The following is a 136,452-nucleotide window of genomic DNA, read 5'->3' as shown; positions in this document are numbered from 1 at the left end:
GCTATACTTCAAACATATATATCATCTCTGCGCAGTCAGCTTGAAGTTCAGCTATTTCAGAACTGTAGATATTCGAGTGAGCTTAAATTACCTCTATATTTCTTTCAGGACTTTGCAAGGTACAATTTCTCATTAAACAGAGTCCGACAACGCACCTCTACTACCTGTAGCGAGTTCGATAGAATGTCCAGCCTCCAGCAGCATGCTAAGTTGCACATAGAACTTTTTGATGCATACCATACGTTGTTATTTCCTTTGTCCCTTAATAAATAAGAGGCATGGAGGATAGATCCTGCTTCATAGATTGCAGTGAGTAGTGCCTTTTGTTTTGTAGGTACATAACCGTCAGATTGTTTTTATCAAGAAATGATTTTTCCTCCCTGTACAAGCTCTGGAGATCTCTGCTGATGCCTAGAGGAAGGTCATTCTTTTCCATAATATGGAATCACAGCAACTGTACAAAGAGCACGTGATTACATAACCGTCAGATTGTTTTTATCAAGAAATGATTTTTCCTCCCTGTACAAGCTCTGGAGATCTCTGCCGATGCCTAGAGGAAGGTCATTCTTTTCCATAATATGGAATCACAGCAACTGTACAAAGAGCACGTGATTACGGAGACACAACAGCTGTCCTTTTCCAAGAACCTGATGTGGTCGATCCAAACAAAGAGAATAGTCTATTTTGTTGTGCTATTCTAAAGCTTCTTTCATGTAATTTCGATTCTCCAGATCCAACATTTGATTGCGACATGAACTGAAACTCTGAGCTTTTGTTCCTCAAAATTCATTATGCCATGATCTGAAATACTGAACTTCAGTTTATGCAATTGAGCAATTCTATGCAATGAAAAGTTTCAACTCATCAACTATTTTGCTCCATATTTTTAACTAGGCGCGGCGTAGCGCGCGGTTTACCTAGTATGCAATATATACGTGTTAGTGTGTTCAGCCTCCTCCAACAAGACCACCTCAGTTACCTCATAGAAGTCCAACTCATCATTCTGCTTACGTGGAAGAAAGAGAATGTGAGAAGACGGCTTTACTACTAGAAACCTGGCCATTCTAAGTTGAATATTTGGTTGCTACCATAAAACTTCATTTTTTTTCTAGCAAGAAAACATTGTTTTTAGTCCAAATACAAAGGTCGATAGGTCAGATGCTACTATAGTGGCAAACTCATACTAACCGTTCAAAATCGATAGGAACTGAGCCAAACCAAACTGGTTGGACCCAACCCCAAATTTCAAGTTTCGTGATTCTTTACGGTTCAAACCGGTACTTGTCTCACCCGTTTGCCGACCTAAATCTTAGCCGCGACAATCATTCCATACCAAAAAATTAAAAAGGGAGAACAAAAAGTTTACCACTACTCAAACCTTTCTTTACTGCAGAAGGGGCCGGGCAGGGTTATGCTATGCCCACCACTAAAAAGAATCCTTGGGGACGCAAAGCGGTCAAGCAGACAACCTGCATCCGAACGTTGAAACTTCTCAGGCGGCGGCAATTGCCGGTTTTGCCCCCGCCCGTCGCCACCACCATCTCGATGCGAATGCGAGCCAAAAGCCAGCCAGGCCCCCAGAACACAGGGCCGCATCGGCTCCCATGCCATGCCATGCCAAAGCAGGACAGCGCAGGCCCGGCCGCCGCTCGGCGTGCACGCACCCCCTCTCTCTCTGGCCTTTGGCTGACACACGCACAGCGAAAGAGAACAGACGATGATGAGTCACCACCAGGGTTAACAATTTCGGCGAAATTTCGGAAATTTTTTCGTTTCCGCTAGTTACCGGGATTCGAAATTTCGATATTTTTCGGTATATTTCGTTTTCAAATTCAAAATTCAACAAATTTCGATCGAAATTCACCGAAATTTCGGAACGGAATTCCGTTTCCGCTAAACACCGGGATTTGACCGGAAAACGAAATGGTTAACCCTGGTCACCACTGCCCTGGCTGTGTGGCTTTTGCTCGCGGGCGAAATCGAGCCGTTGGCGTCCGGACACGGCCGGGCTCCCCGCCCAAAGGGGCACGGCCCGGCACGGGCACCCACTCCGTCAGTCACCCTGCACGGCCACGCGCACGGTGGCGTCGCAGGGGGAAACGGGAAAAAAAAATTGGGGCGCCGCTTCGGTGTGTGGTCGGTGCTCCGTCGATAAAAAGGGGGTGACGCGCTCACAGAGCTTGACGACGCTGCCCACCACTCCCCACCCCGAGCTGTCCCCCATTGCTTGCTTCCGCAGTAGCTGCTCGCTCGCTCTAGAGTGTTCACCCGCGGTCTGGTCGAGAGAGCTCGAGCTCTTGCAGCCATGGCGGTTCCCCTGCTTCTCCTGCTGCTGCTGGCCATGTTCGCAGGCTCAGGTGAGTGAGCTCCGGATCTGTGCAGCTTAGCTAGCTCTCTGCTCGAAGCGCCGGGTGTCTAAGAGTTTTCTGCCCCCTTCCTTCAATGTTTGCCCCCGGTCTGTAGTAGCATCCTGAAATCTTTTGCCCTTGAGCTCCGACCAGCGTGCTTCTTGAAGCGGTAGTTATTCGGCTCAGCTGCTATCTGGTTCTCCAGGCATTTGTTGGATCCTGGGATGGGATTCTTAGGGACAAAGAAATCCGTTTATTTTTCCTTTCTAGTCATTTAGTACTTTCCTAGTAACACTTGTTCTTGGGCAAGTTGGATGCGCATAGAAATGGACGGAATCCATGCATGTCTACGGAGCTCTGATGCCCAACTGCAACCAGTTGTATAGAGATCTTTTGCCCCCATAGCTAGTGTCAGATTTGAAGTAAGCTGTTCCTCTGTCTGCGCGCAGATGCGGCGTTCTGCGTGTGCAAGCCGGGCACCCCGGACGCGATGATGCAGAAGGCGATCGACTACGCCTGCAGCAAGGGCGCCGACTGCGCCCAGACCGCGCAGGGCGGGCCGTGCTACGGCAACGGCAACAAGGTGGCCGTCTGCTCCTACATCTGCAACAGCTACTTCCAGAGCAGGAGCTCCATGGGCGCCACCTGCGACTTCGGCGGCGTCGCCACCCTCACCACCACCGACCCCAGCTCCGGCACCTGCAAGTTCGCCTCTGGACCCAGGTAAAACCAGAGCCTTCTCGCATCCATCTCCGCCATTTGATGCACATAGCATAACTGTCCAAGTGTAGAACTAGGAACATGGTAGTGTCTTGTTTACTGCTTGCTGAATACTCCTAAGTAATAGTGTAGTTGGAATCTGGGAAGTCGAGTATCCTAAGCGGACGCAGTATATTTGGCATACTTGCGCTTCAAAGTTCAGGTTCTGTACATGGGGAACTTACGGCCGTGCACAGTCAAGTCACACAGATGACATTAATTTAACTCACTGAGGCCTTGAATAATGTTACACTCCAGTAACCAGTACACGAGCTCGAATATTATGCAGCAAGTTGCAAGCTTGCAATGCCAAATCCGAACAAAAGAATTCTAAAGTGTCCATCTTTAGCAGCAGCTGCAGTGTATTGTTCCCGGCATCGAGTTCTTTGCCCATGTGAAAAATAAAGGGCATCTGAAACGGATCCTCCGGTCCGAGCTTAAAGCAGTGTCTTTAACGAGCGAAAGCCCGCTGGCCGGCCCGCCGCTTTAGCCAAAGTACACTGAACCTGCTGGACCCCAAGTGCGCCGGTGTCGATGCATCCGCGGTTCCATCCGCTCACCCAAAGCTCTCTTTTGCCAAGCAAAGCATGCGGATATCCCCAGATTTTTCGGTGCACGATACAGCTAAAGCGTGGCTCTTTCATGCGACTAACGTTTCCTGCTATTGATTCGTTTTGCAGCAGCGTTGGCACCGGCGGCGGCGGCATGGGCACCGGCGGGACAGGCGCCGGCGGCGGCGGCATGGGCACCGGCGGGACAGGTGCCGGCGCCGGCACCGGCGGCATGGGCACCGGCGCGGGCACAGGAGCAGGCACCGGCGCTGGCACTGGAGCGGGCACTGGTGGCATGGGAGCGGGCACCGGCGCGGGCGCGGGTGTCACGACCCCCGGGAGCGGGAGCACCCTGAGCCCACCGTTCGGCGGCACGGGCGCGTACGGCCCGACAGGCCCCGACTACAACGGCGCCGCCGCCCCGGTCGTGGCCGGGCGCCACGTCGCCGCCGCCTTTCTCCTGGCCGCCGCGGCGCCCCTCCTCCGCCGCTGAGCGCCGGCGCGCGCTGCCAGCTCTTGAAGGAGGGGGTGCAGTAGCGGGTTCCGCGGGCACGCCTGCCGGCGCCCGCTTTGGCCGCCGCCGCGCGCGCCTTTCCGAGCCTGCTGGGTTTTTGATCGATCACAAGCCATCGCGGTGTAGCGGCTGGTAGCGGTGGTAGCCACTGGCACGGGCTACTACTACCATCCCAACGGACCTCGTGCTGGTGGCCGCCATGTGGTGCTCTGTACTGGTAGAGATCTAGGGGATTCTTTTGTAGTTCCGGACATACGTGTCGCCGTGTTCACCCGTCCTTTTTTTTTTTCTTTTTCGGCTTTTGTTGCTATGCTCTGTTATGTTATGCTAGGCTGTGTTACTGTACTATGCTAGTTGTTCGTGGCGGCGGCCACTTTCCGTGCCCTGGGGTCTGCTTCACTGGAGCTCTGCAAAGCAAGTGCGTCTCGTGTTGGCACACTGCACGTTTGGGTACAGCCTGATCAGATTCAGCTCACATGTTTGGTGTTCAGCTCACATTATTCATTGCCTAGCACGTTGCGAAATCTGGGCTGGGGTGAGCGTGGGTTGCGGTAGAACCGTTGCCGATCTACTGGAGGCACCATGATGTTCCAGGTTTTTCCCGGTGGGACGCTGGGGTCCTCTAGGGCGAGGAGCCGGCGAGGGTTCTGGGCTTCTGGCCTTTCTGGCTTGTCCCATCGCCCCATGGGGGATCGGGCGACGTGTCCGGCGAGACATGCCGACACCGACACATGAGGCTCACGAGGTGATCTCTTCGGAATCCGCGACGCGGGACCAGCGGCGGCGACCACAGATGCCCCCTCGCGATTGGATCCGCAGAGGCGGTGCCGGTGACCGTTGTCGCGGCCCAGGCCGGCGGGCGGGCGCGGTACGGAGGCATGGAGCGGTGGCGCGAAGTCGCGAACCGACCCGAGGCCGCGCCGGCGCAGCCGCCGCGCCGCGGTTAACGGCCGCTGGCTCTGGCCGTTGCGTGCGCGGTTGGTAGGTGGCGTGGCGCCGGGTGTCCCCGCTGTGCCGCCGGGCGGTGCTGTGCTTTGCTTTGTTTCGTATTCTGGGTGGCGCCTCCCAGTAATTTTTCCTCACCAAGGGTGGTGGTGGCACACCGTCCCGACCTGCTCGAGCGTTCAACCACGGCGGTGGATGAGCCGGCCGGACAAGCAGCAGCCTTGCGGTGTTGGGCCTATGCTAGCCGGCTACTGGTCGAGTATCTTCCGAGTCCGAGAGATACACTCACTCTCTGATCGTGTGGGCGGCCCACAAATACAAGATGGGCTACATGCCTACATAAAAACCTGGCCCTGGACGCACAAAGCCCGTATATATGAACAGCATAGAAGTGCCCTGTTTGCGGCCCACCAAGTACTTTTTTCGCGGGCCGACCGGCCGGAAAGGTTTGTACAATTGCGGCATGGCGGCATCTGTAGCAGTTTCTTTTTTTTTCGAAATGAAGATCTATACTCCTTAGGCACCCATAATGTAGCAGTTTTCTACATTATGCTCCTTATGCACCTGTTTAGTATGCGAGCATTTTATTTCATGAAAAGCTAGGGGGCGGTCGAGTTTTTGGGCCTCTTGAGCACTGATTTCTCAATTGTAGGACGTGTCACTTGATTTCTGCTTTGTTCAACTTTTTTTTTAGAGAAAAGGGATACACCCTCCATTTATCTTCTCAGAAAAAGAAGAAAATGGCACAGTCTTAAAGGTTTTACGCATATTCTAAGCACGTCCGCTCAACACGCACAACGAGAGGTTCAGGAAAACACCAACTAGATGCTAAGATCGCCAGAAACTGATGAATCTGCCGCTCCCCTTCCCTCCAAGTTTCTTGTCTCCCGAGCAGGCGAGCAGGCGAAGAAGCCCGTTGGTTCCAGCAGATGCACAGCGGCAGTCTGCTTTGTTCAACTTCAAATTGGGTGACGGCTCTGACAAGTTTTCAACATCAATTGCCTCATGGATTGGGACTTTTCCCGAAAGAGTGTATGCAGGGAGGAAGTCTTGGCTCGCATAGTTTATGTCGATGGGCTTAGAGCAAGTATAATAATGAGAAGATAACGATTTAGGCCCTCCGCAGTGTTGGCTTTAAATGAAGCTCTAAATGGAGAGAGTATCCGGGCTTCACTTCCCACACTGCAACTAGTGGTGCTAGAGTGATGCCACAGGTAAGAAAAATATAAGCGATGCATATACAGGCATCGATGCCCAATGGTTAAACAAAGGAAAAAAAAGATTCCCCATCCTCTACTCTCCATGAGGGCTCATTGCTTCATTGTTTATTTGCTTTTACTTGTACCATGGGACCAAGAAGTGATGCCTCCCACTGCAACAGAACAAGAGCAATACTCATTTCGTACAATAAAGCTCTTTTCAGTTTAGGCATCACTGCTACATTGTGGAGAGCCTTAGGTAGGCAATATGGAGTGACATGTGTGATTTATATTGAACCGGAGCGAGAGATATGAGAAGCGGTTCACAAGTCTACAGGTCCACAACAAGCTTTGTCGGAGAACGAGAGAGGGAGATAGGTCAGTGTTGTGGTGTGGAAACCCACAGCCGGGTGGCGTAATGCACCCGTCTAAGGCCAAAGGGTGAGTACTCGGGGGTTAGGTAGGACTAGTTCGATCTCGCTGGAAGAACACGATGAACACCGCAGGTTTAGAGTGGTTCGGGCCGCCGGAGCGTAATACCCTATGTCCACTGTGTGTTGTATTGCTTGTGTTGTGAAGCTGAGTCTGAAGAGTAGGCGAGAGCCCCGTGTGTGCAGCGAGTGCCTCCCTTTTATATCTCAAGGGAGGCGCGTACATGGCCGTTGGGTTCCCGACAGGTGGGCCCAATCGATGTAGTATAAAATAACGTATTGTTCATACATTATAGCGTTGCAGGCGAATGAGATCTCATTCCTGGATTTCCTTGCTCTGCCCCACGGGAATCCTCCATCCAGCATACCCAGGCCCTGTCTTGTCGAAACGGCGCTAGGGTGTAGCTTGCGGCGTTGCCTGCAGCGTAACTGAACGGGCCGCGTAGCTTGCGGCGTAGGCGGTATGATGGAAAAGTGTCGTGCCGTCGTATCCATTTAATGCGGCAGACGGGCTCTGCGCGGATGCGACACATGCGGTTGCACTGTGTACCTTGGTAATATGCGGTCTACAGTGAGGCCTGACAAAGGCTGCTCCGCGTGCCGCGGCTGCAGAGCACGCCTCAACCATCCGCATTGAATGCGGTGGGTGGGCGAGTCTTCCAGCGGAAGACTCGCGCCCGCGCCTGCGGGACACGGGGCGTCCCCGTATCCCGCCCCGGCGGTATGCTGGCTCTACGCGCGTGGGAGGTTCGGACGGACTTGTGGAGGTCCCGGACCCCTATGGGGGGTCCGCGCCCTCGGCTGTTGGCTCGGAGTTTCCCATCCTCAGGGACACGTGGCGTCACCGGACCCTTTCCAGAGCGGGGAGCGGGTCTGGGGCCGTTGGCCCGGTGAGGAAAGAGCCTGACCCGTGGGGCCCGGCTGCTCCGCCTCTTATGGTGTAGTTACGGATGACTACGCGAGTCCTGCCTTGCTGCAGTAGGAGTGCCTTACTGCAGTAGGAGTGGGTATCCCTACTATAGGGTACCGACAATCAGGTATTAATATTTAGCCTACATCTATAAGCAACTATATTAAGACGATACATTGATAAGATACAACCAACAACTGCTTAAATTATTAGCTATACTCTTAGTCTTAAGAAGAGGACGTGGGACTTCCTAGCCATATAGCCCGGGTGCGATGAAAGCAATTAATGGTTTTATAAGTGTGGGCATCGTATCTTCTTTGTAATTCAAAACAAATAAGAAACATTCTGGTTTTGGAAATGCCTTTTTTCATAAAAAAAGCAAGTGATACATTTCGTTCATAATTCATACCGTTGGCACTAAAAGCTCGTATGTTCAGAGTTTTATCAGCGCTCGTGTTCCATGAGCAGCAGTGTAGCGCATACTCACATATCGTATAGTGCTGGAATATAATCTCAGGTCTCAGGGACTAAAATCCAAACCTAGTGCGAGTGAGGTGAATCGATTTCTGATCTCAAAAATTGTTCTAGCTCCGGTTCTTCTTTTTTTTTGGGGGGGGGGGGGGGGGGGTGAAACAACCCCGTTGCACACTTGGGCTGAAATCGCGAAATATGAAAATAGTTCACGCGGTAACCCAACCCAACGGTGGCAATCGCAGCGAAGCAATCTATCCATGCAGCCATAACCTCAACCGTCGATCCCCTATCTTATTCGCCCCATACTGTTTACTTTTTCCGTCCCTAAAGAATGTATCTATCGCTTCTTGAGAAGTTAAATAATTTTAAATTTAATTAAATTTGTATAAAATAGTACTCATCCTACCGTGTCTTGTCCCTTGACCTCTCCCGATGTGACCGCTCGTCGAAAGGTGTCGGGTCGCTTTGCCACAGCGGACTCGCGCCTTCACTTCCTCGTCCCATGCCGCCATGCGCGATCGGCGCAGGCCCGTAGGTTGGTGCGTACTACGAGGGACGCACGGGCTGCTCCCCTCGCCCGGCAGGGCCGTATCTAGGCCCGTGCGGGCCGTGCGACCGCACAGGGCCCCCAAATTTTAGGGGCCCCAAAATATAATGAGTATACTAGGTATAGTTATATAGTAGATTTTGTTTTAGTTATATTTTGATCTAATACGAAGCAAACTGTAGCCCAAATATGTCATAGAAGAGGAAATATGCCGCTTGACCATTGTCTTTCAATCAAATCTGCAGATCGCAGTGCAATCTTTTTCGCTTCCACTATAACCGCTCGCCAGGCACGACACACGTCACGTCTGCACTTCCACCTTCCGGATTTCACTGGGCACTCGCATGCGCAACGATGGTACTAGAGTCCAGTTCATAGTTTCGCACAGGGCCTTCGAATTTGCCGGTACGGCCCTGCGCCCGGCCGGCGGCAGGTACGGCATGGCTCCGCCGCTCTATGGTCTTGTCACTGGTGCTCGGCATGTGAAGGGGGCCGCCGGGGCGCGGGGGCGCCTTTGCCGCCGTCGCCCTCCGCGGCCTCGTCTCGACGCCCTTGTCCCGTGTCCTTTTCTACGGCGGGCGCGCGCGGCGGGATCGAGTGGCCGTCCCTGTCGCGCCCCCCCGGCTGCCGGCGGCGTACGCGCGCAGGCGCAGCCACCAGATGGTCGCCGATGATGCCGCGACGGCCGCTGCCGCGGGCGGTGGGCCAAGATCGATATCCCGGTGCGGCTGTCCTACACGACGGCGTCGACGCACTGCATGCTGCGGCAATTTGTGGCTGGGTAGCTAGGAAGGTTGGAGAGGAATCTTACGCGTAAGATCTTTGGCACCTCCTGTTGGAGTAATGGGCTTGGCCCATTTATTCTAAAGCATTAAAAGAATTTAAAGCCCACTATTAATGCTAGGGAATCAATGTTTAATTCCGTACCGGGAATTGAGGAGGATCTCAACCGACTTAAAAGGTGGACTTCTTGTACACCACTTGTGAAGCCGGTAAGAGGAGGACGGTGAACCACACGCGCGCGCGCGCTCGCTCGCCTCGCCGGGCCGGGCCGGGCCGGGCCGGGCCGAGGCCGCGGCGCGGCGCGATGGCTATTTTGCCGTTGACAGCAATTAATCGTGCGATTAAATGTGCAATTAAATCTGTAATTAATGGCCATAACCGCATCACCTAAATGACTCTGATGGTGTCCAGGTTCAACGAACCTGAGCACCTGAGTCACTATATAAGGAGTGCCATGCCCCTCATCCATCCTACACCAGAGCACTGAGGCAACTCGGCTCCTCTCTTCTCCCTCTCCAGTTGCAACAACTGAGTTCCCCAACGCTAATCTCTGCGCGCACAGAATTAGCGTGAGCAGGCCTCCGAAACCTTGCTCGCCTTGAGATCCTGCACGGGATAGGCGGGCAATCAGGTTTTTGGGTAACGCTTTAGCGTGACTGCTCAAAAATACTAAGGCTTTGCCCGATTGTACGACTACTTTCTGGTGGACGAGCCGAACGACTACGTCGACTACATTCTGGTGGCCGAACGACTACGTCGACTACATCTTGGTGACCGTTCGTGGGACTGCACTGCGAACTTCTTCCTGCACCGATTTAGTTCGACTACTTCGACTGAGGCCAACCGAGTAGATGTCTACTCCAGTTGATAACAGCGCAGCCAATGCCTCCGGCAACGGCCCCGCTTTAGGGTACTCCCTGAAACTTTGGTTATTTATATTGTTTATGCTTATATGTGTGATAAGTATAAACATGTACACATGTTTTATTTTACTCCTTAAAGTCATAGAAATATTGCTAGTTTATACATCTAATTTTGGAATTAAAATATACCGAAAATTGCCTAGATTTCTAACACCTCCGATATCTCTTATCGCGGATCGGGGATGGGCTCCATTCATGGTGCACGCGACCGATTTCTCACCCGTCGATCTTGCGCCGCGTTCGGTCGCTTCCAACGCGCGCGCGGCGGCAAAGCTGCGGCCGATGCGATCCGATCCGATCCGGCCGCCGCGCACGCGACGGGTCATGGCGCGCTAGCTTTTGGAATAGCGTAGCCGTGCAAAAGGGCGGCGTCGCGACAAGCGGGACGGAACAAGGCGGCGTGGGCGCTGGCGCCTGGCCTTTTGCTGCTGTGCGTGCCAATGCGGAAGGGCACCAGGAGGCAGCGGCCGACTCGTCGGCTCGGGTGCCGTTCCGGCTGTCACCGTCGTCCACGCGCGCGGACGTGCATGTCGTCGACCGGCTGGCCGATCTCGCGGGGGGACATCGACAACGGTACACGAGGGAAGGGCTGCGCACAGGCATTTTGCGCTTTTACTCGGCCTGTTTCTCATGCATCCACAGCACTCGGCACTTCGTCATGCTGTTTCCCCTTCAGCTTGCCCCGCCGCCATGCAAACTTGTCGAGCTAAGGTGTCCTATGGCATCATCGTTGCACCACTGCAGTAGCATCTCCCTCAAATTTTACGGCTGTGTTCGAGACCAAACTCAACCGGCTGCCCCTCTCGTGGAGAAAGCAAGAGAAGGTTAACCTTGTTTCTGGCAACATGACGAAATCATTAAAGCCGACCGCACCGTGCCGCTACGCTGGAAACATCTGATCGGAGTGAACGGCATGCCGGCATTTTTCCAAAAAGAAGGGACGTGGGGAGACGCAGCGTCGTTGGACAGGTGATGGATGGGCAAGTGTGGCTAGTACTGGGCACCAGACGCGCTCACGCCTACGCCTCGGATTCACTCCGGGAAAGGGAAAAGCCTGTCCGAGAGCAGCGACCAAAGAAAGGCTGCTGGAGCTGGACGCCACGCCAGTCACCGACTGCTGCTGCTCAGACAAATCAGCGGTGCGAGAGAAAAAACTGAAAACAAAATGGCAGTTGGAATCAACTGCATGCGTGGTAAAGTAAATTCTGACGGAGCCCGCAGCCTGTGGCGAAGTTATCCGGACCCCCCCGGCGGTGAAGTCCTGGTGCTGCGCGGCGCAGCCCGGTGCCTCCCGGCGTGGGCGCGTGGCCGTAGACGCCGCAGCGGCGTACGCGTACGTTCCCGGCGACCGGCGTACCACCACCGTTCACCCTCACCACGGCAGCGGGCAGCGGCAGTACGTTCTGCCGCCGCGAGGAGAGACGAATCCCGGCGGCCGTTTTACTGTGCAGCCCCAGTAACTCGATCGGGTTCGCGTACGTACTGCCCGGCGAGAAGATACGTTGCCGCCGCTTCGAGTGGCATTCTCACTGGACCTGCCGCAACCCTCGCTGCCGCCGCAGATGGTGGCCGCGCCAGACCGGATTAATTCGCGGCAGTGCTGGGGCGCGCGGCCGCGCCCGCGCAGGGAGGAATTCAGGACGTACGCGCGCCGGAGCGGTGAGGACCGGCCGTGAGAACCGGGGAGCGAGAGGAGAACTCGCGGGGAGGAGGAACGGAGCACGGAGTACCATTGGGTTTTGGAGTCATTAACCTGTATACCCCTGTGGAAATTCCTCTTGACTTTCATACCCCTAAAAAATTCAGTTGCACCCGTATATCCTCGCGCCAATTTTTTTTACCTCCATACCCTTCCATCCATGTACCGTTAGAAGAGGCCTGACATGTGGGACAGAGCAACGAAAATGACCATATTGCCCCTTGAATATTATGCCTCTTTACTCTCCCAGCCGAAGAGTCACGAGCGCGATGCGCCAAACTCACGAGCACTAGCCTGCCCGTCCCCCACATCCCCGAGGCTTCATCCCCGAAACACTAGGCCGCCGCCGCCGGCCGCCGCCGCCGCCTGGATCTGCGGGCCGCCCCCCAGATTCGTTCCGGCCCGCGCGCGTAGGAGGCGCCACTGCCGTGCAGGGCGGGCACCGCCGTGCTGGGCCGGATCCCTGCGCGGGGCGATGCCTTGCTGGGCGGGAGGAGGCCGGGTGCAGGGGCCGCTGCGTGCAGAGCAGAGCGCGCAGGGGCCTGCGGCAGCGGCGGGGAGCGCCCTTGCACGGGCCGGCTGGAGGCTGCTTCAAGTTTGTTGTGGTTTGTGGAGACCCACAACCGAGTGGCGTAGTGCACCCGCCTAATCCCAGAGGGTGAGTACTCGGGGAAGCGCTAAGCGATTCGGCAGGTCTACCTAGCGAGCAAGAACACAAGAACACTCGAGGATTTAGAGTGGTTCGGGCCGCCGGAGCGTAACACCCTACGTCCACTATATGTTGTATTGCTTGTGCTCCCAAGAGGTTGAGAGCCGGGTTGTTCGGTGTGAAACCGAGCGTGTGTTGTGAGAGTCTTGGCGTGTCTCCAGCTGAGTCTAGAGAGAGTCTTTTTTGAGAGTCTGATGTGTGCAGCGAGCGCCTCCTTTTTATATCTCAAGGGATGCGCGTACATGGCCGTTAAGTCCCCGACAGGTGGGACCAATGATATAGTATAAAATAACATACTGTCCAGACATTATGGCGCCGCAGGCGACGAAGATCTCATTCATGGATTTCTTTGCTCTGCCCGTGGAAATCTTCCGTCCGGCATAGCCATGCCCTGTCTTGTCGAAACGGCGCCAGGGGGTAGCTTGTGGTGTTGCTTGCCGCGTAGCTGAACGGGCCGTGTAGCTTGCGGCGTAGGCGGTATGATGAAAAGGTGTCGTGCCGCCGTATCCATTTAATGCGGCAGACGGGCTCTGCGCGGATGCGGCGCATGCGGCTGCACTGTGTACCTCGGTAATATGCGGTCTACAGTGAGGTCTGACAAAAGCTGCCCCGCGTGCCACGGTGACAGAGCACGTCTCAACCACCCGTATTGAATGCACTGGGTGGGCGAGTCTTCCAGCGGAAGACTCGCGCCCGCGCCTGCGCCTGCGGGACACGTGGCGCCCCCGGACCCCACCCCGGCGGTATGTTGGTTCTACGCGCGTGGGAGGTCCGGACGGACGCGGGGAGGTCCTGGACCCCTATGGGGGGTCCGAGCCCTTGGCTTGTTGGCTCGGAGCTTCCCCTCCTCAGGGACACGTGGCGTCACCGGACCCGTCCCAGAGCGGGGAGCGGGTCCGGGGCCGTTGGCCTGGTGAGGTAAGAGCCTGACCCATGGGGCCCGGCTGCTCCGCCCCTTATGGCGTAGTTACGGATGACTACGCGAGTCCTGCCTTGCTGCAGTAGGAGTGGGTACCCCTGCTTCAGGGTACCGACAAAGGTTCGCGTACATCATAATTTTTTCTATATGCATTGGATACAATTTGTGATGCGGGAGTAGTACTTTGTGGTGATAGAACAAGGATCTGTTAGAAATGAACATAGAAACAAAAAGTTTAGATGGCATGCTAGATTGTTCGTGCTCTTAATATGAACTGCAGCATTGTAATGTCGGGCTCTTTTGGTATGTGATGAAGCATCAGTTTCTTTTGGCATGCCCAGTACTTGTGGTCTAGACGAACTACTTTTGTTGTGATGTTTCATGCCATGGTCATGTAATTTAAGGCACTTGTGATTTTCATATCTAGTACTTATGTAGCTGAAATGAACAAGTACTTGTTGTTATTTGTTGCTCCAATTGCTCAATGAAAAATGCTGTCACTCTAAATGCCATGGTCACGTAATTTATTTTCATTGTTTTCGTTCATGCTGTTACATCCGAAATTTTAAAAAAAAATGGCGCAACATGAGGTGCTCTCCCTCCTCACGGGCTCCCACGCGTGGGCTTTTTTTATTTGTTTTATTTGTTTTTCTTAATTTCATTTGATTTGAAATTAAAAATAAAATATTCGAGTTACATGTAGGGACGTGCGTCCTGCGCCTCCTCAAGGTCCTTCTCTCCCTCCTCTCTAAGTCTGTCCACCAACTGAGTTCCCACCAACTCCTTCACCTAAGGGCAAAATTGTTTTTTACAACTCTATTACTCACTGTTAGAGTGCATTCCGTTCAAAAGGGTACGGGGGTAAAAAAAAATTGGCACAAGGGCATATAGGTGCAACTGAATTTCTTAGGGGTATAGAGGTTAAGAAAAATTTCTACAAGGGTATACAGGTTAAAGACTCTGGGTTTTGCTTGTGTTGCTTCTGCAGACTGCAGGGGTTTGGGTCGAGGGGGGACGGAACGGATCTGCCGGCCGGCCGGCGGCATGGCGGCGACGGCCATCTCCGGCGAATCGCTAGCTACGGCCTCCACGGCGCTGCGGGCGCGTATTGAAGAGGCCGGCCGGGGGCACCTTGTCGTTGGTTCACAGTTCACTGGCGCAGCTACAAGCTACTGCCGCGCGCCCCAGGCAGGGATCCGAGTGAGTCTCGGCGCGGCACGGCTTGCTTGGGTTCAAGGCTTCAGCTCCATCCGCTGCTCCCGCCTCCCCAGTAGGCCATTACAGCGCGCAGGACACACAGGACCACCGCCTCCTTTCGCAGCTACGCCGGGCTACGGCTGCCTGCCTGCCAGCCTCCCCCACCCGCTTCAGTCTCTGTCCGGCTGTCCCTGAGTGAAGGGGAGGGCCGGGACAGGGACAGCCAGCCTGCCTCGCATGTCTTTTAGCGCAGTCGCTGCCCATGATGCAGCCCTGTCAGTGCAGGTGCCCCCCCCAGCAAGGGTCCTGTCCTACACGATACGTGTATGCTGTCATGCTGAGGTGAGATCTGAGCTCGCCCCCTACGAGCTCACCCCCTCCCTCGCTCTCCCTCTCGCTCATCAGTATTTGCTCCATATGGGGATTGGTCCAGGAATGCTTCAATTCACATCGATCGACCGCTCGCCAACCAGGAGGGGATCGATCGGCAGGAAGCAAAGCATAGACAGGCAGGGCACACGACCGATCAGCTCGCAGCTACCACACTCCTACTGTTCCATCCATGGTCCGGCCGCGTTCGTTCATTCATGCGTCGTCGGCGTCGGGGGGGCTACCGTCTACAGGAGTTGATGCCGGCCACCGCATGCTGACATGACACTTGACACGCGACCGTGGAGGCCGCCGCGCCGCCAGCGGGGGCTCGGATCCGAATTAATGATCGAGCGCAGGGCTGGGCTGGCCTACGCGCAGCAGGCAGCCGGGTAAATTCAGATGGATCGATCGACGAGAGTAGAGGTGAATCCGTGCGGTAGAGTTCGATCGTCAGCCCTCAAAGAGCAAGACCGGTTTTTTACCTTGGATTTTTTTTACAGCCCGGGTCCGCGGCCGTGGATTGTAACGCGATGGTACTGTGATGGTGAAACTGATGCGAGGATCTCGCGAGCACCGCGGGATCGTATCCGGCCGGATTGAACTGTCGCTTGTCCTGATGAGATGGATCGAGAAGAAACCGGATGGATGTGTGCCGCCGTGGCGTGTCTGCCTGTGGAGTAGGAGTACTACTAGCTAGTGTAGCCGCAAGGTTTTCGAGGCTTAACCACCGAAAACGATGATTCGGTCGGTCGGTCGATGCGCCGGGCCAATGGGTAAAAAGGGAACGTTTCAAACATGCATGGAGGTGGATGATGGGATGGATACCGAGGTAGGCGTGGCGATGGATGGATGGATATGTATTGCGTGCGGGATCGGAGCGAGCGAGATACGGCGAGGATCGATATCCATATACATCCGGCCCGGTGGTGCCCGCCGGCCGGCCGGCCGGCCTAGAGTAGTGGACTAGTGGGAGATGGGCGGGCTTTTGTCGCCACGCTGTCAGCAGTCAGCTAGCCGATCAGAGAGGGATTCAGAGAGGGGTGCCGGCCGGATGGCGGTGACAGGGGGTAGCTTTTGCTAGCGTATGGCCGGCCGGGTCGATCTGTGGGTGTTATGTTCCAGTGAACCAGTGAACGATGTGCTGCGTGCAGCGCAGTGCAGCCGTCCCAACTCCCAACGGAGGAGCATGGAGCCATGGCCTGGATGATGGGCGCCAAGAATATTCCTGCTCGACTTTTCTCCGTGGATAACAGCCTGCTAAACGGGGGGAATGATTGAGCCAGGAAATTCGCGCACGAGAAGCACGAATGCATGATACTGTATTGTATTGCTGAATTTTGTCTCCATGACCGGCCGTTCTCCATCCAGTAATTCAGCCTTTTGATGCCCCGTTCGGGGGGGGGGGGGGGGGATCAGCTTTCATGTGTATACAGTTCACCTCACAGATGGTGATCTGATTAAGCTGTTCTTGACGTCTGCTCAGCACGGCCAGCGCTTCTACCTGGGGCTTGCATACAGCATACTTCAGGTGCTGTCAAGACATTTCCAGAGTGAAGACGATGTATGTAAGTGCAGGATGGGAAAATATATCTTTTGACCGAGGATTTGACGGGGAGATCTGGGGCTTGGGATTATGGTCATGATGGTGGTGCGGTCTCTCTCTTTTGGTTCACCCGGATTATGTGTAATCTTTTTTTTTTGAAAGGATGATTATGTGTAATCTTACAAAAGGATAAAAAGTCATGCAGGGGTGGTCCTCCCGGGCTGGTTATTGGATGCCCAAAAGAAAGCGCGCATGCATGGTCCCCTGCCCTATATGGAGTAGCCTCCTAGGTTCTGGTGCGGGACATGCAAAGCTTGGTCGTATATATGCTGCCATGCTGGTACAGAAAACATTGGGAAAGACATTGTATGCGCCTGTAATAAATCTCGAGCTGGTGATGATACTATCATGAGGTAGTACCAATATGAAGTAGTATCCTCTAATCTGAGATTATCGTTTTCCCTTGTTCACTTTGGGCTAATAGCTAGGGGACTCGAAACTATTTCCTATGAAATTCATGCATGCATTCAATTCATCGAGCACATTATTCTTCATTCTTTACTCAACTTACAGGTATAGATAGAAAATCAAAGTCACGATGCTGGTACTGGAATGTTTATAATTATAAAACTAATTAATCGACCTGGGTAAGAGCTCTTGTTTGCTGCAAAATAAGTAACCGCTCAGAGACTGGTGCCTTTCAGACGACCAGTACGCATGAAGGTAGGCGACCAGGCCACTACTCGCCGAGAGTCACTGCGGTCGCCGTCATCCGCGGTCGACGGTAACACGCTCATCAGTCATCACACACGAGGAGCACGATTGGGGGTGAAAGGACAGGGACCCGAAAGCGATGCCAGCTGATCATTTAGTTGGTGCAAAACAAGCACCATAAGTTGAATTCATCCACTAGTGCTTGCTCCCATCAGTACACACACACACCGGCCGGCCAGGCAGCCAACACACAGCCCTCCGAGATCCCTTTCCTTTCCTTTCCTCCCTGCCTTCCTTCTCCAGCAAGAGCTTTCTAGCTACACCGTCAAAAAAAAAAGGCTTTCTAGCTAGCTAGGGTTTACACTACAGTACTTGTACCGAGCCACCGATCGATCACCGCTCCCTGCTCTAGAGAGAGGTCCTTCCTTCGCAACGCCGCCGCCAGAATTCCGGCGTTCGGCGTTAGGCGCGCTCGCTCGCTCAGCTAGCTCATGGGCGGCCGGCCATCCCGTCAGATTCAGCCAAAGGGGCCATGGTGCAAGCTAGTTGAGCTGATCTGAGAGGGAGGAAGTGTGGACTCTTTGTCATGCTTGTAAGTGGTTCTTGTTGGATCTGCCTCTGAATCCTGATTTGTTCTTCCATCTTCTTCCCGCTTCTGAGTTTTACAGTTTATTTACACTTTGTCCTAAAAGTAAAGGTTTTACAGTTTACACACTACTACGCTCCCCACTCCATTATTTGTATAATATATGGAGTATCTTCTGTTCTTTGGGGGGACACAGAATTTTTTCTTGGTTGGATATATGTTAAGCCTGCTTGACATGAAAAAGGCACTCGGCCCAAAGATATGAGTCTCCAGAGGTATAGTCAAGCTGATTTTCATGCACTTTGTATTCGTTATCCCCACTGGTTGGTAATTTTCTTGGGCACTTCCTGTGAATCTTGGACAGGATTATTGTAACATATGATGATTTGATAATACAGATACACTTAAGTTTGTACCAAAGTAGACCACAATTTAACTGAGTTCTTTTATCAGAGCAGTTTTTGAAATAAAACTCCTAAAGCTTTGTTTTAATTCATATCCTTTTACAAATATACTCCTAAGATTTTTTATGAATGAATTTGCCATTTTTTGTTTGGGGTTGGGGGGTACAAATTAACTATTGGACTAATGCGCAGGTAGAGTAAGCAAAAGCATATAAAGAGAGCTACAAGCTCGCTATCCACAAGTTCATGCTTCAGTGTCATATATCTTTCTGTGCTGTTGTCATGTGTACCGAATAAGGCTGCTGGTTTACCAGTGGAGAACAGTGGCCAGATCGATCGATCCACATGCTGCACGCCAGCGCGCACTGAGATCGATCTCATTTCATGCACGCCCAATTAATTGCACTGCACAGCCTGCTCGATCCTTGATTCTGACGATCGGTTGTTAGGTGTGATCATGATCGCGCGCGGTGGCTAGCTCAAGATGATAAGCGGCAACCTCACAAATGAAGAGCTGGCGGCCAGGTGCACCAAGGCCGAGGCCCCGGCCGCGGGCGCCGGCGCCGTCGTCGCCAAGAGTCCCGCCGTGCCGAGCTCGCGGCACTGGCCGCCGTCCACGGAATCGCGGATCGTGCGCGTGTCGCGGGTGTTCGGCGGCAAGGACCGGCACAGCAAGGTGAGGACCGTCAAGGGGCTGCGCGACCGGCGCGTGCGCCTGTCCGTGCCGACGGCGATCCAGCTCTACGACCTCCAGGACCGGCTGGGCCTCAGCCAGCCGAGCAAGGTGGTCGACTGGCTGCTTGACGCCGCGCAGCACGAGATCGACAAGCTGCCGCCGCTCCAGTTCCCGCCACAAGCGCAGGGCCTCGTCGCACACCTGCCCCCCTCCATGGTGGCGCCGTTCGCGAACGGCGCAGCCGACCGCGCCGCCGCCGCCGCGAACGCGGCGACGGGCGCGTCCGCGGCGATGGCCGACGGCGACAAGCGCCACTGCCACGGCGGCATTAAAGGACTCATGGGCTTCAACAATTCAGTCGGCCTCGTCAATGGCGCGATGCCGCTGGCTCACGGATTGTACTACACGCCCGGCGGTGAACCTTGGGCAAATGGCAATGCCGTCCACGACCAGGTGAGCCATGGCACTTCGCCTCAAACGGTGGCTCACCACTCGCCGTTCTCATCGCTGCTGTCTCTGGCTCCGGGGCCTCAGCTCGTCTTCTACTCGCCGGAAGGTGGTGGCTTCGCCATGAAAGAAGCCGCCGATCATCAGTTCCTAGGTAACCTCGACCATTCGGAAGGGCAGCTCTCACTGAGCTCAGCAAGAAGCTTCCTTCACCCCGGCAGCCAGGGATGATTAGGTCACTGATCTCTACTGCTCCAAGAAGGTACGTAGAACAATAATGCTTGGTGTAGTAGTAGTCAGGTACGGTACATGGCTGAAGCAGGTTCGTTAAGCTTATGATTGCAGTTTTGAGATGGTATTCGAATAGGGGGCTCCAGAACTACGTAGAGCTGCTAGCATGCATAGTAATTAAGCCTTTTTTCAGGGCATGCAATGCAATTCGTTGCTTCTTTTTTACGCAAGGAAGTAACTGGTATGGTGTGTGTGTGTTGGTTTTTGTAATAACAGTTTGGTAATTTTTGAATTTATTCGTACCTAGTTTTGTGTTCCGGTTAGGACTTTTGCTTCTTATTGAGCAAATATGCTTGTTCCATATCGATATGCTGAAGTTCGTTGTATTATCCTTTTCCCACATTCCTTATCTTTGGGGAAAGTGTTTCTTCTCTTCCTATTTCCCTTTTATTGGGACTATCTGTTCTTCAGAAAGTTATTGGGATTATTTATAGATTATTTAATTGCCAACAATATAGCAAATGTTGTTATCTTTATATGCACATAGAATTAATCATCATAACCATGGGGATTCATAATTTCCTAAGTGGTGATGTTATAGTATGATAGACAAGATTTTTTTAAAACTTTCCATTTATAATTCGCTTGATGAATTTCTTAAATCCAACTCATCTTTTATTTTGACATAATAGCTATTTAATTCTATTTTCCTGCACAAAAAGCACTGATAAGGACCACTTGTTTGACCAAGGGAGTATATATTATTAGAAACGGTCTCTATTTTTTTTTGCAGTACTACTAGCTAGTCAATTTATCAAACACGTCAATGATCACAGACTTTGGCTGGAGTGTACTCCCTCCGTTCTGAAATGTAAGGCATCCTGTGAGTGTTTTACTGTGTCCAAATTCATAGAATGTTTAATGAATCTAGTAAAAAGTTAGGATGCCCTACATTTCAGGACAGAGGGAGTATTAGAGATATGTCATCATCCCATATATATTACGTTTGGGCTCTTCCCAAAATTGTCATTTAGGTTCTTTTAATGTAGAGAAGCAGTCCCACTATTTTAGTTACCTTGTGACACATCTTCAATGTTGGATGCTTTAATATATAGGTTAAAGATGCAACCACTAAACTCACCAAATCACAGCTAATAACATTACAGTGCTTCTCCTTTTTTTTAATAGCGCAAAAGGCGCTGTTCCTCTTTCTGTACTAATTAAAATCCTAACTCGACGTGAATATGCTGGATATGTCTCAAGTTTTGCCAGACGACTCGTAGATGTTGCGATCTAAAATAATTTTCTTGCGTACATACGTTCTTGATTGTGCACAATTTTATGTGAAATTCATGTATATGGCAACACAGGCCGTCAGTATAAGGATCAAGCAGCTTGTACACATAGGCACTTCATCCCCGCACATAAGCTGCTACCTTTTTAACAAGGCACGTGTGTAATGCACTTCATTTTGGACATTCGACTAGCCGCAGGCTGGGCCACAACTATGTTTCCCCTGTTAGAAGCTAGAGAGCCTCTTGTTGAGTTCAATAGCAAGAGATTGTAATATAAGCTCTGTTTCGATAGGCTAAAGTTAAACGCTAATAAACTTTAGCACCTTTTAGCACTGGTATAAATCTTTGCTAAATTTTTTAGTTTTGGTTAATTTTTTGGCCAATTCATGAGCAACTGCATTTTGGCATGTCTTCATCCTTGCAATACATTCACAGCTGACCAATTAACAACGAACTAGAGATGAAGATATACATGCAGGATCTCGATGCCTTTTGATGTACGGCCAGAACTGTCCGTGCTCAGGGCAAACCACTCCCTCACTGTCTGTGCACTGCATATGCGTCATCCACGCGCCAATCGTAGCAGCAGTCGAGCTGCAGAGACGTGGCACGATCAGGAACGCATTTCTGTGCCTGTGGGTCCGATGTGCAGCTAGCCAGTAGTAGTGTTGGTAACACACACACACACGCAGCTTTTTGCAGTTCAGAGATTCATATCATGGATTCATGGCCATGGATGCTAACTGCTAAGGCACGCCGCATGCGTCGCGCGGACATGCTAGCTAGATCAGCAGCATGCATGAGCTAAACTGCTAAAGGTCGATGACACATCTGAATTCCGAAGTGGGCAGCTGCTTTGCATGTAGGAGCGTAGACTGTAGACGCTACAGGTCGCCGATAGCAAAAAGACTGTAAAAACTCGAACGCAAAGTATGATATGGCCAGCAGCAGCTAAGGGACCTTTCTCTTTCACCCAATCACATGATGGCCAGCAGCAGCGCCAAGGGACCTTTCTCATTCACCCAATCACCCCTAACCTATCACTGTTCTATCATTACCATTCCTCCTGCGGTCAGTCTTGCTAGTATTCCCTCCTTCCATAGAAGAATTACAATTATCACTTTTCGATAAGGCAAACAGTTTGAACTTTAACTAAAGTTATATAAAAAAGTAATAACATTCACAATACAAAATAAGTATCATATATTAGTTATAGAATATATTTTCATAATAAATTTTAGAGACATAAGCGTTAATGCTATTTACTATAAATTTGGTTAAACTTGAACTAATTTGACTAGCATGAATCCCATAATTTGTTTCTGCAGGCTGCGGTAATGCGGCTTACGCAGCTGAGAGAGAGAGAGAGAATAGACCTGATCATGAGCTGTCCGATCTGACGAATATATGGGCTGGGCTTGGGCTGAAATTTTTTACCTGATATCGAAAAGAAACCCAACCCAATCTTATCCGAAAATTATAACTAAAAATTCGAATTTTACCTAACCCAATCCGATCATGTGGTAGGTCGGGCTCGGACTGTAAAACCCGATCCGATAATTTTTTTTGACCCGACCCGATCTGAAGGATGATCAGGTCTAGACAGAAGATCGCGCCGCGCACAACAGACAGCACCGAGGCAGGACAAAACTAACCTTCCGATGGAACGGTTAGTCTGTCTGCTGCTGTGTCCATGCATGTCGAGCAGCGGGAAGGCAGGCGTGTGTCGTCGCCTGCTGGTGTCTCGTCCCGCGCAGGAACAGAAGGACCTGATGATGCATCAGCGTGACCCCGCTGCCCCCGATTGATTGATGATTGATCGATGCCTCAGCTGATCGACCGGCCCGGCCACGCCCGGCTGGCAAAGGGTGATGCGATCCACCAAGGAGGGAGAGGGAGCCCCGAGGTAAAGTAAAACCAAAGCGGCCGATCGATCGAGCACGGCTGACAAAGCCACACGACCTGCTTGGGCTTGGGCAGGGGTCCGGGGCGAGGCGAGATCGGCGGCCTGCCTTGGGATGGGATGCGCCACCGGCTTGCAAAGCCGCACTGGCAGCTGGCGCGCGCGGAGGCGCCCCCATATGCGTGTACGGTGGGGGCCTAAAGCTAAGCTGCGCGCTGCAATGTAAGTATAGCCCTGTAGCAGCTCGGGTTTGGCATGCATGCTGTTGCGCAGCGCAGCAGATCTCATGCGGCAGGTCGGTCGATGCAGGAGGAGCAGTGCAGGTGCAGTGCAGCGCTGTGGCGCGTCGACTTTTGCCCTTGGCATGGACCAATGCGCGCACAGTCACATGAATGTGCATGTGCTGGGCCCTAGCACCAGCAGTGTGATGACCAGCAGTGTAGTTTGCTTGGAGCCGCCATGGCCATGCCGAATGTTATGCTAGCTCGGGGAGGTACCTATTAGCTAGGTAGTATAGCCCGATTAGTTATGGAGCACGGGCGATGTGGGCAGATCACAGATGGGGCTTCGCTGTCGCTCATCCGTGGCAAATGATTCATGAGAGCAAGTATTATGGCAGATTAGAAACTGGTTAAATCTTACGTGGGGGAGTGAGAAGAGAGGAGATAAGAAAAAAGTGGGTGTTTCCCATATCGCCGGCTCACTCGGGCGCATGCGCCTCTGCCAGTGCCCTGCATGCACCTCGCCGCCCACTCGCAGCCTGCAGCAGATGCACTAGTGGGCGAAAGCCCATGTATGCCGCCGGCTGGCCCACTGGGTTACTAATCTTGCTCTGAACCAGCGTTTTTTTTCAAAAAAAATATTCATGAACCAGAGCAGCCCAGATCCCAGTGGCTGATCAAGTGATCATTGATCTCTCAGTCTTACGACGGGGTCGTACTCCCACTGCTACCGCCGTACCGGTCTTCACTTGACTTTGCTCCACCGAATCGGATGCCGCATGCGTTGAACGCTTTTTCAGATCGAGCACACGTCCCGTCATTCCACATGATTGCGATGCAAGCTGCTGGGGCAGCAACCACATCTGGAGCGCGCGGCTTTGCGGGCGCCCGCGTGTCAGCTCGATCTGGTCGTCGTCAGTTCCGCCGGCCGCCGGGAAGAATGAAAGATCCTGCCGGCGGGCCGTCTCAAGAAGCTCGCATTCTACCAACGTCCATAGCCGATTGATCGCTCACATACAGGGATCATCTGCCGTCGAACTGGGAAATGATAACGCGCGCATCATTTTCGTCACGAGAATAAGGAAGCCCATGTCTTAGATCTCGGAAAACATGCATCATGCACAAAGCTTGGTTTAGTGCTGTTGTATACTGCAAACATCTTTAGAAGTGAGGGAAGTCTGAACTAGCTAGGTTGCAGGCACAAGCACAACTGCAGAAAGGGATATTTCCTTCTATGAACTTCAGTTTGACCTATGGCAGCAGGGGCACTAGATCCACCTAGCTAATTGGAACTTGGTTAACATGCAGGGGCGGGCCCTGGATTTGGAATTTGGGTATTCAACATTTTCAAAGGTTGAGAAAATTTTGGCCATCGCTATGAGATGTAGGGCTGCTCGTGTCTCTTCGCCAGCAAACGTTGCCCGCCACGCCGCTAGGGTTTGCTGCCGCCGGCTGGAAGCAGAAAAAAAACGGCCACACGCCGGGAGGGGGGGGAGTGGAATCGGGATGGTTGGGATTGGGGACTGGGGTCGATGCTGGTTGGAGTCGTGACTGGGCCGTCGCGACTGTGCCTAGAGGAGGGAAAGTAGACTATTTGAGCACAAGAGATAATATTAGATTGTGAAGCCTGTTTTGTGTAGATCATCTCCAAGAGACACCCTAAAGGCTATTACATCTGATGCCAAATACTTGACATTTTAGAACCGGATCTTAGACCTTTATCCTTCAAATTTGTAGATCATGTTTCATAATATGTCAAGGTTCGAACAATAGAATATCTAAAATAAGGGGACTGTAGTGGGGACATGAAAATACAAGGAGAAATAATATTTAGGATGACCCTCTACACAAGGATATAGAGAGTTAGAGACTACTCCCTCTGTCCAAAAAAATAAGTCATCATAGGAATTATAGGACAAATTAACAAGAAGGTAAAATGATTATATTTACCCCTTTATTACTCATATTTGACACTAGCTGATTCTTTCATGCATGCACATGCTTTTATTTTCTATTTATGATACATATACATATTATACACTGTGTATATAATTTTTTTGCCAAAATTTTTGGGTATTCAGTTGAATACCCATGCATACATGGTAGGCCCGCCCCTGTTAACATGTAGAAAAAACATGGGTGGCTGGGTGTACCTCACATGAGAGATCTTAACATGACCCTCTTGGGTTCATGGGTTAAAAGATTATTGAAGGATGAGGAGAAGCTGTGGAGGAACATTATTTCCCAGAAATATGTAAGAAATGTCACTAACATTTTTAGCTTACCCCCATTCACAACCTTCTGTTTTCTGGAGAGATGTCTTGTGGGCAGCTCAAGCGCTGAAGTTTGGTTATAGGTGGGTAGTTGGTGATGGGACAAAAATAAGATTTTGGAAAGATACTTGGTTTGGGACTGCCCCTCTGGCAACACAGTTTTGGGATTTTTTTGCATATGTAACCAAACTGGTGTCCCTCTTGCCAGTGTGTGGAATGGTGTAGAGGTGAAACTTACTTTTAGAAGGAATTTCAGTGAGGAAATGATGGAGAGATGGTATGAGCTAACTGAGATTATTTCTTCTGTGGTCTATAACAATGATGGAGATGCTTTGGTTTGGCAATATGAAAGTAATGAGGAGTACTCCACCCAATCCCTTTATGTTTTTTTTTTTGACTGTCCAATCCCTTTATGTTATAATTAATTTCTGAGGGGTTATCCCTGTCTTTACCCCCTCGGTGTGGAAGATCAACACAACACCCCCCCCCCCCCCCAAAGTTCAGGTTTTCTTATGGCTCTTGTCCAACAATAAGTTGATGACTATAGACAACCTTTGCCGCAGAGGTGCGCTTAAGCCTCTAGAATGTCAGTTCTGCCTAGATTGTGAATCTATCAATCATCTGTTATTTGATTGTGTGGTAGCTAGGTATGTTTGGAACATCTTTCATAGTTTTTCTGCCATTGCATTGAAAACTTTGCTGACTTGGCTGAAAAATGGCCTTGCGGAAAGAAATGGAACTTGACCAACAGCTAGAATACTGTGGGGGAATCTGGCTAACAAGAAATGACTTGGTCTTTAATCACCAGGTTTGGCGAGATGTGAAAACAGTTCTGTGGAAAATCTGGCTCTGTATGGTGGACTGGAAGCCGATGTTCCAGGAGGATCTGGCGCTAGGTATGGAGCAGTGGTGCACCTTCTTGGAGGCGGCCCTCGAGACGTCACTGGCACTCACCATCTCGTGAAGAAGCTGAAGAAGGGGGACTGGAAGCATGAAGGTTTCTAGTTGAGCCAACCACTGCACTTCGGTTCTTTTTTTTTTTTGGTCCTGTCTGGCCTGTAGGTGCTTTGAGAGCCTTGCCTAGACTCTGATAGTGTTGCGTTTAGTTAAAAAGCTTTATGTTCTCTTGGATTGAATGCTGTATGACTTTTGCTTCGTCTTAGTAAAGATGGGGCAGGGCATGATTGCCTGTTCCTCTAAAAAAATGACAGCAGGGGCACTTTCTGAATCTAGAATGTGCTTGTGTATACAACGTCAGAGAGGATGCACAGCATCATTTTCTCCACGCCGCTGCTGTTAGTAATCGACGGTCACACTAACTGATGGAACCCATCATAGCCTGCTCATGGAGTGGTACCGTTCAGAAGCGTACTTGCAGTCTGATGGTTCAACTGAAATTTCGGTCCCGCGTCCCTGTATTTCTTCGGTCCCTTCATGAACAATGCATTCGTGATAATCAGATATACTTGGAATGGACCAAATCAGCATCCCCAAACAAAGAGCTGATCTCCTCCAATTTAACCCTCCCGATGAGCATCAGTGGGCCGGTCTTGTCTTCTGCAATTCCCGAATGAATTATTCAGACTTCCAGCACATGAGGCTGGATCTTTTGTTCTGTCGGCAACTTGATGGGAAGCAGAAAGCAATGAGCCGACCATGGCAACCCGCCGTAACCCCAATCCTTGCATCTGATGGCCGCCGGCGAGCTCCTCCGGCGGGAAGGTCATCAGTCATCACCGACATGTCGTACCCTGTCCCGATACTTTTTACCTTCGAACGCGCCGGTTTCGTAATAACCAGTAACCAAGGCGACGACAAGAAGGGACGCACGAGGCGGTGGTCGGCGGCCGGAGGGAGCTCCGTCTCGGTGTCAGTTACTTTTGCTGACTTAAACTTGAAACAGGGGATGCAGAAGGAAGACAATAAGAGGAAGCAGCAGAAACACCATGAGCAGGAGAGAAGCTAAGCTTTTTCTATCTGGTGACCAGCTAATCCACTTGAACGCGTCGGTGTATTCAGGATCATCCCTGCCATGCGGGTACCAATTCCTGAGCGTTCACCAATTCACCAATTCCTGAGCGTTCATCTGTCCTGGTAGATCGATCTCTGCACGCATGGACCGTCTCTGCATTTCCTGGAGGTTCATTCAGACTTCAAGCCTGTGCCGTCGAACTAGCAATTCCAAAATCTGTGTGGATCTGCTGCTACTAGTGCTTGCTCGTGCACACTTGCACACAAGTACACAACCTTTGCTCCTCGCATACCATGAAATATGGTGACTGAAACTGCGGTTGCTGTTGGATTGCTGCCTATTTGCAGTTTGTGGATCTTGCGATTACATCGCACAGAAGTGATCATATACGCTGGTAATTCATCTGTGTATAGGATGTCAGTAAGCTGTCTATTTGCTTCATTTCTTTTTGAGAATACTGAAAAAACCAATAAACCATTACACCTGCCGAAGTCAACTAAAATCGAAGGACTGTCTGTCTTCTCCATTTCCCAGAGAAACCAAACATTCAGACTTCACCAGTTCACCATGGTGTCGTCAGACTGGGGAACGCAGTGCTGTGCGTGTAAAATATGCATTTGGGTCTTGAAGACAAGCACCCTGTTCTGCTGTGCTGCTCTAGCACCAGCCAACAGTATTTTCCTCTCACACAACTCCAGCAGCAGTCTCCAGCCAGCCAGCAGTGTTTTTCTCTCACACCACTCCAGCAGCAACCTCCAGCACCAGCACAGCGAACATGGTCGCATCAGTCTGGAGGCCCGAGCTTCCTTTGATGGCGGTGGTGGCCGGTAGCAGGTTCAGAATTTAAAGTTTTTTTTTAAAAAAGCACAGAATTTAAAGTATATTCAGAGTTCTTGCGCATTGAGCCTTGTTTTTGGGTGTTAAACACCACGAAACCTGTGCTACTGTGTAACTATGGATGAAGGTGTTGCTACTGTGGTTGGCTGCTGCCCTGATCATCATCGTCATGACGCGGGTGTCAAACCTGTGTGGTAGTGTGATTCACGCAAATTCAAGGAAGCAAAGCGAAGTATATAAAAAAAGAAGAAGAAGCAAAGCGATCGCCGTCTCCCTTCTGCTTGACCTACCGGAGTGATATTTTTTCATTTTTATATTTTTTAAACATTAAAATTTCAAAAATATATGTCTGTTTTGAAATATTTCAAAAATACCCCCGGTCGCCCCTCCATAGGGCGACAGGCCTTAAGCGAATTTTTTTTTCAAATTCGCAATAAGGTCCCTGGAAATAAAAAAAAATATGTCGCCCGTTTGGGGGGCGACAGGGGCCTGTCGCCCAGCCCACGGGCGACCGCCGCTGGGCCCAGCCCACGGGCGCGGCAGGGGGCCTGTCGCCCCCCCCCCCCCCCGCGGGCGACCGGGGGTACCCCCTATATAAGCTCAAGCCCTCCCCTTCCTTCTCATTTGAGCCCGAAAATTCCACCAAAAATCCAGAAAAAAAGAGAGGAGTGAGGAGAAGGAAAGCGGCGAAGCCCTGCCGGATTCAGCACTTGTGATCTGCAGGTTAGTACATTTAGTTTAAATATTGTTATATTTAAGTACTATGTATTTTAATATGAGTAATTTGATTTAATTAGTGCTATAATAGAACCATTTAAGTAGGAGTTCAATGATACTTTAGTTTGTAGTTACGTAGTAGTAAATTAGTTTGGAAAATTAGTAGAACCATTTATGCAGTATAGAATTTGAGTGTCATCACGTAGTTATGAATACTTATACGTTGTAATTGAATTTCATACTTAGTTTTTACGGATTATTGAATAAGGTAGTGAAGTAAAGAGTATAACTCGATAAGTATTATGTGATATACAGATATGTCGAGCAAGATGTAGTTTCAAGTATTTTATGGTGAATACAATGTTATGTATGGGCCAAATGGAGTAGATCTTTCTGCCTTTAAGCGCACATCTAGCGGCATAGATAAACCTCTGGAAAGGAGTTTTGGTTCCATATGTAAGTGGCTGCAGCGTGGGTTCCATGTTGATCCGTTGACACATGTGATCACTGTCCAGTCTCTTGTTAATTGGGAGGTAGAAAGTGAATTATGGGAATTAATGATGATACACAGCACTGATGACTGACAGAAGTACATGCAAGCAGCTCTAGAGCGTGGGTGGCCTCTGGCCATTCTTGTTCAAATCCGGGAGAAGACACAAAATGAAATCCAACATTGTGCAGATCAAGGAACTCCGAGTATTCGAAGAGAGACCAATTATGTTGAGCAAGATGAGTCAGAAGAGACAGAGAACCAAAACATGGGACCACAGGGCCTTGCTGATGAGGGAGAGATGATACATAGCATTCTGGACGAGATGGAGGCAGAAGACCAAACCGCAATAGAGATGGAAGAATATGAGGACTCATCTGATGACGAGCAGTACTCATTGCCAAAAGAGTGGAAAGAGCATGGTTTTGGCAGTCATGTCGCAGAAGATGTACGAAATCAGGAGTGGGAGTACAGAGGGAATGAGGTAGTGCAAGGTGCAACATATCCAAACATTGAAGCCGTAAAAGATGCTGTGAGACTATGTGCAATCTCATTGAAACGAGAATTCAGAGTCGTAAAGTCTGGCAGTAAAGAATATGAGGTGAAGTGTGTGAATGCTGGATGTCCATGGCGAGTACATGCATTCAAGGGAAAATGGAAGTCAAACTGGAAATGTTCCATTGTCACAGAGCACACTTGTTTGCTGTCAGAAGTTCTTCCCTCGCATCGCAATATATCATGCGACTTTGTTGCAAAGCAAATGTATGGGTTTATTATGGACAACCTAAATTATGAGCCAAAAATGATTGTTCGACACATTGAGCAGACTTACCAGTACACCATCAGTTATTTGAAGGCATAGCGGGCTAAACAAAGGGTGTTCGAGATGCGGTACGGCACATACGAGGCATCATATGATAACCTACCTCGTATGTTATCCCAGGTTGCTGCTAGAAATTCTGGAAACTTTTATGACACATACCTTTTACCAGCCGTGACTAGGGGACAAAGAATTATGCAACGAGCCTTCTTTTGCATAGGTGCTTCTGTTAGAGCATTTTAGTTTTGTCTTCCGATGATCTGCATTGATGGCACATTTTTGACTGGAAGGTATAAAGGTCAGATACTCACCGCAATCGGTGTAGATTGCAACAACCAAATTGTTCCGCTCGCATTTGCATTTGTTGAGAATGAGAACATAGACAGTTGGTATTGGTTCCTTGAACGAGTGAAGAATCATGTTATTGCTGCATGTCCAGATGTGTGCCTTATTAGTGATAGGCATGCAGGTATCCTGCAATCAATACTGAAATTGCAACGTGGAACTGCGACAACGCCTCCATTATGGCCTGATGTCCAAAACAGGTGGTGCATTAGGCATATGGGTGCAAATTTCTATGAACACTTCAAGAACAAGGATCTTAAGAACCTGTTTAAGAGATTGTGCAACCAAAATCAACAGAGAAAATTCAATGCATTGTGGCAGATGGTTGATCAGTTGACTGCAGAGCTAGTGAAGGTAAGGGCATCAAGAGCAGGCACGAGTCAGGCTGCAGAGGCTAGGGATTCAATTGAGAAGCCATTTTCACACTGGATTCGAGGTGCACCTAAGGAGAAATGGTCATTCCTTTATGATACCAACGGAATACGGTATTGTATTCAGACAACGAACCATGCAGAGTGTTTCAATATGGTTATGCGTTCTTGTCGTGCCTTTCCACTTGTGGGAATTGTTGAGTTCATCATGTATGGGTGCATGAAGTATTTCAGAGAGCGTTACACGGCTGCACGCATAAACATCAGCAACCCCCAAATTCAGTTTTGCAAAAGAGTGACACAATATATGCAAGGGAAGATTGAAAAGGCCAAACTGCACCGCATCATATCCACAGGTACAATGGAGCATAGATTTGAGGTTCTATGTAAGGATAGAAGTGGTCGTGGTATCCGTAGAGATAGAGTGGTACAGGAGAGTTTGATTACAGTTGATGGCAAAGCATTCTGCTCCTGCATGAAGCCTAAGTTATTGCATATGCCATGCTCCCATCTCATTGCGGCATGTGCAGAGTCTGCGTTACAGCCAGGACTATTTGTTTCACCGTACTTCAGCCGGGGACATGAGGTATACGGGATTGGAATTGTGGGGCCTTTCACTCAGGATAATGAGAATAAGATGTTTATTCCTGATCCAGCCACTAAAAAGGCAAAGGCCGCCGTCAGACACGTCGTATTCGGAATGGTATGGACGAGTCGGAAGCAAGCAAGGCACAAAAGCGTTGCAGCCAATGTGGATCATTGAGTCACAACTACAAGAAGTGTCCTCAGAATGCACTTCACGATGCTGCTGACGTCGGTCCTTCCGGAAATCCCAGAGATGGAGCACCTCCTACGTTCAGACGAGTATCGGCGAGAATTGCTCGTGGAAGGCATTCGGTGTCATGATCCACAATTGTATTTCATTATTTGTAATATGTAGTAATGAAATATGGCAGGTATATAATGAAGTATTATTGTATTTATGTGTCCAGTTTGTATGAAATATATATTTACCTATGTGTTCTCATATATTTTTGAATGCAGCTATGGAGATGGACTCCTTGCTAGACCCAGTGATCGACTCGAGCCACAGGTCTTACTTTGCAGCTGTTGAGCACCGAGCCCTAGAGGTGCTACGTCCTCGTCCACCCGGCGAGGCGATCTCTATACACCATGATTGGTGTGACCGGTATGTAATGAAATATTATTGTTTATCACTTTTGTATTCGTCGGTATTCCTTTATTTCGATATTTTTTGTTTTTTTGCAGGTTACGTGAGGCCGGCCTACTGACTCTGAGCCGTCTTGTCGAGGTTGGGCCTATTCAGCTCGACCGATCCCTCCTGACGGCGCTCGTTGACAGATGGAGGCCGGAGACACACACGTTCCACCTCCCGTGTGGGGAGATGACTCCTACGCTGCAGGACGTGGCCTACCTCCTCGGCCTCCCTATCGTCGGGGAGGCTGTAGGTCCGCGTGTGGTGGCGGCCTCGTGGAAGGATGAGCTGGAGGCCCGTTTTGCCCTGGTTGACCGCGTGGACGAAGCAGGTCCGATCAACCCGCACCCGCGAGCAGCAGGTCCTTCGAAGACCTGGTTCCTACAGTTTACAGTACGTATTCATTGCATATATAAATTTAATTGTTACAATTCACATGTTCCATTGCCAGTTGAAACCATTAATCTTAATTGTTTATGCAGCCTGCCTTGTTGGCTGCAGATGCCGACGAGTACAGTGTGACCAGATCGCTGGAGGCGTACCTACTTTGGTTGTTTGGTTACATCATGTTCAACAACACTCATGACAACTCGGTCGATAGGATTCTCCTTCCGTATGCACGGGAGATTGCAGATGGGGACGAGGACGTACCGCCCTACAGCTGGGGTGAGGCGGTACTTGCAGCCACTTACCGTGGACTCTGCGATGGGTGCATGAAGACACATGAGAACGCTATCCTGTTTATGATTGTGGACCGCTTATTTGTATCCGATGTTTATGATTGTGGTAGGTTACTTGTCATTTGTTTCTATAGATATTATTGATGTGAACTTATTATGTTTGTGGGTTCCATAATGCTCGTGAAATAAGGGAAGTTCTTGCGATTTTTTCCCGTGATTTAATGAAGGACAAGTTACGTGCGGTAGGAGTTAGCGGCCGAGATCTTGCCGACGATGATGACGAATACACGCTCGAATAGCTCAAAATAGGTCCCTGAAAAAATAAAAGTCCCTGGAAAAAAAGAGGGGGCCTGTCGCCCCCCCAACGGGCGACAGGGGCCTGTCGCCCGAGGGGTGGGCGACAGGCCCCTGTCGCCCGTTGGGGGGGCGACAGGTCTCCCCCTTTTTTTTTCTCCAGTGACTTCGTTGCAAATTGGAAGAAAAAAAAATTACACTTTGGGCCTGTCGCCCTATGGGAGGGCGACCGGGGTATATTTTTGAAATATTTCAAAACGGACATATATTTTTGAAATTTTAATTTTTAAAAAATATAAAAATGAAAAAATGTCTACCGGAGTTGGGCTGGTAAATCAATGGATTGACACACCAAACCCCTGCAGGCCGGCGCTCCTGCACGAAACAGGCCCACTCCGTCTCGTCCCGCGGCCCAGAAATCACGGCAAGGAACCGACGCGCCGCGCAACGCAGATCTCCGGACTAGTCTCCGCCGCCTCTCCGGCGGTCCACGGTGCAGCCAGCTTTTCGGCCGAATCACTCCACCACCACCCCCCTCCTCCCCCCTGGCTCTGGGGCTCTCTCGCGATCGCCGTCTTCTCCGCGTCCTCGCCTAAACCCTGCGCTAGAAACCAAAACCTAAACTAAACCCCCCGCACCTGTTTTTTTCGTCTTCTTCCCCCGCAAGCCACGGGCCTCGCGGCCGCGCCGATCGCCATGTCGCGCGCCCTCCTCCGCCGCCACCGCCGCCTCCTCTTCCCGGGGGCGCAGAGCGGCGCCGCCCACCCCTTCGCCGCCGCCGTCTCCGCCTCCCGGGCCGCCTCCTCTACCTCCGCCACCCCCGCGGCGGCCGCGGGCACCCAAGCGGACCCCGCGGCGGCCGCGTCCTCCGCCGGAGCGGGCGAGCAGCCCGCGCAGCCGCCTCCCCCCGCGGCGCGCGGGCGGTGGGGCCTGCTCAAGTTCGGCGCCCTCGCGGCGGTCGCCGGAGCCATCGGCGGCGTCGGATACACCACCTACGGTGCGACCCCCCGTCCCTCGTCGCGATCTCGCATCCTGTGGCGGTTTTATTATTGTGCAGATTCGGTTTGGGGTTTGGCCTGGCCTGGCCTTTTGCGCGTCTGACTTGTGCTGTTTGTTCCTGTTTGCTTGCGTGTAGCGTATTCGCTGCCGGAGGTCGAGGAGAAGACGCGGGAGTTCAGGAGGAAGAACAGCCCGGCGCCGCCCGTCCCTGAGGATGCTTCCGCGTTCGAGGTATTTGTGGAACCCTTTGTTACTTACTGTTGCTTGTTAGTATCTGTGTGAATTGCGAAGTCTACTAGCCACTAACATGCTTTTAGTGAGCTCCAGTGGTCTTTCACTAGATTTCTTTTAGAGATTGGTGTTCGCTCAAATTTCAGCCCACACAATTGTTACTTGCTGTGGAGTACCATTCCCCATTCTGTTGGTTAGGTTTGGGGGTGGATTTGTGACTTCCAGTGATTGTTAATTTCTTTTTGATGCCACCATTCGAGCATGTCATGAATGAATGTCACAAGGAATTTGTGCTGATATAGAAGCATGGGATTAACTTATATGCCCCCTGATTATTTTCCAAAAAATGGGGGGGGGATTGTGTGGATCGAAATAAAGAGTGAATATTTCTCCTGTTGAGTGTGAAATTATGTTTTGTATTTAAATTATTGCCTTTTCTCTCAAGCAGAAGTACAAGGCTCTGGCATACTCAACAGCTATGAAAGGTACAAACTACAGTATGCTCAATTTTTTTTTGATGTTCTTCTCTTTGTTTTCTTGGAATTTAAGAGTTATTGCTGCAAACATGTTTCTTCTATGTAGATCAAATATTATGCACTCTCTGAACACATGTCTGAAAGGCAATGTGGTAATGTATGATGAAGTCATAGGCTCATAGCAGTAATTATTGTATCTCGACATTTGAAAAATCTTACCTTTGGTTGCTATTAAATACTTCAATCTGCATACTCAAGAATTCAAGCAACCGTGCAAATGAATTTAGGAATGATTGAAGAAATCTCTGAGTGGTTCAGTGGAAGCACATAATTTTGATGTTATCAAATTATCCAATAGTTAAATGCACATATAGTGGAAACTAATATACATGAACCCTTGTAAAGTAATCATGAATTCAACATTGGTCAACGTAATTGCATATGCTGATTAATTTCTCTAAATTCTAACATCTTTTCTTGCTAAATTGCTAGTTGTTTCGAGCTTAGCTATTTTGGTTATGTTGTTGTCATTTTTTGTGCCTTCTTATTCTTACTTAGCTTTGTACGTTCTCGTGCTGCAGTTCCCGTTGCAGCAATAGAGCTGTACTTGGATGTTAGGGGCACAATTGAAGACCATGTCAGGGTTGGTAACAAACTATGACCCCTTCTGTACATGCTTAATCTAGCAAGTGTTTGTAATTCCTCTTATTATTTTCTTCTCCAGGGCTTTACTGAACCCACATCAGACAAACTGCTGCCAGATCTACTTCCTCAAGAGCAGCATGTCTTCACATTAGTTCTTGATCTGAATGAAACTCTTGTCTACTCTGATTGGCAGGTATATTATGGTTTCATACCCTCTTCTGCTATTTATTTCATTGTATGTACCACCTTGGAATCCAATAGCATGCACTAATAATGTATGAAAGACAAAACATGCAGTACTGAATTTACAGACATTTGTTTTTGGTGGAAATAGCTTAGTCTTGGGAATGGGTAATGACTGATGGCAGTTTGAACGGGACAGTGCAGTTTATTTTTCTTGTTACATATGTACTAATAGGCTATATTAGATGATTATAATATGAAAAAGTAGCATTGCCTGTCTATTTTAACATAACCTAATAAGGTATCAGACTATCAGGTACCTTGTGCTCCATGCGACAGTTTTCACCCAGCGCATTCTTTACAAATAACATAATTTATGGTGTTTCAGTGTGAAACTTAAGGTGCATAAATATAGTATTTAACTGTTTATACATCAGCAAAAGATGTAAAACTTATGAGCCATGCGGACTAGGGCTTTTGCAAGCAAACAATATGCTTCTGAGATTTTTGACGCCTTGTGATAACATAGTGAGATGACTACTAAACTTGATTATATCCTGCTTATTTCCTTGCGCTAACCCTTTCCATACCTTATTCACATTTCTCTTCCTTGCTGTCTTACTTTGTGTATACAAGAATGTGCTAATAATGTTCTTTACTCTCTTTTTTCTGTAAAGCGTGAGAGAGGATGGAGAACTTTTAAGAGGCCAGGAGTTGATGCATTTTTGGAACATATGGCAAAATTCTATGAAATTGTTGTGTATTCTGATCAGCAACCTATGGTTAGTTGATCTTAACTTCCTTTGCATTTGGACCGCTATGTAATGCCCTAACCTCTGGATATTTTATTGATGTGCAGTATGTTGAACCTGTGTTTGAGAGGCTGAACTCAAGGGGTACCATTTCACACAGGTTATCAAGACCTGCAACTAAGTACCTGGATGGAAAACATTATCGGGTATGCAGATTGTAGGGATTTACCTAATTTCTCAGCATTGGGAATTAGGACACATTCATTAACACGTTAGTTGATACACTTGCTCCTGAATGATACATCCATGTGTTCCTTTATTATTTTTTGAAGGACCAATGTGTTCCTTTATTATTAGCCCATGTTCATTCTATTATATTTTTTTATATGATAAGGTATCAGGAGCACACTTGAGGAAGCATCTAAGTAAACTCAAGAGTTTATATTGCTTTCTACTGTAGCTATACCACCACGCCTTTGTGACTAATAAACTTGCTATTGTTATGTTAGTGAGGGTATGAAATGGTCTTTAGAAGGCTGGTCAAGTATCTAATCTGCCCGCATGATGATGAGCTGTGACTGTCCATTTCCACTGTTTTTTATGTCTCTTACTGTTTTTTCATGTTTTTTCCAGGATTTGTCAAAGTTGAACAGAAACCCTAAACAAGTTATTTATCTCAGCGCCCATGCTCTCGAGACTTGCTTGCAACCTGAAAATTGTGTTGAAATCAAACCTTTTAAACTTGAAAATAACAATGACACCCAACTGCTGGATCTCATTCCATTTCTTGAGTGTAAGTGTTCTAATCTACCTTGTATTTTCTGATACCAAGTTATCAACATGATTAAATGTTAACCAAGCGAACACAATTTACAGATGTTGCTATGGCTAGACCTTCTGACATTAGGACAGTGCTTGCATCCTATCAAGGACATGATGTTGCTGCTGAGTTTATCGAGCGTTCAAAGGAACACCAGAGGTAAACAAACATGGCTGTCCTATTCTAGTTCTCATAGCCAGACATTGCGTGAATGTTCAAGCTATTGAATCCATTCAATTTGCTATGAAGTTAATGCATGCAAGATATCAATGAATCACTTATATGTACCAGAAACTGACAGTTAATATGTTGCTTATTTTGCATTAACGCTTAAATAAAGTCTCTCTAATATTGACCTGATGTTGTAATTCTTTTACTCAATTCACACAGCACCAGCTTCTTAAACAGACTTGTTTCTTATTTATTAAAGTGGCGCTGTAAGTCCCTAATCATCACCCAACAGATTCCTCGTCTGTATAGGCTTGACATTAAAATTTGAGCTGAATTTTGGACCATGCATTAAGGGATTATTCTTGATGGTATGCTGGACTGTTTAAAGTGATATGTGGCACCCTCTTTCACAATGCCTGGCTTCACAAATACCTGTCAATACAATCTCTACAAGTCTGGCCTAATAGTATATCTTGACCATCAGTGCCATATTCAGGTTCAAAAATCTGAGCCAGACCATGTGACAGATGAAGAGGTCTGGACCTTTTTAGTTGAACAAGGATAGTTTGGATGTGGAAAACACCATATGATTTCCTATTTACAGAAAAGCTGTAGTATTCTTTGGGAACAAAGCCAATCACTCTAATGCCATAAGTAGAACCTTTGTGCTCTTTGCTATTAATATAGATTTGAAATACAAAAATGCTTTCCTGGAATTTACTTGTGTGTGCATTTAAGACATACAAATGACCAGCACCATTAATTTGATGACATTGCTCCTCATCTCACAGGCGAAAGCACGAGCTGAACAAACATGGACGCTTATGGACACGGTGAAGGATCCTGGAGATAATGAACTGATTGATTTGTGAATCCCTAGTGGTGGTGGTGTTTCTGAAAGAAAAGCATACCGAACCTTTTGTCCTCGTCCATAGTCAAATGTTGGCTGCTCTGTAGGGATGTCTTGTAGTTTTGGCAGTTTAGGTTTGTGCCCTTTTGGCCGATTGAGTCATTCTAGTATCATGGTTGAATGATCAATGTTGAGACCATGTGATTCAAGTGTTGCTTCGATGGAGTTGTCAGCACGTACTTTCATATATGCTGAAAACTGAAATGGGGATGTTTTTCCGGGGGTCATAGCATCACCCGTCAACCTTTTTTTGGGTTATCTGCTTGATCTGCAGGTGTTCTCACTTCTCAGATCTGTAGAATTGAAGGGATTTACCTTTCTGTCGACATGTAACGGTGGATCTTTATGTGGGAAACCTTGATACCGTAAAAGTTGTTTACACATTCATTCAGTCAACCGAGTTGATATTTTTATTAGTTACTCCTATAAATTGTTGGAGCAGCAGAGTACCTATTAACATTGCTTAATCTTCTTGCGCTTCGGAATTTCAGTTGATAAACAGACTACGATTTGCAACTCTTAGTCCAGTCTCAGTGGGAGGGTCATAAGAGTGTCATGAATATTAAATTTGATAACATGTATCAGTAGTATGGGGAGAGAGAAGAAAGAAGTGTCATGAAATGTGAGAGGAGTGTCATCATCATGACCCTCCACTGGCATAATTTTTAAAATTCCAGTCTATGTAACTATGTTGATGACACTCTCACTGAGACTGGCCTTAAGTGCCATGTGGATCCTTTATACTGTCACCATGTCGGTGCCAAATACATTTTTGAAATAATTTCTCCGTTGCTTTTTGTATGAGGCTTAGTTGGATTTGGAAAGCCTTCAGAAGTATGGTTTGGACTATCAATTACCCGAACAATACATCATCAATTGCTACAAAATCATTTTGTATTAAAAACATGTGTAACGTGAATCAATTATACAACTTTTTTCTACTAAGCATGCATATAATAAAAATCTATTGTTAAATTTTATGGAGTTTTGACCTTTTTCAAATACTAATACGTTATATATATTTCGAGATGGAGGGAGCAGAAGGTAAGCAATGAACGGTTGAGCTCTGCAACGAATATGATTTTAAGTAAATAAAATTCTTGATTCCTTAAAAAAAAACTCTAGATGCATCGTGAAAGAATTTGAAAGTTCCTGATGACCACTATTTTTAAAGCCTGATATGATTTTAACGGAAGCATCAAAATATTTAAGACTAGTGATATTATAAAGCCGATGTAGACTATTGTGTCTACTCGTACCGCTCTGTTGGGCCGGATGTGGCTGGTGCTGATTTACTGCGAGAAAAAAGTACTGGTGGCTGGTGTTGATTTGGTGAGAGAGAAAATACAGCTGCTGATTGCCAGCAGAACAAAGTTAGTAGACGATGACAGAAAATAAGAGCTACATGAGCATATAGCTTCACTTAGATTAACTGTGGAGCTCACATATAACTTATTGGAGCTCGTTGAAATGTAAACTACAATGCTATAAAACATGGTTCAAAAATATCAAATTAACTGTGGTTTAAGGATTTCTCATTGTTCACTATACATTTTGACTGAAGTGTAAATAATCTTGCAATGCAATAGTTTAGATTAAATTCGAGCTTGACACCTATATCTCTCAATTCTGGTTTGCACCGTAACTACTTTTGAAGTTTTGTCAGATAAGATTTTGAAAAATCTAAGTCAAAATCAATTAATTTGAAGGAAAAAGTCCACATTACACCCCTAAACTCTACCCAAAGTCTAAAACTCAACCCTAACGTCTAAAACCGGCTATTTAACAACCCCGATCTTTCAAAACCAGACATCGAACGCCCCCAGCCCAAACTAGCCCGGTTTTTAGACTTGTTGGCGTCCACACCAGCCGGCGGCGTCCTCTATGCCGGCGTCGGCCCCACCCAGCCTCCGCTCGCGCCGCACCCAACCGCTCCGCCCTGCCATGGCCGCCGCAGACCGGCCTCCGCCGCCGGCGCGCACGCCAGCGGGAGCTCGAGCCTGGTCACGCGCCGCGCGTCCCGTGGCCTCCGCCCGCCGCAGCTGCCCCACCGCCAGCAGCCGAGCTCGCGCAGGCCCGCCCGGCCGCTGTGGCCGGTGCGCGTGTTTGCTGGAGCTCCGCCGCCGCGGCCGGCGCAAGTGGAGGGGGGAGCACCAGACGGGCAGAGGAGGGGGCGGCGAGGGCCGAGCTCGAGGCCGCCGGAGAGAGGGGAAAATCGAGGCCGCCGTAGATCCGCCGCCGACGTTGCTCGAGAACCGGGATCTGGCCGGCGAGCAGAGCAGCCGGCGGGGTGACGCCGCGCCATGGCCTCGGCCCCGGCCGCCGCCGCCAGGCCCCTGCCTCGCCGTGGCCGCATCTGCCTCACCGCGGCCGGCGCGCTCGAGCAGGGGCCCTGGCGCGGAGAGGGAGGGAGGGGCGGCGCGCTCGAGCAGGGGCCATGGCCCCGCGCGGAGATCGACCTCGGCGGAGCTCGAGGGAGGCCCGGCAGCCTGCCCGCCGCCGTCGTCCTGCCCGCCCTCGCGGCGTCGTGACCCTGTTCGCTGCGTGCACCTGCGGCCCCTCCGTCCGCGCGGCTCTGCTCCTCCCCGCCGGCTCCGCGCCCTGCTCCTCCTCCTCCCTTCCGCGCGCGTCGCCGCTGCTCTGCCATGGACGCCGCCGGCCAGAGCAGGGGGGTAGCAGGGCCCCGGTGCCTGGCGTGAGAGTGCGGGGAGGCGGAGCCGTGCCGTCAGAGCGAGCGGAGGGAGGCAGAGCTATGGCTGCCGACGCGGGTGCGGGGAGGCAGGGCTCCGATGCCCAGCGCGGGCGCAGTGAGGAGGAGCCGCGGCAGCCGACGCGGGCGCGGGGAGGCAGGGCCTCAGCGCCTGGCGTGAGCGCGAGGAGGCGGGGTTGCGATGCCCAGCGCCTGCGCAGTGAGGCGGAGCTGCTGCAGCCGGCGCGGGCGTGGGGAGGTGAGGCCGCGGCGCCTGGCGCCAGCGCGGGGAGGTAGGGCCACGTCCGCCTAGCGCGGGGGCGGGGAGGCGGAGCCACGGCCGCCGACGTGGGCGCGGCGAGGCGGGGCCGCGACCGTGTTCGCGAGCGTGCGGAGGCGAGGAGGCAGCGCGCGTGCGGACACGGACGAAGTGGAGAAGAGAGATCTTACAGGTGGGCCCAGGGCGAAAACCACCCAAATCATGGGTGAGGGGTGTTCTTTGTCCGGTTTCGGAAGTTTGAGGGCCTCAGTTAATCGGTTTTATACTTTAGGGTTGAAACTTAAACTCTGGGAAGAGTTGAGGGGGTAACGTGGACTTCTTCCTAATTTGAACAATGTCAGTTCTCTAATAAACGTCAAAGGGTTCGACCGCGGCTTGCAGGTTGCAGCTCGACAGCGGCCTCCCTCGCCGCCTCCCCTACCGTTCCCGTTCGCGGTCCGCCCAATCTCCGGCGCCGTCGCGTTATCTCAGGCCGCTGCCCCGCTCCCACTACCCATGGCGGCGAAGCAGGCGGCACCGGGCGAAGCCCTTGCGGCTCAAATCAACGCCATGCCCCGCTCCGAGATGTACGACATGATGTCCAAGATGAAGGTGCGCCCGTACCCCCAATCCCCAAACCCTACCAGTCCAATTCCTCTCTCTCCTCCCTCCTCTCTTCTGTGCCTCTCTCCACCCGCCGGTTTGTTCACCGATTTGCTCTCCTTTTTTTACTGTTTTTTAATGCTACGGCACTTGCTCGCGCAGACCATGATCGACCACGACCAGGAGACGGTGCGCCGCATGCTCGTTGACAACCCGGACGTCACCCGCGCGCTCTTTCGGGTGAGATTTCTCGCTGCGCATGCTCTCGCTTCATCCAAACATTTGGTGCCTCGGCTGAACCCGTTTCGGAGTTCAGATGTTTGTTGGGCTTTAGGGTTTTGCGGGTTGTTGAATTCGTATTTGGTTAATCCGGAAATGATTTGTTCAAATTGCTTCGAGGCATGTGGCTACTAGTTGCCAGATGGATTAGGGAGGACAGAGGCTCTCTGTCCTTACAATTGCGCCTGCGCCTGTCCATTCATGAACACTAGTGTATACAAAAACAACGTTTTTTTTTGAAGGATATACAAAAACAATGTTGGTTGCTATTTTTACCACTCAGAAGGGAATTTAGTCGTGAAGGTCAGCTTAATATTTGTCTTTTGAATGTATGCTATGAACCTCTTGCTAGTGTCAACACAATGCATTCATTTATATTTGTTTGTTTCTGAACATGGTTGTGTAGAGTTGCAGAGGCTGGAACATTTACTTTTTCTATTTTTTGCTTGTTTGCTTCTACATGAGAAAGCTTTGGATATGTTTTATGTACTTTTATTAGTCGGCAAACTCTCAGGTTATTAAAGTCACTACTTGTTGTACATTAAGATTGTTCTCCAACTATTTGTTGTGGCAAATCTGTATTGATGTCTCCATCACATCATGTAACAGCATATCTCATTACTAATTCAAAGTGATTTTGTCATGCATTTGAACAAAATACCATCTCACATCCTTTCTTCTTGCAGGCACAAGTAGTACTTGGAATGGTGAAAACGCCTAAAACTGTATGTAAACTAACTTCTCCTGAACTTTAGTCTTTGTTTCACTAATAAGCATATTGAATTTCATTGTCACATTCCCTGTTCTACAGGCACAATCTTCAGACATGGTCCAACCTGCAGCAGCGTCGACGGCACCATCATCAGTCAAAGTTACTGTGCCAGATCATGTCAGCTTGCCCCCACCGCCATTACCTGCTAACCAGCAGAGTGTTGCTCAACATTCTACCCCATTCCCATCTGGTCCATCTAATGTTGGATCTACCATGGACCTCCCTACTATGTCAGCAAATGCACAATCGGTACAAACAAAAGGTTACCCTATTCATCAGATGCCTTCATCAGCTCCTCAGTCATCTCAGCATCCAAATATGAGCCTACCTCATGCACCTCCGCAGTATGCCAATCTTCAATCACATGTTCCTATAGTTCATAGCCAGCCACAGCAGCCTTTGCAAACTCCTGGAATATTTAATCAACAGTTGCAACCACCTTTGCCCCCAATGCCTAGGCCACAGTCCATGCAATCCTTTGCACATCAGATGCATCAGCAAGTACCAAATTCTTTTGGTTTGACTCATGGAAATGCTCCGCAGCACATTTTGCAACAGCCAATGTTTCATGTAAGATTCTATGCTAAACCTGTATGATGCTGATAACTAGGTTCCATGCTCTGCATACTGATCATCATGTTTGTAACTTGCAGCCAGGTGGGAACCCTCAAACTTCTTTCCTTGCTGGCCAACCACCATTGCCTAGCCAGCCACCACCACCACAGCTATACCAGGTACAGTTTCTTCTGTTATGAAAGATATGGTTATGTTGCATTGAAGTTTATGTATCTGCCTTTCTGAAGAAGCTAATGTGACTATCTTTCTAGTTCTATCTGTGCTTGATGAAAGATTGTTAGGAAAGAGTTAGATGTAGGAGGGGTAATGAGGAATCACATTCTTTATTGCTGTCATCACAAGAGTTCTAGTTGTGGAAGAAGCATTCACAAATTACATACTGGGTCCAATATTGACTTAACATATTGGTCTATTACGTGCTGATGACTGCTGAATAATGTTGAATTTCAATATCTAATGACATATGATCAGAATGTTCTTCGCATATTTTTTAAATCAACTCTGGCACTTCTATGGATCTGTAGAACAATTCTGAATATAAGCTATGTATATTGCTTATCTAGGTTCTACTGATGTTTTCCATTTTATAATTATCGTCTGCGTTTTTCCTCTGATTATTAGTACATGTGAAGGTCAATTTTTGGCCTTTTGCTATTGTTCTTAGGCCTGAAGCAATAATTTATTCCTAAGTCTCGAATGTTATATTGTACTCCCTCCGGCCATAAATACTTGAAGCCATTTTTTTAACGTCATTGAGTTTGAACTTTGATGACTAGTTTTTCTTATTAGAATATAGTTATAATGCCTAATAAGTATGAGATTAGTGAAAGTACTTTTCAAGACAAATTGGCATATATGGTTTTTGTGTTTCCAAAAATATTTTGAAAACTATTAAAAGTTGAAATTTTAAAAGTTTGACAGGTCAAAGTGCCAAGTATTTGTGACTAGAGGGAGCAATTCCTTTTCATATTTGACAGTTACTGCTCATGATTTAGTAACACGCCATAGTAGTCCTGCCTTAAGAATACCCAAGGTAGATGAAAAACAAATGAACTTCATAGAACCCTAGGTATTTGTGTTCCTGTAACACAACAGAGGTTTTTTTTTTCTCGGAACCACAAGTCCTTAGATCCATATAGCACAAAAGCCACAACTTTGCTTCTCTTCCAAGTCTAGATGCGAAAATAAAAAAAGAAAGCTGTCCTGGGTCTTGGCCTCTTCTCATTAACAAAGAATGAACTGTGAACATGTGCTGCGTCGACATTGGTGGTAGACCTTTTTATTCCAAAAAAGATGGTCAGGGATGTCCTCTGCCATTTAAATTGTCTGACCTGATTGGCTCTCTTGGGTGTACATGTTCGAATGTAGCACAAGAAGAAAGATGGCTGGGGTTGGACAGTATAGTGTTGATAGAAAGTTATGAGCATGTTACCGGAATGCTGAGGTAATATGTTGTTGAAGAATGGGGGTGAAAGCACCAACGTTGTATCCCCTTGGAATGTCAATGACAAAATATTAATGACCTTAATGATGTGCGTGATACTTAGCTATTTGTAGGAAAAATATGTCTTAGTAAGGCTCAAGCTGGATGTGATGGGTCAATTAACATAGAAGTGGAGTTTTTTTTCTCCATCCAGATGAGGAAAAGAAGCAATAGCTTTGGTTTTGTGTTATAGGCTAAGTACCTATGGTTCTGTGAAATAAATTTTAAACTGGTATCGTGTTATACACACAACTACCTGAGGTTATGTGGAAACTGTTCAAATTTCAAAATAATATCTACTAGTCCCCTTTCTTATGTTTCTAAAGGATGTATAGACATATTTAAACTTGTTAAATGCTTGAGAAATAAAAGTTCAACTAGCTCCTTTTCATGTATACTAGACATTTATATGTTTTGCCATTGTCTGCTCTAGAAGTAGTGCGAGACTGCTAGATGGTTGTTTACTTTCTGTTGATTGTTTAATCGACACTAGGATCAGCTAAGTGTTCTTGTTTAGAATTAAAAAGTTTATGGCTGGTGTATAGAGCAGAGTTAACAGTTCTTGGGATATTTCAACCTTTTGTCCACATATATCTCTACTAATTCATGGTTTCGTTCAAGGATGGGAAAAGGAGAAAAGTTTGACAAGGTTCAGTTACATATGGTCCAAATTGCAAAGATAGTTTTACCTATGTAGTACTTTATTAGTTCCATCTTCAATGTGATATGGCATCCATGGTTCCCTACATCCGTTCTCATAATCTATCTGTTCAGCAGGCTAGTTCACACTACAATACTCAAAGTACAGCACCCATGCAAGGTGACAGGTCAGGTCCGTGGGGGCGGGGCCCAGAAGTGCCTGCTGCAGGCTCTCATTTCCCTGGACAATTACCAGGGTTGCCCGGGCAAATGGCCCAAGGAATTGGTGGTATCCAGGCAGGACAAGCGCCTGTAAGTATCTTCTCTTAGCATCTGGGAGCGACAGTTGGGTATTACCGTTACCTTCCTATGTTTTCTCCCAGAATTAACTATTAATTCGGCCATTGTTTAAGCAGCTGACTCCTGAGATGGAGAAGATGCTCGTCCAGCAAGTCATGGGCATGTCTGCTGAGCAGATCAACATGCTGCCTCCAGAGCAACGGCAACAGGTGCTTCAACTACGGGACATGCTGCGGCAATGATATATCGGCAGCTGACTGGGTAGAAGAGTTTCAGTTCCTTGCCACAGAGAGGCCCTTGCTCAGCTTACGCTGCAGGCGCCTGACTGGAGATGTGATTGTAGAATGCTAGTCCTTGTCGCTATTTATAGAATGCTTGGACATTTTGTTTTATGCTTTGACTGGCAAATGGACGGCATGTTTTGATCCAGTTTCCTCGGAGCTGGATGTTTTGTTTTGCGGCTTCAGTTTCAAGCTGCGTGCTCTTTAGATGATAAAGTATTAACTCCTGGCGTCAGCATCAGCTAGGAACCTTTTTAAATTGATGGTTGAGTCATAGGTAAACTTTTTGGACCTTGATTCTTGTTTGGCGATGTCTTTGTGAAAAATTCGGAGATTACTTCATTGCACTATGGTTGTTCATAGCACATCATGGGTAATTTGGGCAGTGTTAAAATTGCACGACAACCACAACACTTCCTTTTAATGTCGCGAACAAACATGCTAAAACTACGATACGCGTAGAAAATTCGATTGGATAATGATTCATAGCCCAGCAGATTTTTTTTTAAGAATAGGCTAATAGCCCAGCCGAATTTCTCATCCGACGAGGAGGGGGGATATCCGGCTTGACCGGAATCATCATGTGGTTCGGCTGACCACATAAATAGTATATGACTGGTAGAATAAATAATATTTTGTGAAAAAAATAAGTCGAAACAAATTAAAACAAGCCGAAGAGCCTCTCGACTGCAGCAACCAGCTGTGACAGCTGCCAAGTGGCCCGCGGGGCCCCACGCCTCAGTCCCCGCCAATCGCCCATCAGCCAGCTACGCAGGCACACGCCTCCTCTTTCTCTCTCTCAAGAAAATTCTGTAGAGCGAGAAAATGACGCCTAATCAGCGTGCTTTGCTTTGTTTTTGGGCCTGTTTGGGGACGCTTATCTCAGACTCGCTTATAAGCTGAGCAGGATTTTTTCATACGCCTCGATCTCAAGAATCCGCTATCCAAATAAGCGAGACGTTTGGCTTGCCTGATTATTTCTAGTAGATTTTCCTTGGCATGGACCACGGCAGAGGGTGGTGATGCCGGCGATGGTCTCGAAGGGCAGGTGCGGCGGCGGCGGCTGCAGTATCGCCGCGGCACCAGATTCGAAGGAAAGTGCTGCACTTTTCTGGAGGGAGGAGGCGCGGCCTGCTCCTGGCTCCTAGCTCTATTGACGAGGAGGGAGGAGCTTGAGGCGCTGCCTGCTCGTGGCTCGCGGGCTGCGGGCACCTGCTCCTGTTGAGGGCAGCGTGTACCGCCGGCTCCCAAACGCGGCCTGCAGGTGCACTGGGAACGCTGCGCGGCGCTTGCTCTGCAGCCCGCGGAATGCACAGCAGGAGGAGGAAAACGGCGGCCGCAGCAGCAAGGAGAGGGCGGCCGCGACAGGGAGGAAGGAGAGGGAGTTGGCCGGAGCGCAGCAGGGAGGAGGAGAGGGCCGGCGGCCGGCGCTAGGGAGGAGGAGGAGGCCAGGTGCAGATCTGATCGGGGGTGGGGGAGGAATGAAGGAGATGGGCTCACAGGAAAAGCGAGAGAAAAGCGAGGAGACAGTCGCGTTTCGAAACGCAGTGTTGAGGGGGATTATTTCGCGGTGGCGTTCCAAATAAGCAAGTTGAGAAGCAACCCGTTTGGCGGGATTATTTGGCTTATTCTGCTTATAATCCAATCATAAGCGTTCCCAAACAGGGCCTTTGTTCCATCTCGTTTTCGTCTCGTCGACTCGTCCGCAGGGATCAATTTTCCGTCGGAAAACCATTTTTCGGACTGCTCCGGAAACGGAAAATTTCCGGTTTTTCGTTTTTTTCGGATTTTCCGATCGGAAAATGATTTGAAATTCAAATTTCGGTTTTCGACATTTCCCGACCGGATTTCGGTGTTTTCCGACCGGAAAATGTTGTTGGTGATCGGAAGTTTAAAATCAGTGAGGAAAAATTAAAAATTTTACAGCACTTCGTCTAATTTTACATATATAACAGTTCACAAAGCATAATAGATATTTCACACACCAAATATTAATAGGATTCACCTAAAATATGTATATCCAATTGTCCATACAAGACACACAATCTAAATCCAATATAATACAATACCAAGTACATTGTCCTAGTCATACAAGCATACAAGCCATAGGTTCATTGCAATAATACAATACCAAGTCCATTGTCCAAGTTATACAAACTGATCATATATAGGACATGTTTTGCTAAATAAACCCAATATGTGTAATAGTCATGTGAGGGATATATTATTTTTACGGAATCTATGTGTGTTTAGTCATGTGAGGGATACTTATTAAGAGTTTACATTTCTATTTCATATACGGATCTATATGTGTTTAGTCATGTGAGGGATATATTGTTTTTACGGAATTTGAATGGATATTTCATGTTTAAATTATATATACATGTGTAATAGTTCTTTTGCAATACCATATATACCAAAATATTTTTTACATTGCTAAAACAATCTTTTCCGCCCGAAAATCACCGAAATCCGGTCGGAAAAATCCGGTTTTCGTTTTTATGAATTTTGAAACCGAAAAATTCGAAATTGGGCCGAGAAATACTTTCCGGGTAGCACCGGAAACGGAAATTTTTCCGAAAAATCGGATTTTCCGTCCGGAAAAATTTTCCCTGCTCGTCCGTCATCGTTCGCGGGCGCCTCGCCCCTCTCGCGCGCGGCTCCTCCTCTGCCCAATCAGCTGCTCGTCCTCTCCCTCCCGAGAACCACCAAAATCCCCCGCCAAGCATTCCTACAGCCACATTCCCGTCGGGTTAGGTGGTAGAGAGGCCGAAAACCGGAGTCAGAGGCACCAATCAGGCGCCGCGTTGGTCCACCCGTCCCAATCCCTGCCGGAATCCGGAATCCGGCCGCCCGGTTCGCAATTTCGGCGTCTGGAGGAGCGGCCGGCAGCGAAGAGGGATGGGGGGAGAGGAGGAGGAGGAGGGGAAGGGGCCTCCGGGCCGGAGCTGTCGACGGACAACGTCAAGGGGATAGTCCTGGCGCTGCTCTCCAGCGGCTTCATCGGCGCCAGCTTTATCATCAAGAAGAAGGGCCTCCGCCGGGCCGCCGTCTCCTCCGGTGTCCGCGCAGGTCCTCCCCGCTCCCGTCCTCTCGCACTATCCTTGTGGCCTTTGGTAGCTGGAGCAGTCCGGTTTCTGGTCAAAAGAGATGTGTGTTTCGCTTGGTTTGGTTTCTCTGATGATATGATGATGATGGCATGTGCAGGTGTAGGCGGGTCCTCGTACCTCATGGAGCCCCTGTGGTGGGTTGGCATGATCACTAGTAAGGTTTCCTCGTGCGATTTCAGTAGAGAACTGGGCGTGATACTTAGATAGTAACGGGCAATTCTGAGCGAGGTTTTTCCTCTTTTTCAGTGATTGTGGGAGAGGTTGCCAATTTCGTGGCATATGCCTTCGCCCCTGCTGTGTTGGTTACTCCACTTGGAGCACTCAGAATAATTGTTAGGTCAGCAAGCTCAACTTTCTTCTTGCAATTCAGCGGTTAGCAGTTCATTTTTTTTGTCAAACTTGAACATACATTGAGGGTGTCTTCGCCATTCAGTGCAGTGCTGGCTCATTTCATCCTTAATGAGAGGTTGCATGCCCTCGGGGTGCTCGGCTGCGTGATGTGCATAGCAGGGTCTGTGGTCATTGTTATCCATGCTCCGCAGGAGCAGGAGATTACATCTGTTAGGGAAATATGGAACATGGCAACACAACCTGGTAAGGACTACTATGGGCGTGATTTACCCATACAATTGTTGGCTCTTGATTCGTAGGAACTGAAAACTATGACTGACATATCTTGGTACTTTCCTTTGCAGCTTTCTTGTTATATGTTGCTTCAGTTATTGTGATTGTTTTTGTCCTGGTGTTCTATTTCTCCCCTCTATATGGGCAGTCCAATGTGTTGATCTACACCGCCATTTGCTCTTTGATGGGTTCTCTTTCGGTAATGGCACTTCTGCCAGCAGTTCATATGTTTTCTATTGTTTTACTTGGTTATATTCTAATTTATTCTGGCTAGGGAATGTGAACTTTTCTCATTATTCAGGTCATGAGTGTTAAAGCTCTTGGTACATCATTAAAGCTGACTTTCGAGGGGACCAACCAATTAATATATCCTGAGACTTGGTTCTTTATGCTTGTTGTGGCTACTTGTGTGCTGACACAGATGAATTATTTGAATAAGGTTTGTAAAAGTTGTTGCAAATTGCTTTCGTTCAGTAATTGCAGTTGTATGACTATGAGTACAACCATTTACATACTAGCTGCATAAATGGTACATGATAGGGAAGAACTATCTGGATGCGATTTGGGAGCTGAACATTTGCAAATAGCAAAAGAAGGCATAATGTTTCTGAGACGTGTAACCTTTAAAGATTCAAAAGAGAAGTCAATAATAATGTTGTTAGTTGAAAATAGTATAAAACCAAATGGATTAACTTCAGTTTCGATGGGTTTGGATTTTTCAAATGATTGAGATTAAATTATGGTTAGGTTTGTATTGTTTGTTACACTGAAAGGTGCCATGTCCCATTCTCATCAAATCATTGTTATGCATATAATAATCTGCTTGTTATCACTCTTCTCAACAACCAAATATGTTGGAAAAAAGGAGAAAGTAATATTATAATAAGTTGGTGGTCATATGCTAGCTTGACATACTGTGGACCCATTTAAATAGATTTGGATTCAAAATCACATTTGCTGCCTTGTTGTTTAGTCCCTAGTTCTTTTCCTACCCTCTGACTAATGCCTACATTTTACATCCAATTTGGGCAACCTTCTCTTACCCCTGACACCAGAATATTATCTAGTTGCATGTAATTTTGTAGAGTGCTATGGTAGACAATGCACTGAAATACATTAGTTTACACAGTTACCATAAAATATTATGTTATTTGTTCAACGGCGGAGCCAAGGGGGGGCTAGTAGGGGCCACGGCCCGCCCCCCCTAACGGTGGAAAAAATGTTAATATCCCTTCTTCTTTGCTGCAAATAATTAGATAAGTAGATCTACAATAAATCTAATATTTAGTAGCTCACGTGGCACTTTCAATTAAAATTCAGCAGATAGCTCAAGAGACAACTACAAGCAAGCAAAAAGTAACTTTCTGAGAGCCTGTTTGGCATAGCTTCCTCACCTGCTTCACCACTGTCAAAGTGTTATTTTCAAAATAGTTTTATTATGGGAGCCATGAATAAGTCGTAAAATAGCTTTGCCTACGCAACTCAAGCAAAAAATTGTAGCTTCTGCGGCTACCGTGATCCTAAACATTGAAAGCATTTTTACCAAATATTTTTTTTAAATACCTTCAGCTTCAACTTCATTAAAAAAATTGTAGCCAGAGCTTTGTCAATGGGAGCTGCAGATTGAAGAAGACCTGGGGACGGGAAGCTGGAGGGTCACGGAGGGTGATTCCAGGCGTGCCGCGTGCGGAGGCAGGGACGTTACCGCGTGCCAGTGTCGTCGCCGTCGCCATCGCGGCCATGACTATCGCTCGCCTTCCCTTGATCTTTCGGCCCCTCCTTGAAATTTTTGCTGGCTCCGCCACTGTATTTGTTCCCCTTCACTTTACTGTACTTTTTTTCTCGAACACGCAGGAGAACTGCGTATCATTGTATTTATAGGAGAAGAAAAAGTCTAATATAGACTTATACAAAGAGAAAACACACTCACACAAAACTCACACCAACACTCCCAGGCCACTATGCCCAGACACACACCTACCCAAACCACACACCTTACTCCAGCTGGACAGAAATGTCCCACGGAGCCAGGACCTGACCACCAATTCCTCAGCTCATAACAAGCCTACAAGCAAGAGGACCTGACCACACAGCCCCCCTGGTGTTCATCCCACGCCCCTGATAGTGAGCAAGGAGAGGCCTTTTGCACCAGCAGAGCACCACATCTGGACTTCTTCCTTTGCTAGGGTTAGCGCCGTAGCTACCTTCTCCCACCACTCAGCAAAGGAGAAGTCCGTAGGCTGAGGCGAGAGTGCCGCAAGACCGACGAAATGCAGAAGCTGAAACAAAAAATCTCGTGCAAAGACACAGCCGACCAACAGATGTTGGATATTTTCCTCATCTTGATCACATAAGGGGCAGCGGTTTGGGTGAGGTAACCCATGCTTAGCCAGCCGATCCGCCGTCCAGCATCTCTGATGTGCCACTAACCACATGAAAAACCGACACTTTGATGGTGCCCAAGACTTCCAAATACGCTCAAACGGCTCAAATAGAACTGCTCCTTGGAACAAGGCATCAGATCTTGCTGTATACACACCAGTTGGAGAAATTCTCCAAATGTGCCTGTCATGAGTTTCAGGTTGCAGCTCCACTTCTTGTACTAAATCCCACACATATAGATACTCCATCAAGGCTTCCACCGAAATATCTCCATGTAAATCCTCTATCCATTTGTTGTGGACACATTCTTTGGGAAGAAATGTCAACGCAAGAAGAAGCAAGCGGCATCCACAACGGATTAGCAAGAGTTTATTTTCCTTCTTATTAGTTTGGCTGTTTTGTCAAGGGTGTTTTAGTTAATTGTCATAGACTCTATAAATGTAAGAGCCGGCGGCTCATTAGGGTTTTAGGCAGTAGATAGTTCCCGCAAGCTCAGAGCCTCCCAGGAGGGCGAGTTGGGTGATTATCGATCTGTTCTTGTGTTCAGGTTTAGACTCAATCCATAACATCTTGGTATCAGTCTAGGGATCTTCCTTGGCCTGGTTTCCATCGCACCTCCGCGACGCCCCGCCTTCCTTGCGCGCCGCCAAACCCTACCGCCATGGTCGACGGCGCCGATGCCGACGTTCCGGTCACGAAAGCGATCCTGGACGAAGTGGTCGATCGAATCGTCAAGATGATCGGCGACAACGGCAAGATGGACGACGACGTGATGTCGCTCCGCCAGGAAGTCGGGCTTCTGTCGACTTCCATCAAGAACGTCCAGACGCAAGTCCTGACCAGCAAGGGCCGATTCGATGCCGATAGATCGTCGTCATCCGGCGAAACCCCGACCGCGCCGTCGCACAAGCTCGGATTTCCGAAGTTCGACGGCTCCGACGATCCCATCACATGGTTACACAAGGCCGAGCAGTTCTTCCGCGCCTACGGCACGCCGGACCACCTCAAGGTGCCAACGGCATCGTTCTATCTGGAGGCCGCCGCCAGCCAATGGTATTACAGACTCGAGAAGAACCAAGGCGCTCCAACATGGCCGCAGTTCGTCGACGCCATCAACAGGCGTTTCGGGCCGCCGCTTCGCAGTAATCCATTGGGCGAACTAACACATCTGCGCCGCACCTCCACCGTCGATGAATACCAGGAGAAATTCCTTCTCATCCTGGCACGCCATTTGTCATCAGTGAGAGCTTCTAAAACCGTACGCCTGTTGCTTTTTCGTTTAGGGACCAATGCAAACAAACCAGGAGCCAAATCCTTGATGCTTCTGCCATCCAGCCACTTGTCCCGCCAGAACAAGGTGTTCGCACCATTGCCTACTTCAGAGCAGATAGCCATTGCTAAAAGATCTTCAACTTCCTTACTGACTTGCAAGGACAAACTTGCCCAAGGCTTATTGGGCTCTGTTTTCATCAGCCACGGCCATCGAACCCGCAGCGAACAGCTCAGCGATTTTAAATCAGAGATTCCAAGTCCTCCCAGCTCTTTAGCACGGCACACCTTAGGCCAAGCTATAAGACAGTGACCCCCTTTAGCTTCCTTGCGCCCTCGCCAGACAAACCCTCTTCTGATTTTGTCAATAGCTTTGAAAGCCCAGGCCGGAAGATCCGTTGCCATAAGAAGATAAATGAGCATTGCAGTGAGGACAAATTGAACTTGGACAACTCTACCTGCTTTCGTCATCAGATCAGCTTTCCAGGCCGGCAGCTGATCAGCAATTCTATCTATAATGGGCTGAACTTGATCTTTTGTAAGCTTCCTTAAAGACAGAGGCAGCCCAAGATACTTGCAGGGAAAACTGAGAACCTCACAAGGCAGCAAGCTGGTTATGATTTCCAGATCCTCATCTGAGCACTGAATAGGTAACACATTACTCTTTTGAACATTAGTCTTGAGCCCGGAAGCCTCTCCAAAAAGGCTTAGAATGTCCAAAGTCAGATTGATGTCCTCAGCAGCAGGTTGGAGAAAAAGGGCCACATCGTCCGCATATAAAGAAATTCTATGCTGAATCGGTCTGCGAGATAGTGGCTGCAGGAGACCCTCCGTCACAGCTCTAGAGACCATACTATTAAGCACATCCATGACCAAAATAAACAGCATTGGAGAGAGGGGGTCTCCCTGTCGAAGTCCTCGACGATACTGTATTCTCTCCCCGGGTGTTCCATTTAGAAGGACTTGGGTGGAAGAGGTCACAAGCAGGCCACATAAGAGATCCCGCCACCGGGGGCCAAATCCCAATTTGTGCAGCGCCTCCAACAAAAAAGGCCAAGACACGGAGTCGAAGGCTTTTGTTATATCCAACTTGAGGAGGATTCTGGGCTGTTTTTGAGAATGAAGGAAGCGCACAGTTTGCTGGACCATCATGAAATTATCTTGGATAAAGCGCCCTTTTATAAAGTCTTCCTGCCAATCTATTGGTTAAGATTTTAGTGATCAACTTAGCAAAACTATGCACAAGGCTGATGGGCCTATAATCTTTTACATGTTCTGCATCTGGCCTTTTTGGAAGAAGTGTGACGTAGGCTGAATTCAACATCCATAAGTTCCTGAAATTTTTCCCCACACACTGTGAATGGCTGCCATTAAATCTCCCTTGATGATTGGCCAACAAACTTTGTAGAATCGACCCGTAAAGCCATCCGGTCCAGGGGCCTTATCAGAAGGGAGGCTTTTGATAGTGTTCCAGACCTCCTCTTCCAGAATAGGATTATCCAAGGCCTCCAGATCAAAACTTGGCATGTCCAGAGCATCCAAATCCACTATTCTTTCCCGCATATCATCAGTACCAATAAGGTTTGTATAGAATTCCAGAATTTCAGCAGCCTTTTCCTCATGTCCAGTAAGCATCCGCTCATCAGACTGGAGCATAGCAATGACATTTTTCCTCTTCCTATGACGTGCATGCATATGGAACAGTCTAGTATTTGCATCTCCCTCCTGTAGCCAGCCAATCCGAGATCGAAGCCTTGCCACAGTTCTCAACGTTGATGACAGTGCCTGGCTTAGCTTCTTAATGTTATTGCGCAACCAGATTTCACTGTCAAGGAGAGGCCTACTGTCCTGTACAATATCCAACTGATGGAACACCTCTTTAGCCATCAAAAGTTGAGACTTGATATGACCAACATTCTTTTGGCTCCAACTTTGTAAACTCCTAGCGGCAGCTTTTAGCTTCAGAGAAAGGGTTTCCAGAGGACAATGTCGGGCCGGAATAGAAGTCCAAGCACTCTCGACCGTCTCCATGAACCCATCCATCTTTGGCCAGAATGCTTCAAAATGGAACCGCGGCTTGCCAGGCAAATTATCTCTGAGACCAAGAATAAGGGGACAGTGGTCCGAGTCATCTGAAGCGCTGCTCTGTAAGAGACAATTAGGAAACCTGTCCTCCCAGTCACCTGAGCAAAAGACGCGATCAAGCCTGACCAGAGTGGGTGTGCCACTGGTGGAAGAACTGGACCAAGTGTACTTGCGACCATGAAGCGGAATTTTAGTGACTGCCATATCATTAATCCACCTTCTAAACCTCCCCATCATTGCCCTATTGAGATTGCTGTTATTTTTATCTTCATCTTTGTAAATGAGATTGAAATCCCCTGCCACCATCCAGGGGCCAGTACAATGAACTCTAACATCTCTGAGCTCTTGCAAAAATTGGATCTTCTCCTGGTTATCCTGAGGCCCATAGACACAAGTAAGCCACCAAGCAGTGCCAATCCCAGAGTTGAACCGAACTGAAACACAGTGATTGTCAATTCGGCTTGAATCCACCACTCCAAGACGACTCCTCCAGGCTATAAGAATGCCACCACTAGCCCCGGAAGAAGATAGGAAGAAGAAATTATTATCAAAATCATTCCCCAACATTGACAAAACATCCTGTCTAGTAATAACTGACATTTTTGTTTCTTGCAGACATACTACATCAATTTTGGAGGAATCCACGATGCATCGCACCGCATCTCTACGCACGGGTGAATTGAGGCCCCGCACGTTCCAAATAAGAATATGTGATGGATCCATAGAGCTTACTGCAAAGAACTACCACCAGAGAGTTCAGGCCAATAATCCAGGCGACTCGACTCCAGAATCCTCTTCCGGAGGAGTCAGCCCAAACAAGGCAGCCAAGGCTTTAACATGAGATCCACTTGATTGTGAGAACCGCTTAGCATACTCATCAAGAACATCCTGAGATAGTTGCTCCTTGTCCTGTGTAGTATCCCCCAACATTTAAATCCAGAGCACACATGACTCTTTTCTTGAGGTGAATGGGACAGATTTCTGGGGCTTGAGGAGCCAGCCCAGCCACACGTCGGCTGTGCCGCGGTGCCTCGCTCGGAGGCGGTCTGAGATTCTTCCTCTTGTTAATGTGAGGGATCGGCAGCAGCCCCCCTGGAGTCTTGGAAAGCTTTGAAATAAAAGCAGCGGCTGGAGAAAGAGGCATTGGACTAGGAGGTTGCGGGGATTGAGGGTCCGCTGGTGCATCAGCCAATATCAAATTTCTCTTGAACCGGCGCCGGAAATATACCCGAGTTGAGAGAGGAGACCTGATTGCCGAGCGAGGTTCCTCCTACGGACTAGGGACCGGCATAGCTGTCACGGGTGCTGCCACCGGCGCAGATGGAACTGGTGAGGAGGGGGGAACAGAGTCGGCTTGGGTAAGAACTCCAGTGCCCTCAACAGTAGGAACAGGCGGAGGGGATCCCGCCGGCGAGCCAGACCGAATCGGCGAGAGGGACGGCGATGACGCCTCGACGGGATCTATCTGCACTGGGGACACAATCTCTGGACCAGGTGTAATGGGCCTCATGGCCTCCACCCCATCCTCAAATGAAACTCGGAAGGCCTCCGGGCTGTTAGCAAGCACATCATCAGGGCCCAATACAGACCGGCCCAAAACAAGCTGCTGGGCCCCTGAAGCCAGAGGATCACCACAACCCAATGACAAGTTTGCCAAACATGCAGCAACCTTCGTCTCGGGCTCCTCCGGCGCAGCAATCACCCGTAGCGATGCATCTTGAGAACAGGGGAAAACCGAGGCATTTAGATCAGCCGCCTGGACCTCCGGAATTTCTGGGTGCGCTCCCCCCCTCGTCCCCGCACGGGCGGAACTCAGCGGCCGCCAAAACCTCAGAGATCCCCGCGAAAGATAAATGCCCGCCTGGGGAAGGGGCAGCCGTGGCCGAGGGTGTGCCTGGGGAAGGAGCCGGTTTGGTCGCCGCCATTATTGGCGAGGCGCCCGGAGCGACAGCATCCATGCCACGCCCATCGTGTCCTGAGGAGTCCGCAAGCTCCAGGGAACGAGGTGCCGCGCCTCGAGAAGGGGAATCTTTCGCCGGACTTCGCCGGGAGGAACTTGAGGACGATGAATCACGCCGGCGGCGGCGACGTCCAACCCCCCCCCCCCCCCCCGCAGGCCGGAGGCGGAGCGGGACGAGCCTCCTCAGGCAACCGCCCATCTCCAGGCACCACCGTGACGCTGACCGCATAAGAAAGAGCCCGCTTCACGGGAGGAACTTCAACGACAGGAGCCGGAGGTTCCACCACGACGAGATCCATGGCTGCCGAAATCCTTTCCGGGCTCGAACACCAGGCAGACAGCCGAAACGAAGAATAGTCCCGGCGTTGCACAGTATCGGGATGCAACGCATGAACCCAGCACCATTCATCCAAAATATGTTCAGCTGTTTCCAGTTCCCAGACATGTGCCGGAACGCCCCTGACCTCAACGTGGACCATCTGAGGCAAGGTCACCCCTGCAGCATTCTTGAAACGGGACCAACGTCGACAATGTAGAGATAGTTGATCAAGCAGAATTGGTCGCCCATCATTGTAGATGCGAACTGCCTCCCTCTTCCGACGGCAGCAGCAGCAGGAGATCATTAGGCCCCAGGCGATGAAACTCCAAAGAACTGATCGGGAGATCGTAGCGCCGAGCAAACTCAGCAGCCAGACCATCAACCGATACAGCAGTGGGATCACCGACAACCAAGACAGAGAGGGCGCAGCGGAGTTCATCCTCGGCACGAGCAATCATCTCCGACCGGTCAATAATTCTCCGAGGCCGAACAGTCGGGGCGGTGTCGACCGTCTCCGCCGCATTGTCCACCGGAGGCATCACCGGAGGAGGATCAGCTGCCGCTGGGAGGGGCACCTCGCCACCGTTGCGACGTCGCCTGGTTCGCCGCCTCTTTCTACGACGACCCCCGCCCTCTCCAGCATTGTGCACCACGTCCGACGGAGGTCCGCCGGCATCCGCATCACCGGCAGAAGGAGGAATCAAGGCAGCAGTGCCGCCAATCCCATCACTCCCACCGGCGGCGGAAGAGCCGGCATCCTTGCGACGCCAGACCACAGCACCCAGCCAGTCCTGAAGACGGGAATCCGCCATACGTCGAGCAGCCGTCTCCGAGCTACGGCACCAGACAGCTCGGTGGCCCAGTTGGCGGCACCGGAAGCAGTGCGGCTGGAGATTGCAGGTTGCAGCGCGATGCTCCGGTGAGAAGCAATTGAAGCACAGCCCGCGCAGGTCCACGGGCACCCGACGACGAAACGGACGCCGCTCCTCACGCAGGCGATTCTTACGAGAGCGGCAGCTCTCCACCTCCTGCCAGCCCTCGGAATCGGGGCCACGTCGTGGTGACGGCGGATGGGAGTCCTCCAGGCGGAGCAGGATCTTGGTGGCGGCCGGAGACACCACCGGCCTCGCCGGAGCAGCCGGAAAAGCCTTCAGAAGCGCCTCCTTGAAGGTGAAGTCCGGCAGGCCGCCGCCTGACTTACCAGATGGTGGTGTGTCCTGGCTCCAGCGCTGGGCCTTGCCGCGCCCAGCCGCCGACTCAGGGAGGGACCTCGACGCCGGTTGAGAAGAGGGAGAGGTGGCCGCCGGGCTCGGGGTGAGGGCCGGCGTGGGGCTGGTGGAGGTAGGCGAGGCGTCGAGGTGAGGGAGAGGGGGGGAGGGGAGACGAGGGGGTCGCCATCTCGTGAGACACCCTATTATAGCTGATGAGACCCCTCACTTTACTGTACTAAATTATGCCTTTTCACTTTAGGCATTTGACACATTCAACACAGCAATTGTATCTCCAATATATTACGTGATGTTCACAACTCTTACAATACTTGCAAGCATCATAATGTTCAAGGTAAATTTCGTTTTGCACTCAGCTTATATATTCGTTCTTATTTTCATTCTGCCATTTACCCTCAAACGTATAGTCCCCTTTCAAAGAATTTCACATTGTTGCATTTGTTTCTTATGCATGCCTGTCTTGTAGTGTATATATAAACTAATGGGACTGCAGATAATAAGTGAGCTGCAATAAATTGATCTCTTTGATGGATGGAGAAAAATAGTAATGATTTATTGTATTAGTAACTGTAGTAAAATTTCGCTCAGCTAGGACTGCTTACTGAAATAAGACAAACAGTAATATCAGGTTTGTTGAATTTTTATTGATTTAAACTTTAAGAGTTTGAAATACGTGCTAGCCCTAATTGTCATGTGGTTTATTTGTGCAGGATTGGTCTGGTCAAAGCCCTGGAAGCATCATTTCTGAAATTTGTGGTCTGATTGTGGTGTTATCCGGTACCATTTTGTTGCATGTGACGAAGGATTATGAAAGGATCCGACAATCAAGAAGTGTGTAGCCTTTACTACTCTCTGACTGAAATCATCATATAATTCTTGTTCGAATATCCTTAATATCGTCTCTTTTGCTACTATGTAGGTGTTTATGCACCATTATCTCCCTCCTTGACAACTAGATTAAATGGAGAACTGTTGAAGCACGTCGACGATGAGAGCAATTCCGATGAAGAAAAGGCCTTGAGAAGACAAGAGATGTACTAGCATCAGAATCTGAAAGGACGGACAAGTAATTCCTATGGATGCTCCAGCATGGGGCAGCTTTGTATATGGCGCAATAGCGATATCCTTCCAATAGTGATTGTTGATTCCTCCGTTACGGTGTGTTGGTTTGTGTATATAATCGGATACCTTCAGCAATTTGTGAAAATCTAGAGAGGTATTAGGCTGCATAGTTCTTGCAAATTAGAATTACATCGGGCGCATAGATTCCTATCAACTTTCCTTCTCCCCATTTGTAACTTCCACAGTTTTGTCCACGGCATTTGTTCCGTGTGTAGAGTTAAAGCGACCAGGTGAGCCACGGAGGTTGTATCAACTGCGAGTGCTTTTGTCTTAGTGAAGTTCTTGATATCTGTGAACACTGTACATTATTATTGGTATTGGACTAGTGATGCTTTTGCAAAAATCTGATATCGTGTCATCTTTGTCCTCGATCGAGTATGGCCGAAATACTAGTCTTAAGTTTCTTTTTTTTAAAAAAAACGGAATAATCAACTCCACCAAGCACGCTACAGACTCCGTAGGAAATTTTTTATTTGCCACAATACCGCACTCATAGTTTAATATCACTTTAAATACCCATCCGAAACCATGGTCCACTTAATCAAACGTGTATTTTTCACTCGACAAATCAAAGAAGAATGAGAGGTCGGATGGGTCGGGCCACCTCTAGAAAGCCCGAAAGCCCAAAAATCATTCACCGCACTAACAACCCTAGCGGCTCGAGCTGCCGCGGAAAGAATCATGGGCCGTGGGCTTATTGGATGGGCTGCTACTGGATTACAGGTGTAGAATCTAATTATCTACCCCTTAGCTTAGGGAGCTCCCACGGAAGTCCCCCTCTCTCCTCTCTCTCTCTCGGCCGCCTTCTTTCTTCTCCTTTCCAAGCGGCGACGACAGGGGAGTGGCGCCGCCCTTGCCAGTTTCGTCGGGCGCTTCGCCGGCCAAGGTATGTTCGCCCTTTCCCTTCCCTTCCTTTCCTGCTTTGCGAAATCGAACACCCAAACCCCCTAACGAGTGCTATTTGTATTCGGATCTGACCATGGATTTTACCAACTAACTTCGATTTTGTTTTTGCAAAAATTATTGGGTGTAATCTGGGTCCACCCCTGCTAGTGCAGTTTATTTTCCAGAATTTTGTTTTTCGGGATGGGGGCGTGGGGCACCTCGCGCTTGTCCGTGATTGGTTGCAGCAAGACCTGAAACGTGAAGGAAATGTTGAGTGGGGACAAGAACGTGTGAGGGATAGTTGCCTGTTGAGCCAGCGATTTGCTATCGCTACGTTTCATTTCCAAACTCTGACCGTGGTCCTGTTTGCACTAAGGCCTTGTCTTACATGTATGCCTTGTGCCATAGGGATATGGCTGTTGACAACATAGAGGACTGCAGTTATGATGTGGCTATTGAGTTTATCCTGCTTGAAAAGTGCAGGAATTGTTTTGGTTCACTGACTTCCTTTTTTAAAGCTGTCTTCATTTCCTGAATGTAATATATCTTTTGTTTCGTTTGGTCAATATGACAATATTGGGTTGAGATTGTTCTTAAGGTAGCTTCGTTGTTCTCTACAGAGGGTATTCATTCGGAGTTAGGAATTGTAGCGGTTCTCCAAGTTACCTGTTTGCTTGTCTTTTAGAAGGATTCTTTCCATTTGCTCAGCTAAGCTGCAATTTGCATCGGGGCTTGCAGATAGAATATAACATACACAATATACGTGTTTATTAATCTGCATCAGGAAGGGGAGTCTTTTACGTATATACCATTACAAAAGTTGGCCCCGACGTTCATACCACTAAAAAGTTCGGAGACACCTCTATACCATCGCGTTTTTTTTGTTTTGACCTCCATACCATTTTGGACGGAAAGGGTGCTAACAGTGGATAACGGAGCTGCAAAAAGACCTTTATACGCTTGAGTGCCAAAAAATTGCTTAACTCTCTCCTCTCAATGACGAGCGGGCCCCACTTGTCATATTCTTCTTCTTCCTTCCACACCGTCGCGAGTTCCCTGACAGCGCCCTCGCCACGCGGCTGCTCCGCCCCGGCCGTCCTCGCCGTGCGGTGGCCTCCCCCGGCTGTCCTCCGCGCGCCTCGTCGCGGCCGCCTGGGCCCTGCTCCGGCCGCCCGGGCCGCGCGGCCGTCCCGCCACGCCGCCGTCACCGAGGACGTCCTCGCCCCGGCGGAGCCCACGCGGCGACCCTAGAAGGCCGGCGCGGCGCCCCCCGGTGGCTGGCACGGCGCACCCCCGGTGCGGCGTCCGCCCACGTGGCGGCACCAGGTAGCCGGCGCGGACTAAAAAGAAAATGACTCCTCTCTATGTATCTATAAAAAATGTAAAGATTGTTTTCCTTTGTGACGGATCGACGGACTACCATTTTCAGGCAGCAAAGTTTTGATCGATCAACCAACAAAATCAATGAATATCACCTACAAGCTAGTTACAACTACCAGTAATCAACATGTTTGTTAATGCTCTGCAACTGCAAGAATTGCAGTGCTTGGCTGCAGATACTTGCTGTCCTGTATACCCGCACCATGGTCGCAGCCATTCACTCTATTCGCTGCAACTAGCCAATAATATTTTTCTCATACCAAACCAGCACCAGCCAGCAGCCACCAGTACTTTTCTCTCACAACAAATCAGCACCAGCCACCAGCGACAGCACAGCGAACATAGCGATTAATGGCGACGATTAGAGGTATCTAGAGAGCAGGTAGGCGTTGACGCAGGGCTACCCGCTCCAGACGCCGGAGTGCAGCCTCAGCACGGCGCTGGCCGCCTCCTTAACGCCTGCATCGCAGTCCGCCTGCACGCTGCAGAGCTCCCCACGGCGCCGACGCGCGCCATCTCCCGCAAGACCTCCGGGGGCGCCGCCCGGCCGGCCACGGCCGCCAGCACGCGCACCGCGCAGGTGTCGGCGGACACGCACAGGAGCCGCCGCGCCACCACCACGGCGACGCCCGCTGGGTGCGCTGCCACCGCCGCACGCCCGTCCGCGCACGCGCACAGCTTCGCCAGCAGCGCCATGGCCAGCTCCGCCGCCCTCTTGCCACCCGCCGCGGACAGCTCTTGATCTTGGCTCGCGACACGGCCAGGCGCTGCGCCCGCACTGGGGGAGGTGGCGCCGGAGCTGTCGAGTGTGGGAGGGAGAGATTGGGAGGTCAAAACGGTCAATTTACTAGGTTAGGCCCACATGTCAGAACTCTAAATCTGTTAATTACTAACGGATGGTGGATGGAATGGTACAGAGGTCAAAACGAAAAAACGCGATGGTATAAAGGTGTCTTCGAACTTTTTAGTAGTATGGACGTGAGCTCTAAAACACGGATACATGGGTCAGCAGCTGTATCGTGTATCCTAGACGTATCCGCGAGCTGGGCCGTATTGGGCCGGAAAACCTCAGATTGGATACGTATTTGATAGGATACGGCCCAGTTACGGCCCACCTAAAGGAGCATACAGCCCCTGTTGCCCTAACCCAACTCCCCCACGCACGACTCCCCCACGCGCAGCCGCTCCGCTCGTCCCGCTCCCCCACACGCGACTCGCGCCTCCACTCGTGGCCGGCCCCCGCCGGAGCAGCCTCCGCCCTCGCCGGCGACGACGAGCCACGGCCGCAGCCCGCAGGGACCCAGGACCAGGAGCTCCCCGCGCGGCGACGACGAGCCGGAACCGCGGTTGCACCGCTACAGGGACCAGAGAACCTCCGCCCGCCTGGCTGCTGCATAGGACCTCCGCCCGCCTGGCTGCTGCATAGGACCTCCGCCCGTCTCAAGGTGCAAAGGAGCTCCTCCTCTGTTCTTGTTCTCTCCCTTCCCCTGTTCTTGTTCCCTACCAATCTTCCTGATTAGAGCTTTCAATTTCAGCAGTATGGCATCTCCAAATCTGAGTGCTGCTAGTGCTAGTGCTAGTGCTAGTGCTAGTGCTGCTGCTAGTTCTAGTGTTAGATCTGGGCCAGACAAATAACTGATATCAGGGCTCCATTGTGGGATCATGTCACCATTCTAGAGAAGCCTAAACCTGGTGGAGGAAATATATTATGGAGATGCAACTATTGTCCATTTTCAAAAAGCACTAGCTACACAAGCGTTGAAGCTCATTTGCTGCAGAAATTAAGACAGGGGATTAAGACATCTCTATTTTGTAATTTATTATGCACTATTATTATTTATTAAAAAATAGTTAAAACGTATCCGCGTATCGAGTTGTTTGGGAAATTGCCGTATCCGCGTATCCATATCCTTCCGATACCGATACACGTATCCGTATCCGTGCTGCTTAGGACGTGAGGACCAACTTTTGTAATGGTATACATGTAAAAGACTCCAGGAAGGGTGGCAAGCTGCTTGCAGATATTATAGGACAGTTCAATCTGTGGAGTGAGCTTTCTCATGATGATTTTTCTTGTGTATGTTTTGAATTTTCTGCTTAAGTTTTTCAGATGCGTTACTAACACATGTTCAAATTTTTGTTTGCTCAGTTATTTGCTTTATGCATTCTATTGTCTGTAATATGGTGTGAGCTTGAATTTACCTCTCTGAATTCTCCTCATGCGCTTTTGTGTGTCCTCCGTCCAGTCTCCTTTTCTAAACTCGTAGTCGCTGATGGGGAAAGCAAAGCGTGCCTCAATCTTCATCAGGCTGGTTTCTGCAGCCGGTACTGGGTTCTTCTATGTGAAGCGCAAGAATCCTCGGCGGATCACTGAGAAGCTTGAATTTAGGAAGTATGATCCCCGTGTGAACAAGCATGTTCTGTTCACAGAAGCAAAGATGAAGTGAGATCTTCTACCTTCACACAATGCAGAACAGGAATAGGTTGTCAGCATTTTGCAATCAGAAATCTCTAGTACCATTAAGGATGTCATGTTCTGGTTTCCAGTGTTCCATTTGGATAACTGTAATGGGCATATGATTAAGGATTTGATGTGCTCTTCCAGTCGATTTTTTGCAACAATAAACATTTTGTTGCTCGAGTGAGCTGCAGACCTGCAAACGACTAGTTTTTTTTAAAATAATTTTCTTTTGAGGTATGAGCTATAATCAGCTCCTGATGAAGGAAATCTGGACCTCCCAAGTTCTATTTACACCTTTCAATCCCACCATGTTTGTGAACCAATATAGTTCTCGCTGAACATGTGAACTGCCACGATGCTCCGCTAAACATGAAGTGAAGCTGTTGTTTCTGTACTTAGTGTTGATTTACTGGTCTGTGTTTCCGTAGATCACAGAGAATTTGATTTTGTTGTAGTTGCGGAAGACTCACTAAAAATGCAATGCCCAACTAGTATTGTTTCAAGTTAATCACATACTGAAAGCATCATATACTGGGATCTTGGATCAATCCATCGCTGGAAGAAACAAGAAGCAAATTTAATAGAGGATGAAGGTTAGTAGGTTGACCAGGCTACTACGTACTGCAATTTGTGTTCTGCGTATATTCATATTGGTGGATGTATTCATGACCAGAGTTCATTCCTTTTCTAGTACAGAAATATCATATACCTAACCCGGGGGGGGGGGACAATATACAGATATAATAGAATTCAAGTTTGCGTGAATACTATATGCAGTTTTCTGCATTATTGCCATAAAGATTTAGCAGACAATTTTATAAAAAGAGATTTGGCAAAAATCATGGGTACATGGTTGTTGTCATTTTCTGTCAGTGTCCTCAAACAGATTAATTTGGCTCATCCGTCTAAAGCTACCCCTATCACTCCAATCCTGCAAGCACAGCCTAGAGGTAGGATCATAGTCCCACAGCCCGGTGGACATCTGCCGCTGGAGCTTCTTCTTCCTCCCATTTATCCAGTTATTGTGCATGATGAAACAACCGAGCTCCTTGCAAGCTGATAGTACATCATGCTTCTCCCATAGACCTTTGTAAGCTCCATTGGGGAACAAGTCCCGGTTCAAGAAAACAACAGTCAAGTTTGTGTAGGGCTCCAGGCATTTGTCGTCACTGATGCGGTTTGTTCCGTTTTTACCGCACATGACATCGTAGAAACTCGGTTGCTCAGATAAACCAGAATCAGCTGCATGTTTTACTATCATCTGCATCACTGTGATGGTGGAATTGTCTGAGCGAGCAAAGTAGAATCCTGAATTCAATCTCCGTGGCAAATTTATTGGTCCTATAACCAAAAGCAGTGAGAATACACAACAAAAATTAGCAGGGGGCTTGCATCCAGAGAATCAACATAACTGAACTACCATATTTGCTTTATGTATTCAATAAGCCATATTCATATTTCTAGGTCAATTTTTGTGCCATTTACTTTCTTTTAAGAACTTTGTGCCACCTACAACTAACTCTTGTTACAGCTGAATTTGACACGATGATAAATGCAAGTGTGCATTGTCAAGAGAACCAAAACAGAAAGAGAAACATCAGAAAATTGTAGTCATCACCTGTCTCATTATATTCATCAGACTGTGCTCCAAATGTAGCAGGCCCAAGCGAGTACAGGAATGGCATTGGATTGTCAAACCAATAAACATCAACATCACTCAGCAGCACATTGTATCCCAGTTTTAATATCTCCAGAACAATCCGTGACTTTACTTTTGTCACTTGCTGAAAACACTTCGTTCCAAAGTGGCAGTCATCAAAGCTGACGTTCTTTGGTGATAATGGATCTCTGAAAACTGGCAAACCCTACAATTAGGATTAAACAATTTAAGGTGGTCTGTGGTTTGCAAAGTAAAGAGGTTAAAAATAGAGAAAAGGAGAAGAAAGGAGGTGACTGAAAATAACTACCTGTAAAACTGAGAATTCATATGTCTCATGGTCTAAGGCACAGACTACAAAATTGGTAACTCTAAGCTGACGCAAACGGCAAGCCCAACTCATGAGCAAGTCCCTGTAACTTATTCCAGCCACACCAAGGACAACAGACCTATTGTTATCAGCAGCAAGCTCAAGTAGCATGCTCAAAGAATGTGGAAGATTAGAGCTGTGCAGATGTCTAGATAAGCAAATGTTTTCGTTCCTCCATAGGCTGCCTCCTCCTCCATGAGCTTTTCCTTTGCTGATGACAAAATCTGACAAGGTGAGCTCGTCAACTTTGCTGAATAAATAGTCTTCAGATTGCTTTACCACTTTATGCAGGGTAGAGTGTCTTCTCGGTAATCTGTAGCAATAAGAGCCATAAATTGCGGCTAGGTGGCGATTGACACTATACTCCCAGGAGTCAGCAAATAATCTGTAATTCTTACTCGAGCTCGTGACATGCATCGAGCTAAAACTTAAAGGATACAATCCAAGAGCCAGACTGCTTGCATCAAATACAAGTCTCATCTCAGATGATATAACCTCGTGAGTCAGCCACCAATTATGTGCTCCTCTTCCATAAAGAAACGAAGGCAGAACTCCGGCATGTAAAGGACTGTTCGGACTGTTCCACGCCACAATCATCCCCCTGTCAGAGCTTTCTGATGCCCACTTGTCAGCTGGAATCTCCCGCGACTAATGGAGACGAAGAACATCTGATCAGCAAGCTACATGTAGACAACCGGCGGTAATTTTCTATGAATGTCACATTGTTCATAGTTGGAGGAAAAGGTACCTTCCTGAAGCTCACTGTTTTACCATCTGCCTGTACCCAGTGGCTTCCGTTGTCAGCAAGCTGGTAATGGAACTCGGTGACGTTACGCGACATTGCAACAAGGAACCAGTCACGATCAACCTTGCTTAAATGCGCCAACGCGTTGACAATTTCAGGAAGCAGGATGATCTCGGCATCGACAAGGACGCAAATGTCGGAGCCAGAGGCAGCTTGTGCTCTCGCGACCATCGAGTGGAAGAACGGCGTCCCCGTGAACCTAAACCAAGGATGAAAACGGCACCGATCAGCTCCATACTGCAACAGAAATCTCTGAAGAATCGGGTTGGGGGGAGCTTGTATTACGCGAGATTATGAGGTTAAGGGGGGTCGGGAATGCGTACGAGGAATCGATGGCGGCATCGACGGTAACCCGGCGCCCGAGCCGGCCGGCGACCGCGAGCGAGGAGGCGTGGGCGCCTAGGAGCACGACGCTGACGTTCCCCGGGAGCGCCAGCCACGAGCGCACCGCCAGCTCCTGCCGCGCCTGCGATCCCTCCGGCGTCAGGCGCGGCGCTGAGAAGATCGTGACCCTCGGCGTCGCTCCGCTGCCGCCTTCCTCGTGTTGGCGACGGGAGCGCGCGCGGGAGGACGAGGAGGAGAGACAGAGCACGGCCGCCGCTACGAGGGCGAGGAGGAGGAGGCACCCAGCGAGCCGCGAGGCGAGGTCCGCGACGCCGCCGCGGGGCCGGCGCCCTCCGCGGCGCGGGGGAGCGCGGCGGTGGCGCGGAGGGAGCAGCATCTGGGCGCGCGCCGGCGGAGGAAGGCGTTAGGAGTAGTATAGTTTGTTTGGCTGGTTGGTGGGGCCTACTGTCATTGAGCCAAGGTCAAAGACACAAACGTTAACCGAAAGCAAAGCGCACGGTAGAACCAGGAAGCGCGCGTCGCGTCGGGGAGAGTACCCACATTGTCACTTGTACGTGGGGCTCACGTGTACCTGGGACCACATGTCGGTGAGCTGCGATCGTCTCTTCCTTGTCGTCTCAAAGTTTCTGAGACTCGGGTGGGGGGGTGGGGGTGTCGCCGAGGTCGTGACCGATCAAGCTAACTTGACGCTGCAGAAAAGATGATCTCGTTCACATGCGGTACGGAATGGGCCGAGTTCGTGCTTCCAGGCCTTCCAACAGGGTGGGCACGGCCCAATGCAAGACGGGCCCATCCCAGTTGGGCCTAATGCACGGCGGAGCCGCGATCCATGACGATACCGGTCAGGAATTTTGACTCGCAAGTTTGGACTCATCCAACGGCCTTCCTCCCCACACCAACAAACTACCCACCAGGTCGTTACGCTACGCATTCAATCCCGAACCCCCAGCAACCCGCTGCTCCTCGCCACACACCCCACCAGCTGCCTGTGGGTCCAGCGCCCGGCGTCCCCGGCCTGTCAGTGACTGGTGGGACGTCAGCTTTCAGTAGATCGGTCAGATTCCCCATTTAAGGTATTGTTCAGTTCCCTTTAAAATTTCAAAATTTTACAAGATTTTTCATCGTATCGAATATTTCAACACATGTATAAAGTATTAAATGTAGCTAAATAAAATAACTAATTACACAATTTATCTATAATTTACAAGACAAATTTTTTAAACCTAATTAATTTATGACAGAACAATAATTACTAAATACAAACAAAAATATTACAATACTTTACACTCAAAACTTTACACATCTAAACAACACCTTAATTCCCACCCGTAGCAGGTGGCAAGTCCGTGCGCAGGATCGGGAGAGAGGACGGCACGGCCGACCCCGCGCGCCTCGGAAACCGTTGTCAAACGGCGTGGCTGGCCTGCTCCCGTCGGCCGTCTCTCCTCTCTTGCTCTGAAAAGAAAAGGACTCGATTTTTTCAAAAAAAAAAAGAAAAGGACTCGAGCAGGCATACGGAGAGATAAAGGCAGTGTTTGGTTTCTACGGGGATTTTTTCGCGCACGTTTCCCAAAAAAATATCGTATGCATAGAGTACTAAATGAGGTTTATTTGTAAAATCTTTTTAGGTATGAGTGTAACTTTTCGAGACGAATCTAATGTCAGTAATTAATTGATGATTTGCAACAGGGATTTGACGAATCACGCAGTCAAAGACCTCATTAGATTCGTCTCGCGATTTGCACGGAGAATTGTGGAGGTGGTTTTGTAATTAAATTTCGATTACTACTCTAATTTTTTATCAAAAATGCAAAAAAAATTCGCGAAATTTTTTTCGGGCCAAACCAAACACGGCCAAAACTAGTGAAATTGTGAAAAAGAGAGAACTTAGGAGTACTAGTGTCGAGGAGCGTAACTGGCACGTGGTCCCCGCACCAATGCGGCCCCACCGGTCAGCCAGTAGCGCGGCGCTGTTACCGGTCGACTAAACCCTGTTTCGGTTAGCGAAAATCTCCTTGCTTTGAGGCGAGCGATCGAGGAGACAGGATCCCCGACCCGCTCCGCGTGCCGGGGTAGGCTCCTCGTGGGCCGGGCCTCTGCGGGGCCCACCGCCCTCCCCGCTCCCTTGCCGCTGGCGATCGGTTTGAATATGCAACCGGGCATGGAAAAGCAGCGTCGGACTTTTTTTTTTGAAATTAAAAAGCAGCGTCGGACTCCTTTTGACTCTTTTCGCTTTCTTTCGGGGAGGAATAAAAACGCTCCCCCCCAGATTTGAACGTTGAAACTTGAGCTCCAGCTGAACAAACTCGGACGCTTTCCGTGCGCACGAGTCCTACCCTTTCCATTTCACAAGAGTGTACTATGGCAAGAAATTTGAATATCTCGCCCCTTTTTGCTTACTAACGAGACACCTGATTATTCTTTTTTTAAACTAGGCTCAAAGCTCGCACGGAGAGGGGGCAGCGTACCGTGTCCTCCCGATCCGTGATCACGTTGCCGCAGCACGGAACAGGACGTGTGCGATTTAAAGATTCCGTAACACGAGCACGAGGGCAATCGTGTGAGGAACAGTACCAGGCTACCAGCGGTATGGCTGGGCATTCGGGTAGCCCGAAAATTTCGGGTCGGGCTTTTCGGGTATTTGAAATTTCGGATTTTGAAAATCGATACCCGAAATTTGTCCGAAATAACAAAAACCCGACATTTCGGATACCCGAAAATTCGGGTTCGGGTTCGGGTGATCCCCGAACTACCCGATATCAAGAGGGCCGACAAAGGGCGGGGCGTCGGCGGCGCGGTGAGGGCGGGCCGCGGGGGCGTCGGCGGCACGGTGGGGGCGGGCTGCGGGGGCGTTGACGGGCCGTGGGGGGCATCCGTGGCGTGGCGGGGGCGACGGCACCGGCGGGGCAGGGCGGCGGACCGTCGGGGGTGGAGGCGCCGCGGGAGACGGGCGGGGCGGAGGCATCAGCGGGCGGCCAGCGGGGGCGGGGGCGGGACCAGGCCGCAGGGGCCTCTGCACACCACCGCAGCCGCCACGCGCCCACGGGGGCCTCTGCCACCGTGGCCGGGATCCGCTCGCCCTGCGCCCCTTGGAGCAGGGGAGGCTTGCCCCACCCCACGCCCGCGCCGGCCGGCGCAGCTCCTCGGCCCGACGCAGGCGAGGAGGCCGCAGCTCCTCGCCCGCCGGCCTGGCGCAGAGGGAGCCGGTGAGGCGGCCGCCCCGACGGCCACTACGGCGAGGGCAAGATTCGGAGCCGGCTCGCCTGCTCGCCGGGGAGGGAGAGGAAGGAGCGGGAGGCGCCAGATGCCTCCATGGATCCGGTCGGAGAAGAGGAGAGGGGGGGCCGGCATTGGATCCGGCCGGCGGGGGTCGCCTCGAGCAGCACCGTCGGAGGAAGTAGGCCGTGGTCGCGTGCGGTGGCGCGGCGACAGCGGCCGGCGGGCGAGGGGCGGTGGCGCGGCGGCGGTCGGCGGGTGAGGGGCGCTGGTGGCCTGGGCGACTCGCGACTCGGGTGTAGTGGCGGCGTGACTGACTGGGGTGTGGGGTGGGCTATGCGCCTGTGCGGCTGGCCGGCAGCGGCAGTCTAGGTTAGGGTTAAGGGTTTCGTGGGCTGGGCTGCAAGTGCAATGAGTAAATATACATGGGGCTGGGCTGTATTTCGGGTAGTTCGGATAGTTCGGGTACCGTGACCCAATACCCGAATTACCCGTAATAATTTCGGGTACCGTGGGTTAGAACCCGAATTAGGGTTCGAGTTTTTCTGATTCGGGTTGTTCGGGTTCGGTCTCGGGTTTTTCAGATTCAGGCTTCGGGTTTCGGGTATTTTGCCCACCCATAACCAGCGGCAGGAGGCCGTCCGAGCGAGAGCTGTCAGCGCAGCTGGCCTCAAGTAGAAGGGCACTTGCGGCAAAGCGAGCAACCTTCTTCTTGACCGGCCGCGGCCTGCCTGCCCTGCCGGCCTGCGCGTCGCATTTACACCGCGCCTCCCGAGGCCAGCGGTAGCAGGGCTCGCCACACCACAGCCAGCTGCGAGCGGCGAGTTCTTTAAGGAAGCGGCAGGGCCGCCTTTGCCCGGCTTTGGCTTGGAGCGGGAGTCGAGTGGCTTGCCTTCTCGGTGAAGACAAGCGAGAAGCGAGCATTCTTGCCTCTGTCCCTCCTCACCCTCTCCTGCTTTCCTTCTTGTCCTGTTTCTACTAGTAGCAGCAGCAGCCAGCCGCCGCCTCTGCCTGTGCGGGAGTAGGAAGAGGGGTTGGGAGGGAGGGAGAGATGAGCGTGACCAAGTTCATCAAGTGCGTGACGGTGGGCGACGGCGCGGTGGGCAAGACCTGCATGCTCATCTGCTACACCAGCAACAAGTTCCCCACGGTACGCGCGCGAGATTCATTCTGGGCGTTCATTTTTTGGGTCACCTCCCCGCACAGAACTGGCAGTTAATTTGTAGGAGCGGTACATTTTTTCAGTTTGTTTCTGAATCCAAGCTGGTTCGTTCTGCTACATCTGTTCCTGTCCCGTTCCTCTTCGGGAACGAAGACCTGTATGGGAATCGTCAGTTTGCAATGCGCATTCATCAGTTCCCTGGTTGCTAAAACTGACGGCGCTCTGCACGCGATTTGTATTTCTGACAGGACTACATCCCTACGGTGTTCGACAACTTCAGCGCCAACGTCTCCGTGGATGGCAACATCGTCAACTTGGGCCTCTGGGACACTGCTGGTACTGCTTCCCATTTCACAGAATCACAACTCAAACTTTTATACAACCAGTGGGTGACTCAATATCTGAAAAATGTTCTGCCTGTTATCTTCGTTCAGGGCAAGAGGACTACAGCAGGCTGAGGCCGCTGAGCTACAGGGGCGCAGACGTGTTCGTGCTGGCCTTCTCCCTGATCAGCAGGGCAAGCTATGAGAATGTTCTTAAGAAGGTATGCACATAGGATCGGCGAGTGTTTGTTTGCTGGGGGTGTTTGTAGGGAGAGAGCCCAAGAAAGCCTGGAGTTGTAGTGCAGTTGCGATCAGCAAATGCCTGTGTAATTGGGGATCCAGGAAAACCTGAAGTTCCAGTGTAGATTTCAGATATCTCAATCTCTGACACATGATAATGATACTGAACAAAGTAGCTGCAGAAGAGCATTATTTTTTTTCTTGTTATTGCCCACCCTGGCCAATATTCCTAGCAGTATATTTGCAGTTTCTGCCTTTCAGATTATGTGGTTATTATTGCTGGCGCATTATGAACTGATCATTCTATTTCTGACCAAACAGTGGGTGCCAGAGCTGCGCAGATTTGCACCCAATGTTCCAGTTGTTCTTGTTGGGACCAAGTTAGGTAAGGAAACTCTGAATATGGCCTTGATTCAATGAAGTTTAATGCCCCATATTCGTTGTCATGATTGTTCTTCCAAGTTCCAATAGCTGATCAAGGAATTTGGTTGGATTGTCCAGATCTCCGTGACCACAGAGCCTACCTTGCTGACCATCCCGGAGCTTCAACAATCACAACGGCACAGGTTAGCTTTTTCATCGTCTACTTACTTTTAAGTGCTGAATGCTGTATCATACCAGCAGATAGTTATGCAAAGTAGCTTACAATTTCTGTTAGTCTTATCCCTCTTCCTCTTGTTATGCAGGGTGAAGAACTGAGGAAGCAGATTGGTGCTGCAGCTTACATCGAGTGCAGTTCCAAAACGCAGCAGGTAGTCATGTCCTATTTTAAATATGGATTGTTGTTTAGTTAATTTGAGTTTAGACATATATATACTGACTTTTGTAATGATGTTGGCCATACTAGAATGTCAAGGCTGTCTTTGATACTGCCATCAAAGTGGTCCTTCAGCCCCCTCGGAGAAGGGAGGCAATGCCTGCAAGGAGGAAAAGTAGGCGCGGCTCTGGATGCTCCATTATGTAAGCTTCATCTTCCCATCGTTTACTAGTTGGATCATGATGATACTAGACTGTTGTAGTGATTTCAAACCAATGTAATCTTAAAATCCATTTTTGAAGACTTGAGATAAATTGAGAAGGGAACGTATCAGGTGCAAACCAACCTCTCCGTGCAAACTATGGAAACTTCAATCTGAGTCCTTGGATCAACATCCAAGGGTACGAGGGATTGGGTAATTTTACAATCTGGACCCGCCCTTGGATTGGGTTAATCACACTTTTGCAAATCCCCCTCCCACCTCTATGCACCCCTCCCCTTGGATGTTGATCTGATGGTGCAGATTGAAGTTTTCATAGTTTGCACGGAGAAGTTAGTTTGCACCTGATATGTTCCCAATTGAGAATGTACAGTTTGCGGGCCAGTTTATGTCAGACAACCTGGCATATACTTCTATCACGGCGCCTGGCTCATCTACTACTGTTCAAACTTAAAAACAAATTTTTGGAGCGAATGATGAAACTGATTTTCTTGTAATGACTCTTGTCCCGCAGGAACCTGATGTGTGGCAGCACGTGTGCTGCTTAGGAGGTCGTGGCCTCGAGGAAGTTGAAGACTCGAAAAGCGGTGTGTATGTGTTTTGGCAAGTGAATTTGCTATAGAATGGGACAGCATGGATGCCTGCTTCTCTTGTTTTCCTTGGCTCTTCTGTATGCTTGAGTTTTAGGCTTAGTGCGTCAGACTCTTCGAGGACTGACTGATAAGACTTCAGTGTCATGTAACAAGTTTGTTAGACGAGGATCGCTGTAATGTTCTGCAGGTGGGATGTGGTATAAGTACTTGGTACTATATAAGTAAGCCAGAGCGTGTTCAAGGCTACGTTGGCGTGTTACATGGTTACAAATTCTAACTTCACTGTCATTCTAACTTGAAATTTCAATTGCTTGAACCAACAAACAATTGGTAAAGGGATTTAACGGTTCTGAAAGATATCCTGGAGTCAAGAAGACCGCTCTGATTGGTAAAGGGATGTTTGAAGGTGACATATTTTAGAAACACATTCCAATCAAGCTCTGCTAACCACTATAGCCATGGCTTTATTCCGCGCCTCTAAATTTCATAATCAGACAGGTGCTGCACATGTATGCCTTTGGCCAGCTCATTTTCGCAACATGTCTCTCAGCTTTTCTGTGGCTGACTTCAGTTCCGAAGCAATACCTACTTCATTGGCCGAGTGCCCTGCATCTGGGACCACCTGCATCCAGTAGAGGAATTGTAAGTGGTCAAATTTACCAGGGATTAAGAACATAAGGTACAAAATGGAAAATTCTAGTCAATTTGCCTAGGGTTCTGAATATTGGCAATGCAGATGCCAGGTGTATCAAACAGCTCTTGTTAAATCATACCGAGAACTATTGCTTAGGAAACATGTTGGACGAATGATTAGTCATATGGCACATCGCAAGTCAAATATAAAGATGTCTATAAATATTTAGTACTGCGCTCGACAAAAGTATAAACACAGCATGTTTTCCAGCTTCAGTTTAGTGGCCATATACAATCAAAAAAGCTTAAGACTTCAAAAGACCACAATCAATTGACAGTGCCCTGTGAAAAAAGCAAGAGATGACACCAACTTTCGCCACTGGTTCATTCAAGACCCAAACTCTTTGGAGAAACTATTTTTGTGCTCCAATATTAACATTCCAATTAAGACCAGCTCCCAACATGAATATAGCATATGGTATTTAGAAGAATGATTGACACATCGTTTTACCTTGAATTCTGCTTCAGGCCAAGCTTTATGAAGATCCCAAGCAGACATCATGGGGCAACAAACATCATAACGCCCCTGCAATAATATAAGTAATCAGGTATGAGCACACTGGCACTTTTTAGTGGTTTAATTTCCATCATGGATTTGAGGTTCCAACTTATTCAGGCAACAACGCAAAACAACAAAAAGTTAAATGATTGTACAGAAGTGTAGTGACAATTGAAGGTAAACAAGGATGAAGAGCTAAAGGCAATGTGCAGCCTTGATGCGTGAAATATAACATGTACCATTTATTCATGCATTACTGATATGCACAGATATACCCAGCTAGCAGCAGATGCACATGGATATTGTGTAAACAACAAAACTTAATGACAAGCATACCTGTACAATAAAAGCTTTAATATGTCGAATCTTGTCAACATTGTCTAATAGATATGAGTCTGAGGGTAAAAAACCCTTATTCACAAAATAGTGATTTTCAATCCTTGCAAATGCCTGCAAAAATGAATCATGTTTCAACAAATATAAGGGAGTATGTAATTCGACCACATAACTCATAGAAACATCAGCTAAACCTGCCTTAGAAAGAAATATGTTGCAAATGAATTTTAAATACGAAGTCACTGAAGATTTCTACAGCCATCGGTTTTAAATGTTTATTAGCATTATGGCATAGGTTTCAAAATTGCAACTATACAATGATTGCTTATTGTTGCTATTTTAAGTCCAGACTCCAGACTAATATTGAGCGTATAAACAATTTAATTCAATTTGTACAGGTCCCTTGAAGGACATTTTTCTCAATCTCTATACAAAGCTAAAGATCAGAATGAAAGCTGGAAAAAAATGAGCACACTAAGTTGGTGAAAGAAAAGTAGTTGGAATGATGTAATGATACCAAAAAAAATGCTTGTTAGAGGACTTGCCAGTGAAAACTTGTCATCTTCCCCTCGTTTAATGTTATCATTATTTTGGATAAGATGCGCAGTCATCATCTCCCACATCGTCCATCGCTTCGCAGCTTCAATCTAATTGGGAAAAGGTAAATGTCTCTTTATCAAAAGAATCATGAAATGCTACCTGTATCTTTGCTTCTGAGTAATAACACGGAAAGAGAAATTAAAAAACTACGAGAAGGCTTACAAGTATGTTAGACATATTTACTTGTTTGGGGCCATCATACCTGAATGGTAGGATCAGATGATGTTAGCCTTTTGCTATATGCAGCTATGAAACAATTCCTTTCCTCCTCAGGAATAAAATCTCTAAATGGTTCCCATGCTGCAGATTTGAAACTAAAGTTATTAATATACTCAAACAAAAGCGATTACAGCCACATAGGTTGGTTGTCTTTCGTAATTGGAAAGTAATGATTTAGGAGAACACCAGAACACATTATATTAACATTTTGTTTGTCATTTAACTTCAAGTATAGTCGCTGAAAAGGATGATGGCATGATTAATAAAAGTAGCCAGTATTATTCTGGAACAGTGGAAAAATGATTTGGTAATACGAAGCACTTTTTTTTCTCTAGGACACAAAACTGAGAACACAAACCATCTGGGAAAATGGCTGCTGCACCACCCTCATAGAACCAATCAAGCTCCTTTTTCCTAAGCAAGAAAATCCCTCTTAGAACAATGCCAGTGACCTGGTGAGCATATAAGGAGTTTTAGTTAGATCCACAATATAGCTTCTGTGCATACCTGTACGCTACACAAGATTCAGGTGAAATAGAGATGGAATGGACCATAAATCACTTGCCTTATCAGGGTGTGTCTGACTGTAAGCAAGGGCCAAGGTGCTTCCCCATGAACCGCCAAACACCTACATCATGTCAGAACAGTAAGTTCCACTGCAGAAGAGTGGGTAACCAAAGCTGATGGGGGAAAGAAAAGATAATTGCCTGCCATTCAGGGATGTCAAGATGTTCCCTGAGCTTCTCAATGTCAGCTACCAAGTCCCAAGTCGTGTTCTGCTCTAAGCAAGCATGGGGAGTACTTCTGCCTGCGCCCCTCTGAAAGCACAGAAAACCCATATTAAACAACTAAATAGAATCCTCTAGCAACAATGATAAACAACGACGTGAGAGTGAGAGAGTGGACAAGATAACCTGGTCGAACAGAACGATCCTGTAGAACTCCGGGTCGAAGACCCTCCTGTTGCCAGGCGACGTGCCGGCGCCGGGACCCCCGTGGAGGAACACCACCGGCTACAAAATCGACGGGGTGAGAAGCTACACGTTCCTGTGCAATCCGTGGCTAACAGCGGGAGGGGCAGCGAATTGGGAAACAAAATGCCCCCGCCATCTCACAGGGGGGGGGGGGGGTGAATCAGACGCTCACGTGGCCCTGGGGGTTCCCGGACTGCTCGTAGTAGATGGTGTGGACGTCGGAGACCTTGAGGGACCCGGTGTCGTACGGCTCGACCTGCGCGTACAGCCCCTTCTTCACCTCGGACGGGTCCATCTCCATCCGCTCGGCGGCGGCAGGGGCGGAGGAGACGCTCGCGCGGCAGCGGCGGCGGCGCGTGCCTTCCGCCAGCAGGTGCAGGCGACCCGAACCCCGTCCCCCTGCAGAGAGCGGCGCCGGAAACCACGTCAGGACTCGGGAACCCGTGTGTGCCGCTCGTCGAGGACGGCGGGCGGGGTGGATAAGGCCGGGGATCGCGGTGGCACGGGGGGGGGGGGGGGGGGGTCTCGAGGTGAGGAGGCGGCGGTTACCTGGCGGCGTGCGCGAGAGGCGTGGGGGAGTGGGGCGGTGGGCGCGGAGCGGGGAGGCAAGGGCGTGGGGGAGGCGGCCGATGATCATTTGACTGCGGCCGATCGGAGGGGAGGGGTGGTTTGGCACCCCTGGTATAGAGCCTAGCCGGCCGGTAGTTTTGCGGGTTCTCACCAGGGGGGTTGCGCCGTGCGGCCGGCCGCGCCGCGGCGGGGGTGTGCGGGTGCGGCCAAAGCGCCAGGCGGTGGGTGAATCTGGACGAGTCTGGCTGTTCGTTTCGGCGCGGGGATGTTGGCGGGACCTGGAGTGGATTCCTCTGGCGTGGTCGCGTGCTCGGGCCTCCGGGAACTTGAGTGAGCCATGAGCCTGTTTAGTTTTCTAGAATGTTAAGAAATTAATATTTTGACTGTTAATTACAATGTCAAATAAAATTTGTTTCAAAACTAAATTTAGAACTCCTGCGCTAGGAACTCTGATAAATCTAATGAGGTCTTTTAACTGTGTGATTAGAAGATGGTTATTGTAGTATCACTGTAGCAAATTATCGATCAATTACAGTCATTAGATTCGTCGCGAAAGATTACACCCATTCCTGAAAAGATTTTGCAAATAGATTTTATTTAATATTTCATGCATGAATTTTTTTTTCAAAAAACATGCATTTTAGGATTCTAGAACGAAACAAACAGGATCCAAGCGAAACAGAGTTATTCCGGTGAACCTCCGCCGTCTGATACTGTCTGAGAGAGGGCAGTTTGTGGGCAAGATCACTAGCGACGGCGTAGCGAGGGTATCATCGGCTTGTGCGTGGTAGGGTGGGGAGGCAGGGCCGCAGGGGTAAAAAAAAAACAGTGACAGGAATAGAGAGGAAGAATGTGTTCTTAAACCTCGTGTGGTTTATGCTTATGCATATCTTTTTAAAAAAAGTTTATAGATTTGCTATTCATCTGAACAAAATATATACGGAGATGCATAGCAAAAAACGGTGAATCCTAAAAAAATGTCGACTAATAATTTAGAACAAAGAGAGTATCGATCTTAGGTGCATGTATTCAAATGGGTGGTCTTAGTTTTGAGAATCTGTCTGCTCAGTCTCTCGAAGTTGCTCGTTGAGGTAGGTTGCGTGCGTGTATTCATGAATGTGCATGAGTGTTTGTGTGGGTCCGCGTCTATGTTGTGTTTCTAAAAAAATTAGGTGCATGCAATTTGTCAATAATTACTTTTTGAGCAATAAATTGTATTTTTTTTAAAATTATACAGTACAACTCGAACACTCAAAATGCACGCACACTCCTATAAAAACACATACACAAATTCTGCACTTATGAGCACTTTTTTTAGCATAGTGTGAAAGACAACAGCAAACCCGATAGTCGTCACCGAGAACAGCAAACCATGGTGCGAGATCGAAGAAGCAGGGGAACGTCAACCTGGCGATCCAAATGGTTTGATCATATAGAATCCAACATTCCTGCCTTGTTCGGCTGGCTGGCTGATTTGACGTGAAAGAAAAATACTGCTGGTTGGCTGGCTGGCTGGCTGATTTGGCGTGAGAGAAAAATACTGTTAGTGGCTGGCTGAATCTCCCAACCGAACAAAGCGTCCAACGAAATCCCGGCCATCCGTCATGCTTCTTACGGGATAATTTACCATGCTCGCGTTCAGACCCCGCTATATTCTTGAATTAGCACGAGCCCAACCAGCCAATCTTCTAGGCCTAAATACACCGGGCCTTACAAAGAAGCATGGAGCTTTGGCCCACTATAGGTGGCAGCAACAAAATCGTCAGCCTGGGCCTAGCTGGCGTGCTCGACGCGCCCCATCAGATGCCAGATTTACGGAGGACTGAGCCGTAGCTCAGTTGGCAAGGGACGCAGGTGTGCTCCCTGCCCGCCCATGTTCGAAGCCCAGCTTCGACGTGGGTTGCTCAGGGATTTATTCCCCATTTTAGTTGTGGTATCGTCGGACGCCTGATAGGAGGCGACGCTCTCATCGCTAAGCGAAGCTCTGGTTTTCGTGAATGTATTGTAGGTGTATTGTGTGTATAAGTTTAGGTTTTAGCGTGCGCCTTAGGGTGTGTGGTGTGCGTGAGTAGGGTGTGGTGTGTGTTTGGGCGTGCGTTCAGATACTACAAGTTGTACTCCAGATCTGAGGAATAAAAAAATGCCAGATTTACCCCTAAAAAAATCAGATGCCAGATTTTTTTTCCATTAGAAAAAAAGATGCCAGATGTTCTTTTTAGAGAGGGCCAGGTGACATGCTGATTTGATTTGGTGGTTGTTCTTCCTGATTGTTTTTTTTTCTTCCACCACATCATGCGTCGGCGGCGGCAGCCGAGCTGAGCCCGTCCGCGCCCCGCCGCGCGGGAACCTCCAGCCGGAGCGCGGGAGCCGAGTGGGGAGTTGAGTTGAGACAGATGGTTCGCCCACGCCCACGCCCACGCCCACGCCCATCACGGTTTCGACTTCCGAAGATGTCCCCCTCCGCGGCGGTCGCCGGTCGGTGCCAGTTCGCGACTCCGAGCCCCGCGGAAATTTTCCGCGCGACGCCGACGTGCACCGGCCTCGCACCCGGCTGCGCCGCCCAGAGCGCTCCACGTTTGCCGGCTCCACCGCCTAGCGCCGGCTCTGGCCTCTGGGCGCGCAGCACGTTGCGATCGTTGACCGACCGTACCAGGGTCAGTGTGCACTGTCCATCTCCTTCAAAACCGCCCCTTGCGTGTGGCGTGTTTGCATTCAACACCTCGGACAGACGGTAGCGTATCAAATTACCATCCTCGTGCCCATATCGGAGAACATGCAGCGTATTTCACGTTTGTGGAAAGGAAACAGGCTCATCTATTTCCCCCTTGTGAGTACTGTAACCCTTGCAATGTAATTATATGTATATATATATTTATAAAATCAGTAACTTTTTTATTTATATATGCAAATGTGATGGTGCACTTGCAAGTACAACCTCTGCAGTTGTGCACACGCCGAAGTCCGTTCGACTCCAGCAGGCAGCAGGTCACGTCCAGCGCATCGCCGCGCACAAGGGCGAACAGAAAAGAGAAACTATTCGGGAGCCGTTGGCTGTCCCCCCTCCATTGCCGGCCACCCATCACCTTCCCCTCCCGCCCGCGCCCTCGCCCCCGCGTCCTCGCCACCGCCTAATCGGCTGACCCGCCCGCCTTCCCACATCCGCTCCCCCGCGCGCCCGGCCACGCTCCGCCACCCCGATGGCCGCCACCCCGCCGTCGTCGCGGGACCCGTCGCCGCAGCCCCGGCGGCCGGCCTCCTCCGCGGGGGCCCCCAAGCGCGCGGGCCTCCTGCTCGGTCGCTACGAGCTGGGCCGCCTCCTCGGCCACGGCACCTTCGCCAAGGTCTACCACGCCCGCCACGCCGACACCGGCGAGGCCGTCGCCATCAAGGTTCTCGACAAGGAGAAGGCCCTCCGCAACGGCCTCGTCCCGCACATCAAGCGCGAGATCGCCATCCTCCGCCGCGTGCGCCACCCCAACATCGTCCGCCTCTACGAGGTCATGGCCACCAAGTCCAAGATCTACTTCGTCATGGAGTACGTCCGCGGCGGGGAGCTCTTCGCGCGCGTCGCCAAGGGCCGCCTCAAGGAGGACATCGCGCGCAGGTACTTCCAGCAGCTCATCTCCGCCGTCGGCTTCTGCCACGCCCGGGGCGTCTTCCACCGCGACCTCAAGCCCGAAAACCTCCTCGTCGACGAGCGCGGCGACCTCAAGGTCTCCGATTTCGGACTCTCGGCCGTTGCCGACCAGTTCCACACCGACGGGCTTCTCCACACCTTCTGCGGCACGCCCTCCTACGTCGCGCCGGAGGTGCTCGCGCGCCGCGGCTACGACGGCGCCAAGGCGGACATATGGTCGTGCGGTGTCATCCTGTTCGTGCTCATGGCAGGCTACCTTCCGTTCCACGACCAGAACCTCATGGCGATGTATCGCAAGATTTACAGGGGGGAATTCCGGTGCCCGAGGTGGTTCTCCAAGGATCTTACCAGTCTCCTGAATCGTGTGCTTGACACCAACCCAGAGACGAGGATCACCGTGGCTGAGATCATGGAGAGCAGATGGTTTCTGAAGGGGTTCCGACCGGTCAGGTTCTATGTCGAGGATGACCAGGTGCACAGTTTGGCAGACGATGAGAATGAGGTGCCGGACCTGGGGCCTAGTCAGCCTCCTCCTCAGCCACCGCCACCGCCACCGCAGCAAGAGGACGAAGGTGATGACTCTGGGTGGGAATCAGATTCGTCAGTAGCATCCTGCCCAGCCACATTGTCATCGGAGGAGAGAAGACGACCCCTTGGGTCTCTCACACGGCCAGTAAGTCTAAATGCGTTTGATATCATATCATTCTCAAGAGGATTCAATTTGTCGGGGTTGTTTGAGGAGCGTGGCAACGAAGTGAGGTTTGTCTCAGCACAACCCATGCAAACGATTGTAACAAAACTGGAGGAGATTGCAAAGGTGAAGAGCTTTGTAGTTCGGCGGAAGGATTGGCGGGTGAGCCTGGAAGGCACGAGGGAAAGTGAGAAGGGTCCATTGACAATTGCGGCCGAGGTATTTGAGCTCACACCAAGCCTTGTGGTGGTGGAGGTGAAGATGAAGGCAGGGGACAGGGAAGAGTATGAGGACTTCTGTGAGAGGGAGTTGAAACCTGGGTTGCAGAACCTTGTGCACCATACAGCCTCCGTTCCAGATATACCTTCTGATACTGAGTAGCTTGTCAGGTAGACCTCTTGCTTGGAAGGAATATGTATATAAAAGAAGAAATTTGGATTGAAAGGATGCACCTTTCTGTTTCAGCATAAGCATCTGTTCAGAAAAATGTTATTCATAGATTTCCTTAGTTACTTCTTTTTTAGTAATATTCTTTCTGCAATCCAAAATGTTTTGCGATAGTGGTTGTGTGCAAATGTCAATTATCAAATGTTTCTTCTATTTACAGTTTAAAAGGAGTGCATGTTTCACTATAGCCTTATGAAAGCAATAACTCTAATGTTTTTAGTCATGTAATTGGTGCTGCAAATATGTATATTCATTATTTACAAATGTCATCTGTAAATTTGTTCAAGAAGGAACATTAGCCTTGGTGTGTACAAAAGAGACTAAACAGTGCATTTTTTGTATATTCAGTTTTTCCCCCATGGAAACTGGAATCACAGTATAATTGTAAAGACCATTGGTTCTCTGCTGTCCAGCTTCACCAATTTATTAATTGAAAGCAGTCTGTTAGATCAAACTGAAATGGAATAGTAATTCGGTAATATTGAAAATCTCGATATTCAGGAATGTTTTTGGGATCAAAATGTACATTGGTCTGTAGCCTGTTGAGCTTCACCAATTTAGTAACTGGGAACTCTCTCTGATCCAAATTAAATAGGAGATGGCTAATAGTACAAACTAGTCACACAATTAGGATGGGTAATTGATGGCAGAAAAATTGTGCGGAGACTGCAGACAAATGCATGTATTGTATTCGTAATCAACTTTGTTACCCTTTTTAAATGAATTTAAAATTGTGTTTTTTCTTTGCTGCCAAAAAAATGATGTTTCTTGCTTTTCATGTAAGTTTATGTTGATTTCATCAAAGTTCAAATACAAAACAAGGTTTCCAAAGGGTTTAGTTCCTTTCCTTTCATGGGTATAAACCTTAGACCCCCTTGCTGCATTTGTGATTTGCTTCACCCGAGGAAAGTTTCATCCAATGATGGTGCCAGAATTCAGCCACAATGTGCAAATTTGTTTTCTGTTCTCTAGACATGATGACATCATTGGAAAGAAACATCAAAGTTAAAGTGCTATAGCAAAACTTTTCTGTTTGGCAAAAGAATTGTCATGCTAAACGTCTAGTTGTTGGTTGGTTGTAATGCACCTATTTGCATTGTGTACCCTGTTGTGCGCTGTTGGAATGCTCACTTCATACTTTTTTGTAAATAGAATTATGACCTATATGTTTTGTTAATCTAACTAAATAGGATGGATGGATGGGTGCCTCAGCTTTATTTTGGTGTGGAAGGGAAATTGGTAACATAAAGATGTAATTTCTAATGCTTGTCTTTAGAATTCTTCTTCGCTACTTATCTACATACATCAGTCACATAAATAGTTGCCAAGGATGAATAGCCTGGCTGCTCATGTGATGCCATGAAATTAGTTGGTATGCTTAATTGTATTCATTCTGTGTCGATCATGTTTCAGTGCATGCTTATCCTTGTTTAAGATGTATACCATGGAATTTCATCATTTTATAGCACTAAAGTACCAATTTTTACTAAAACGATTTCATCGAGAGAGAAAAAAACTAAGTACATTGAGTGCAATCAAAAGCCAATTTTATTAAATCACTTCATCAGGAAAAAGGTGAAGTGTATTAAGTGGTACCAATTAATTTGACAGAGAAATATAACTAGCAAAATCATGACTTGGAAACTATTAGCATTTAAGACAAAATGAACACGTGGAGGAAATATAATGTTCGATACACTGTCTATCATAAATTGTCTTACTTTCTTGTTTAAATTACACAAAAATTTAACCACTTACTCTTTCAGGACAGCTACAGGTCAAAGATGCATATGGACACAAAAGTAAGTTTCCCAAATGCTGTAAGATTTTTATTTAGTTTTTTGCATGTTATATTTTGTTTCCCTATCTAAGGGTTTTTGCAGGTTATTTTTAACATGAAGCTCCATGTGCCAGATCCAACCAGCTCAGTGGGAGGCTTCATTCTTTTCCCTCATTGATTCATTACATTTTTTTGTAATGCACCACCAAAGCCAGCTGTCACTTTAGGTACTCGGAGAGGCCTCGGAGCCTGCTGTCATAGAGTAAAAGCACGAGCAAATGCATAAAACACAAGCATGCGCAAAGTCAAGTGCATATGCCAGTACAATATCGAAGCTGTTTTGTTGCAGCCTGCTTTATGCTGATTTGAATCAGACTTAACGTGTGGTATTATTTATGTTCTCCAGGCTTGTATTGGTTAAACAAACAGCATCTCAGCTTGAAACTAACAGCGCCCGCTGGCTCAACGTGTCATTAAATCTGAACTAAGTTTGCTTCCTCCAGAAATCTGCTGACAGAAACATTCATCAGCAGGTGAACTCCATTGGTATCTGGAGCATTTTTTTTTTGCACTTGTTTTGTGACAACGAGTTGAGGCTAGCATCTGCTGTGAATTCTTCTACTTGGTGCATATTGACTAGAATTTGTACTTTGGTAGTGACTGAGGTGTGGAAACTACTAGAATTGTTTGGTAGACACCACCAGATTCAGCTAGATATTAAAAGCTGAAATGTCTAGAAGCAATTGATCTGGTCCAGCTTAATTGACCCGTTCTTGCTGTTTGCAGGTTTCTGAACTATACTATTTCAAGGTTCATTGGTCACTTTTGTCGAGCAGTTGAGTCCACCCACAGCTGCTGTCGCAGTTTTCTTCCTGTTTGCTATTATCTGTGTAGAACTTTCAAAACCTTGAACGGTACCCACAGTGCTGCTGGCTGCTGCAAGGAAGATATTTTGGGCTGTAGGGACTTGTGTTCTTCCTGGGAAGGGCCTAGCAACCCTGTGGTCAAGCAAGGCCACAGCTGATGATCGAGAATGGAGGAAAGGCGCAAGACTGTTGCTGTGTACAGGGTTTAGTAGAAAATGCTCAACATCTCTGCTTCGGCAATTACCTGATTTTTGGTAGTTTTGAAATTTAGATCAGTGCGAACATTGGTCCATTATGCAACGAAAATACGAAATACCTTGTGGTGATCATCTAGTCCTCTTGGGTGTTCCTTTTCCACATAATTGTATCGGTATCTTCAGTTTCGGTGCATTTATGATTTTCAAATATTCCAGTCTCGACAGCGATGAATTCGCCCATTCAGACATCCAACCCAACACAGGTTGTGGATTGTGGACACCTTCCAGTTCGTGCAAACTCATGCAGCACAGCTGTTTGAAGGGCCTCGCCAGTCGCCACAGCCCACAGTTCATCAATTGGCCCTAGAAAAGAAAATCCTTCTCTCTTCCTTGAGAGAATCAACAACACGCTGACAGATGCCATCAGCGTCGTGGGGCCAACGTCGACGGGCCATCGAACACCTCGCTAATGGCGATCTCATCTCTAAGCTGTTCCTTCAATTATACTGTAATTTATAAAAAGTTCACCTAGTGGCGATCAATCATGCACGCCGCCGCACAGCTGCTAAAGATATCAGATATCTCTAGATCACCCGGACTCTGGTCTCGTCAAGACGTTTTCCAAGCGTGCGGCCGCGGCGTCCGACGCCAGCACGAAGGCCCCCTCTGCTGGACCACGAGAACGACCCCGTCAAACAGCGAGCGGCGCGCGCCGCCGGGCCCCGCCGGCGCCCCCGGAGACGGCCAAGCCGGCAAGTCACCGCGCCAGGAGCACGAGCACCCGTCACCACGCACGCCCGCGCGGGCGTGCGTCCAAAGCGAGCGCGGTCGGCAGCAGTGGAGAAACCGCGCCCCCCGCCCCGTCGCTGTCGCTGGGCGCTCGCCGCTCGGGGAAGGAAGGAAGGCTCGCGTCGTGTCGCGCCGTGCAGCTCCGCGCGCGCTGGTGGACCGCGACGTGGCGCCCGCGCCGGGCCTGGGTCTGGGTGCGCGCGCGGGGACGTCGCGGTCGGGGGGGCGGTGGTTGCTTTTGCCGGGCGTGGGGCGCGTCGCGTCGCGTCGCGTCGCGCCGATGAGGTGGGGGATGGAAGGGGCCCCGGCGCGGCGGCGACTTGTCCATCCAGCGCCCCTGTTCTTCGGCCCTGCACTTGCAGGGCGCGCGCTGTTGGGTGATGGGGGGAGTTTGACGCTGAAGCGGAGCGAATCGCGTCGTCGCGGTCGCTATCAGGGGGTTGGACGGTGACGTCACCGCACCGCAGGGCATGGTGATGCAATTTTTTTTCTCGAAAAGATGTGATGCAAATTCCTAACACGATTCACCTAACATCTTAATTAGCGAGGATTTACAACCTACCATTCCGTTTCTTAGATGGTTTTTTTAATCGACATGTTTCACAAATGTTAGTTAGGTCTGGAGATCCAGTCCAATTCAAAACTGAGAAAATCGGGTACCCCTGTGGACGCGTCAAACATGACCGTCTTTCTTTCAAGCCGGTTTGACAAAAAAAATCTGGAAACCTTTACTAATTCGCAGTAAGGCCTTCCAAAAAACTTCCTACAATACCTATCGCATTATTTATACAGTCTAATTAATTAGCACGAAATGAATCTTTTAAACTTAATTAGTCTATAATTAGATATTATTTATCCAATAACAGCAAAATATACTACGGTACCAAAAACCCAAATTTTATCGCGAACTAAAAAGCTGAGGTGCGAACAGGAAAGACTCGGGGAGGAGTACGAGTGTACCTACTGTTGCGGCAGCTGCGACCGCGACCCCCACCGCTCCAGCGCCACATTGTGGGGCCCACTCGCTTAATGGCCCCACGTGTCATGGCAGACGGGGGGGGCGTATAATTAGGCGGAGATCCGGGGATTAAAATAGGCGAGCGAGAGGCGCACGACGCAAAGAGGAAGAAGCCCAGTTTTTCATTTTCCGGCTCCCTCTTTCTCGTCAATTGTTTTTTCTCTTCGTTCCTTCTCTCGCTCGCTTCTCTACGCTGCTCCCCCCATATTTTCCCCCGCACCCTCCCGCTCGCGCCAATCTCCTTCCCCATCTCGTCTAGAAGCTTCGAGAACCTTCGGGGGGCGGAGATCGGCTCCCCCGGCCGCCCGGCGATGGTCTCCTGGCGGCGCAGCGCGTCCTGGCTGTCGTCCGCCTCCCGCTCCTCGCTCGGCGGCGCCGTCGGCGGGGAGGCGAAGGTCACGCCGGAGGTGGATCCGGCGGCCCAGGAGGTGGTGGTGGAGGAGGAGGTCGACGAGGAGCGGTGGTCGCGCCTGCTCCCGGAGCTGCTCACGGAGATCGTGCGGCGCGTCGACGCCGGCGCCGAGCGGTGGCCGCTGCGGCGGGACGTGGTGGTCTGCGCCTGCGTGTGCCGGCGGTGGCGGGACGCCGCGTTCTCGGTGGTGCGGCCGCCGCTCGAGGGCGGGAGGATCACCTTCCCGTCGTCGCTCAAGCAGGTGAGGCCCCGCCGGGACCTTCTCGTGTCATTGATCTGTTTGGGTGACTGGCCTTTTTCTGTGTCGCTTGAAATGGTTGTTTCATTTGAGGTTCTGAGGTACGTGGTTATGAGTACTCCGTGGTTATTGTGGTCCTGTGTTTTCTTAGGATCCATTTCTATTCTCGTAAAAAATAGAGTTAGAAGCAAAACAAAAAATCCAATGGTTGTCTTGGATTTCAAGCTGTAGATGCAGGAGATGTCTTCTGCGCCTTTTTCTTATGCAGGTTGACTCGATCTATGGCGATCTCTGGATCAGTCCTTTCATTTAATATTTTTCCTCTGTTAATTTTCTGTTTCTGTATTTACGTCTATGCCTATTCAATTTCATTGTACGCAAAAAAATGCTGAAATTTTATTTGTTAGATTTTATATTTCCTCACCGGTAGCAGGATTTAATAGATCCATGACTGCAGTCTAACAATTTGAGATGTTTATTTATTTGAGATCTTATTGTTGTTCTTCGTGATGTTTTGTTTTAGAAGCTAGTCGCATGTTTATCTTCATCACTATCCTCTTTGTTTTCTTTGTTTGGCTACATAGCACTTTAGTTTTTGGTGGCTAGTGCTAATAAAGTATTTAGTGGAGAAGTTGGCACAAATACGGAATTCCTTATTTTCTTATGTGATAGCTGGATTTTGTATTTGTCTGTAAACGACAATATGGTAATACCTAAAAGCTTACTTCTTCGTTTGGGCTTTCAACATATTGATTTAATAGATGTGTATATTTTCCTTTTCTTTTGCACAGCCTGGACCCAGGGATGCACCGATGCACTGCTTTATCAGGAGGGACAAAAAGAACTCAACCTTTTCCCTCCACCTCAGCTTAACACAGGGTGAGTAGGCAGAATAGGTTGCTTCTTGTTCTTTGATGCTTATGATTTAAATAGGTAGTGCCAAGTAAGCAAGTAAAGAGGACACTAACTTACTTTCTGAGGTTCCTGATTCACCTATGATATTTGACATTCGAATCCTACAGTTCTGTCAAACCTTGCTTAGAAAATTGAAAGTGTAGCAGGTACTGCCAAATAAGCAGAAATTACAGCTGTTGCTTCTGCAGAGGTCCTTTTGCATATGATTTTTTGACGATGCACAATTGTACCTATTCTTATTTAGAAAACATGAAAACGAATATATAGTTTTTTTATTGCTGTAATCATTTACAGCTTTCTGATACAGTCATACCATTTTGACAAGGACCCGTACTTTGCCATCTCCACCTACAATTTTTTAAGGGTGCTGCTTAAATATAATCCTATCCATGCTGTAGGAAGATATTGCGTGTGTCATTGGTCGTCAATTTTGTTTAATCGAATACATTCTTGGCAGTGACTTGATATCTGCTTGATTTGATCCTAATGGCCAATATAAATTCTTGAAAACTCTACCTTGCTGGCATGATATTACATAGTAGAACCTGTGAAGAGTATCATTTGCAATGTTAACGAAGTTTTTGGAAACTCTACATGGTGGCATGATGCATTTCATAACCAATTCAACCAATGATCTGTCAAAGGAAGAAGATGTGCAGCGCTTTGAATATACTGGCTCTTGTCCTGTCAAGTGTATGATTCACCATATAAATGGGGTCGCAGTTTAACATGAGTATGGCATGTGGGCATTGCGGCTTGGGAACTAGAAACAAAGGAATGTGCAGCATTGGTCCAGTTTATCTCTTGGGTGTTCTTATAAATGTAGTAAAACTACTGGCAGGGAAGAATATGAGTAGATAACTCACAGTTATGGTAGAATTGGGTTGCATATTTTTGAGGTCATTTGTGTATAAAATCTCTCCTTAGAGATACAGTGTTCATAGCATTGTTTAAAACTGGGGTCCATAATTGATGGTTATATTTGATTAGGTCCCTGCAAAAGCAATTGAAATTAGTTTGTTCTAGAGATTATGGCACTGAAATTATATGCATCCTTCTGTTGTAGACTGTGTGAGCACTTTGTCTGGAATTCTTATATAAATGCCAGACTGCCATTTCATGTGATCTTTAATTTATTTTTACTCTCTTGGCAGCCCTAATGGATAAAGGGAAGTTTCTTTTGGCTGCTCGAAGGTTCAGGCAAGGAGCACATACAGAATATATCATCTCTTATGACTATGATGATCTTCACCCAGGAAGCACTTCATATATTGGAAAGTTGAGGTAAGGTCTTATCGTTCCAGAACCTAGTTGTTCCAAATTGATTGCCTGATTTGTTATTATGCATGGCCGCTAGGTTAAATGTTCATCTTTGTTAGGAGGATGGAGTCCTTTGCGTATAGGTCATTAGAGTCCTTGTTTTGTATACCCCCTACCCTTCATGCACTCATATATATTGCCCCCATGGGGCTATGAATACAAGCAACAATCTTTTGGCTATATATTGGCTGAGGTCTATGTTATGGGCAAAGAGATGTAGAATTTGTGTCATGTGCCTTGTTTCCATTGCCTGTGATTCTATTACGTCTCACATACTTTACTAAATTAACACTTCATCTCTTTTATTCTGGTAGTTATTTTATGTATATGCATTATCAGTTCATAAGCGTTTTCTAGTTCTGTGGTTGAGTCAGCTTATGAGCAAATTTCTGGAATGAGTGCGGATGCCACAGATTCCTGTAGTATGTAGGATATTCTGCTAGCAATTGCTGAAATCCTTTTAATTGATAGTGCTAGAGGAGTTAAGGGCCTATTGGGCCTTAGCCCATTAGGGTTAATTAGTCGCTTGCTTAGGGGTCAAGTAAACCTCTCTATATAAGGAGAGGAGATGTATCAATCTAATCAAGCAAGAGATTAGAAGGAAATCCCTTCTCTCTTGCCGGCCGTGGGCAAAGCCCTGCGGCCGGCCTCCCCTGGCACCCAAAACCCTAGCAATCGCCTCCTCTCCCTCTCTCACGATCTCAGCCCAGCAGCCACCATAACAGATAGGTTGAGTTCTTGCCCAGTTACATTTGATGACGGTTTGGTAGCTTTTTCCTCTCTTTTTTTTCTGTAGCAGTACCTGTTAAAAAGAGGTATTCCTGTGAAAACAAGGAACAGAGTTGGTGTTTTGGACAATCAACTCCAAACACAGTCCTTTACTCCTGTTAAATTCACTATAGCGGCACAGTAAACAGTCCTTTAAAAATGTCCCATCCACGTGTATTAATGTCTTCTAGGTCTGAATTATACAAGGTATCTCACACTCATATGCACTTCCCCCATCATTGTATTAACTAAAAAATATGAATATTGAAAGAACTTAGCATTGTATATCCAGAAGGGAGTAGACTGTAGAATCCAATTAAAATGCAAACATAATCTTATAAATTCACGCAATTTCCTTTCGAGATTTGGATTTTTGGACAGTGAGATTGAACATTAAACTTTCAACAACACTAATATTTATGCAGAGGTGGAGAAGCATCAGCAGGATGTTGTACTGTTTAGAATCTTAATTCTAATAGCATAAAATGCTCAATTGCGATACAGGTGATTATGAAATTAGTGGGAGGGTGGGCAGATAATGTTGCAGCATACAGTTGATTGGGACATTCATTTAGATCCATACGTGCTGTCAACAATGCGGTGCCATCTGGATGTCTGGATGTCAGGGAACAGAGTTTATATTGCCATAAGCAAGTACTCCCTCCATCCCAAAAAACAAGTCATTCTAGGATTCAAAATTTGTCCCCAAAAACAAGTCATCTTACTGTATTTAGAAAGGGCATGCACATGCAAGAATCAATTAATGCCAAATATGGGTAATAAATAGGGGCAAACATGGTCATTTTAACTTCTTGTTAATTTGTCCTAGAATTCCTAGGATGACTTGTTTTTTGGGGACGGAGGGAGTACATGCTAACTTTCAAGCCCTAGCCCAACTGAAACTACGACTACAATCCTGGAGAGACATCAGGCTCTCTCAATCCTACAAATACTAGCTCTAACCTATATGGAGAGACACCAGACTTTCTACCACTTTCAAATGCATTTGATCCAGCATCAGCAATGATAGTTATGAAGTCATAATTTGGCACTTTATGCGAGTTTCTTATATTCTCGTTGTTGTAAAGGCTTGCAACGATGCTGATTTGGTCCTGTGCCTTCTGCTTGTAGATCTGACTTCCTGGGGACAAAGTTCATCATCTATGATAGCCAGGCACCATATGATGGTGCTAAACCCTCGAGGAGCCGATCTAGTCGTCGCTTTGCAAGTAAGCAGATTAGCCCACAGGTTTCAGGAGGCAATTACGAAGTAGGACAGGTGACATATAAGTTCAACTTCCTGAAATCAAGAGGACCAAGACGAATGCAGTGCAGTATCCAGTGCCCTGTAGGTCAGGGTACTGCATCAGATCCTTCCGAAGAGAAAACACCTGCCCGGAATTCCTTAGATCTAAAGAACAAAGCTCCACGATGGCACGAACATCTGCAATGCTGGTGCTTAAATTTCCATGGCCGGGTGACGGTCGCCTCTGTGAAGAACTTCCAGCTCGTTGCCACGGCTGGTTCTGGTGGACCATGGGGCGTTGGAGACGAGGAGACGGTGATCCTGCAATTTGGTAAGATAGAGGACGATGCATTCACGATGGACTACCGGCAGCCTCTTTCAGCCTTCCAGGCATTCGCCATCTGCCTCACCAGCTTTGGCACGAAGCTGGCTTGTGAATAAGTGACTCGGGTTGTTTACCTTGTTATGTGGGGTGGGGGGTCAAAATGTAGCTGGTAATCTGAACTAGTTGCCCTGAACTGGGAGAAAAAGGCGACAAGAAACAGTGGGCACATGTTTGCCCCTAGCTTGACGGTTTCTTGTGGTCGCTTAATGATTTGAGTTATATGGATTTGCGTCTATGTTTATGAGATGACGATGACTTGTATAAATGTTGACCCCTTTCTTTTGGTGACATTACTCGTAATGACTTGTTGCCATCTTGTGTGCTGTTAAACTTGTCTGCATTCTTCAAAGCCGATGGTCGAATAGTCTTTGTTCAGACTTCACACTGATCATGTACTCCCTCCGTGTAAGTTATTTTTGTTTGTCCTAAGTCAAACTATTCTAAATCTAATCAAATTATTATGAAATAATTAGATTTATTATGTAATATAATTTCATAATTTATTTATTGATGTGTTAGATGTTGATATTCTTCTCTATAGATTTGGTCAAATTTGGATTGCTCTGATTTTAGATAAAGCAAAATATCATACATTTAGATGGAGGGAGTACCAAATTGTGTTTGCTGCTAAAATGGTATTAACATGCTAATAATATATTACTGCACAGCATGAGCAGTAAACTATATTTTACATCGACATCAACTTACCTCGTACTGCATATATAGAACATTGTCGATACAGGCATCTTATCTTACCCTACGATTCGCGGCCAATTCCAAGGCCTGAGAAGCAGGCCACGTCGCCAACTTTTCCCGGCCGTCCGATCGGGCGCGCGAGCGGCCCGGATCTTGCGTTTTCCAGTCATTTTGCATAAAAGTCTTCGAACTTTCTCGAAATACAACCTGCCGTCCACTCCCCTCTCTCAAATTTATTTTCAAATAAGCCCCTAAAGTTTTCTAAAATCAACCCGCAGTCCACGCCACACCTCCTGCCGGCCAACGCTGCGCGCCCCACGAGCCGGCCGCCGCCCGCCGCCGGCCAAGCGCCGCGAGGCCTCGCCCGCCCCCAGCCCGAGCTCACTGGACATAGAGAGAGGAGGGACAGGGGGAGCAGAGGAGCGTAGGCCAGCACGGCATCGCGCGTAGCCCTCGGCCGTGGCGAACGGCGCCGCGCGCCCCACAAGCCGAGTCGAGCTGCCGGCGTGCGCCACCTCGGCCGCCGGCGGATCCGCCGCGCCCGCCGCACGCATCCGTGCTCATGGCCGCCGCCACGCCTTCGTGGTCCCGCTCGGGACCGCCGCCGCACCGCGCCCCCGCTCGAGGCCGCCGCCGCGCCCCTGCTCGGCAGAGGCCTCGCCCCCTGCCAGCCAGAGCTCCGACCGCGCCCATGGGAGAGAGAGAAGGAGAGGGAGAGAGTGGGGAGGGACTGAGCCAGGGGAGGGCGCACGGCAGCACGGCGCCGCGGGCAGCCCTCGCCTGTGCAGGTCGGCCGCCGCGCGCGGCGGCGGCGGGGCCAAACGTGACGGCGGCGGCGACGCTGTAGACTTCGTTTGAGGCAGTTCAACCCGAGCGCCGCTGGCTGCGGTGACGGCCGCACAGTGAGCCGTTATTTTAGTTGGGCGCTGCCGAGGCCTCCGTGTCGCCACTGCAGCCTGGCATGCCGACGGCCTCGTAGCCTGCAGGCAGCTAGCACGCTGGATGCCTGTGCTGCCTGCTCCGCCGCGCCGCCGCCGGAGTTCGGCGCTGCCTGCCAAAGAGTACCAGCTACGAACTAAGCAGGGACCGCCTCGCGCGATCAGAGAGGAGATGGGAAACCGCGGCTGCCTGCGGAGCTGTGCGATGCTGCCGTCATTGCTGCCTGTGCACGAGGGCCGGCGCTCCGCCGCCCCCAACATACGTGCACGGGCCTGCGCACTGCTGCCTTGCATTTTATTAAGACCTTTTTCCAACACTCGGCCATCTCCTTCCCTCCATCATGGTTGTGCCATGCCTGGACGAAGCAGCAGGGAGCAGCGGCCATACCTGGCCGAAGCAGCAAGGAGCAGCGGCCATACCTGGCCCATGGGAGTGACGGGGCTACTCCATGCCCCCTTGATCCCCAACTTCAGTCTTGACTAAGATTTGTCCATTTTCTGATTCTAACTGCAGCTCACATCAAGCCATAATTGCTGCCTGCAAGGTGCTCGACAAAATGCTCCAGTGACGACATGATGTTTGGAGCTCTGTTGGCAAAGGAGAAATTCTTTGGCAAAGTTGAAGATGTGGCCTATGAACTCGGATCCCAGTACCAGTACAACAGACGCATAATGTCCCAATAATGGTACTCTTCTCTGCTAGATTGGAACATCAAACCTTGCAGTATCATGTACTCTCCAAGGTATAATGATTAATTAGACTCCTGCAAGTTTTCTATGGCATTTTTGTTGTCAAATATTTGTCTTGTACCGTGCTGCTATTATAAAGGATCACATTATTATTTGCAATTCTTTGTAATTGTGTGGCATTCAGTTACTTAGAATCATTCTGTATTTCAGCTATTTATGTGGCAAACTAAACTAAGTACATTTTCCAAGGAAAGAACTAAGTTAGGTACTTTTGTTTAGTTGCACTTAGAATCCTTCATATTTCATTCCTCACACTATTTATGATAGTTATTGCGTTATGCACTTTTGTTTAGATGAAGATGCCTTAGTTGGTGTGGACTGCATACTGAACTGTGACATCACCTCAAAGTTACCTTCTAATTCATCAGAAAATTTTTGCCTTGAGCTATCTATTGTGGTAATCAAACCATTCTATATGTGCTTTTCCTTTATATAAGAATTTCTAATATTTGTTTACTTCATGCTGGTAATGATGATAGGGCTCAAAGGATGACCGATTTTCAGTCAATGAAAAATCTTTCAAAGGCAATTGACTTTGCTAAGAGGAATTTGCTCGCTGGAAATAAAATTATACTTGTATGCTGTCAAAGTGGTAAGTTAACAGAGTCCACCCCCGCCCCCCTCCCCAAAAAAAAGGGTTGTCTCATCTGACTTTCTTGCACTACGGATCAGAATGCCATATGCTTTCTTGCATTTGTTTGTTCAATTAATTGAGCTCTAATTTGTTGTTTTGGTCCCCTTCAGGAGAAGATATAATTATTTGTGTTTCCTTGGCAATAGTGACATTGTTGTTCGATGATAACGGTAAGTCTAACCTTGATTACAAAGATTGCAGCAGATATGATTTTGCTTCTCTTGCAAAAATGGTACAACAGGGATTTTAGTCTCTTGTTAATTTGCATTCATGCAAAAAATTATTAATTCCTGCTTATGCAATTTAGTATGTCATGCATGGTTACATCATGAATTAATTGTTTCTTGCAAGGATGCGTTGACTGTGTCCATTCTTTCATGAGACATCGCAAGATTGGAGATGACGAAGAGGCCGGTATATATTCATTTGCAAATTTGCAGTAAATGCACAGCCATCTAGAGGAAACTTGAAACAAGTCTATGATTCATTGCTTGTATGCATGGAGTTTCTATTGGTTTGAACTTCAGAGTTGGTCTTTCACGCCATTTTATGAGATATGGTTATACTGAGAAACAATAGTTCGATCATGAAAGTTCCACTTTGTAAGGTCGATTTCACATTTGAATTTGATGGGTGATGGATACAAGTAGAATATGCCATAAAAATAGCAATGATCAATCATATGTAGATCATGCTATTTATCTTATTAATTATATTGGACGTATGTCACCAAGATATATCTTGGACATATTTGTCAAGATACAAGCATTCAGGAGATATTTCTACAATTGAAATTAGTTTACAAAACTTGATTTGTCTCATTTTCGTATATGGTATCAACATTTTTTCCTTGCAATGAATCCTATCACAAATATAATATTTCTGTATTTCAACCATTTGATCTATTCCATCATACATATGGTTAACATTTCTGAAACACTCTGCTTGAAGTAAGATTTTGTGGTCTACTCTGAATGATGACACCATGGAGAATCATGCTTTGTGAATACTCTTAAATATATCAAGCATGGTTGTAACACCTGAAGTTGCCCTATCAGAAATCATGCAATCAGTAAACATAAAAGATTACAAATGATGAGAGCAGTCTAAAAATCTGAAACAATAAATATTATATGCACGAATTAAAATTCACATCAACTACAAACATATGTGCAAAATATAGTCCACACACTGGTCATACGCGGCAACGCCGCGACCATTTCTAGTACTATACGAAATTGGAGATCACTAAGAACTAGAAGCCATCGCTACAGCATTTCCCAGATGAGCACCAGCAGGCAGCAGCAGCTAGTTGACGGTTGGCGCCATCACGCAAAGTCGACGCATCGACGCACAACATAATGCCAGGGTAGGTTCCATCATTTCTGTAGATCGTGCACGCCTCTGCCATTGCCCGTCATGGTCGACGCCCTTGCCCGAATCAATGGAGCACCACGGCAGCGGAGCATGTTTCTTGGACTGCACATGGAGGCCCAGGAACGACGCCGCCGGGGGCCGCCGCGTTGACACGGAAGGCAGCGCGAGCGACAGCCACGACTCCGAGGGCGACATGGGCAGCGGCAGCGAGAGCAGGGGCTGCGGCGACAGCGCCATCTCGCGCCCGGCGACGGCCGACGCGTCTTCTAGGAGCAGCGGGAAGCCGTACTTGCCGACGCCGCGCCCGAGCTTATTCCCGGCGCTCGGCGAGCTTTTGGCAGTTGCCGGCAGCAGCGGCGCGGCGTCGCCGGTTCTAGAGAGCTTCCGCGCCGACGAGCCGTGGTACCCGCGGCCGCAACCTTCGTGTGACCTGTCGAGGACCAGGAGCAGACCCAGATGGCTCGCCTTCGGCTTGACGGCCTGTTCTCCTCGGTGCCTGTAGAGCTCCCGCACCGTCCTGTCCAGCTCCGACGCCACGGCGGCGCCCGGTCCCATCAGGCCACCGCCGCCGCGGCCGCCGGCTGATCGGAGCAGCGATTTGATGTACACCTCCTCCAACGATTGCTGCGAGGTTCCACAAGAAGATGATCATGCATGAATGTGAAATTGTGTGAATTCTACGGCACACAAGAAGTGAAGTCCATGCACGCGAGCGTATGCAGCAGAAGCAGCGATACCATGCCGGGATCGTCTCCAGTTTGCTGCTGCCCGTTCCGCGATCGCCGCAGCAGCGGATCCGTCGCGCTCCGGCTTCCGCCGCCGGTGGACAGGAACGGCCTGCCTGCCACTCGCCGCGCTCCGCGGGAGAGCAGCCTGGCGCTCTTCACGCACCGGCCGGGGAGCAACCCGCACCTCCTGGGCGCGAAGCCCGCCGTGCTGTGCGCGTCGGACCCGGCGTCGTCGTCGTCGACGCCGCCGTTCTCGTTCTTGCCTTCGGGAGGGAGCGGCGGCAGGCGATACGCCACAATGTGCTGGAGCGGCAGCGGCCTTTGCGCCGGCGACCTGCCGCCGCCGCCGCCCGTGCGCTCGCTGCTTGGCACCGCCGGCGATCGCGTGGCCCGGTCCCGGGCGGACCCGGCCTTCCGGAAGGTGCTCTGCGGGGAGCTGGCTGCCACGGCGTGCGCGGCCGGCAGGAAGCGATCCATCATGACGCCGCCGCGGGCGCCGGGCGCTGTCCGCGCCCGCGCCCCCGCCCCCGCGGACGCGGCGTCGCTGAGCCCGGTCGCGCTGCAGTTCACGGTGACGCAGCTCACGTCGTCTCGGGAGAGCGCGTCCGAGAACCGCTCGTCGTCCCGCGCGCGCTCGGAGGCCGCGGCGGTCGCCGCCGCCGGTTCCCGCGAGGGCGCGTTGGCGGTCGTCAAGGGCGGCGCCCGGCGGGTGCGGACGCTCTTGGGGTGGCCGGGGCGGTGCTCCCACCCGAACGGCACGGTGAGGCCCAGGGGCCCCGACGTGGCGTCCGCCCTGTACGCCGGCAACCCCGTGGGCCCGGTGCCATCGCCGCCGTGGCGCCGGACCGAGATGAGCGGCGCTGTGAGGTCGATGCGCTTGGGGGGGTCGGCCATGCCCATGACGCAGACACGATCGGTGCGAGCTCACTGCCGCGTGCTCCGGAACCACCTGCTGCGAGCGATCCGAGCTCACGACTGCACGTCGGCGCTGCACTAACCCCGCCGATTAAATAACGGGGGAGCTCTTGGATCGTTCTGCTTAATGATTCCTTGTAGGCTTGTACTCGTTTTCAGTGCAGGGGCTTGCATGGTGTTGCTCTGACTCCTTTAAGACCCAAGAGAAGAAAAAAACAAAGAGGGATTTGGTAAAGATACCAACGCCGCCGTGGAGCATGCTTGTGCTCCTCCTGCATCGCTTTACACCCTGTGGCAGGTGAAGATTTTGCGATCCCCCCTGTCGGCTGCAGCCATTGCCGAAAGGAGGAAACGGTTGGAAGCATCTTACCACACACTTACAGTCTTACTTCTACATTCCTCGTCCTCTGAATCTCTGATTGATTCTATCATTTGGAACGTTGCGTCAGCATCAGCAGCGACGACGAATAATGTGGCCGTGGTCACGCGGAGATTTAGCATAACAACCGGTTGGTGACTTTGGCGTCAGATGGATGGATGGATGGCTTTGTCAGCAGCGGATGGGGAGTCGTCGTCGCGTTCATAACTGTCATGCAGACTGCTGCGAGGCCGCCGGTCGTTTTCTCGTCGCTGAAGAGGAGGGAGAAAGAGCAGCACCGACACAAAATGCTGTTCCCTTTCCCCTGGCGTGGGAGGGAATATAATCACAGTCGTGCTGCACTAACGATACAGTTAACCGTCATGTTGATCGGGAGGCGATGCTACGCAGCAAACAGAATACTATGCACTAATTGTAACACTCAGCATCGTCAAGGTGTGTGAAATTTCTCCACGGCCCTTGTGCCTGAAACTTGGCTACTTTTGAAAAATTCAGAAACCTTTGCTTGTATAAATGTCTGACAACTGTATGGTGGGCGAGAACTAGAATCCTAGTGGGTATCCTATCCTGAAAGTGTTCGAGTTCTAGACTTGTCACTAGCGCTCGCCTATTTTCATTGCCCTGGCTAGGGTGACAGCCGACGAGATGGGAGAAACGAGAGAGGACGAGGGTCGTAACTAATGCGGCAATGCTAATTGTTTGGTTGATTGGCTAGCATAATTCTATGCACTGTTTGCTTTAGTAATCCAATACTAGGTGCAAAGCGTTGCCAATAGTGGTTTTAGGTACGGTGTCCGAACTTTGCATTTAATTAAGCTGCATGGGTCTCAGCAACTCTATGATCTGCATGACATGTCTCATTTGCTTTGCAGTCAATAGCACATTTGCATGTGTCTTGTGATGTAACGCCTTTTCCTACTATTTCCAAAACGAGATCTAACAAAAACAAAGAGAATCTAAATGAAGAAAAAACAGCAAAAACTTCGATCCATCAGCAAAAGGAAGAATTCCACGAGCATGAGGAGCTGAGGACTGAGGTGATGAAATGAGCGGTACGGCACAATACGATTTACAGTTCCCTATTAGTGATGTTAGGATGGGTAAACTCCAATGTGATTGAATGATCAATCATGTTAGTATGGGTAAAATTCGGGTCGGGTTGGGTTTTGGATAAAAAAATTCAGCCAGTTCTCAGGCTATTTTTTGTGTTAGGTCGAAAATTTTAGTCCGAGCCCAGCCCACGCATTAATCAGGTAGGGTAGCCCGTGATTAGGTATATTTAGTTCCCGCGAAAAGTCATGTAACCTAGTGGTTACAAGAGCCTCGGTAGCACCTGAGGTTCTGGGTTCGATTCCCAATGAGAGTGAATATTTTGAGATTTAACGGCGTTGTGCATTAAGTGGTAGGCGACGTTTTCGTCGACAGCGAGGCGTCTGTGGTGACTTTGTCAATCTCGAGGATTTGCCGGCTCAGTCTTCGAAGATGCTCATAGAAACATGTTTGCGTACGTGTGTTCATAAGAGTATGAGTGTTTGTGCGTTGTGAGTGTCTGAGTTGTCATATAACGTTGTGTTGTGCCTCTTGTAGTCTTGTGTCTGCTGCCTGCTGGCAAGTAGATTCGCATGCAAGAAGCCTATCCCAACTATATTAGGCCGTTGCTCAGAAAAAAAAACTATATTAGGCCGCAAGCCCAAGATTCGGCCCATGTCTCATAAAAAAAAGATTCGGCCCAATCTGTGATTTGGGTAGATTCCCTCCCAAAGTTTGTAAGTTCCCTGTCATTCGCGATGTCACTGAACCAGAGGTGATGCAATAAACGCGAGCTCTTTGTGATTAAAAAAAATTAGTCCTCCAACCCATAAATAGTTGTTTAATTCCCCTTACCCTTTCCGCCAAATAAAAAGAACTATTAGAAAAGAAATAAAAAAACTCATGCACTTGTTTAATTTTTACCATGCTATGCTAAACCACCAGCTCCGGCGGGAAAACCCACGTCAACCGGCTGCAGAACAGATGCCTCTGTGGCGGCAGTCTGAACGGCCGAACAATCCGGCATCTAGTGTCGAACACTTCGTCAGTGTCGGCGAAGTATATGAAGCCCGCCTTGATGTCTCCGCGCGCAGGGGCAGACCTGCAGAAGGAAGGGCTGAGGAAGAGGGCCTCGTCTTCGGCCAGGCCGTCGTCGGCGGACAGAACCCACTCGCCCGCATCCAGATTCGCCTTGAAGACCTCCACCTCGCGAGTGTAGGAGCTAGCAAACGGAGGCACCTGCGTCTGCCTCCTCACCATGAGCAACTCCCCGCCCTGCGACCTGACTATTTTGCTCGCGGTAACAATGTTGTCGTTGGCTTCATAGGGCTCCCCGTCATGCTCTATCACCTGGCCGTCTGGAATCATGTCATCACCGCTGTTAAAACCCTCATCATCCTCATCTTGGTTCGGTGCCTCGTCAGCTACTTCCTCCTCCTCCTCCTCGTCCTCATCAATCATCATCATCATCATCATCATCTTGGTTAGGTGCCTCGTCAGCTACTTCCTCCTCCTCCATCCAGCTCAAAAAGTCGAACGTACCATCGGCCAATGGGTGCTTGATGACACGCTTGAATTTGGTAACGGTGGGCTTGCCATCGCCATCCTCCCCGACGCGGAAGTCTAGAAGGTCATCTCCGGGCGTGATCCCGTACAGCCAATCTCCGATGAACTCGATATCGTGCACGGCGAAGTCAGGCAGCACGAAGGTGCCTTTGCCGGGGCGGCACGGGATGATGTTGCAGACTTGCAGCGCGTGCTGCTGGTCATGAAGGCGACGACATCGTCGTCGCCGGGAGCTGACGATGGCGACCGCATCAGCACCTTGCGCACCTCGAACACCTCGGATACAACGCCGGCGACGGCGTCCAGCTCGGGGAGCGGCACCGTCGCGCCGGAGAACGGGTTGTGGAGGAGGTACGCGTGCGCGTGCTTGATGTCGCGGCTGGGCTTCCGGAACGCGCCGGAGTACACGTCCTGGACCGTGGTGCGCCGGTGCGCTTGGTCGGTGCGGTCGAGGGCGAGCCAGCCGTCGGTGGAGCCGACGCAGGTCGCGTCCTCCGGCAGGCCCGGGATCGTCGTCCGGCCGTGGAAGTAGGCCACGCTGTCGCCGACGGTGACCAAGGATCCGTCCGGCAGGACCAGCCACGGGAGCTGGCTCACGTGGCGGCGCGCGGCGGAGTGCCAGCCGCGGCAGACGACGCGGAGGCGCGCCCGGTCGGCGGGGAACGGGAGGTGGGCGATGACATGACCCAGGAGCTCCGGCAGGAGATCGGGCCACGGACGGAGCGACGCCGGCGAGATCGCCATTGCCGTCGGTGCTGTTTCGCCCTTCCGGCGGCTGGAACGATCGTCCAACGCCGATCGAGATACAGGAGGGGGCGGTGTCGACACGATCTCTGTTACGTCTCTTGTAGAGTTGTAGTCTTTGTGTCTGCTGGCATGAAGATTGGCATGCAAGAAGCCTATCCCAACTATATTAGGCCGCAAGCCCAAGATTCGGCCCATGTCTCCTAAAAAAAAGATTCGGCCCATGTAGTAGATTTAGATGGTTTTTCCTCGGCCCAATAGTAACGAAACCCACCGTGGGCTGTATGCGTCACGGCATGGTGGATGTGAACAATTGATGTTCAGTTCAGAGACACTCGAGCAGATCGAACGACAGGTGATCGTTTTCTTCAGGGAAACAGTTGGGTAAATTCGTGAGGATAGCCTTTGCAATCGAGTTGCCGGGCAGATTAGTTTTTCCTATGAAAGTGCAAGCAAAGCTGCTAAGTGCTAAGGGCAACTTTCTTTCAGATTGGCAGGAAAAGCAGGGCCTGCATGGTTCGGCACTTGGGGCTTTCCAACCAAAAAGATTTTCACTTTTGGCACTGCCCTCATCAAAAGCCACTGGCTAGTGATTCGTACCATAAGGATAAAGACCATATCGACCCTCAAAGGCTTGCGCTTTGTGGAGATAAAGTAAAGGCGAGAATCTTGCTTAGGGTGGGTTTCAGTGCTTTTTGAGAACTTTTATGCCACAAAGGCAAAGTGATCAGTCGATGGAAAAGGGACGGAAAAGATTAGGAAGGTGCAACTGGTAAGCAAGTATGCCGGCTTTAGGACCTAGGTTGACTCTAGGGGCTGTTACCACTACGCTAAACGTACTACTTGAATGGGGAAATTGTAAGCTTGTTTTCAAGTGCTTGCAGGCCTATTGATTACAGCATGCTGCAATGATTCTTTTACCTGTAAATAGCAAAACTTGAAACAACAACGTTTACTACTTATCGGCAATTCTTTTGCTGGCTGAATCCTAAGAAGTGTCAAGCTTATGGAAGCATCCATAGCTTTGGTAAAGACCGCTTTAGTGGTTCCAAATTGATGAAAAGCTATTATTATTAAAAAATAATTGATGAAAAGCTGAATGAATTGAGCAAGTGTGTACGTATTGGCTTGGGTGCGTTCGTGCGTGTGTGTTTAACTTTAACCCCATGCTCAGTTTTTACAAACTACATTTTTCTAGGTTTGCTTTGCTGCAAAACCTTGCGTAAAGCCCTCCGTCCTCAATGGCTGTTCTTTATCTAAAAAAAATCCTCAATGCTTGTTGTAGAGGCAGCTCAATGGTTGCAACGAGGCACGGCGTACGCGAGGAGTACGTACGTGCAGGAACGCCGACCGCGGCCAAAAGAGGCGCCACGGCGCAAATCATGGTGTCCACAGCGCGCGCGCGCACCCGAGCACTGGCCCAGATGCTATATATACCCATGGCCAGAGGTCCTACTGGATGGCCGATGCGTCCTCCTCCTGCGTCTTCTTCAGGATCGAACCGCATCTCGCTCGAAAACCAGCCGGCCAGGCAGCCATCCACACGCCTCGCGCGGCATGCTGCCTCACGCCGAGGTGCCGGCCAGTAAGGCCGCGGCCGCGGGCATCAAGCTGTTCGGCAAGGTCATCACCACGCAGCAGCAGCAGCACGCTGGAGCCGCCGGCGCCGCCGCGGGGAGCGCGCCGCCGCCGAGGCTGCTGCAGCAGGCGGCGGCGTCGGGGCGCGGGGGCGCCGACCTGCTGGAGGAGGCCGCGCGGGCGCGCGCCGCGGCGGCCGAGGCGCGGCTGCCGTGCCCGCGGTGCCGGAGCCGGGACACCAAGTTCTGCTACTTCAACAACTACAACGTCAACCAGCCGCGCCACTTCTGCCGGGCCTGCCACCGCTACTGGACGGCCGGCGGCGCCATCCGCAACGTGCCCGTCGGCTCCGGCCGCCGCAAGAACCGCCCGGTGCTGCCGCCGCCGCCGCCGCCGCCCCCGCCCCCGCCCCCGGCGCCGCACGCAGGCGACGCCACGCCCACCAGCGCCGACCACGCGGTCTCGGAATCCGGGTCTCCTCCTGTGTTCACGACCGCCTCTGGCGTCCCCTACCGCGGCTCGCCCTTCCACCTCGCGCCTTCGCCGGCCTGCACCGCCGCCGGCCTCCCGGAGACGGCGGGGCAGTACTGGTGGCTCGTGGCGCGTGCCGCGGCGCGTGCGGTTGCGCCGGACCGCGCCTTCTGATCCGAGGAAAACGGCGCGTCCTTTTTTTTTGGCGACGGCTCGCTCCTTTCACGGATCGGGAAGGAACGAGCCTGGCCGGTTGCGCGGGTGAATAGGGTAGGGGTTTGACCCGGTGAGGACGCTCGCCGAGTGCTGGAGGAGGCAGGAGAGGCTTTTTAGGTGTAACCGTGTGGTCTTTGCACAGGAATCGAGGTGTCTGTTCTGATTCTTTTCTTTTGACTTTGCATCGAGCTTGTGGTGAAAGCTGTTCTGACCCTTACGCCCTGTGTTTAGATTTTTACCCGTAAACCCGTAAATAAAAAAACCCGTCACATCGAATGTTTCGACACATGTATGAAGTACTAAATGAAGTTTATTTATAAATTTTTTTGCATAGATGGGCTGTAAACACCGAGACGAATCTAATGAGCCTACTTAATCCATTATTTGCAATAGTGATGCTACAGTAGCTATCCGCTAATTATTGATTAATCATGGATTAATTAGCATCATTAGATTCGTCTCGCGATTTACAAATCATCTGTGCAAAAAGTTTTGTAAATAGACTTCATTTAGTACTTCAAATTAGGAAGATTCCAACGAAATTTTTTTTGCGCTCGAACTAAACACGGCCTTATTTTTTGGGAACTTTTGCAAAGATGGGTTGTAATTCAACTTTCAAAACAGTTGTGAGGAGGGTGCTCACCTATTGTTTCAAGTAGGAACAAGCTCAAGAAACAAAATTATGGATCGGATGTCTCGAAGTAGTTGGACAAAAGTCCTTTCCTGAACGTGGACAGTACGCACAGGTCGGAAGTGTGTGGCCGTGTGGGCTTGTTTGGGAGTTGTACATCAAGTATGATGTTTGAGAGGTCGTGGACATGGACGTGGGCTCCAATTTATCTGATGCTTGTTGGGCTATAGTGTAGCGGACGGGAGAAGGCCCATAAGAACATTCCGAGCAGCGTCCATTGCTTCCCATTTTCGATTTTCGGAGACATTATTTTGCCAGTGTAGGTGTGTCTCCATTGCTTCCCAATCTGTACCAGCGTCCCAGAACAGCAATGCCATTCATCTACCTCTAGGCTCCTAGAATTACTGAACCATAACGACTGAAGTACCTGATGGTTGAATTCTTTTGGAATCTTTGGGTTCGACCTTCCCACAGTTTCAACTGGGACACCTCCAACGGCAAAACCCTGAAAGCTTTCGCGAAAGGGCATAGAATCTAGTGGTTACAAGAGCCTCAATAATATCTAAGATCCTGAGTTCGACTCTCTGTGGGAGCGAATTTTTTAGGATTTAACGGCGTTTGTGCTTTCAGTGATAGACGACGTTTCCGTCGACAGCAGAGCGCCTGTGGTGACTTCGTCAATCTCGAGGATTTGCTGGCTCAGTTTCTCGGAGATGCTCATAGGGGTAGGGTTGCGTGCGTGTATTTATAGGGATGAGTGTGCGTACGTGTTTGTGAGCGTATGCGTCTGTACTGTGTTTCTAAAAAAAACCCTGAAAGCTTTCGGGGCTCCTGGCTGGTAAACCATGTGCAGTCTCAACATCATCTAAAATCCTGAATCTAAAACAATAGTACAATGGCACAATTGAGGATCATAGTACAAAGTTTTATACTCCAAAAAGATCTCTAACAAAATAAGAAATATGGACGAACAGTAGGCTTTTACTGATGGTCGTCAGAGTTCCCAAATACACAGCAGAATTCAGGGAATAAACAGAGGTTGAGCATCGCTAATTCCTTGGAGACTCGTCGGACACCAATCAGACAAACATTTAACACGACATAAAAAAAAATGGACACAAAGATGGATCGGTCCTGATTCCTGAGATGATTATTTCAGCTCTACCCGGCCTAGAGGAAGGAAATCAGATACTCAGAGTACCAAAGCGGGCAACTTACTATTCGGCAACCTGCGTTTGGACCGGTGCGCGATCATCCTGATTCCTGAGCCCTCCACCAGCCTCGCCGCAGCGCTCCACCTCCACGCCGGTGAGCACGGAATCTGTCACACCCACAGTGGATGAAGCCCGACGAGCCACCTCCACACGGATCTTCCTCCGGCGTTTCGAAGAACCTGGCGACGTAAAACTTGCCGGACCCCAGGTGCCGCGTAGGCCAATCCTCTGACAGGCCTGAGCTCCGAGGCCGCGGACGGGTCCGACGTGCACAGCAGGTTGTACTCTGGGATGTACTCGGCACGGCCGGAGAATGGCAACACCCAGTCACTGATCTTGCTCCGACTTCCGATGTCCTTGGCAGATAGGAGTATGAGGATGTTCGAGTGCCGGACCACCGTGTAGGACCTGATGTAGCTGCTAGGCAGCTCGTAGCCTGGCTCAAACAGATACGGGGCACGAGCGTCGAGAGCTTTCGTTGTTCCAGTTCCAGAGCCCTCAAAAAAAAAAAATCGGAGAAAAACGTAAAAAGACTTAAACTCCTTGTGGGCTGGGCCTCACGGGGTAGTAGCCTGGGCTGGCTGGGAGCTGTTGCCACCTGCGGCCCGTTTCCGCAGCCGCGGTGCGTGGGCCAGAAACATGCGGCCCGGTTCCGACATGGTGGGTCCACTTGCTGTCAGCCTGTCACCGATCAAATGCTTAGCTTGGAGACGAAATGAGATGACCGGACAATTCGCACCCTCCGTCCGCGCGCCTGATCTTCTTTCTCCGACGAAGACGTGGGTTCTAACCATAATTCTCCCCCGCCGTACTGGTGATTCGTGAGCGCCCGCGAGCTGCAAAAAGCTTAGAAGCTAAAAAAACGCCCGTGCAGCCCAGGACGAGCCGGTGGCGCCTCGCATCATCCAGGTGAGCCATATCGCTCACTTTGTGCTTGCGGAATCTAGCAACCGGCAATGGCGGAAATGGAGGTGAGAAACTCCGGTGGTCGTCGTCGCTGCGGCGCACGCATCGCCATGGGTTTCTTCTTCGGATATGTTCTCAAAGTTATTAGCAGTGCAAGTACAGGAGAGGGGGAGGGAATGCCACGGGATATAGCTGAACTTCCAGGCGTTGATCGATCATCTCTCCATCTCCATGAGCACGAGCACGAAGGCGAATGAGAAAGAAAGAAAAAGGGAAAATTCATAGCCTAATCTGCTACTACTACATACCTAAGCTCCGGACAGATTGATCTGTTCCAAGCAAAGTTTCCAATCAGTACCAGATCAGCATTAACATCGGGAGGTAGACGCGCTCACCAACCAAGCGTCCTCGGCGTTGTTCCTTCATCATCAACGATATAATTACCCAGATTTGAAGTCCCGTCTCGCCGGTGTGCCTCAACTCTCAACGGGCCAGTTTTCTTGCTGTTACGATGCTAGGACACACGGCCAATGGCAAGAAGAGCAGCAAGTTCGAGGACTCGGACAGTCGCATGTCGAGGCCCAGGTATAGTCCGAGTCCGGCACTATTTCTTCTAGCAATTTTTCACGCTCCGATCAAATCCGAAGCCTTTTCTGCTCCGATATCCGGAGGCGATCGGATTCACGAGCAACTCTGCTTCAGGGCCGTGTCTGAGCTGCCGCAGCGTCCAGTGCAGCGTCTGAAATCGGCGGCGGCGGCGGGCGCGGAGGCAACCGGCGGCGCGGCGCGGCGCGCTCTCGGCGTCCGGGCCATGGCGCCGCGCAGCCCGTTGCACGAGGCAAGGATGTTCTTGTGATCAAATGATGGACGGTGCAATGTGCAAACGCCATGTAGTGCGTGTCGTCAGTGACGTGGCGTTTATGTTTTTTTTTCATGAACGTGGATTTGCAGAAGAAGCCCGCCGGTGCTGGTTGTGGCGCCGGCGCGGGCCCACGGGCGGCGGAGCTGGAGGCGAAGCTGGAGAAGGCGCACGGGCAGCTTATGGGGATGCGGGACCAGCTCGCGGCGGCCGAGAAGGCCAGGAAGGACGCGCGCGCCGCGCTCGCCGACGCCAAGAAGCGCCTGGCCGCGAAGAAGAGGGACGATGACGCGGCCTCTTCGGCGGCGCCGCCGCCGGTCGAGCACGATGGCGGCAAGGCGCCGGCGCCGGCGGACGGGGCTGCTGGTGGCGCGGAGGGTGCGAACGGGGAGGAAGGCTACATGAGGATGAGGTCGCCGTCGCCGGCCGCCGAGGCCGGCTTCGAGGCTGTCGTGTCGGGCGAGTCGGGGAACAACGAGGGCCCGGTCGTCGAGGAGGGCAACAAGACTGGCGATGAGGAGGAGGCGAGAAACGCCGTTGCCGATGACGATGGCAAGAAGGGGATGAGCCCGGAGGTTGAGCTGCTGAGGGCGAAGCTGACGGCCAAGGACATGGAGGGCTACGAGCTGAGGGCGAAGCTGATGGTGATCGACACGGAGGTCGACGATCTGAAGAAGATGGTGGTAGCCAAGAGCACGGAGCTCGAGGAGCTGAAGGCGAGGCTGATGCTGAACAATGAGCTCGTCGACAAGCTCACGGCGGATCTGATGGTGAAGGACGCGGAGATCGCCGCCCTCGAGGCCGACAACGCCGACCTGAGCAGGATGGCCGAGGAGGCTGCCGAGGCCGCGAAGGCGGCGTCCGCGAGGGCGCGGGAAGCCGAGCACGCGCTGCGGGAGGGCGCGGCGCGGGAGGCCCGGCTCGCCGAGCGGCTGCGGGCGTCGGAGTACGCCCGGGAGTCGCTGGAGGCCGAGGCGCAGCGCTCGCGCGTGCAGAGCGAGCAGTGGCGGAAGGTGGCTGAGGAGGCCGCCGCGGTGCTCGGCGGCCGCCCCGCGGGTGCCAGCAGCAGCACGGACAAGCAGCGCCACGGCCCAGCCTCGGCCGGTGGCGGCGAGAGCGAGGGCATGGCAGCCAAGGACGGTGACGAAGAGGGACCCAATGGCAAGCGGAAGGCCGGCGGCGCCATGCGGGCGCTCAGCGACCTGTGGAAGAAGAAGGCGCAGAAGTGATCGGAAAGCTCTAACGTTGCCCCTGGCCGCTGACGTGTGGGCCTGGACCCAAACGTCAGCGACCAAACGTCATGGGAGACAACGTAAGAGGAGGATTTACTTGCTCCGCTGTCTTGTCCACTCCACTAGGGTGACTTCTAGCGCCGATTTACGGCGCAGGATAATTCGCTATTAATGTTATGGGCCCAAAATAAACTCGCGTCGTTTCTTTAGTGCATTGTGTCACTGACCTACCGATTGTATGCTCTAGTGCTCGCACCTAGAGAGGTGCTAAATTATTCGAGGATGAACAGAGATTTGTTTGCGTGGCATTGTTGCTTGTTGATGTTGTTGTACTGTTAGAGTTTCAGTTGCTCGCCCATCGTCATGGATGGATACTTTATAAGTCTGTAACGAAGAAAAATCAAATAGCGTTTGTTTTGTTTGAACAAACCGCACGTAAATTGGAACGCGGACGAGAATTTGCGTGGCAATGCAGCCGCACAAGAGATTTGTGCACTGCTGCATTTGTGCGCTGTAAAAATATACAGCAGGAGGCGCCAGCGGCAGTGGGGGTCATCGTCCTCACCCCTGCCATCAGCTCGAAGATGAAGAAAATTTGGGAATTGAATGTCGTAACAAGGTGTTTATACGGACATGAGCCTATAACAATCTCCCAGCCGAGCACCCGTTTCAAGAAAAGGAGTAGAACTGGACACCTCAGGTTTAATTTGATGCGCCTTCGTTTTGATGAATATTGTGCATCTCTCCTTTAAATGCAAGTATGTTACGCACGCTAGGACGGAGTCACGGAGAAGTGTTGACCTTATGGAAATAAAGCTTACTTTTTAAATAAAATATTAAAGTGAAATTCGATCAATACACCGGATATGCCAGAACACAAACACTCTTTTCTGCTAGCCACCAGCAATAGTGCTTTTCTCTCACACTAAATCAGCATCAGTCACCAGCCAGCAATCAGTACTTTTTTCTCACAGCAAATCAGCAATAGCCACCAGCCACATCCAGCCGAACAGAGTGAAGGATTGCAACGAATCACCTTATGGTACTTCTAGTGCAAATTAGTCTGACCGGTTTTCAGAACCAGCTTAGCCGCTTCTGATAGACGTGCTGTGAAAATCAAGAACACCGAGATCTCTCTAAGATTGGCAGGCCACTTAGAACACTCTCGAACACAAGAAGAACAACAGTTAAGATTTGGAAAACAAATAGGTTTAGAGATAAAAATAAAGGTACTTGTATTAGATTTGATTGGATTATCCTCGATCGGCAGTAGCCATTCATATATATATTGGGTGGGAGGTCGTACCCTACTCAAAATTGAATTAGTTACAAATATCACGTTGAAATACAACTCCTACTCGAAATACTCTGACCTTTTTTCTCAGGTGAAGTCCTTCTTGAGCCGATACTTTTCTCATCTGAATTCTAGATTGAACATTCTATATATGCATTTCAATCATCTCAACGAGAGCTATATAACGGCAAAGTCAAACCTTTATTTTGAAACTCCCACCAAATCTGGTCGGGCCAGTTCCATAAATCGATCAGACATGTTTCTCCAGCCATACCAATTCTCGATTCTATAAACTGGTTCTATATGTAATATATATAGAAGTTGAGCAAGAAAAATACCCTCAGACACATGTTTTCATTAATGGACTAACTTTTAGACGTGTGCTTAATTTTTTTCTTCCGGGGAACATATAGACCATGGAAAAACTATGGAGTTTATGGTTAATTTAATAGAAAATTAGAAATGCTTAGTTTCTTCCATCTCAAAAATAAAATGAACATATATACTCCCTCTATCCTGAAATATAGGCATTCCAACATTCTCGGAGAGTCAAAGTTTTTCAAATTTGACCAATTTTTTAGAGAGATTCATAAAAATTTATGGTACCAAACAGATATATTATGAAAATGTATTTAATGGAGAATCTAAAGGTACATATTTGATATCATAAATATTATTACTTTATTGTATAAATTTGGTCAAATTTGAAAAACTTTGATCTTCAAAAATGTTGGAATGCCTTATATTTCAGAACGGAGGGAGTAGCTCCCTATAATAAGTAGGCAACATACATATTAACACCACTGCACTTCTAGTCATTCGCAAATCTTAAGATCCGCTACCACCTAGTCTCTCGTAGGCGTTCGTAGCGGTGGGGATCGATGTACATGTGTGCTGTTTCTTTTATTTTTAGATTGGTTATCCATGGAAGCATGAAACAAGGACTGTTACTGGAATATGTGTTCTTGGAAATCTGTATTGCACGAAAGCGGAACTCTGCACTTTAACTTGGAATTTCGGATGCACGTAGAAGCTATAAAATGAGGTCCAACCGGCACTGAATCCGCAGATACTCAGACACAAGTATAAATGGAAACACTAAAAGAGAACAAACACTAGAACACTAGTACAACAGAGATGGAAAACAAAACCCCTGCTGCCCTTGCTGTATATATTTGGGCATAGCTCTAGTACCAAATTTGCCCAAACCCAGGGTACCCAATATTGGACATTCATTTGGTCAGCACGGCAAACGGAGAAAGGTGGCATACCATTTATAGAAAGGATGTGTCTCCACGTCAACTGATTGAGATATTTGTTATCTCTCAATCACCTCCACTAGCCGTTGGATGGTGGATCAACAGCTTAAATTACTTCCTGTCTTTTTGCCTACCTTCCACACTGGTGCGAGCGTACGAGCATACAGGGTCCACAATTTCTTTTGTTCGATGCATAGTAATTAAGCAGTGATGGGTCCATGTGTACTTTCATACCCGTTTAGACTATTTGGACTACTTTGAATCAGTTAGCAGTTCTCTGTAGAAGTGCAAAAAATGCCCAATGATACGAGCTGTTTGTTAATGTATATATTTTAAAATTTGAATGCAAGGGAACTCACAGAATATTCCAAATTTGCACCCATTTCTTTCACACAAAAAAATAAATTTACACACATTTCAAGTCACAAACATAAAATGAGCTCTCTCTCTCTCTCTCACTCTCTCTCACACACACACACACAACAGCATGAGAGGGTGAAAAATACATCAAAAATAAAAAATTACAGGTAATATTTTACGGGTTGACAATAAAGTTACATGTAAATAAAATATGCAAGCTGGGAATCAAATAACAGTATTAGAGGGTGAAAAATACATCAAAAATTAAAAAATTACATGTAATATTTTTCTAGATGACAATAAAGTTACATACAAATTGAATATGCAAGCTGGAAATCAAATAACAGCATGAGAGGGTGAAAAATACATCTAAAGTAGCATAAAAAAATGAGTCCACAAACTTAGGCATAATATATTATTTGTGGTTCACAGACACATTACAATCACCCCACAAGTACATGCCACAGTTACAGTTTGACCAGTGCTGATTTCCTCCACATTGCGAGCTCTAATAAAGCTCAGGGAGAACACAATTTCAATTTTATGGGTGACACCGTACCATACAAATCTGCAACGAAGCAACATGAATGATAACCTTATATTGTTGACGTTCCATCTGCCATTGCATGTTTAAAAATTTGCACAATCACAGTTCATAAACACAACGATCAGATAAAAAAAACTATGTACCACACATTTAACAATTTGTGACCTAAGATTCATAGAAGCATTATCAAACAAAGCTCATGAACATTTAGCATTATGTCTAATCCAACAAAAAGTTTTCATATGCACAGGTTCCAAATTAGGTTCTCCCAATAGCATAGCATGGGCCAAATAAGCCCAACGTGTGAAATGATGAGCTTTGTTATAAATCCTTAGTTGGCGCCCGACAACATTTAACTATGCAACCAAATTAAATAATTTATAATGTCACTTATACCATATTTGTTGGCGCCCGAATTAAATTCCCAAATCCTTAGTTGCTACATATATTTTAAACACTTGGGCATGAACCAGTTATAAGCTCATGTAGAAGCTGCAGACCATGGAGGTGTGACTGGACAATAGATGCTAGTACACATTTTTGTGAACACCAGGCCGTGGACCATGCAGTTCACATTTGACATGGTTATAAAAATATTATATAGAAAAATCACAGCTGCTACATAGCATAAAGTTAATATTTTTTTAGCTCAGACATGTTCATATAATACATAGTTGTTTAACGAACTGTAAAACACTAGAAAACATGATGAACACTTGGTAAACTATATAGCTTAGTTTTGGACGAAAGAGGTACCTTGGAAAGGTGCATTACACACCACTCATCTCAAAAACACTTGGGTAAACTCTTAGTCTGAAAAATATACAATATTTATCAAGACAACTGACATTTGACATAAATATGTATGAACTAGTTCATATTTACATTGAAATTGTAAGCACTGGTCATATTTGACAAGAATATGTGAGGTGATGCACATTTGCATATTTACAGCAAAAAATCAGGGTATAAGAGTAGTATAATATATTTAAGGTAAAATCACAATATTTATAGTAAAGTTAAAAAAATTACAAGTAAATCACAATATTTACAGTAAACTTAAAAGATTACAGTAAAATCACAAATATTACAATAAAATTAAACTTACAAACTAGACGTGCAGTGTCATTGATACGTGTTGTGCAAATAGACAAGGGATCCATATAGAGAGAGAGCTTGCAACTTACAGACACAATAGGATACTCAACCATAAAATAACTTGTATACATTCTTGAAGTTGTCTTCACATATCATCTTAGAGTCATCGTTGTTCTAGAGCAATAGAAATTATAATTACAAATCGAATCGGTCACCTAGATTCAAAAGCTACACAAAATTAAAAGGCATTTATAACCAATGCCACATACCTCATTATGTGGCAGATAGGCCTGTACCACATCAAGTATGAAAAAAGGGATGCCAAGCAAACCATAGATGGTGGCCAGGAAAAATAGTTTCAAATATGCAAGCATGGGATTATCCAAGATTTAGTGGTCGTATGCACTGAAAGGCAACATTGTCTCTGCATATACTAAACTATAATTAAGTAGGAATGGTACAGTAAATGTGGAGGTGCATGAGGAAACAGTTGTAGAGAGGGCAGAAACTAGCTAGAAAGATTTGAGCTAACCCTCCATGATCGAGCAGACTATGATGAAATAAAAAAAAGCCTCTAGAAGAGATAAAACACACAATGACTGTACATCATAGCAATAAAAGGGCACCCTCCGTAAGATAGAAAGTACAATCTGTGCGATGAAATTGAAGAAGTTTCACTAGTGTAATTTTATATCACTACATGAAAAGGATTTTCAAATGAAACTAAAATGTCATAATAATGCCACATTGATATAAATTATCACTATAAATTTTATTATTCAAAACTGAAAAGAATGAAGAACATCTGTAAGAAAATGACAAGTTTAGACATTATATGAAGGACAATCACCCAAAGAACATACTGATGCAAAAGGTACATGGTACGAAGAATATATATCCATGTGAATTTAGCTTGAAAATATAATTTTGACAAATTCAACATATCATACTGCTAGTAGAAGCACTACAAATACATATGGTTTTATGAATTGTTTGCTGAAAAGAAATTGCACTGTGTAGAAGTATAAAAATCACACATACATATATATGATGGATAGTATAAGCCAACAAAAATAATAATAAAAGGAGAATGTCCCCTTGCCCATTGTTACAGCAGGCTGTTGATGAGAAAAATACAATAATCAGATACAGAAAAGCGAAAGAACATGAAGCACAAGTAGGAACATCACCCATCAGTGTTTCTCGTGATGTAAGACACTTTGCTAAGTTATACAATCTTAGCCGGAGCATACAGAAAAAGAGATGGCTATATTACCAAGGAGATCAAAGGTGCTATTGCAATACTAGTAGGCTTCAAGCATTTTCAAAACAAGGAAAAGATTCTTCAATCTGTGCAATTTCTGAAGGAGATACTGGTCAACAGTCAACACAATATACTTCCCCTGTTCTAAAACATATGGAAATGGAATACCGGAACAATCTATCATGCATGATATCAGATAAAATACCAAAACTATCGCCACAATTCAGACATACACACATCTCCCAGTTAACTGCACATGGACACAGGATACACATATGCGATAAACCATCAAAAATCGATGAACACATGGATCTTTAATCGCGCAAATCGAACATAGCGGAAAGTGGGGAAACCAACAGGAGACGAATGTAGGCAAAGGGGTTAAATCCTCCACTAATTTCTCATCTGCGTGGCCTGCGTATGGTGGCACACGGCCAATGCAGATGCTTCCCGTGGAAAATCTACAGCTCAACCAGACAGGATGGGATTAGGGGATGAAGAGGGGATTTCAAAGGCCAATCTGTCCGCCTACCCTCACATCAAACAACTGAACCAGGAATGGAAAGATGGGGAGAAGAAGAGACTAACCTCAAGAGGACCTCGCCGGAAATCCACAATCGTCGTTGAGGAAGACAAGGTCTGCCGAATCGCCCACCTCTCCGTCTCCACCTATTCCGCCTCCATGCAGCTCATCACAGAAATGAAAGGGACAGGAGACATCGAGTACCAAACCCAATAAGACTTCAACACCAACCCGGTAACACTACAACGGGCAGAACAACTGAGCCGAGCGGGCCCGATTACACGAAGTAGAAGCGAATATATCCCACACGTCCAACCCTGATCGGATGGCTCACAGCGTCGATTGACACATAAACAAATCCTCAAATGATTGACGAGGAGTAAATCTGTTATAGAAAACACACACACACACACACAACATTCACACAGCATAGCATCATGGAGCCCCAGACCCCAGATGAAATACAAAAGCTCCCTCTCCTGTAGCTAGTACCACAGCCACTGTACACTTGGCAAGTTGGCATCGGCAGCAACACAAAGCAATAAGCATGCATGCAACAGAGCACACACCTGTCTCCGTATCCAACCCTACCCACACCTACCTATAACCCAGCTCTCCAGGCCCTCCCTTCCTGCTCGTCCATGAAGCAATCAGTAGTGTACTGGCTCCTGGTTGCCTCCAGTGATCCCCAGGAGCAGGGAGGCCCGGCGCCGATGGCAGGCAGGCAGGAGGGGCATGGCGCTACAGGTGGGTGGTGCCTAGATAGATCAGACGCGGAAGGGGTCCAGGCGGTTGTCGCCGAGGCGCGTGCGGTAGGCAGCCTTCTTGTAGTCGCCCCACGTGAAGTCCCTGTACAGGCCCTGCTCGCCGCGGCCCAGCAGCTCCGGCAGCGGCGCCATCCGCTGCGCCGGCGCCGGCCCCGCGAAGTAGATCATGGACACCCGCGGCTTCCGGCTGTTGGCCACCACCACCCGGTGCCGCACACTTTTCAGCCTCCCATTCGTCAGGACCTGGCGCACCATGTCGTACAACACAGCCAATCAGCCATCACCATCCCAATCTATCATGTGTGCGTGTCTGTGTACATACGTGGGTATGCAGCTACTATGTGCAGTGGGCCGCCGTACGCGTACCTCCAGGGAGTCGCCGACGATGACGAAGACGGCGTCGCGGTCGGGCGGCACGGGCACCCACCGGCCGTCGCGGAGGGCGAGCTGCAGCCCGGCGGTGTCGTTGGAGCGGAGCACGGACACCAGCTGCGGGTCCGTGTGCTCGCCGAAGCCCGTCACGCTGCACGAGTCCGGGAGGCGCTGCAGCAGCGGGCACGGCGGGTAGTGGTTCACCCGGAGCGCCCGGTCGCTCGCCGCGCCCGCCACCATCCTGCTCAGCGCGTCCCGCGGCGCCACGCCGAGCCCCTCCGCCACCGCCTCCAGCACCGACGCCGCCACCCCGCGCACGGCGCCCACGTACTCGCTCACGGCGTCCCCGGAGAGCGGGGCAGGCAGGGAGGCCCCGGCGCCCTGGTCGGCGGCGAGGAGGAGGTACTCGAGCCACCCGGTGTCGCCATTGCGGCCGATGCGCTTGCACCCGTACCCCAGCGGGTCGGCGGGGCCGGACGCGTCCTTCTCCGCCTGCGGCCGGGCGAAGAACGCGACGGCCTCGGCCTCCAGCCTGTCCGCGACGCCCGCCGGCACGCCGTGGTTGACGACCTTGAAGAACCCGAACCGCTCGCACGCGTCCACGACGGCCAGGGCCGCGCCGGGGGCCGAGAGGTCGACGGCCGGCACGCCGGGGAACGGGGGCCCGGCCCCGGGCTCCGGCGACCTCACCAGCGAGATTTGGTCGAGCGCCGGCGGCTTCGCGAGGACCACCATGGTGGATCCTGGATTGGTGGTGCCGCCAAGAAACAGAGCACCACCGTACGGCTGGTCAGCTCGAGCTCGAGTAGTGCATGTGGGGGGGAGGTGAAGGGCTTCAGTTCGTGGCTCGTATATATAGGGGAGCGCCGCGGCGGCGGGGCCCGAAGCGGCGATACGAAACGAGCGGGGATGGAGCGAGCGACGTTGCATCGCTCCCGAGCTCTTTTCTGTTCCCCTTTCTCGTGTTAATTGGCCGAGTGATCTGTGGAGGAAGGAGACGTGTCCCGGCCGGAGCGGAGGGGCGAGGAGATAAGAGTCCGGTCGGCCGGGTGCTGTTCATCTCGGATAAGTTTTCTGTTGACGGATTCCTGCCGAGGTTAGAGTAGTACCCGCCATCATGAGAGGGCACATATGAACGAAGCGAGGCTACAGTCTAGCTGTGGGTTTGGGCTCTCTAAATGATTGGTGCCACTCACAGCAGATGCACTATCGTGGCGCGCCCCATACTATTAGTTACCTGGAGGATTTTGTTAGGGGGGTAGGGTATGGAGGGTGATTATGATCTTGATCCAGCATCCAACGACGCATGTAGTGTAAGGCTGTTGAAGACTTGTTTACTATTTTTCTGGAGTTGGACACGCCCTTAGTCCCAGCTCCCTCTTAAACTCCTCTTCTTTAGTTCCCTTCTTCACGAACCAAACAAGAGATTTGGACAAAATTGAATTCACATCTTAATTCCTGCGTCAACTTCCGTGGCTAATTCGAGGACTAGCGAGAGCAAAAGGCAATGCGGAGCTTCTGAATGCTTACCATCTCTTTCTATTCTCTTTTGGAGCATTTCTTATTTAATTAATATTTGTTATATTATACATTTTAGTGTAGATGTTAATCTATATATGCTGTAAAAATTAAACAACTTACTATCTCAAACCCTACACTCTAGCGAGTGTGCCCGTACCTCCTCCTCCCCCCTCCCCCGGCTCAGCAACAGCTAGCAGAACAGAGTGATTGTAGCCAGAGCGCCTCCACTTTATATCGATGTCCCCCACTTTACATTGATGTTGTAGAGGGTCAATGGAGCTTATGAGAAACCATTGCTCAAGCTAGAAATTATTTATTATGAACGTATGAGGAGGTTGATGGGTACCCAGTTGTGGTGCCGGCTAACCAGAGCTCGAATCCGGGGTTATCAAAAAAAAAACACAGACTGCTCGCTGAGATACTGTCTTGAGAGTTGCACATACTACTCAATATACTATCTGTAGTTACTCAAGTAAATTAGAAGTCCTTATCTGCATGAGCTGAAAGCGAGTTCTTCCAAGTTTAGTAGATGTGTTTCATCAAATTAAAAGTTGAAGATCTGCAGCAGAAATTTCTTTTTCCATGGGATGGGAAGTGGTGAACAATGAACCAGTGAAAGTGGGCAGAAGCTGCCGGGCCGGGCGGGAGAGTGCGTGGCTGAAGATTGTTGACAAGTCATCATGCTACTATAAGTAGAGCATGAAGAAAAGGACCAATGCTATGACATCGTTAGCGTCCTGTCAGAATCGTACGCGTCAGTGACAATAATAATGTCTGAGGTGACCTTTGCTTCATCAATTATAGAAACAACCGAAATGGCGAATGCGTCGGCCAAGCGCGCGTCCATCGGGTGAGGTCGCCTATATCTTTCAATCCCTTTTAGAACACCAAGAAGATATGCACTGCATGTTTCTGTCCGTTTACCGCTATACATGTTAATTGTATTACTACGCATATATGCTATACATTTTTGTCCCAGAATATAGCTACTTTTAGTTTTTTCTTTCAAAACGAACTTTTTAAATTTTGACTTTAGATGGTAGAAAATCATAGAGGTTGACGATATAAAAATTTATATTATTTCATTGATAATGAAACCAAACTATCGTAATATGTAACTCTTTTATTTGAAAGTGATTATTTTTTAGAGATACAATTGATCAAAAGATGAAAATGTTTGATCAAGTCTAAAAGTTGCTGTATTTTAAGATGGAAGTAGTACATTTTAGAGCAAGGGTAATAATGCAACCGCTGCATGCGCAGCCATGTGCCTGCTGCGGGCTGCATGCTGCCGGTTCAATTCATCTGGGCCCACGAGCAGACATTCAGCTTGCGGTAAGGAAAACACTTGTTTTTTCTCTCTAAATTCTCTTCTCTCACCTCCACTTAGAATTCATTCTTCTCGTAACCCACTAATATATAATTGCTCTTAGTGAAACTACAATTTCTTAGAAGGGTACACATTTGATTTGTCTAGTCATTTTGAAAACTACGAGCATTTGGAATCATGAATAATTTAGGACTTTGGGCAGACACGATCGACAGAGCACGTGTAGATGAGCTCTGTGTTTTGCAGGTGAACGCCGATCTGCCCGACTGCCCGGCGAGGCCGTTGGTCGGAAGCGCCGCCTAGTGGAGAGAGAAAAATTACAAGGTCCTCCCGCGTGCCGGCAGATTCCGACGCGTGCACGCCTTTGCGCCGCAAACGCGCCGGTCCCTCCTCCCTCTCCCTCGCGGCCTTGCCTTGCCTTGCCTTGCCGACTACTAGGCGAACGGCACGCGGGTGAGCCGCCGCCGAGCACGTACGCCGCCGCAGAGGCCCGCGCAGCAGCTTCTCCGATTCCAGCACGCGCGCGTCGCGGCAAGAAAAAGCGGGCGACGACGCGGTCGAACAGCGCCGCCGCGCGGCGGATAAGAGATAAGCTTCTCGGCAACCCTGGCGCTGTTGCGGGTGCGGCAGCGCCGGTGGTCGGCGGCCCGCCGACGGGTCCGCATCGATCGGCGGCTGCTTTTTTTTTCTTTTGTGGGGGCGGAGGATCGGAGGCGGCATCCGACATCGGCATCGGCCGCCGCTGTCAACAGGGAACGGGATCACCGGATACTGTGCGGGGAGTCCCGGCCCCGCGTGCGCGGGTGCACGCATGCCATCGGGCATCGGCCGCCGGCCAACGACGTGGCCGCGGGATCCTCTGCAGAAATGGTATCGGGGCTACTGTGACCAAAAGGGGCTCCTGAATGGCCGTGTCAGGCCGCCCCGGGCGTCTGCGGCATGCCGGTGAAGAAAGGCATCGATTCGGGTCCGTGGCACGGCAGCGATAGGTGTCGGAGCGGTGGGGAAGCAGGCAGCCAGCAGTGTACTATCAGGCTGTGAAGAAGGGCCGTGCTTTGCTAGTGCTCTGGCTCCGGCAAGGCTGGAATTGGAGCCCAGGAACGCTTGCTCTCTCTCACACTCGCGACAGCAACGCAAGGAAGAAGATGAACGGTAGCCGGAACATACAGGGTTATTTCAGCGACGGACGCCGTCGCCGCGGTGACAAACTTACCTGTATCTTGGCTTTCTGTCACTGGACTCAAACTGAGATGGAGGATTTACAACGACCTAGACCATAGCGACACCCGCGGGAGCTCTCCTCCAACGTCCGATCTCCTCGCGTCGCGCCGTTCCGCTCGATCCGGACCACGCCAGCAGGCCATGCCCGAGCTTCACGCTCGTCTGCAGAACGTGCTCCCCAGCGCGCGGCTCACGCTGTCACGCAACCCACTGGCACGCTCCTCCAACCGACTCTAACGCGCCCACCGATCGAGCCTGCTCGCGAGCTCGACCCAGACGACCTGGAACGCGCGTTCGGACTCGGGCATGGCCGCAGCTACTCTGTGGTTCATCCAAGACGCGCACCACACGCACAGACTCGACGCACACACACCGCAGGCAAACCATGTCAAGGTTATTACTAACAAAGGCGACAATTCTACCCGTCGTTGCTACAATTTCTTTTTTTTTTAATGAAACGAGAGTTAAGCTGCCACTGATTGCATATACACATTTTTTTTAGATAAAGGATTTTTTCGGTCTCTACGGTTTAGCTTACACAGCCTTCAATTATTACATTTCTAGCTTCAATCGCTGGATTATCAGGGGAGTCAAGAAGCACAATTAAGTCCGACAAAGTCTATTATTATGCTTTCATCCATGGCTCGCAAACAGGTCTAAGACTACCATATCCAAAGAAGTGCTGACTCATGAACAAATCCTTTGTTCTCTCCTCATGCTACAACATTGACCAAAATCGCATTCAGTAGGTTCCCCTGAAAAATAACCTGCATAAAAGATGAATGTTTAATGTTATCATTATCAAAGATAAATATCATTTCGACATATACACATATATATACAGTTTTGCTGACATGAATTTCCTTATTTTGAAACAACATCTTCTTTTATGCAATTGCTTTTTAAAAAAAATTACCATAAACCTTGCATTCCTGGATCCTCCCCCGATGGTCCGACACCATCTGATCCTCCTCTTTCTTCAACAACAACAACAACAATAACAACAAATGAGATATACGTGATGGCTTCGATACTGGCATGTATACATACTCAGCCCCATATCCATAGTGCCGATGCAATAATGTCACAAATGAGGGTTAGAAGTCGGCATGGGTAAGATATTCTGCACTAGAGTGTGTCTACATATTCACAATACACTATTAATTTTTTTTGCGGGTACATTTCACTATTAATATGTGTCGGTACCCCAGGACTGGGGTACCCCCTCTTGCTGTGTCTAGGCAGGAGCATTGTGGTTATCCTTGACTACGTCCAAACAGCCGGATCCCCGCGGTCCGGAGCCCTGTTCACCCCAACAACGGTCCCGGACCCGTCCCCCGGCTGGGAAGGGTCTGGGAGCACCACATGTTTCGGGAAAAGCAGGCGCTCAGCCCGAACAGCCGGGAGCTCCGGACCTTCCGTGGAGGTCCGGACCCCCGCGGAGTCCCGGACCCCCCCATGGGGTCCCGGACCCCCTGTATAGTAACCGGACCCCTCACTAAGGGAAGGAATTGACACCCCGCCCCGGGGAGGTCCGGAGCTGCCACGTGTCTGCAAGCACAGACACGTATATAAGGCCACTTGGTCTCCATACTAAAGGTTCACCTTCCACTGCATTCATTGCGGTAGGTGGACGTCCGCATTGATATAGCAGAAGCCGAGGCAAGTCTTTGATCAGGGGACGCTATTGATCGCGTATTACCAAGACGTGTAGTGGAGCCGCTGGCGCCGCTCACGCCGCGCCTGTCAGTCTGCCATGACAGATGGACACGACAGCTCGGCTTCACCCATTATGACGCCTACATAATAGCCTCAACAGGCCACGCCGCAAGCTACGTTTCCCCAACGGGCACCTTGCTGACGGGACAAGAGAAGACCTCCCTGAGTCAGAACGCCAGCAGGTCATGAAAGCATATCAGAGAAAAGATTCACAACTACTGTAGACATTTAAGTACTCTGCGCAGTATGCTACATAGTCACGTTGGGCCCACTTGTCGGGGCCTCAACGACCAATGTATCCGTACCCCTTGATCTATAAAAGGGAGGGCGCCCGCTAGAAGGTGGCTCAGGCTGGAAAAAGGCCAAGGCCCGGCAGAGGATATGTTCATACATAACCAAGAACAATACTTCTCCCAGTGGATGTAGGGTATTACGCTCCGGCGGCCCGAACCACTCTAGATCGTGAGTTCATGTGTGCTTGCCTCCGTGCTAGATTAGCCTAACCGTCTAGTACTTCCCCGAGTCCTCTCTCACCGGGAATAGGCGGGTGCGCTCCGCCACCCGGCTGTGGGTACCCTAAAAATCCCACGACAATATGTAAAAGAGTGGTGTGGAGAATGAAAACTATTGGTCTAATTTGTCGACTGTGTCGTTGTGATCTAACCATTGGCTGCGGTTGGTGGCCAGCAAACACGTTTCACGTTAGGCCGAGAGCACGTGTGCTTCAGTGCTTGCAATACGTACCTTCAGTCATTGAAGCGTCATCGTGGACCATTCAGGGAGAGAGAGAGAGACAAAAAAAAAAATTGCGTGGCGATCGAGATCCATTGGTTTCTGAAGAAACCACTGTACTCGTCCGGGCCTGCTTCTTGTTGCTGGATGATCAGGATCTTACGCGGCACGAGTCCACAGAGCGTCTTGTGCCGGAAAGCGCCCGTGATATCTTTCCCAGCATGGTGGCCTGGCCGGCCGGCTCCATCAGCGCACCTAGTCAACCAACAACCATACAGACACGCTGCGTCCATATATTCTGCGGTGTTCGGCAAATTTTAACGTTATTTTTCTGAATGCTATCAGCCTATCATCACCGCCAAAAGCACAGCCCCACTTCCACTGAACAGCACCATCTTTCGCTCTGAATTTGGCTTTTTGGCTGCAGCAGATTATGTCCGATTCTTCACTCATCAAAATCGTCGTCGCCTTGCTACTTGGAAATTTGTTAGTAGTAATTACAGTTAGTAGTGGCAACTGGCATGGATCCCTTGAAAATACTGAAAAGGAGCCAGTTTGTCCTCATTGAGATCTGAGAGCACATTCAGCCATTTATGCAGCGCCTGACGCCTGAAGATCCATTCACAAAGATGGGGTACTTTTTCACCAGGCTAAGAGCGCGCACTACTGCAGAAGCCAGAAGGTTATGCACCTCTGGCATTGCAAGCACCATGAGTCATCTTTCTATCTGAAACAAGAAACATGCTTCACTTTCAAGCATATTTTAGTACAATTATTCATGTGGTTTCTCTATCTACTCTTTACGATTCAGGGGGCGGTCAAATGGAGCGCAATCGAGTTGCAACCTGTGAAAGGCTGGATAACACTAGCACTAATTGTACGTGAATCTTCAGAAGATAGCTCTCAAACTACTGAAAAGACACCACTGACAGTCTGACACATTGGACTGATCCAATCGGGTGGATCACAGGAACATTTAACCTAAAAAGATTGTGGCCGGTGACTAGGTTCATAGCCTGCTCATCATCCGATTGTTGATTAGACCTTCATGACCTACCGTGGGGTTATTAAGTCGGTATGGTATAAAGAGGCTGCTAATAAGTAATAGTAGTAATTGTTAGGAAATTGCTTTTTCAGTGAGCACGTTTGTAATGTTAATGCGTGGTTAGTGTTACATTTAGGGACGAAGCTGCAAAAATTATGTCAAGATTTGAGTTTATTATTTTGGACTTCTCAACGATCGAAACTTGCGGCTTACGGGACTTGGGCAGTTGGGCCAAAGTTACTTCAGCACAGATGAAGTGACGATTCATAAAGCTACAAAGTGCATCTAACTTCCACTGTAAATTCCCCACATTAATTAATTCCCGTCACAAACCAAATAAGGGACTAAAATATAATATACAAAATCCAACTTCCGTGTAAATTTCCTCTGCCTACTCTCATATCTCTACCTGCATGTCCATTCCCATCGCTTTTCCAAACAAACCGTTTGATTACTACTACCCACCCTCAGTCTAGTTGCATTGCATCCAACCCACGAGTCCAAGTTATAACCTTACACCGACACAAACACAACACTAACACCAACCTCCATTCTGATTAGGTTTAGTAGAGATCAATAGCTACCTCAGTAATTCACTTGTTCTTTGTGTGTGATAAATCTTGGAGCATTCTGACAGAAAAAGTCACAATTTCACTGGTGCCCTTGTGTAACCGTATATATAGGTGTCGACAGGGCACCGGCGACACTAGCCAAAATTAATGCCTTAAAAAATGATTCTATAGAAACGTTTGCAAGGAGAAAGCCGAGCGAGACGTACATGCCTAACGAACCGGAAGGTTTACCATTGAGCTCCACGAATTGAACTGGCTGTAGTAGAATCTCTTTATTTCTCAGTCCACGGCCACAATAGCCCAACAACCTGTGGCCGTAGCCAGGAATGACGCGTTGTGATTGAATAGCTGGTGTGCTGCGCCTGCTGGCCAAGGATGAGTTTTTTTTTTTGAGGGAGGTCAAGGACGAGGAGTTTGCAGTGCTGAGTCTAAGATAATGGCCCCCGGGTCAGTGCGCGTGCTTTCCATCATCGCCCCCGTACGTGCGGTCCTCCCGCGGCCGGCGGCGGAGATGGCACCCCGGACCTTACCGCCGCCGGCTTTCCATGCCGATCGACGGACGGGATGGAAAATAATGTCCCGTCCGGATACGGACCGTACCCATCCGGGGCCATCTAATCAGCGCGCGCGCCAGGAGCCCCGCGAGCGCGCGATCTCCGACAGGGCCGCGTTTTTTCCTTTTAGGTAATATTTCTCACCCTCCACTTTCTTGTTTGGAAACTTATAACTTATACATAAAAGTTTTGTGTATAATTTTTTCCAAACTACTACTCAGGGAATATTTTTTCACCAAAATTTCGTGATACACAAATTTTTTATGTATAACTTCTTTCAATCAACTTCGCAGAAGATATTCTTTAGCATAACTTTTCTATGATATACAACTTACATGTATAACTTTTTTTAGAAAACTTATCGGAGGATTTTAGCATAACTCCCACGATAATATTATCAGAAAAATTTCTCGCACAACTTTTACACATAAGTTCACTATATCCAACTTTCCATAAAAAAAAATTTAGCATAATTTCAATGAAACATTTATCAAATAAAAACTTCTCAAGAGATAACATAATAGAATGTAAAAATATTGGTAAAGAAAACTTAGTTTAACCGAACTCAAAGGAACACTTTAGAAAGAAAAGAAAAAAAAATGTAAAAGTAATACGTGTGCTGTGTGCACGAGAGTCTCACGTACGGGCTTAAGCTAGACAGCTACCTCTGTCTCATAGATAGACATACACGAGTACACGACATACTCGCGCAGGCATATTGAGTTGCTGTCTCGTCGTGCGTCAGGAAACCTACTAGCGCCCGCTTGTTGAATTGGATTTCCGTACCCATCCATCCATGAGGTCATGCTCACTCACCCCTCTGAATGGGAGGACGTCAAAGCGGCCTTGCCTTCCTCCTCGCTCGTTCCACCAATGCCAATAGGCGCCGCCAGTGACGCAGATCACAGCCGGAAAGTGTAGTGATCATCCATCCGTAGCAGAGAGATGATCATGCCAATCCACACGACCACACACGAGTCCAAGTTGCCTCCACGTACGCAGGTGCATTGGATGGATGCACGTTGTACTACAGAAAAGGCCCGATGACGGTGGCACCATGCACATCTTAGGCACCTACGAGCTCTATATAAGACCCTGCTCCGCGTCGTGGATCTTGCACAATTCAGAGCGGCACAGCTATAGCTCGAGTACAGTGGCCAACAAGTAGTACACATCTGGATATACAGTGTCCCAGGCCGGGTTCAGTAGCAGGTAGCTACACTAGTGATCGAGCTGAACAACCAGCCGGCCGTCGAGCAAGTTACGAAACATGGCAGGCACCGGCGCGAGGGGAATTCTTCTCTGCGTCCTGCTGCTGCTGCTCGCCGCCGTCGCGCAGCACGCCCGGTCGGCCCGGCCGCTGCTGCAGCAGGATGAGGCGGCGACGGCTGCGGAGGGCCTCCTCCCGCGCCCGGCGGCCGTGGTTCACGTGGGTGCCCTCGGCGGCGGGGCGGCCGGGGAGGGAGGTGGTGACGCCGCCGCCGGGATCGCCGTGCCGTACGAGAACAAGCGGCTGAGCCCGGGAGGGCCGGACCCCCAGCATCACTAATGGCCAGGCACAGGCACGCCCAAGCCCAGGAAGCCTGCATCTCCGTCGTCTTGTGCTTGAGCTGCTGGCATTGCTTCCAGCAGTCTTTACAGAAGCCACTAATTGAGTTTAGACACCTGGATAATCAGATGCAGCCTAGCTAGCGTCTACAATTTTCTTTTCACAATAATAATGAGAAAGAAGCCAATGTTATATACACCGGCTTCTACGATTGGAGATGTATATGCTGTTTTGGATAATTATACTGAATTACATGCAAGAACAACGCTGCCCTGATCGCAAGAAGCGATTAGGACAGCATGACGCTTACTTGGACGAAACCCTAGAATTAGGGGTGGCGGTGCGCCGAGAGTTATTGTTTGCAAAACGTGATGACTTTCTTCCTTTACGAATATCATAGGGTACATATTTATAGTCCGGAGAATTGGAAAACAATATAAACCAACGTGTCCAAATCAGACTCTATCTTTAACCCAAACTGAACCAAATCTAAAGATACATGGTCCACATGGCCCAAACATTCACACAGGAGCCGATTCACAAGCCTTCTTTAATTTCTGCTTTAAGCCCAACTTGCTCGCGGCCCATTAATTAACTCTGTTAATTTATAACGATAACAGTTTCTTCACGGTCTCTTCAATTCTTTGTCCTTTGGCTCCCCCTCGACCCCCGTCCGCTAATCGGTTAGCGGAACCACCGTAGGGGCGGCCCTTCGGGCCTAGCTACGCCTATCTTCTCTTTGTCATCACTTAAACCTAAAAGCCTGAGAATGGTCATCTTAACAATCATATTAGTCCAAGTGTTGTGTGTCATCAATCGCCAAAATATTATATTGAAATATGGCATGAGAGGCCATTTTCGCTACACGCGCGCAGCAGCTGCGGTCGCAGCGCGCTAGAGGCAGGCGCAGCGGCGGCGGGGGCGGGGCACGCGGAAGCAGTAGGTGAGGAGCAGCGCGCGTGCGATGGTCGGTGCGCAGGCGGCGACAGGCATGAGCGGCGGCGCGGGATAGAGAGAGGGGGATGTTGGGGTGTGAGGAAGATAGGGTTTGAGATGTGTGGATCCAACGGTTGTTATTTGTTTGCACGAATCTCAAACACTGGAAGGTGGGGAAGAAAAAAATCTTCCGGAAGATATATAGGTTTGGCGTGGATACATCAACCGGAATCCGAAACGTGGACGGGTACTATTTCGGGCCGCCGACATGTGGGCCGCACAACTGCTCGTGGTGGATCCAGCGGCTGTGGAGATTTGACACGGGCCAGAAGGCCATGACCATGGCCCATGGTTGACGGAGACAACGAGAATCAGTTGAGGTGGTCCACCTACCTGTGACCTGCCTGGCCGACGGTTTAGCGGGTCCATTTGGAAAGCAATTTCAGTGCTCTGTATTTTTTTTTTCTCAACAAGGTGTAGAGCAGCACGTAGATTTAGCACCCTCCAGACTAGAAATCACGGATGTCACTACAACGGAACTCAGAAAAAACTCTGAAGATGGAAGTTATCCTTTTTAAAAATAGTAATAGAACTTCATAGTAAGATGCGTGGATTTAGAACTTTTGACGTGACATGTTATGTAAATAATATTGGTCAGCTTTCTTACTAGTATGTTCTTTTACCCGATCGGAGACAGTGTATTTTTCGTGTTTCCCCCTCATGTTCACGTCATTGGTATTGTGTTTGGATGTTGTAAATTTATAGTATAGTATCTTTAATTTTTCTGTTTTATGTCCAAACTTCATCACATAATTGACAGGGGAGGAGGGGAGACCTAATAAACTTAAGAGAAAAACATACAGACCTGTGTAAGATATATGCGCGCGCACACACACACTGCATGTTAATTTAGTGTAATGGTTTGGGTTCTTTGATGCTTTTTTTTAAATGACAGGTCAATAATTTGGAAGCAGATATTAGGGGATAGTTTGGGTGAACTTCTTTATAATGTCATGAATGGATAGTTTAGAAGTATGATTTGAGTATATTAAGCTAATATTTTCATAATGATAGCAGAGGGCAATATTTTTTTGCGGATAAAAGAGAGCTTTATTGATTAGTTCAAAGGAGGTCTTGCACGCACACATGCACACAGAGGGCAATATGAAGCATGTATTATGATGTGTTGAAGATATTTTGGGTTATTTTTCATAAGGACAAAACAAAATTTGGTTTCTTATTTCTCCACTAACATAAATGCACCTGCTTTCAATATTTAGCAAATATAAGTTGACCACAAAATGGAAGGAAACCACATACCTTAGTTTATTACACTGGTCCAAGTTGATTATACTTAGGATTGGAGAGTGTGTGTTTTAGTTGCAATTTATTTTTAAAAAAAGATGTATTAGTAGTTAAGGGTTTGGGGGACTTCTGGATTATTCGTGTTATGCTAGAAAAATAGCACGACAATTCCAAAAAATATATATATCACTCAAGGTACCCACTACCTCCGTCCCCAAAAGACTAATGTTTTAGCCTTTAAAATTTGTCTCACAAAGAGTGTTTGTTTAGCTTGTAGTAAGATTTATTTAATTAAAGCAATACCAAGTACCAAGAAAAAATATATATAGAAAAGTGCATAGAGCCAATCACATACTTAGTACATTCTATTCTATTTTTCTAATTGCAATGCATGCATTTATTGAGGATCTAGAAAATCAAATAAAAACATAGTTTTCAATCACAATTGCTATAGTAATTAGGGGCATCAAGTTCATTTCTTATGATGAGTAATATGTTTGAAATTTTCTATAAGAACAACCTTATTGGGATAAAAGGAGTATATACTTCCACCATCCCAAAAAGAATCATCCTTTCCCTAAAGACATGTATTTCTCTTTCCAAAAGAAAGAAAGTGGATCTCATAGCCTCTGACAATTCGAAAAAGGTAGGTCTCAAACTCTCGTCTTCCGAGGAGTAAAACAATTTCAAGTTTTGACTGAATTTATTCAAAATACTATTAATATTTATCTTATGAAATAAATATCATTAGATTAGTTATGTAATATGGAGGTACAAACGTTAGTAACTTTTTTTAAAAAAAATTGATCAAACTTAAAATTGTTTGATCCCTCGGAAAACGAGAGTTGCATTCTTTTTGGGACGGAGCTAGGGAGTATTAACCAAACTAGTCAACCCAACTTAAAACTCATTTGACAATGGTGGTTGGTCAACACATTGCGTACAAATTAAAATCAACAAATAATGGTAGTGGTGGTCAAGTTGAGAAGCTTTTGACGAAGCATGTCGGTACACTCAGTCTTGGCCAATGAAAACAGAATGGCGGCTCAACCAAACGCCGTCTCTTGATGGCCTGGGTCACGCTTCTCTGGCCACTGAGCCCAAAAGCAAGCAGCCAGCAGCCGCGCGTCCAACGAAACGCTGGCGATTTGCAATGGAGATGGCAGCACCTGAGATGCCAAAGGCGATTTCGTGCTCGCTGATCCTCTTCGCGCTATCCAAGGAGATCGAGGGGGTGCGAGCCCAGCACTTGAGCAGTTGAGCTGGAGCTCGTCACCATCAGCTGGGGCACTTTCAGTTAGTTGTGCGGTCCTCCTCGAGGTCTCTCTCTCTCTCTCTCTCTCTCTCTCTCTCTCTCTCTCTCTCTCTCTCTCTCTCTCTCTCTCTCTCTCTCTCTCTCTGACCGCGATGATTTGAGGCTTGGGAAGAGTGCTTTAGTTTCTTCCGTGAAAGGAAGGTTCGTCCGAGGATCACGCTAGCTCAAAAGGAGCACATTGCAACAAACCTTTCCGGACGGATTCGCAGCTTGGGATCCATCAAAAAGAGTTCCTGCTTTCCAGTGTGCAAAGCTGCTAAAATACAAAATGGCTAGCCGAATCGACATAGACTTATCAACTGAGATACCTACCTTCCGTTCGTGCCCGTCAGACGTGGACAGCAAATGGAACAGGGCTGGATCATCATCGAGCTACCAAGGAATCCTCCCGGATCTCCTCTCTTCTTTTTTTTCTTCTTTCGACCGGCGTCGTTTGGATCAACAGATCCACTTAACGAACGAGAGCATTTCTGCTTGACTTTTAGCAGTCCCAGTGCTAGCTACTGCCTCCATGGGAGTGTATAGAACCTTGTGATCTATCGCCAGTGCACAGTGCACCCGTGATCTCTCTGCCGTGCGCACGATCGAAATCCAACCGAGGCTTGGCACCCAAGCATCGTAGAAATCGATCACGCAGGCGAACCAGAAAAGGCCGGAAGCTTTTTGTGTATCGAGCGGCCATGGTGGGCTGGTGGCCACTCGGACGCGCGCTCTCCGGCCGCCTTGCTGCGTGTGCCGTTTTGTCCTAACCGTAGCATGCCCAACGGCCCGAGATCCCGTTCCAAAAGCCGTCCCCTTGTCACGACGCGCGCCTGCAGCCGAGAACGACCTATAAATATCGGCCACCACCACGAGCAGATCAGTCAGATCAGATCAGCTGGATCGGCTTGGCTTGCACGCACGGGACACAATCTGCCACTGGCAGGTTCTTGAGCGGATCGTCACCTCGAGCGATGGCCGCTCCCGCTCGCGCCGCCGGCATTGCGCTCCTGGTGCTGATCCTGGTCGCCGGCGCCGAGCGCGGCGCCGTGACCGAGGCCCGCGTGACCCGGCGTCACGGCGCTGTCGGTGCCAGCAGCGGTGTGGTCGCCGGCGGGGACGGCGAGCAGCTGGCTGGAGGAGTCCGGCGGGCGCCCAGCAGGTGGAACAGGGGAAGGGCGCTCGGCGGGGAGAAGCGGAGCGTGCCCGGCGGCCCGGACCCGCAGCACCACGACTAGGTAGCGACGCGCCCAACCGTGGTCGTGCGCACGTATAGTGATACTGTACCAGCCACCTCCCTGCTTTATGTCCTACGAGCTGGTGTTCTCGTTTCAGTGTTTTTTTTTGTCAGTTGTGGTCTAGTATTATTTTCTTTTATTAGCACCTTCAACCCTCTTCAATTCTGAACTAAGAGGGTTGGAGGTGCTGTAAAGTCACCCATTGTCACCCCTACCGGAAACCATCAGGCGTCCGATCACACAGGAAATCGCTCACCACCAACAATGCAGCCCATTCCAGATGACCCAAATAAACCATCTCGTGGCCGCCTCTCCTCCTCTATCTTGTTGGCAATGGCTGTGCTGCACCACCACCCATCGTGCCTCTATCTTGTGGGCCAAACATCGTTGGGTTCATTCCCGATTCGGAAAATTGGCATTTTTGGACCCTGAGCTTCTATGCAGCGTTCAAGCCATGAACTGGTGGTGACGTGACAATTCTGCCACTCGATCATGGCTCCGCCTCAGCTCGATTCCAACCTAGCCCTCTTCCTCCTCTTCGCGGCTCCATGTTTCGTCATCGTCGGACGCCTTCTTCATCGGCGGCCGCGCCGCAGCAATTGTGGCCGAGTACTGCCGCCTTCGCCCCTGGGGCTGCCCATCATCGGCAACATGCACCAGCTCGGCCGGGGGCACCACCACCGGAAGCTGCAGGCGCTCGCGCGGCGGCACGGCGACATCTTCCTCCTCCGGCTGGGCTCCGTGCCTGCCCTGGTGGTTTCCTCGGCCTCCGTGGCCGAGGAGGTGCTCAAGAACCAGGACCACGTCTTCTGCGGCCGCCCGCAGCAGCGCACGGCCTGCGGCATCCTCTACGGCTGCCGGGACGTCGGCTTCAGCCCCTACGGCGAGCGGTGGCGCCAGCTTCGCCGCATCGCCATCGTGCATCTCCTCGGAGCGAAGCGGGTCGACTCCCTGCGCGCGCTCCGGGAGGAGGAGGTCGCGTCGTTGGTGGCTCGGGTCCGCGCCGCCACGGGGACCTCGGATGATAGCAGGGGCAAACTCCGAGCAGTGAACTTGAGCGAGCTCATCGTGAGCTTAACCTATACCGTCATCTCGAAGGCGGCGTTCGGGAACAAGCTCGGCGGCATGGATCCCGGGAGTTTCCGCGCGATGATGAAGGAGGTCACCGATCTGCTGGAAACGGTCGCGGTGAGCGACATGTTCCCGCGACTCCGGTGGGTGGACTTGGCGACGGGGCTCGACGCGAAGATGAGGAGGGTGGCGGGCAAGCTTGACGACGTTCTCGAGAGAGCACTCCAGGAGCACGAGAGGAAGCCTGAAGACGAGGATGAGGCTGCTGACCTTCTTGACGACTTGCTTTTGGTGATCAAGGAGGGCGGTGAGGGGCTTAACCTGGATAGGATTGATGTCAAGGGGCTCATCTTGGTAAATTCTCAAGATCAAGGCCTAATTTGTACGAGCAAGCAAGTGATGTTGTGCATACTGATATATTTCTTATGTTGCAGGACCTTTTTATAGGAGGAATCGATACAACTTCCAAGGCGATAGAGTGGGCAATGGCCTATCTGATCAAGAACCCAAGAGAAATGGCCAGAGTGCAAGAAGAGGTGAGGCAGGTTGCAGGGGCACAAGGAGTCCTAGAGGAGCATCTTGGGAGGATGAGCAGACCGCAGGCAGCCCTGAAAGAAGCCATGCGGCTACATCCACCGGTGCCGCTGCTTATCCCCCGTGAAACGATCCAGGACACCAAACTCCACGGCTACGACATCCCTGCAAAGACTAGGGTCATCATCAACGCATGGGCGATCGGGAGGGACAATGAGTCATGGGAGAACGCTGAGGAGTTCCTGCCAGACAGGTTCGTGCGCAACGCCATCGACTACAATGGCAAAGATTTTCGGTTCATACCATTCAGCTCTGGAAGGAGGGGATGCCCTGGCATTGCATTCGCGACACGCCTCGCCGAGCTTGCGCTGGCCAATTTGATGTGCCATTTCGACTGGGAGCTGCCGGAGGGCCAGGATGTCGAGTCATTTGAGGTTGTGGAGTCTAGTGGTCTGTCACCTGCTCTTAAGTTTGGCCTCATCCTTGTCGCGAAACCTCCGCGAGCATGAATCTTTCAGACTGCAGGCAGCAGTAGGTACTTTTGTCAGGGGAAAAAAATGAGAGCGAGGCCATCCGTGTAATATAGCCACCTGATGTACTCGTTCTATAAGTGTGATATATTGATCTAGAAGGTTGAATGAGGAATATATCCACATTAAGTCAATTAGAACACCAACGAGCGTGTTCTGACCAAAGTACAGTCATCGAAGAAAATGTAAAGCATACTATGACTGATAATAAACTAATACAAAGAATGTCAAGTAATTGATAAATGCGAAAAGGACTGAATATGGTACCTGATTAAGTAAACTGGTGAGCAACCCCTTCTCAGATGATTTGAAGCACTAAGAATATCAAGCAACTAAATGAACTCTCTGCACGGTTCCCACTAACTAAGGACTGTGTATTATTTATCAACCATGAAAAAAGTCATGAACCTAAGCTTCCATAGTGATTAGAAATCTCAAACACCAAGAAATTTTCAGTTGACACTTATGATTTTAAATTTTAATGCACACACAGAGAAATCAAAGTGACCAAACAAAGCGCTACATAGCTTTGATATATTTTTCGCCAAAAGATTTTCATGGTCAAATGATTCACAAAAAGAATTATCTACTACCCAAATTTCCAATTCATGTGTGAATATGCAATGTAGTGGACATATAAAATCATCCTACACAATTATCGTTCCGCAATTTTACGAGCATAAGGTGGCATATTTTTTTTTGGCTCAAAATCTGTCGCCAAATGCCTATGGGTCCAAATTTTAATACTAAAAAAAATCTGTCACCAGATTTTACGCTAGCAAGGAAGCGTAAGGGCTTCAACACCTTATTCATGCTCACCGGTTGGCACATGAGTGGAGCACAGCGCACGTCTCTTCAAACGTCAAGCAGCCGGCACCTTAGCGATTGTGTGCAACACATCTAAGATGATGTTGACCTGTGGACCACCGCAGGTCAAATTGGGAATGGGTCGGCCCGGACCTGACTTTGGACTTGGCCCTATTGGCCTCAGGGCCAATTTCTGAGGCCACGAGCCGACCCAAGTTCAGGCCGACCCATTCCCAACTTGAATGCCGATGGTTGTCCCCCTCGTGAAACGGTTCAGGACACCAAGCTCCATGGCTACGACATCCATGCCAAGTCCCAGGTCATAATCAATATGTGGGCGATCGGGAGGGACATCGAGCCGTGGGAGAACCCTGAGGAGTTCCAGCTAGACAGTGTTCATGCACAATACCATCAACTACAGCGGCAAAGACTTCAGGTTCATACCATTCAGCGCTGGGAGGAGGGCAGGCCCCAGCATTGCATTCGCGACGCGCCTTATTGAGCTTGTGCTGGCCAATTTGATGTGCCATTTTGACTGGGAGCTACCTGAGAGCCAAGACCTCGACTCGTTTGAAGTTACCGAGTCGAGTGGCATGTCTCCTGGTCTCAAGTCTGCCTTGATCCTTGTTGCAAAACCTCTACAAGCATGA

General features: G+C 49.1%; 17 protein-coding genes, 2 long non-coding RNA genes and 1 pseudogene across 50 annotated transcripts; 14 read left to right on the top strand and 6 right to left on the bottom strand.

Annotated features, from left to right (window-relative positions):
* The first annotated feature begins 2,145 nt into the window (after positions 1-2,145).
* LOC120698142 (PLASMODESMATA CALLOSE-BINDING PROTEIN 3-like) lies at positions 2,146-4,608 on the top strand. The gene is made up of 3 exons (XM_039981661.1): positions 2,146-2,357; positions 2,798-3,071; positions 3,788-4,608. Exons 1-3 carry the CDS (start codon positions 2,306-2,308, stop codon positions 4,149-4,151), a joined length of 690 nt encoding a protein of 229 aa, XP_039837595.1. The 5' UTR covers positions 2,146-2,305; the 3' UTR covers positions 4,152-4,608.
* Positions 4,609-17,723: 13,115 nt separating this feature from the next.
* Positions 17,724-20,270, top strand: LOC120698141 (transcription factor TCP13-like). 4 transcript variants are annotated; one of them, XM_039981659.1, is made up of 3 exons: positions 17,724-18,129; positions 19,006-19,656; positions 19,738-20,270. In XM_039981659.1, exons 1-3 carry the CDS (start codon positions 18,124-18,126, stop codon positions 19,879-19,881), a joined length of 801 nt encoding a protein of 266 aa, XP_039837593.1. In that variant the 5' UTR covers positions 17,724-18,123; the 3' UTR covers positions 19,882-20,270. The 4 variants fall into 4 exon arrangements, with proteins under 4 accessions (XP_039837593.1, XP_039837591.1, XP_039837594.1 ...); XM_039981660.1 differs by having other exon boundaries at positions 17,726-18,129; positions 18,977-19,656; XM_039981657.1 differs by having other exon boundaries at positions 19,006-20,270.
* A 13,556-nt stretch (positions 20,271-33,826) lies between these two features.
* Positions 33,827-38,893, top strand: LOC120698140 (mitochondrial import inner membrane translocase subunit TIM50-like). Its single transcript, XM_039981655.1, has 10 exons — positions 33,827-34,312; positions 34,451-34,545; positions 34,994-35,030; positions 35,603-35,664; positions 35,746-35,859; positions 36,527-36,631; positions 36,709-36,807; positions 37,235-37,394; positions 37,478-37,580; positions 38,384-38,893. The coding sequence occupies exons 1-10, from the start codon at positions 34,012-34,014 to the stop codon at positions 38,427-38,429; spliced, it is 1,122 nt and encodes a 373-aa protein (XP_039837589.1). The 5' UTR covers positions 33,827-34,011; the 3' UTR covers positions 38,430-38,893.
* Positions 38,894-41,799: 2,906 nt separating this feature from the next.
* Positions 41,800-46,725, top strand: LOC120698138 (basic salivary proline-rich protein 1-like). Its single transcript, XM_039981649.1, has 7 exons — positions 41,800-42,062; positions 42,216-42,293; positions 43,019-43,057; positions 43,144-43,674; positions 43,758-43,838; positions 45,938-46,114; positions 46,219-46,725. The coding sequence occupies exons 1-7, from the start codon at positions 41,967-41,969 to the stop codon at positions 46,342-46,344; spliced, it is 1,128 nt and encodes a 375-aa protein (XP_039837583.1). The 5' UTR covers positions 41,800-41,966; the 3' UTR covers positions 46,345-46,725.
* A 1,337-nt stretch (positions 46,726-48,062) lies between these two features.
* Positions 48,063-60,831, top strand: LOC120698139 (probable magnesium transporter NIPA3). 6 transcript variants are annotated; one of them, XM_039981652.1, is made up of 10 exons: positions 48,063-48,081; positions 48,999-49,455; positions 49,591-49,647; positions 49,740-49,830; positions 49,927-50,087; positions 50,189-50,316; positions 50,419-50,556; positions 59,603-59,695; positions 60,072-60,192; positions 60,281-60,820. In XM_039981652.1, exons 3-10 carry the CDS (start codon positions 49,614-49,616, stop codon positions 60,400-60,402), a joined length of 888 nt encoding a protein of 295 aa, XP_039837586.1. In that variant the 5' UTR covers positions 48,063-48,081; positions 48,999-49,455; positions 49,591-49,613; the 3' UTR covers positions 60,403-60,820. The 6 variants fall into 6 exon arrangements, 5 of the variants coding, with proteins under 5 accessions (XP_039837586.1, XP_039837587.1, XP_039837588.1 ...); XM_039981653.1 differs by lacking the exon at positions 48,063-48,081 and having other exon boundaries at positions 49,203-49,455; positions 60,318-60,825; XM_039981650.1 differs by lacking the exon at positions 48,063-48,081 and having other exon boundaries at positions 49,322-49,455; positions 49,597-49,647.
* A 408-nt stretch (positions 60,832-61,239) lies between these two features.
* Positions 61,240-65,518, top strand: LOC120698137 (50S ribosomal protein L33-like). 4 transcript variants are annotated; one of them, XM_039981647.1, is made up of 3 exons: positions 61,254-61,369; positions 62,054-62,056; positions 65,007-65,518. In XM_039981647.1, exon 3 carries the CDS (start codon positions 65,022-65,024, stop codon positions 65,193-65,195), a length of 174 nt encoding a protein of 57 aa, XP_039837581.1. In that variant the 5' UTR covers positions 61,254-61,369; positions 62,054-62,056; positions 65,007-65,021; the 3' UTR covers positions 65,196-65,518. The 4 variants fall into 4 exon arrangements, 2 of the variants coding, with proteins under 2 accessions (XP_039837581.1, XP_039837580.1); XR_005684728.1 differs by lacking the exon at positions 62,054-62,056 and having other exon boundaries at positions 61,240-61,369; positions 64,995-65,518; XR_005684729.1 differs by lacking the exons at positions 62,054-62,056; positions 65,007-65,518 and adding an exon at positions 61,542-61,998.
* Positions 65,519-65,998: 480 nt separating this feature from the next.
* LOC120700693 (beta-arabinofuranosyltransferase RAY1-like) lies at positions 65,999-68,762 on the bottom strand. Its single transcript, XM_039984934.1, has 5 exons — positions 68,365-68,762; positions 67,985-68,240; positions 67,177-67,884; positions 66,828-67,074; positions 65,999-66,550 (listed from the first exon to the last, which is right to left on the bottom strand). The coding sequence occupies exons 1-5, from the start codon at positions 68,760-68,762 to the stop codon at positions 66,069-66,071; spliced, it is 2,091 nt and encodes a 696-aa protein (XP_039840868.1). The 3' UTR covers positions 65,999-66,068.
* Positions 68,763-72,261: 3,499 nt separating this feature from the next.
* Positions 72,262-75,143, top strand: LOC120698136 (rac-like GTP-binding protein 2). The gene is made up of 8 exons (XM_039981645.1): positions 72,262-72,752; positions 73,013-73,100; positions 73,199-73,308; positions 73,649-73,712; positions 73,829-73,893; positions 74,014-74,079; positions 74,175-74,287; positions 74,819-75,143. The coding sequence occupies exons 1-8, from the start codon at positions 72,654-72,656 to the stop codon at positions 74,850-74,852; spliced, it is 639 nt and encodes a 212-aa protein (XP_039837579.1). The 5' UTR covers positions 72,262-72,653; the 3' UTR covers positions 74,853-75,143.
* Positions 75,144-75,166: 23 nt separating this feature from the next.
* LOC120698135 (proline iminopeptidase-like) lies at positions 75,167-79,019 on the bottom strand. The gene is made up of 11 exons (XM_039981644.1): positions 78,768-79,019; positions 78,391-78,617; positions 78,159-78,257; positions 77,952-78,062; positions 77,810-77,872; positions 77,603-77,696; positions 77,228-77,325; positions 76,971-77,072; positions 76,426-76,539; positions 76,042-76,116; positions 75,167-75,519 (listed from the first exon to the last, which is right to left on the bottom strand). The coding sequence occupies exons 1-11, from the start codon at positions 78,853-78,855 to the stop codon at positions 75,424-75,426; spliced, it is 1,167 nt and encodes a 388-aa protein (XP_039837578.1). The 5' UTR covers positions 78,856-79,019; the 3' UTR covers positions 75,167-75,423.
* Positions 79,020-81,500: 2,481 nt separating this feature from the next.
* Positions 81,501-86,545, top strand: LOC120698134 (CBL-interacting protein kinase 19). 20 transcript variants are annotated; one of them, XM_039981641.1, is made up of 5 exons: positions 81,517-83,505; positions 85,335-85,365; positions 85,478-85,570; positions 85,750-85,876; positions 86,130-86,545. In XM_039981641.1, the coding sequence occupies exon 1, from the start codon at positions 81,986-81,988 to the stop codon at positions 83,495-83,497; it is 1,512 nt and encodes a 503-aa protein (XP_039837575.1). In that variant the 5' UTR covers positions 81,517-81,985; the 3' UTR covers positions 83,498-83,505; positions 85,335-85,365; positions 85,478-85,570; positions 85,750-85,876; positions 86,130-86,545. The 20 variants fall into 20 exon arrangements, with proteins under 20 accessions (XP_039837557.1, XP_039837575.1, XP_039837576.1 ...); XM_039981642.1 differs by lacking the exon at positions 85,478-85,570 and adding an exon at positions 84,754-84,815 and having other exon boundaries at positions 85,330-85,365; XM_039981635.1 differs by adding an exon at positions 84,754-84,815 and having other exon boundaries at positions 85,330-85,365; positions 85,478-85,876.
* A 1,749-nt stretch (positions 86,546-88,294) lies between these two features.
* Positions 88,295-93,813, top strand: LOC120698132 (tubby-like F-box protein 9). Its single transcript, XM_039981621.1, has 4 exons — positions 88,295-88,866; positions 89,655-89,742; positions 90,933-91,062; positions 92,998-93,813. Exons 1-4 carry the CDS (start codon positions 88,525-88,527, stop codon positions 93,551-93,553), a joined length of 1,116 nt encoding a protein of 371 aa, XP_039837555.1. The 5' UTR covers positions 88,295-88,524; the 3' UTR covers positions 93,554-93,813.
* Positions 93,814-95,882: 2,069 nt separating this feature from the next.
* On the top strand, positions 95,883-97,252 carry LOC120698133. The gene is made up of 3 exons (XR_005684727.1): positions 95,883-96,229; positions 96,361-96,473; positions 96,626-97,252. It is a non-coding gene; the product is annotated as an uncharacterized LOC120698133 (long non-coding RNA).
* A 312-nt stretch (positions 97,253-97,564) lies between these two features.
* On the bottom strand, positions 97,565-100,008 carry LOC120698131. Its single transcript, XM_039981620.1, has 2 exons — positions 98,630-100,008; positions 97,565-98,516 (listed from the first exon to the last, which is right to left on the bottom strand). Exons 1-2 carry the CDS (start codon positions 99,518-99,520, stop codon positions 97,824-97,826), a joined length of 1,584 nt encoding a protein of 527 aa, XP_039837554.1. The 5' UTR covers positions 99,521-100,008; the 3' UTR covers positions 97,565-97,823.
* A 1,641-nt stretch (positions 100,009-101,649) lies between these two features.
* On the bottom strand, positions 101,650-103,253 carry LOC120700692 (annotated as a pseudogene).
* A 1,263-nt stretch (positions 103,254-104,516) lies between these two features.
* Positions 104,517-105,787, top strand: LOC120701295 (CASP-like protein 4A1). Its single transcript, XM_039985407.1, has one exon. The coding sequence runs from the start codon at positions 104,526-104,528 to the stop codon at positions 105,474-105,476; it is 951 nt and encodes a 316-aa protein (XP_039841341.1). The 5' UTR covers positions 104,517-104,525; the 3' UTR covers positions 105,477-105,787.
* A 2,799-nt stretch (positions 105,788-108,586) lies between these two features.
* LOC120698129 (interactor of constitutive active ROPs 1-like) lies at positions 108,587-110,682 on the top strand. 2 transcript variants are annotated; one of them, XM_039981617.1, is made up of 2 exons: positions 108,587-108,854; positions 108,972-110,682. In XM_039981617.1, the coding sequence occupies exon 2, from the start codon at positions 109,203-109,205 to the stop codon at positions 110,355-110,357; it is 1,155 nt and encodes a 384-aa protein (XP_039837551.1). In that variant the 5' UTR covers positions 108,587-108,854; positions 108,972-109,202; the 3' UTR covers positions 110,358-110,682. The 2 variants fall into 2 exon arrangements, with proteins under 2 accessions (XP_039837551.1, XP_039837552.1); XM_039981618.1 differs by having other exon boundaries at positions 108,941-110,682.
* A 3,041-nt stretch (positions 110,683-113,723) lies between these two features.
* LOC120698130 lies at positions 113,724-116,128 on the bottom strand. Its single transcript, XR_005684726.1, has 3 exons — positions 115,188-116,128; positions 115,008-115,092; positions 113,724-114,633 (listed from the first exon to the last, which is right to left on the bottom strand). It is a non-coding gene; the product is annotated as an uncharacterized LOC120698130 (long non-coding RNA).
* Positions 116,129-117,047: 919 nt separating this feature from the next.
* LOC120698128 (gibberellin 2-beta-dioxygenase 3-like) lies at positions 117,048-118,822 on the bottom strand. Its single transcript, XM_039981616.1, has 2 exons — positions 117,839-118,822; positions 117,048-117,715 (listed from the first exon to the last, which is right to left on the bottom strand). The coding sequence occupies exons 1-2, from the start codon at positions 118,772-118,774 to the stop codon at positions 117,473-117,475; spliced, it is 1,179 nt and encodes a 392-aa protein (XP_039837550.1). The 5' UTR covers positions 118,775-118,822; the 3' UTR covers positions 117,048-117,472.
* Positions 118,823-127,676: 8,854 nt separating this feature from the next.
* On the top strand, positions 127,677-128,325 carry LOC120701294. Its single transcript, XM_039985406.1, has one exon. It carries the CDS (start codon positions 127,809-127,811, stop codon positions 128,085-128,087), a length of 279 nt encoding a protein of 92 aa, XP_039841340.1. The 5' UTR covers positions 127,677-127,808; the 3' UTR covers positions 128,088-128,325.
* A 4,986-nt stretch (positions 128,326-133,311) lies between these two features.
* LOC120698127 (cytochrome P450 71A1-like) lies at positions 133,312-135,075 on the top strand. The gene is made up of 2 exons (XM_039981614.1): positions 133,312-134,285; positions 134,366-135,075. The coding sequence occupies exons 1-2, from the start codon at positions 133,353-133,355 to the stop codon at positions 134,972-134,974; spliced, it is 1,542 nt and encodes a 513-aa protein (XP_039837548.1). The 5' UTR covers positions 133,312-133,352; the 3' UTR covers positions 134,975-135,075.
* The last annotated feature ends 1,377 nt before the right edge of the window (positions 135,076-136,452 follow it).

Source organism: Panicum virgatum, chromosome 3K (assembly GCF_016808335.1).
Source record: "Panicum virgatum strain AP13 chromosome 3K, P.virgatum_v5, whole genome shotgun sequence".
Lineage (NCBI taxonomy): Eukaryota > Viridiplantae > Streptophyta > Magnoliopsida > Poales > Poaceae > Panicum > Panicum virgatum.
The sequence above is the reverse complement of the archived record's forward strand: the minus strand, read 5'-3'. Positions and strand labels throughout refer to the sequence as shown.

Coding starts and splice junctions, on each gene's coding strand:
- LOC120698142 (XM_039981661.1), top strand. CDS start 2,306: ATGGCGGTTCCCCTGCTTCTCCTGCTGCTGCTGGCCATGTTCGCAGGC. Junction 2,358..2,797: donor GGCCATGTTCGCAGGCTCAG/GTGAGTGAGCTC, acceptor GTCTGCGCGCAG/ATGCGGCGTTCTGCGTGTGC. Junction 3,072..3,787: donor AAGTTCGCCTCTGGACCCAG/GTAAAACCAGAG, acceptor TTCGTTTTGCAG/CAGCGTTGGCACCGGCGGCG.
- LOC120698140 (XM_039981655.1), top strand. CDS start 34,012: ATGTCGCGCGCCCTCCTCCGCCGCCACCGCCGCCTCCTCTTCCCGGGG. Junction 34,546..34,993: donor AGGATGCTTCCGCGTTCGAG/GTATTTGTGGAA, acceptor TCTCTCAAGCAG/AAGTACAAGGCTCTGGCATA. Junction 35,665..35,745: donor CAATTGAAGACCATGTCAGG/GTTGGTAACAAA, acceptor TTTCTTCTCCAG/GGCTTTACTGAACCCACATC.
- LOC120698138 (XM_039981649.1), top strand. CDS start 41,967: ATGGCGGCGAAGCAGGCGGCACCGGGCGAAGCCCTTGCGGCTCAAATC. Junction 43,058..43,143: donor TGGTGAAAACGCCTAAAACT/GTATGTAAACTA, acceptor CCTGTTCTACAG/GCACAATCTTCAGACATGGT. Junction 43,675..43,757: donor TGCAACAGCCAATGTTTCAT/GTAAGATTCTAT, acceptor TGTAACTTGCAG/CCAGGTGGGAACCCTCAAAC.
- LOC120698139 (XM_039981652.1), top strand. CDS start 49,614: ATGGAGCCCCTGTGGTGGGTTGGCATGATCACTA. Junction 49,831..49,926: donor GCACTCAGAATAATTGTTAG/GTCAGCAAGCTC, acceptor TTCGCCATTCAG/TGCAGTGCTGGCTCATTTCA. Junction 59,696..60,071: donor CAAGCATCATAATGTTCAAG/GTAAATTTCGTT, acceptor TTATTTGTGCAG/GATTGGTCTGGTCAAAGCCC.
- LOC120698137 (XM_039981646.1), top strand. CDS start 65,022: ATGGGGAAAGCAAAGCGTGCCTCAATCTTCATCAGGCTGGTTTCTGCA.
- LOC120700693 (XM_039984934.1), bottom strand. CDS start 68,762: ATGCTGCTCCCTCCGCGCCACCGCCGCGCTCCCCCGCGCCGCGGAGGG. Junction 68,241..68,364: donor GATGCCGCCATCGATTCCTC/GTACGCATTCCC, acceptor TCCTTGGTTTAG/GTTCACGGGGACGCCGTTCT. Junction 67,885..67,984: donor AAACAGTGAGCTTCAGGAAG/GTACCTTTTCCT, acceptor CGTCTCCATTAG/TCGCGGGAGATTCCAGCTGA.
- LOC120698136 (XM_039981645.1), top strand. CDS start 72,654: ATGAGCGTGACCAAGTTCATCAAGTGCGTGACGGTGGGCGACGGCGCG. Junction 72,753..73,012: donor CCAGCAACAAGTTCCCCACG/GTACGCGCGCGA, acceptor TATTTCTGACAG/GACTACATCCCTACGGTGTT. Junction 73,309..73,648: donor ATGAGAATGTTCTTAAGAAG/GTATGCACATAG, acceptor CTGACCAAACAG/TGGGTGCCAGAGCTGCGCAG.
- LOC120698135 (XM_039981644.1), bottom strand. CDS start 78,855: ATGATCATCGGCCGCCTCCCCCACGCCCTTGCCTCCCCGCTCCGCGCC. Junction 78,258..78,390: donor CCGGGAACCCCCAGGGCCAC/GTGAGCGTCTGA, acceptor TCGATTTTGTAG/CCGGTGGTGTTCCTCCACGG. Junction 77,873..77,951: donor TTGACATCCCTGAATGGCAG/GCAATTATCTTT, acceptor GACATGATGTAG/GTGTTTGGCGGTTCATGGGG.
- LOC120698134 (XM_039981623.1), top strand. CDS start 81,986: ATGGCCGCCACCCCGCCGTCGTCGCGGGACCCGTCGCCGCAGCCCCGG.
- LOC120698132 (XM_039981621.1), top strand. CDS start 88,525: ATGGTCTCCTGGCGGCGCAGCGCGTCCTGGCTGTCGTCCGCCTCCCGC. Junction 88,867..89,654: donor TCCCGTCGTCGCTCAAGCAG/GTGAGGCCCCGC, acceptor TCTTTTGCACAG/CCTGGACCCAGGGATGCACC. Junction 91,063..92,997: donor TCATATATTGGAAAGTTGAG/GTAAGGTCTTAT, acceptor TTCTGCTTGTAG/ATCTGACTTCCTGGGGACAA.
- LOC120698131 (XM_039981620.1), bottom strand. CDS start 99,520: ATGGGCATGGCCGACCCCCCCAAGCGCATCGACCTCACAGCGCCGCTC. Junction 98,517..98,629: donor CTGGAGACGATCCCGGCATG/GTATCGCTGCTT, acceptor GGAACCTCGCAG/CAATCGTTGGAGGAGGTGTA.
- LOC120701295 (XM_039985407.1), top strand. CDS start 104,526: ATGCTTGTTGTAGAGGCAGCTCAATGGTTGCAACGAGGCACGGCGTAC.
- LOC120698129 (XM_039981617.1), top strand. CDS start 109,203: ATGAACGTGGATTTGCAGAAGAAGCCCGCCGGTGCTGGTTGTGGCGCC.
- LOC120698128 (XM_039981616.1), bottom strand. CDS start 118,774: ATGCAACGTCGCTCGCTCCATCCCCGCTCGTTTCGTATCGCCGCTTCG. Junction 117,716..117,838: donor TCGTCGGCGACTCCCTGGAG/GTACGCGTACGG, acceptor ATGGTGCGCCAG/GTCCTGACGAATGGGAGGCT.
- LOC120701294 (XM_039985406.1), top strand. CDS start 127,809: ATGGCAGGCACCGGCGCGAGGGGAATTCTTCTCTGCGTCCTGCTGCTG.
- LOC120698127 (XM_039981614.1), top strand. CDS start 133,353: ATGGCTCCGCCTCAGCTCGATTCCAACCTAGCCCTCTTCCTCCTCTTC. Junction 134,286..134,365: donor ATGTCAAGGGGCTCATCTTG/GTAAATTCTCAA, acceptor CTTATGTTGCAG/GACCTTTTTATAGGAGGAAT.